Source organism: Nylanderia fulva, unplaced genomic scaffold (genome assembly GCF_048542155.1).
Source record: "Nylanderia fulva isolate GAGA-0341 unplaced genomic scaffold, ASM4854215v1 Scaffold3, whole genome shotgun sequence".
NCBI lineage: Eukaryota > Metazoa > Arthropoda > Insecta > Hymenoptera > Formicidae > Nylanderia > Nylanderia fulva.
The window spans coordinates 8,846,377-8,990,555 of NW_028190368.1; the positions used below are offsets into that span (position 1 = coordinate 8,846,377).

Below are 144,179 nucleotides of genomic sequence, written 5' to 3' on the forward strand. Positions count from 1 at the left end.
TTGTCTCTGTTACTCGGTCTCGTTTGCATATCTTTGCTCGCGTTTGGCGCGATTTTAAGCCGCGCGGCTCTCTGTCTCTCTCGCATGCACACACACACACACACACACACACACACACACACACACACACACACAATCGGCCGCGCTCGCTCTCATATACCCGCTCTCGCTCATCGCGGCAGCTCGACGCGACGCGGCACCTCTCGCTTTCACTCGCCGCGTGGTTATGCGAAGAGGAGGCTATCACGACGCTGTCCGCGACGGGCCTCAGTATCCGCCGGAGAGTTGTCGGAGTTACGTGTTGCCTCCTCGTCTTATATATATATATATATATATTTACGCGACATCGCGATACTGGTGTAACATCTGACAGAGCTTAAGAGTGAGCCGCGAACGGAACATTTTCCGCCGAATTATATCTTCGTGCCGAAACGGAGCGCAAATAGCGAGAAAAAGAGAGAGAGAGAGAGAGAGAGAGAGAGACACCGCAGCGTGCGCGGGAAAAAGGCACGCGATTTTTAAAAGCAGAGACGCGCAGAAAAACAAGTTGGAAAGTTGACAGAAATGGTGACAGCTAATTGGCTCAGGTAAGATTAAGTTATTAAGTTGTGAAATTGTTTTGCAAAATCAAAGTATTCCTCTTTGGAGTACAATTTTTTTTTATTTCCATCGATTTTTGCGCCAATTTTTCAGCATTTTGTGAGAAAAATGTGTTTAATAAAAATGATTATAGTTGCACATGTGGATAATTACAATGTTATTCTGTTTAAATGAAAGAATGTTCTTTCACCGGAAGAACGCGGACCAACATTAGAGATTAGAGTGGAGTCGAGGGTTCACGTTACATAGGAGATGATTAGTATTAGTTAACGCTTGTCAGGACGTTCCGGAGTAACACGTAAAAGTAACTTTCTCTAATAGTTAAACGGTACTTCTCCTTTTCTGTCTCTTTCTCTCTTTCTCTCGTGTCATCCACTTGTTAGATAAATTAGAGAGCTTGTTAAAGTCCAATAAGTATATTTCTTAATCAATTAATTCACATTGCTCCGATATTTGTAATAAACAATGTTTGCTGTTATCTAAATAAAATTATATAGATAATCATCCAGATGAAACTTTGGCGTCGTCTTATCTTTATATAGATAATAAAAATATGTATTATCTATATCTGCATATCTTAGATGAACAAAATATTATCTTTATAAATTATCTAGAATAATTTTCAGATAATTTTGGTTTAGAATCATAGCAAATAAAAATACTTAAATAGTACAACTTAAGCAGTAAGCGATAAAAATTTATAAATAAAAATATGAATACATATATTTTTACATTTTTTTTATAACTGTATTTATATAAGCAGTCTTAAAAAATAGTATCTAGAAAATTATTTGGATGAGTCGCCATATAATTTTATCTTTTATCTAGATATATTTAAAACAAAATCATCTTTATCTTATCTAACAATAAGATGAATTTACATATTTTTGTCTCATCTTTATCTAGCTAATTTTAAAATCATCCAAGCACAACACTGGTAATAAACTTTAAAAAAAGAAAAAAGAGTTAAGCAACATGTTATAGGGGAAATAAATTTAAATAAATTCTTTTTTTTCTTTGTTGCGCTCAAAAAAAAATCAATATAAGACAAACAAACAGAATATAACACCCGCATATGATGTTTCAATCGTTTAAATGACAAAATGATATATGTAACTTTGTTTCATAATTTCTATTGAATATTTATTGACGCTTCGCGTTTAATCTTTCATTTATTATAGATAACGATTAGAAAATCTCTTTTTTATCCGACAAGTTTTCCTCGATTACTAATTTTCTGGTTAAACATTTATATTCAACGTACGATTATATGCCACAATCATTCGTTTATTAATCTATGATAAACAATGAATTGTAATGCAATCTTTTTTATTGATAAGAATCGTTGAATATTTATCATTATTATAATTCGAGGAAAATTACTGATATATTACACCTTATCATTCCGGGGAAGAGGGCGAGGAGAAGGGAAAGAAACTATACTTATAATTAATATATAAATAAAATTAATATAAATATTAATATACAGTTAGTATGTTTCGTTTATTAATTTATTATTTTTTGATTATTAATTTTTGTGTTGGATGTATGCGCAAAAGGTTAAGAATATCACAATGTGTTATATTTATAATTATGGCAAGGTATAAAAAACGGCTCAGTTAAGGTTCAAGCTTAATTCGAGCGTATATCGAGAAGCTACAAGTAGTGCGAGTCACCAATTAATCAGACGCGCTCGTCTTGTATCGTAAAATATTACCTTGCGTTCGACCAGTCTGAGTAAAACGTGCTATGGCTGTGCACGATCTTTAGCATCTGAAGGATTTCAAGGATCCAAAATTTATGAGAATTTAAAAAGTAGACAAAACCACTAATACCCGGAGATTAAAATGTTTAATTAAGTGAAGATTTTGAAATTGACATAATTAATTGTCCTCGTGTTCTAGAGAAATAATAGTTTGACATTCTCAGAAACCAGAGATCTCAGAATTTAGAGTTCAAGGACCTAAAATTATCATTTGAAACATTTTTAGATATAAATATTGTAAATTTTTTAAATTCTCGAATATCAGAATTAAATGCCACCTGCATTTAATGAAAATTAAAATACAGGATTTTTTCTCTTTCTTAAATTGGATTAACTTCTTAATATTATTTTTTATATTAAATATGTAAATTTTAAAAACTGTGCGCTTAAAGTAAAAATTTACAATGAGTTAGTCACAAGGTAAGCTGGTTTATTAACATTAAACTAATAACAATAGTTAATTTGTGTAATCATTTGTGAACCGGATACATTTATTATAATTACAAATTTTCAGTACTGGCAATAAATTTCGGAGAATGCAGCTTTAATAGATTAAAAATGTATTTCTATACGATATTTAGGCACAAAATGATATCAAGTAAAAAATAGGCTTAACAAACGAAATTTTGCATCGAGAAAAGGAACTTTTTTTAATCATTAAACGTCGAGGAAATTAAATATTAAACATTTTATATAAATATAGAAACTAGAAATTATTTGCTGGAATGAGTGTTTACGTTTTAAGACACAAAGTTAAGATATACGAGATGTGGAAAATTATATTTTATTTATTCTAAAGAGGAAAATTATTAATTAAAGTGTATAGTCTGTTATAATCAATTTATTATGATTAACATTTTTTTATAATATTGTAGTATCGTACTTGGCGAACCGTATAGTCGAGCATAATTAAACAGGATAAGTTATAGCCTGACGGTAAATCTTTCAACCATGTAATCACAAAATCGATGCTTTTATGCATTGTTAATAAATATGTGTTTAAATATCGCAAATCGAGATATTCTCTTTATTACATGCAGAGGTATGAATATAAAAAAATATTCGTACGTTTTTTTTTTGTAATATCATTAAAAAAGCCCGGATATTTCACGAGACATTTCAGAACACTAGAGCGGTTCATTATACATTCTTGCTTTTAAAATATAATGTTATTTAGAATATTTTATATAATATATGTTATAATTTTATATACAATATTATATTTTATATATGATGTTTTATATAAAAAATGTAAGTACATATATAATTTTTTCTCTTTTGAAATAATTTATACGTATAAAAATGTAACCGATTAAATAATATAATAACAAATATTTTATATAGTAGAACGATGAAAGGTGATAAAATGATTTTTTCCAAAAAAGATAATTTCAAGATTTTACATAGCTTGTTATCTTTAAAAGCGCGATATAGTTTCTTGTAAGAAATTGTCCATATTATTATAAATAGAAAGTTACAATCTCGCGCACTCGAGATCATAATTATCGTTATTCTTATTGTGGCCGCAGCTATAAACATAACTGTTATTACCAGTGCGGAATCTCGCGTGGTGACTAGTAATGACACTTCATTGCATAAATAGCATTAAGTATACTATTTACCACAAAGTTCCATTCCTTGTGGTCAAGATAGAGGGAGGGAAGACTCTCTTTTACTGTATTGCTAGTATAAATCATACTTTGCGGACTAACGTAAAATTTAGAAAAAGAATGTTAGACATGCAAACTTACGTGTTAACGAGTACGTTAATAGTCCTTCTGGTAGCAAAATTACTATTATGTATACCAAGAGAGCAATAAGTCATATATGAATATACTTTTTGTGTGAAAATGGAATGAGAAAGCATCGTGAAGATGATTATGAAACATGATCATTTTCTATTTTTTATTCAAATGTTTTGAGTATATTAAAAAGATTTTTCATGTTAGATTATTGAAAATAATAATAATGTTATAAATTATGGATATATTTTTAAATCCAAACGTACATATATTTATAAATGAAAAATTTGATGTATAAATTTTATTGGAATAATTTATAGTGATAAACTATTATAATGATAATTTATTATAATTTAATTTATAAGTTTTGTTTATAAGCTTGATTTTAAATTTTATTATCTGCAACAAGAACACGCGATACTATCGTTAAAAAACTACGGAGGCATGTCGTTCATAAACGTCACACGAGTTATGCACTTTCGCTCTCTCTCGTGACTACCGGTGATGAGAGTTCCGAACTCCCTCTCCATGTTACATTACAATCTTGTCTACATCATTTTTACATAGGATCAATCTCGCGAAATATAAATAAAATTACGCAAGGAATATTGTTTGCTTGCACTATCGCTACTATGCGATACATCCGCCTTTTCATCTAGATTATCGGATATATTAATCATAGAGATATAATGCTCTAATGTAAGAATGAATTTACATAACACGAGTATTTTTTTACAATCATATGTCTGTGTTTAAAAAAAAAATATTTTTTATAATGAAAGAGAAGGCAATCGGATTTGTATGCGCAATAATTTCTTTTTATAAACATTGTTTATATAACTTCTTAAGAGAGGTCGGATCTATATAATTATGCCAACTTTAACGTCCTACATAAATCCTCATTTATGAATCATTTATTCGATCCTTGATAGAAACATAATCTGCAATTTTTATTACAATTTAGATATTCACTTAGTTGATAATGAAATAACATTTCTGGTATTAATTGCGCTAATCCAAAGATGGAATTTTGTCGGTACAAGTTGCGCGTATTTGCGTAATCGTAGGCACTTGCAAAGTTCTTGATCAATCGGCGAGATGTAAGTGCGCACGGCTACTTTCTAAAACACGAGGAAGAACCAACAAAAACGTGAGAGTACGAGATTCACTTTTCACCGATAAGAAAATTTGTATTTCGTATATAGAAAGCGAAGCTCCGCGTGTCGAATATATCGTCGTAAATAATCGGCGTTTTATTATCGGCTCTCATTGCGCTTATATACGGCCCCCGCTCGACGATCTCGTCGTCATTCGCGTTTATAAATCGCGTTCTCGTTGGCCGGGATGAAAGTCCGCACCGTGTATGAATTTCGAAAGTTTCTCCCTTCCCCCATTCTCGTATCGAAATTGTATACGAATATTTTTGCGACTGTAAAAAAGGCGCGGACATGTTTTATTAATTACCCAATGAGGCATTGTACGCCGATTATGAGATGAAAAATCAATCGAGCAATCGCAATGGCTCACTTTCACACCCATACACATATTTAAGCCTTCTCAGTGATCGATTATGATCGATCTTTTCAAGTGTTCTATGCACAGTTTTTTTTTGCTCAGCTTTTATTTATATATAAATGCATAAATTACAAATATATTGAAAGATGTAATAAAAGAATGAAATAATATGTATATATCTTACATATTAAAAAGAAATTACATTAGCATTGATTTGAGACAAATAAAATTGGAAAGATGTAAATTAAGCCACACACCTGATATATCGCATTATTCGTATTATTGTTCTGCACAGGAGCAAGGGTAGCCTTTCTGTTGCATTAACCTATCACGATCTGGGTTAAAAGTCATTTATCGTAAACGAATCATAGGTCATTCTTACACTGCCGGCATTAAATCGACCATTTAATCGACCTCGTGAAGCTCTTCAACCTATTGTGCTCGGAAACATTTCGTAACGTTGTTAATCATAATGATTCTTTTTAGATATTTTATTGATATATTAATATTAAAATAATGAATATTTACATATAAAGTTTCGTCTCTGTAAGAAAAAATGAAATTAAATGAACTTAAATGAAATGAAATGAAAAATGAAATTAAATGAACAACTATGTTTATAAATTAATTTTCAAGATTATAGAGATTTGCAGTTCTTATTTTTAAATTTACACAGTACAAATAATGTGTTCATGTTGCAGGAATTTATGTTAAAGATTTCTGTAAACACATTCGAAGCTTTATATAATTAACTTAACTGTCACTTGTGAAGATTGGAAAGTTTACTAGTTTCACAAAAAAATCGTGACATTAATTTAATTTAAATATATACATTAATGTAATTAAAAATTAATTTACATCAATTGATAATTACAATTAATAAAATATTACTACTTAACAATTGAATATATTTACATAAACAGTAATATATATATATATATATATATATATATATATATATATATATATATATATTTCTTAAGGAAATATTTTCGGCGAGTTAAATCTTATTAATTTTTTAAATTAAATTAATAAGTAAGTAACTAAGCGATAATATAATCAGTACGTCCTTACTAATATATAGTCTTAATTTTTTGCCGATTTATTTTTCTTGCAAAAGAAAAAAAAAGAAAATAAAGGAAAGAGAACTATTTCTATATAATTATGATAGAATTATGTTATGTAACTTACGATGTAAAACATCGTCTTCAGCGATTGTGGCAAAAATTGAAAGCCATAGAAATGACCGGTCCATCATCAATATCGCTAATTTCTTATGCAAACTAAACGTCAATATTATAATATTTAAAGAAAATTAAACAAAAGAGATGCAGAAAATTTGCAAAAATTTAAATAAAAAGATTTAAATTTAAATTGCACGGACAAGTTCCTATTGGAGATTTCATAATTCCGGATCTGTTCTTTTTGCGCAAACTACGTTTTGTGGGAGATGCTACAGACGAGCAGCGAACTGTATAAAAAGATGTTACAACATCTAATAAATTAAACTAAATGATATGAATGTCGTCAGCGCCACACGCAGAACAACGCAAATTATCATATGCGTGAATATCTATACACGATATATTGATATGTGTGAAAGCAATATTATATAATAACATACAATCTATATATATAATTATTATCTTTTCATGAATATTCTATAACTTGAATATATTTATAGATACACATGTGAGACACATTATATTTTCGTCATTCAAAAACATTGATTTTCTAGTTTTAACATGCAGGTGCGAGATCTCCGTCACTCCGTTTAATCATTCGGTTAAACATCCGTCCGATATGCAACGCGACGCAACTCGACGCGAACTTTCCAACGCATTGCGAAGTGACAGGATTTATGCGTCGATCACGCGCGATAACAAAGGAACGTAGTGAATCGCGATGAAGAAGGAGGCTGTCGCGAACTTTTGTGCGTATGGCGAATCATTAGATCATTGTTACGTGTGACCGATCGTCGCGATATACGCAGGCAAATGTAATCGCGAGTATAACGATGACACGACGATCGAGTCAAGGAGAGCGACTTTCTGTTTTACCATTTTCATTTTTTCCCATTCGTTAATTAAGCTTCCGGACGTGCCAATGTGTACGGAATTTTTATTTTTCATGTAACATCTTATCTCTCTTTTTTTTCCCGCAAATTAGTTTATCATTAATATTAAAAAGCCATTATTGATTTTATACTATCATTTATTGCGTGAGTACATCGATGAATCGAGAAATTATTTTTTAAATTATTATTTGATTTTATTTATATAAATATAGGAAAATTACACGCACATTGTGTGTTGTGATAATTGAATATTTGTATTACATTTTGCATTTTTGCATGTGCATGACATTTACATTTCTGTTAATGAGTATGTAATGGCAATGAAGCCTGTATAGAGAGCGGTGCATAAAAAGAGCGGAATACGAAATAAATCTTTTTGTTACGCGGAATAATTGTCACTTACTGGCATTTTAAATTATTTTAATGGAGAAAGTTTAGTGCAGAGAGAAATTATTTTAGTAGATAAATAATTGTGTTCTCGGCAAAATCACTATAAAACTAATAAACCAAGATTTATGTCATATTTTTCTCTTTTCATTTAATTTCATCTATTGTACATTATTCATTAGTCGCTCACTAACGGAATATAGAAATCACTACTGCTAACGATTTCGCACAAATAGTCTTTGTAAATATATTTTTCTCGTGATGATTAAATTAGATTGTAATAAAATAGAGAAGCTTGAGAGAAAAAGAGAGACGAGTGGAGGGAGGAAAGAATGATATCAATGTTGTAAGATGAAAAACATTTATTTCGGAATGTTTTCCGCCGTGAGTGCTATCTTGATTTGCATAACAATCACGTACCGATTGTTTAACAATTTTAATCGATTGAATCCTCAGTGCGCAATAAGTCTCTATTAAAACGTCATCTTCTCGTTATCCAACAAAAGCTGACAAAGTATTTTTTCTTTACATGTTTTATCTTTTTTGATTTTCTTCTAAATTTTCAAACTTTTTAAATATAATAAATATTTTTGGAATTAGCAAAATGTAGAATGTAGAATTTTAAAATTCTTTGCAAAAAATGAACGTGCAAATTTAATTTATTCTTTATAAATTATATCTTACTTTTTATATAAATAATATATTAAGCATTTCTCGTTCTATAGGCTATATAGTTTGAAACTCTAATCTTCGACTCGGATTCAAAATTGTTTAATCTTCAATTTTCGGATTTCGTTTTCGTTGAAAAAAGCGAAAACCCCTAAGTACATTTGATTGCATATTTTAATCAGATATGAGTGTCGTAATATACGAATATCATGATTTTACATAGTGTCATGCAAGAGTGCTGGCAACCTTCGATATTGTGCAAGAACCGTATCATGTATTTATACTAGATAGGCAGCAGCTTCTTTTCTCATGGAGCAAACGTGCCGCTAGAATGAATCTCTAGGCGAATGTCCTAAGCACTTTCACTCGCTTACACTTCCTTGAGAATCTCGTTATTTGTTACTTATCGCCCGAAGGAATTTCAACTTATTACATTCATTCATGACATTCTGTTTCATTGTTTTACATCTTTGATTGATGTTTGTCAGATAATTTAGCAGAATTATATTGCAATATATATATTGATTTTTTATTACATTTTATTGCAACATTAGTAGGTATTATATTTATAGAGAAAAAAATGGTATTTATAATACATATTACATGTGCTTTCTTATTTCTTTTCTTGAATTATGTCTGATATTTTGAGCGCAGAAACGGAACAAGGATATATTTCTGTAGACATAATTAAAATGGAAGAATTGTTATAATAGACTTGGCAACAATAAGTGAGATTGGATTTTGCTCGATGATGCTCGAGCTATCGACACAACAGGTGTCCCTTGGAGCGATATTTTTCGGAGACACGACCGCCACCGCCCGAGGCGCGAGATCTCGAGGACGCGTGTTCATATATCGGATCCCGAGAAAGATTTCTCCAGTTTCCGTTGACCCACTGACACTGAATTATCGCTGTGTACTCGCGCGCGCGCGAGTCTTCTTGTGCGCCACGCAGCGAGAAGCAGCTGTCTGTACCTGCTTTTATCTCGACAATCTCGCGTGTATCTTGTGTACAATCATTCATTATTAGACACAAATAAGCCAAGTGCAATGACGATTTCACAAATCGAAAATATATATATTTTAACAAATGTTTTCATATTTTTTTTTCTGTACAGATTCAGTGGGATCAGGTTAATGTAACATTAAATGCACATTCAAATTTCTTATTTCATTATTCTCAAAATTATGACGATAGTTGATATAAATAACTCGTTTATTAATATTTCACACTGCAAAAGAATATGTAATAGATTACATAAATATACCTATGCGTAAAATTACATGATAAATAATAAAAATACATATACATTTGAATTGCAATTATACACTTATTATTTATGTAATTTAACATAGTTTTTCTTTCATAGTGCACAGTTTTCATCGATATTATTACGCTTGCAAATTTTCGAGATATATTTATGTATGTAAGAAAAATGTATGTTTGAAAGAAGAAAAAGGTATTTGATGTAGGCAGTGGTAGTGGCTACTCTCTCTTCGGTTTACTCACCGGCTTACAAGCACGCGGATACCGAAAGGAGGAAGCGTGCGCGAAGTACCTTAGCCTGGCATTCGGGAAACTCCAACTTGTTCCTGGATGTCTAACTTGTGGTGTGATTTTGATTGGCCCGCAAATGCCCATCGGGCACTAAAGGCACTAACGTGTCCATTCACTTAGGTATATTATATTGTTGAAAGTGGCGAGAGAGCCAGCGATTCTCATCCGAACTCATCATCGTCTTCATACGCCTAATATTTTTCCCGAGCTATATTTCAAAATCTTATACTCATACTTGTTGCTCTAGAAGCAGACCATATACTTTTAGAAAAAATATATCAAGTATGTGTTTTCCACATAAATGAATCGATAATAATTTATCGAACTTGACCCGGTTACATACTTGACTTAAGAGATTTTCTCATATATGTAAATATCAATATCTTTTCTACGCATATACATTGTTTAGATTTTATATTTTAAATCATTAAATTTTATATTCAGAAATAATAAGAATCTTAATTGGATTAATTATTCTTACCCTACATTAAAAAAAAAAAAAAACAAATCGATCTTAATGCATACATATTTTTTGGTGTACCTAGATTTGATAAAAGTATCACAATCATTTATCATTAGGGATCATAGAGATCTTATTACATTTTGTTTCTATGAAATATATGTATATCGTTGATGGAGATCACTTGGAGATTATATTAGATCCGGTGTCATAATTTTTATTTTAGTTTCTGTATGAAATGTATGATTGATTAAAGCAATCTAGAGTCATATGAAAGTAAAAATCAACGCTTAGTGTGTAATAAGAGACCGGAATTAAAGACCGGTCACAAAGCGAGTAAGCGGATTCCCGCATTCAAGAACGTCTTTTTTCTCTTTTATCTCTCTCAGAGAAAGTACACGACTACTCGGAAGTATTTGCAATGTCATACGTTGAAATTTTCGAAAATTTATTTAACAATTTCAGTCTTTATGCTCATATTTTTTCTTTTGCTGTTTAATCGAAATAATCCGTTAGATGAGACTATACTGTCATTATAAAAAAAAAAAAATAATAAAGTTGCTTTATGAATTTTCAATTTTAGATTACCATTTACAATTACACAGTTCAATAAAAAATTCTTTTTATTTTCAAATTCAAGAAAGAGAGACTAATCATTTCTTGTAGGGCTTTTTATGTTTTAAATATAATTTTTTTCTCTTTAAAATGTATTACATCACAATTTTTTCCGTATTTTTGATGATATCATTATTTACATATTCAACTACATTTCTTAAGTAGAAATTGCAATTTTAATAAGATTCTTTCATTTTTATTTGTAATATATCCAATAAAATATCTTATTTGTAATTCTTAATCGATTACATGTAAAATGTGCTAGATTAATCATGTTCCATGATATAGATTCGTCAGAATTGCATAATACGCAATGTTATGAGTAAGCAAATAATTGTCTTAATTAATTTAAATTGCACTTTATATCACTATAAATTATTCTTTCCAGATTGATAATTATGTAGACTAATAGTACAGACATCTTTATTTACGCGCATTTTATATGTTTAATATCTCTTTAGAAAGTTGAATTAATTCATTAATTGCTAGCTTATAACATCTACTTTAAAGTTGATGATATTCTTTTTAACGTAAATTTCAACAATATATTTTGATATTACATTTAGAAGATGTTTTATAATCTCTCGCTCTCACGTTCTCTCTCTCTCCCTCTCTCTCAAGTTATTTATACATTATTTTGTTGTATTAGTTTAATTAATTAATTTATAATTAACAATCACCCTTTATAAATTAAAATAAAATAAAAAAAATGATGCGATTTTATTTTGGTTTCAGAAGCAGCCTGGTACTGCTGAGCATTGTGATACCAGCAATATTATCAACAGTCAATCAATTCGACATTTCCGGTAAGCGCATCCGATACAAAAAAAAACAACAACACTTTGCACACACAATATATACATTACTTTTCCACTTTATGCGTTTTTTTACCGAGATGTTATTAATTTTTTGCGACTCAATTTTGCTAGGGAAATACATCATCACTAATAATGTAATGTTCTTAATTCATTTCAATACCTTCATAAATTATTTTATAGAAATTATTTTATTAAAAAAGAATGCAAATCTTTCTTTTCAATGACATTTTGTTTGTTGTGCTATTGCATTTATCGAGAGAATTAAACCAGATCGTTCCGCAGGATATAGTTTATCTTGATATAAAACAGTATATAAATAATTGTGTTACAGTGAATATAGGTATGTATATGCGATAACTCGATTAAAGAAAAATACAATTTATTAGATGTGTTTCTAATCAAATAATTACAATAGTCTTTTCAATTTTGATATTTTGTACATATTCTTATATGAAAATTTAATGTATTGCGAATATTCTTTAGAAAAGATAGACATATGTTTTTTTCCGTGTGAGTAATTTTTTGAATTTAATTATAGAATATATTTGTGTGCAAAAAATTTAATATTTTAACGCCGAAATACATTAAACTATTTGACAGAAAAAGAAAATAACATAAAATAGATTAAATATAATAAATAAGATAAAATAAATATTTTACACATAAATGCTTTACTTACACACACACACACACAAAAGAATATACTTATAATATTATTTTAGTAAGAAAATGCATACATTTAACAAAAAGAAATGCTTACAATTATTAAGAGGAAAATTGATTATTAGTATTGTTTTTGATAATTACGTGAATTAATTAGTCACTTTTTAACAGAAGCGTTTTATGAGAAAACACATGCTAAATAATCTCATAATTCTTTGAAAATTTTTCTTTAATTCTTTCCTAGATGTATATCTATCAAGTCGATTTAAAATAAATTGTCAAATGTCAAAGGAATCACTCGATTAACAATTATAACGTGTGATTTTTTAAATCGATTCTTGATGTACTTTATGTAATTTCATGAAAGAAGAAAAAAATCGTCGAAATCGAAAAACAATAGATGCACAAGATTAATGCGTGTGTGTTTCTTAAATATGACCGTATCGACGTTTTGTTTTCATCATTCATCCGGGAGTATATTGTCGAAATGCTCATTATGTAACGAAGGAAACTAGTTGGATTACAAATTTAAAGGAAACGTAGAACAATAGTGAAACTGCTCTCACGTAAAATCGACATAGAAAATATTCGAATCGACGTAACGTCATAATGTTGTGTGTTACGTGAAGAATTAAAACGGAGGAAATTCTTCAAGATTTCAATAAGCATACATAATGATTATGTATTTTTACACCAAACGTGCTATTTTTCCTTAACCTTTTTATCTTGCTTTTCTCGCGTTGATTTGGCAATTAATGACAATTATGAAGCAATATGTACTTGCAAAATGTATGTCAAGGATTTTTTATTTCTAATTCTGTTATTTCAAATACATATAAGTATAGGCAAAATAAATATATGCCGTTACAAACTTTTAATTTTTTGAATTTCTTTCACAAAAGAAACAATTGCACCGTTAGTAATATTTTAATACCTTTAGTTTTAAGAATATTATTGCCGAAAGAATCAAATTTCAAAATTGTATAAGATATAATTATTAAATTTCAAAATGTAATCAATTTGACAAATTTAGTATTAACATGTAAAGGGCAATTTCTATGATTCTTGATTCTCATATACGTAAATTAAAGATTCGTAACAATTTGTATATACTTTTGCTTACAGAGTACATCTACGGAATAGATCATGATTTACAAGCGAGAGCGCGTTCGGCCATCGAAGCGGAGAGATTTACCTATCGATCGTAAGTTATTCAGAAAATAGATGTTTGCAGAGAGATCATTGTCAAATGTTATTAATATCATTGACAAATTTGATTAAAAGTGAAAAGGAAACGCGTGCGCGCGTATAGTCTCAAGTCATGTCGGTTAACAATGTATATATAATACGATTTGCTTCACTTTCACGTAGTTATGTCGATGCAAAATTTCGCAAAAGTGGTCTTTATATAATCCACCTATTTCAATATAAAATTCACGATAGAAGGAATTTCGAAGGTCGAAGCAAGCGCCGCCGAATGTATAATGAAGTTGGGTCACGATCGAACCGAGAAAGAAAAAAAAAGATGCCATTGTAAGCGTCAAGGACAGACAGATTTCTCTCTCGATCATCTATAATTGATGAGAAATTGATTTTCTGATTCGCAAAAAAGGATGTTTGTCTTTTAACCGAATGTAATTTCTCTATAATTTATGCAAGACGTCGCATTAGAGAAGAAGGATTATAAAAATATCTTCATTAATACTGCGATATCACTTTTTTTCTAAATCTCTGAGATTTGTAAATCAACAACATTTGCAATCTGAATAGAATACTTATAATGTGTGTGTATTAACGCAACAACAGTTTTATAAAAAGATATTTATACATTACATCTGACACATGATTCCTTCACATATACACCTTTATAGAAGATTGAATATTTATTATTGGAATATTAAAATATTAAATCAGTTTAAACCATAATATTACGTACAAATATGTATATATATTTGCCAAGTGATGAAATAATTTGTAAGAGTAAATATACATTGGAACTTTGCGAATGATTTCGGTAATTATACGAGGTAAATATGTAATTACAATATAAATGATAATGAGTATAAATGTGTGTGATAAATGTGTACTTTGCGTCATGTTAAATATCGAAGAGTATATTGATTTTTACAAAAACATGTCCTTCGAATTCGTTCGAAGTGTCCTTTGTAGAATGAGAGAAATCAAGAGAAAGGAAAAGAGAGAAAAAACTTTATAAAAATTTTGAAAAACGTAAAAATATATAATTTAATAATATTCAATAATATTCATATACCTCAGTGATATTTACAGAAATTAGTCAGACAGTTGGCGCGCAAACAGTTTGCATAATTAACAGCAATTAGCGCACGTACACACATACACGCACACACCTGACATTCGCATATAATATGAAATTATCAAGAATGCAGATGAAGGCACAATTCCGAGAATGACACCTGTTGGCATCGTAAACGATGCGTAAAATGTAAAATATCGAATATTTTTTCTGTAAGATAAACGAGGTAGCACATGTTGATATTATAATAATTTAATATAATGACTTTTTATTCAAGAATTTGAACAAAATCATTGTTAGCGTGATTAAACAGCATCGGAGTAGATTTTAACATTTTCAGGAAAGAAAATGATTTTTCATGCGATAATATACTTGCGATTTACTCGCTAGCGATGTAACGCTAATAACAAAAAAGCCATCAAATATATGTATATATATATATCTTTCTCTCTGTAATTTTTGTACGAATAATGCCACGTTATATGGCACGGGAGAGATGAACTGTTATTTTCGAGAGTAATACAATTCAATTTAAACACTATGTAAGACGAAAGGAGAAACTATCGCAATCGTTATTTTTCACGATTGATTGAAAAAGTAGTCTAGAATTATGTTAGTCTCTAAATAACCGCGTGTTTCAAAGTAAAAAAAAAAGGAAATAACCCGTACATCAGTAGCTTTATCCGCTTTTTTGAAGCGAGACAAAACGGGTTTCTCGCTTATTGATTCGACAATTGTCGCACGCGCTGGAATGGTTTAATGGGTCTGACAGAATGACGAACGGTAATTATGGTCGTGGTGTAGGGCATCTCGCAATGTCTATACGTACACACGACCGACAGCCTTCTCGAGGTCGAGGAAAGGGAACATGAACATACCGCCGTGCCGACAATGGTCGTACGAGAAATCTTCCTCGTGACTGAAATGCCGACGCTGATCGCGGTGCCTACCTTTCCTCGACCATGAAAGTAAAAGCGCGCGCCGAGCGCGCAAAAAAAGAGGGAAATGGAGCAGGAAGAACGTCCGACTTCTAGCAGGATTGCGTTCCTCTACATCGAACCGAAGGGCGCGGGCGGATCGCGCGGATCCCGGAAGATGGAAAAGAGAAATTTCTTGCCTGCTATTTTACGTCTTACGCTGTCAAATGACAAATTTCAATTGTTAGTGATTGTATAACGGTGAACAAAAATATATATCAACACTCGTTTTATTTCTCATGCATAAATATACAAAATTTGCCGCATTTTGCTAATTTCATTGATTTTTATTCCGTTATCAAAGTAGCGATGACTCTGCTGCAAAATATGCATTATATCTTTTTTTTCTCATTGCACAATCCAGGAAATAATTTCAATTGCAGACGTAGCATTGCGATGATGGAAATAAAGAGAAAAGGGAAAAAAGAATGTATATACATATATTATGTTGACAAAAATTATTATTCAGAAAAAAATTGATACAATTGTATATAATGTCCCAATTAGGTATAAGTAATTTAATATTTTCAGTAGTAATGGACTTTAATATGCGCGTTGTTACATGACTCGTTAATAATATTTTTGTATGATTTATTATAGAGTATACGTGTCCACGATGTTATGTCCCAAGTATTTTAATTTTTCAAAAAGAAATTTTGATACATTCGATTATATCGTTTGATTATTTATCGAGAAGTTGCTGAATGGCGCGATTTTGTTTTCTTTCTAGGCGTGCTAATAGGATACAGGCAGTCAACACGGCTTGCAGAATTCGATCGGAAAGACCGTGTCCTCCAAGCAAGTACAGAACACCCTCGGGTGCTTGCAATAACGTGAGACATCCTGCTTGGGGTGCTAGAGGTTCACCGTTCCTCAAATTACTGCCGTCAGCGTATTCGGATGGTAAGGAAAGCACGGTCATATTTTTATCAACAGTTTGCTTCAAATTCATGTTAAATGTCATCACTTGTGTGTGTGTGTGTGTGTGTGTGTGTGTGTTTGATAATTATCAATAGATGAATAGTTGACGTATTAATTTAACATTAAATTGATGAAACACTAGTTTTTGGTGTTTAAATTCTCAGAGCACGATTGTCAAGTGGATAATAAAAGTGAAGTTTCTATAAAAAGAAAAATATAAAATAAAGAAAATAAAGAACTATAGAAAATTAATTAACATTAACGGATTAATTACTTGAATGAAATGAAATCGATGAATGCATGTCTGTAATATTGTAAATACGATTTTCTTTTCGGTCCTATGACTAATTATTATACATCTCTATTATTATACTCGGTCTTTTAACGCGGCCTTCCTCTAAAGCTGCAACGTCCTTTCGCACACACATGATGTTAAGTCTCAATTTAAATACAGCCTTTTCAATAACATTTTTAAATCTTTGAAATTTCTTTTCATGCACAAATGACAGTTAATTAATATTTAGAAGGCATCTATTCACAGAATCATTATTGTATGCTTCTAGTACTTTCAATTTACAATTAGAGTTTCTCCACGATTGTTATATTGAGAGGGAAAAATAAATATTAAGACGTCGGGAGCATCGCATATTTGTGTATATATATATGCGTTGAGACAAATTAATAATCGTGCATATATAATGATACATTGTTCCAAAAGATGATTTATCATTTTGATGAAAATGAATGAAATATTTACGAGATCGGATCACAAAGCAATTGTATTGTAATACTATATATCGCTATATAGTATTCCCGCGATTGCGTGACTCCGGGTATCGAGAATGGAAAGTGAAAATTGGAACGCGCGTGCTAGCTTGAACGTTGCACGAGAGCGAGCCTAGATCCATTTCGACGAGCTCGTTGGCACGGCCGACACGGAGCCTTTGGGGGCCTTAGAAAATGCGGATTAGCATGCGGGAAGGCTCCGTTGAAATAGAGAGTTCCGCGAGTGGGTCCCTCCCACTTGGTTCGCGTTTCGTCTAAGTTAATTGCGACATCGGAGGCCCGCGAACACTTGCGGTCTCTAATATCAAATGATTGGGGATGCCATTTGCGATCCACTTACGGCTCTCTTTTCTATTTACCGGAAAATTTTTATTTTTACCTTTCATTTTCATATTTTTCTCATCTAGCTCCGCCGTGCGCTTCGATCTTCCTCGTTCTAATCCTTATTGTTTCTTCCTTCATGCATGTATTATATGTAAAATACAATAGTGCTTAATATATTAATAGAATCAAATGCTTTGTGCCACATAAAATAAATGAATGAAACGTGTATAATATCAAGTATAATATCTCTGCATATATACCGAGTCAGACTTGGAATATGCCGCAATTAGCAATGTTAATATGCGCAAGTCGATATTATCAGAAGAGAATATCGTACTTCCAACTCCAATTAATAACTGGGTCTCTCGGTATGTTTTTGCGATAATTGAGTACAAATGAAATCAATCTCTCGAATAATCCGGGAACGGACTTTCAACGATATCTAACTACATGTAGAAAGAGAGGGAAAGGCGGATAACTGTGGCGCCCATCTCCTGGAAAAGAATCCAAACGAAAATATAAAAGTGAGGAGACCGAAGAAAGTGACTGTGGTCTTCTCGGTTGCCAGACGGTTGCCTTTCAACGTCACTGACCCCAAAATACCTCAATGGTCATTGAACGTCTTTCTGGAAATTTTCATTGCGTTTTTACGCTAGAGTGATCATCCGAGAAGATGGGCCTTGTCGTGTATTGCTAGAAGAAATATCTTCGATATTCCAAAGAATCATCTTATACAACATTATAAATATTATACAAGTATGTACAAACACATCCAACTGATTCTTTGAAATATTCAAGATAATTTTCGGAAATTACGTCGCTATTTGAACACGCGGAAATAGGAATAACAATAAGAGACCGAAAAACACGCGACCTATTCAAACATTTTTCCCTTCGCATATATTCGCAAATGTTCTTTCGACGTTCGCGAAATAGACGAATTCTTCGCTAATGAGAGCGATGATTAAAGAAAAGAAAAGAAGAATGATTTATTTATATAAACGCTGTCATCGTGACCGATTCTGCGAGCAAGAACGAAACGTCTTCGAGTCGCGCGCATAACGAATGAAAGGACCGCGTGTTGTGTAGGAAGAAACTGCGGCACTGTGTAACACTTACTGCGTGATCATTAAGGAGCGACGCCTGTGCGTAACCATGACACAGAATTTTGACATACATTATTGTACTTTTCGAGACCCCACAAAGAGCCGCCTTCTCGTCAGTAGCATTCATCATGAATCATCATGCTCGCGCTTGCATACAAAACGCGAAGCGTTATCAATTTTCTGTCATTTTATCAATCAATAGACTACTGTTTGATTTACAAAAAAATTGTAATATTTTTAAGTTGTTTGTGATTATTGACTATATAGAAAGTTTTTGACTATCAACATTTTTCATTTCTTCTTGTCGTTGATTGTGTGGATGAAATAACTCTGCGTGTTGGGTGTATTTTATATGTATATGCATGTTATCTTTGAGAAAATTAATTTTAAAAATTAACAATGTCTTTTGTATCACTTTTAAACTGCATAATTTATATCAATATAAATTGTTGAAAACTACATCATTTTATAACTAAAAACAACGAAATAATTTCAAATAATTTCAAGAAAGTATATATACATTTAAAAATAAAGAGTAGATATATATGTATAGTATATTTTACTTAAAAATATATAAAATAATTTGGACTTGACAATTATCCTATTTTGCTTTAATTTTTTACTTTTTTCGCATTCTTATGTAGTATGAATAATTGATATAAATGTATTTAAATGTTATTAATATCATTTATTCTTATGAGGAGAGAGTCGCGATCTCCTCAGTAGCACTATCTATCTAAAGAAGAAATCGCTCTTGCTAGTAGAACAAAAATATAAAATAAATTTAAGTGATCGAAGGATGAAAGTTGTTTATTCGAAAAATACGTTTCCTATTACAACTGAAATTTTGTATCTAGGTATATTAGTACGAATTTTAAGTCTTAAAATGTGAACGGATGTTTATTATAATATTTCATAATTTTTCCATTATTTAACGAACGATTAATTTCTATTTTATTTTAATTTTATATCGATATAAGAGAAATTTAAGAAAGGAATGTCAAATTGCTTATGAAAGTAAGAAACATAAAATACGTGCGTATACGTATATATAAAATTGAATGACGCCAAGCATTTGTAAAAAGGCTAAATTTTCAATAAAGCTAACTCGCTTGCATTTTTTGTATCAGGTATCTCGAGACCACGTCAATCCGTCAGCAGTCACAGCCTACCTACATCGAGCGACGTCATCTCCAGTGTTTTGACGTCCATTCCAGAGGTAGGAAGTCACGAGGGTCTGACGAGTCTCTCTGCAGTTTGGTCGGAGCTGGTACTCCAAGATATCGCTGCTACGGTGCATTCCGTGGGTCCCGAAGACAAATGTTGCACGAACGAGCAGCGTCATCCGGAGTGCTACGAGATGCGCGACGAGAAATTTGGTTGCGAACGCTATTGGCGATCGGTACCAAGTTTGACGGTGTACGGTTGTCAGTTCGAGACGAGAGAGCAGATGAACGGCGTCTCGGCGTATCTCGATGGTTCCGGGATCTACGGCGTCACCGACGACAAGCTGCATTTGCTGAGAACGTACGACGACGGCAAGGTGAATCCGAACGCCTGCAAACGATGTAACGAAACCGATCGGGACGCGCTCGATCAGCTGCATCAGGTTCTCCTACGCGAGCACAATCGCGTAGCGGAGAAATTGGCGGAGGTGAACGTGCACTGGGACGATTCGAAAGTGTTTCTGGAGGCGCGTCGCATCGTCGTCGCGCAGCTGCAGCACGTCACCTTCAACGAATACGTACCGGCGATATTGAGAGAAGCCGCGCTGGTCGATCCCGAGCTTAGACCGCTCGGGAACGGCTTTTACACCGGTTACTCGTCGTCCAACAAGGCGGGCACCTATCACGCCGTGGCTCTGACAGCTCTGCGTGCTCTCGCGTGGACGCGCGCCGATGGAAAAGACAGCATGGACGAGCACGCATCCGCGTCGGCCAGTCGTGTCGGTTTCGCATCTGCGTCGAATGCGGCTGTTTGGTCCATGCACGAGGCGCGGGATCACGGAGTACCTGGATATGTTCAATTTCTGACAGACTGTTTGGGAGAGACTGTTAAGGTAAGTTTCAACTATAAAGAACCCCGTACTAATTCAATGGAAAATGGCTTTCCGTCGAATTGTGACTGAATTTTTGAGATGTGCAGTTTAAGGCATTCCGATTAAAAGATAAATAATGGACAAATCTAAGCTAAATAACGGACAGCATATATGAGAAGACCGGTTGATTTTACCAATATTCAATTTGATGTAGGTTATTAGTGCGGGGTTCTTGAACCTAATAAAATCATAGGTGTGTTAAGTAATTATTTGAAAATTTGCTTCTCAACGCAGATTGAAAACTTTACGAATCTGGAGCGAGTAATGCGATTCGAACACGCGCAGCTGCTAAGCCGAATTTACATGAATCCAGAAGACGTGGATCTTATTGTGGGTGGAATCCTAGAAACTCCGGTCACTGGTGCCGCGGTCGGACCAACGTTCGAGTGTCTTCTTAAGAAGCAGTTTGCGACGATAAGAAATTCCGATCGCTTCTGGTACGAGAACGATATTCCACCGTCAGGATTGACGACGGCGCAACTGGCCGAGATCAGGAAGGTGTCTCTCGCTGGCATTATATGTGCCAACACGGATATCCGCAGGATACAGCCGAGAGTGTTTATCCGACAGGATCCATACCTGAATAGCAAAATCAATTGCGAGCAGTACGAATCGTTGAGTGTCGCGGCGTGGATCGAGGAATCGTTGCCACTTCCTGTGATGCAGCAAAATCTAATAAGCTCGAACGCGTACGAATCAACGCGATCCGTGCCGGAAATTAGTCCAGATGTACTCGCCGCCGCGGTGAAGAGAGCGGAGGAAGAGCTAATCGAGCGTAAGCAGCTAGAATACAATGCTTGGCTGGAGCAGAAAGTCGTCGATCCGAAATCGGCTGCCGGGACTGCGGCCAGTTTTTCCAAGGCTAACAAAGACGCTCTGCTACTTGCTAATTCATCTATCATGTACGAGTTGGCCACCAACGAAATTTTGAACAGCATACACGATCTTCGACGTAGGAAGCGCCAAGTCTTTGAGAATACGGAGAATGTCTTGGGATTTCCCAACGCAAACGAATTCTCCGATTTGCTGCAAAACGTTGACATCTCCGGCTTTCTGAATCATCATCATAAGCCGACCAATCACGAGGAGGTGCAGTGTCCCGTAGACGACTCTCCGTGCGACCCTACCACGCCCTATCGGACTTTATCGGGTCATTGCAACAATCTGCGTAGTCCCAGTCTCGGTAAATCGTTGACGACCTTCGCTCGCCTGTTGCCGCCCGCTTACGAGGATGGCGTTTCTAAACCGAGAAGCACTTCCGTTACCGGCGCACCACTACCGAATCCTCGAGTAATCTCCACCGTAATCCATCCCGATATCTCGAATTTGCACAATCGCTACACGTTGATGGTGATGCAGTTTGCGCAGTTTTTGGATCACGATTTAACCATGACACCCATACACAAAGGCTTCGCGGAATCGATTCCCAGTTGTCGATCGTGTGATTCGCCACGCAACGTTCATCCCGAATGCAATCCGTTCCCAGTGCCGCCGGGTGATCACTTCTATCCTACCGTGAATGTTTCGTCGGGCGCACGTATGTGTTTCCCGTCAATGAGATCGCTGCCGGGCCAACAGCACCTGGGACCCCGCGAACAGGTGAACCAGAATACCGGTTTCCTAGACGCGTCGGTGGTTTACGGCGAGAATTCTTGTATTTGTAACATTCTGCGCGGTTTCAACGGCCGCATGAACATCACGGTGAATACGAGACGCGGTAGGGATCTGCTGCCACAATCGATGACCCATCCGGAATGCAAAGCCCGGTCGGGCTTTTGCTTTATCGGCGGTGACGGCCGCGCTTCGGAGCAGCCGGCATTGGCTGTCATGCACACTATGTGGGTGCGTGAACACAATCGAGTTATGGAAGGCTTGCGGCAGGTAAATTTCCTCTTTTTTTCTTTTTTCTCTTATATTATGCTAATATATTTCCAATTAAAGACCATGCATGTGCAAAGAATAATAAAACTAAATAAAAAAAATTATATATAGATGAATAATTATAAATTTCTCTCATTAATATTTTATATATTATTTATTTAACAGACGAATCTCCACTGGGACGGTGAGAAGCTATTCCAGGAGACGCGACGCATTCTTAGTGGTATGCTGCAGCATATCACGTATAATGAGTTTCTGCCGAGGATCCTCGGATGGAATGCCGTTAGCCTGTATGGTCTAAAATTGTTACCTCAAGGTTACTATAAAGAATACTCGCCTACTTGCAATCCTAGTGTACTCAACGAATTTGCCACCGCGGCCTTCCGGATCGGCCATTCGTTGCTACGACCACATTTGCCACGTATGGACCGCAACTACCAAAACATCGATCCGCCCATTCTATTGCGCGATGGATTTTTTAATCCGGATATGCTTTATCAGGAAAATATGATAGACGAGATGATATGCGGTTTGATGGCCACACCGATGGAAACATTAGACCAATTTATCACCGGCGAGGTAACCAATCATCTGTTTGAGCAACATGGTATACCGCATTCTGGTGTGGATTTAATAGCCCTGAACATTCATCGCGGCCGCGATCATGGATTACCATCGTACAATCATTATAGAGCGCTCTGTAATTTGAAGAAGGCAACCACGTTCGAGGATTTGTCCAGGGAAATGGCGCCGGAAGTGATAGCTCGCATGAAACGCATATACGCTTCCGTCGACGACATCGATCTGTTTCCAGGTGGTATGAGTGAACGACCACTTCAAGGCGGTCTAGTCGGACCCACTTTCGCATGCATCATCGCCATTCAATTCAGACAATCGAGGAAATGCGATCGTTTTTGGTACGAGACGGATGATCCAAATATCCGCTTTACTGAGCATCAATTGGCAGAAATTCGCAAAACCACCTTGACCAAGGTGATGTGCGAGAACATGGATCATCAAATGGATATGCAAAGGGCGGCGTTTGATCTACCCAGTAATTTTTTGAATCCGCGTGTACCCTGTAGCTCCATGCCCCATATGGACTTTTCTGCCTGGCGAGAGACCAGACACGGTTGTCAAATTGGGGGGAGAAACGTCGCTGTTGGCGAGTCTGGCTTTCCCACACCTTGCACCAGTTGCGTTTGCACCGCCGAAGGCGTAAGTATATTTTCCAGATGAAAAGAAAGAATGCGTATGCGCAATTTCGTTTTAATTTAAATTTCAATAATCGATAAGCAGGAAAGCTTATCCATTACTTAGCCGTATGCATTTATTCACAATGAAACAAAAACATGATGAATTTAAAAGAATCTTTTTTGAGAATATAAGAGATATTAAAAATTAATAGTAGCAGAATCATTTAAAGTCAAATCGCGCATGTTTGTACCAAAAGTTTTACGTTAATAATATACATATATACATACGTGATTCCTCGCTAAATCTGTTTTGTTAGGACATGCTCGATGATCTTTATATCAATTTTTTCTTTTCTTCAAAGCATCGAGCACTTTATTATCATTCGAGTCATCATCTTAATCGCTAATGAGGTGCAAGTCATACATACATTTTTTTCTTTCAGACGCAATGTGCTTCGTTAAGGGTCACGGATTGCAACCAACTTTTACGAGAAGCTTCTCGAGAAGCAATCTTGCGCGACGACGTATGTACCGCTCAATGTGGTTTTGTCCTAGCAGCCACAGAGTCTTCCACGAGACTACAACAATTTACCACGCCTAGTAGCTCTGGTTTTCCCGGCTTTCCGCCACACACGAATAACTTGAGAAGTTCACCAACCCCGGCTTCGTTCAACGGTTTTAAACTGCCCGATCTTTCGCAGTTTATTGGCTGAGTCACAAGAGATGGGAAGACTTAAAACTCGTAACTCGTTTACTGATTATTGTATTGTATGCAGGAAACACACTGCCTCTTTCTTTTGAGAGACTGTACGACAATGCGATCCTAAAATATCATAACCGGTTGGTCGTGCTCCAGCTCAATACTTTAAAGAAAAAAAATACAAGGGAAGAGGAGAAAGAGCGAGAGGGCACGTCTTGAATGTAATGCAAGATATTTATCGAAAGATAAAAGATAGAGTACCTGTCGGCGTGTAAATATAGATGATAAGGCATAAGAATTTAATTTATCGGAGTAAAATGAGATCGCATCGTCGAAAAATAAAAGAGAGCAGGAAGACATACAAACGCACGGGATATGTAACTTTTCAAACGAGGAATATTGCGTTAAATAAGCGCATAAATGAGAAATGACGATGGACGACTCGCGATAAATTATCGTGTTGTATATTGTGGTAATGTTACGTTACTGCGAAAACTAGGATCGAAAAGGTACGTACAGGACATATCGGGTGAACGCGCGCCATGTCATGTACTGTGCGACACGTGTCGGCGCCACTTCACACGTTTTGATGATAGGTGGAATCGGCACAGAGAAATAAAAAATAGAAATAAAACGTTCGTTTTGAACTTGTCTTTCTTTCTCTTATTACATCTCTATGTAATTTTGTATTATAATAATGTGAAATGTATAATGTTAATAAATGTTAATTTCTTTTTTTTTTTCGTCGTTTTTTTTGTAATATAAATAGCGATCGTGCGCACATGTACCTTTACGGATCTTGGTTTTTCACTTTTAGTCTTGCTCATTTAAAAAAAAAAAACAAGACCTCGGTGAAGGCCAACGACTACTTTCTAAGAGGATACATTATTTACAGGGAATTTTATGCGGCAAACAATAGCCCATAAAAAAATATTCAACGTCTTTCATTCACAAGAGGTTCATCCATTCGATTAAGTTTGGTCCAATGTGGTTTTTTTTTTTGGACTTTTGATAAACATCCGGAAATTTTCTTGCTTCAGAGGTTTAAATTTAATTGGCAGGAACTTCTTGTTTATTAATCACCATGGTGGCGTTTTCTTGTATCACAGGCGTCTGTTCTATACAACGCCACAGTCCGTAGGTTTTGCCGATTATCGTCTGCCATAATCTCAAAGTACCGTCCTCGGATCCGCTGGCGTATAATTCACCGTCCGGTGAAAAACGTACGCAGTGTACAGGTCCAAAATGTCCTTTGAATGATTCTAAAAACACAAATTTTATTATATACATTACACGCACACATTTTATTAAAAAGGATTTCAAAACATGACAAATCTCACCTAGTTCTGCTCCTGTGCTGTAGTCAAACTTATACATTTTAAAGTCTTCCCCACCGCAAACAAACATACTACAATCTGGATGTAAGCTGGCACTATTGACTTGAGTTGGAACCGTAAATTCTTTTATCTTGGTTAATCTAAATTTAATAAATTCAAAACTTAATAAAATTGTATTTCCATATTATGTGAAAATGTATCATTAATTTTCTTTACGTCAATAGATAACAATAAATAATTTAATATTGTTTGTACAATAAAAGAAAATGTACATACTCTTTACTATTCCAGAAAGTAACGATATTAGAGTGAGTTGTAGTAATGATGCTTCCATCTTTGGATACCTCCATGGAATTTGGAATCGCAGGAAAATCTAATCTCTTAATCTCCTGTCCACTATTTCTGTCCCACACTCTCAATGTTTTATCATCCGCACAAGTAATCAAGGCAGAGTTATTATCAAAGAACGTGACATGTCTAATGCCATTTGCGTGACCTGAGAAAATCTATAAAAAAAAAATATATATATTACTTCAGGTGTTTTAATATTAATAATTTTAATTCATTGTTATTAGTTTATACAACTTTATTTACTTGTGGAGTTGCTTCTGGTTTATTAAGATCATAAATGCGCACAATCTTTTCATTAGAGCCAGTACATAGATAATTGGAGTCTGTACTAAAGTTGACTGATTTGACTATATGTTTGTGCTGAAAAGAATGAATTTCTTCTCCCTTAATCGCATCCCAAACTTTAGCATTGAAATCAGCTGCACCGGTTGCAGCTCGAGTAGCTTGTGGATTTAACGCTACACCCCATACTGCCCCTTTGTGTCCTTCAAATGTACCAATCCAATCTCCAGTATCCCCTTGTCGCAACATAGGTTTACCATCTGTAAGAAATTATTGCTCAAAAATATTTCATTTTATGTATTTATATATCTATACACACACACACACAATAAAAATACAAATATATATGTGTGTACGAAAGTAATTTATTTATAATAAATAAATTATATTAAGTAATATTTATTACACAAAATATATATAAACATGTGAGAAAAAATATTTCCAAATCAATATATTTTCAAGTAGATTTAGAAATATAATTTGTTATGTATATACACACACAATTATGTTACTATCTATTTATGTCTTAATAATTTAATATCCGAGAAAAACAAATTTCGTAAATATCAAAAAAAGAATTTTTTTTTAACTTTTTTAACTAATCTTAATTTGTTATTTTTCTTTTTCATTTTGTAGTTACATATGATTTGTTTGTGTAATAAGTTACATAAAGGGAAACCTTTTGGTCAATCTCATTAAATTATAATCGTCATCAAATACATTCTATCGATGATGTAATATGTTTACAGTAACAGGTAATCTTGTATGCGCGCAATTTGATCTTGAAATATATGTAAAATCCCTTCGAATTGCTTGGGCAAAGAGATAAATAAATAAGGATAGGAAGAGAGCACAAACACATGATAAAAAGAGCACGCGACATCTAACCTCGAAGTTGCGGAGCCTTGGATCGGCCGGAAAGAAGTGGGCCAAGGTGATCGAGAATCGAACATGCGATCGAAAGAAAAAAATCACAAGGTACGAGAGGACAGCCTTATCCCACACGATCTTACATTACCTTTGCACGCTGAAATGAGATAATATCCGGACTCGGTGACATCGGAAAAGGCGAGATGAACCACGGGCCTCGTGTGTCCGCTACACGTTAGAGGTGTTTGTCGTAGATTTGCCATCGTGTTATCGTTTCTTCCTTACTTACTTCTCACCGTCGTCGACGCCGCGCGTTCGTCCACGACACAGGTACTTGACTTGTTGTGTGACGTTTGACGTTTGTACGAAGAGCGAAAAGTCTCGAGCGACACCGCGACTTTATTTCTCCGCACACGCTCACTCGACTATTGGACCTGCCACGAACCGCCGTAGTAAGCGTACGAAGCTCGACTGGCTCGACTGACGGTCGCGGCGTCGACTGTACCGATCGCCACGTACCGGTACCGGTAAGTTCAGAATGCTCGTGACAGGAAGAGCGCCGCACGTGCGCGACCTCGTTCCTCCTTATTGTGTTGTCCTCGTATTTCTTTGTCTTTTTCTTTTCTTTTCTTTGCGTCTGCATTTTCATTTCTATTCTTTCTTTTTCTCCAAGCACCGTCATCATTATATTTGTGCGAGAAATAAGAGGTACGTGAGTAGAGCTCTCCCGTTCTAAATCCTTTTTTGGAAATATATATACATATTTATTTATTTGTTATTACAACATATATATATATATATATTTTATCATTGATACAACGAATACATTTTGCTTTTTTCTTTTCTAATATATGTAAAAGTTTGATATATATATATATATATAAATATATATATATATATATTTCTTGCTTGTATTTCCTTTAGACGATCTCATCTCCTTGAATTGCGACCATGAATTAAATAAGTTCTCCCTCTTTTCCGTTCCTATATAAGTATAACCTTAAATTACATTTCATAGATTGTACGTTTTTGTAACGTGCATTCACTATTAATTTGTAATTAATCGAAGGATGTGGAAGATAGAAATATCAAAGAGAATTTCGAATGCAAAATGTATAATGCGGATATAAATAAAATTATTCGTTCCAGAAAATCAATAAAAATTTCATTCTATATTATCTATCTTTATCATATAATAATTTTTCTTTTTATGTATCCATATTTTTTATAAATAATAAAAAAATCGAATATGATATATATATAATATTCAAATATAATTTTATATTTTACATAAACGCAATATATGTTAATAAATAGTTTCAGCATTATATTATTCTACGAAAGATGTTATCGAAAAAAGAAACACAAAAATATACATATACATGTATAATTTATATATTTATATATAATTATTTTAATTGTCAAAACAGAACTTTAGAGTGTTAACGATTATCCCTAGCATAAGCCGAAATAGCTCAGTTGGGAGAGCGTTAGACTGAAGATCTAAATGTCCCCGGTTCAATCCCGGGTTTCGGCAGCGGCATCTTTTTTTGTACATTGATAGCATATGTTTCAACGTGATTAGCAGGAAGCAACTTACGTTTCTTATAAATAAATTATTTAAGTTTTTTTGATACAAATAATATAATATACGCTCTCTCATAAAACAATCAATTTATGCGTGTGTGTGTGTGTGTGTGTGTGTGTGTGTGCGCGTGAGGGGAAAAAGAATTATTAGATTGTTTCCATTTAAGAGTACAAATTACAATATGTATATATATTGTATACATATATGATCAAAATAATTTTAAAGGCTTGAGAAAAATTATTGTTAAATAATTAATATATATCTCTCACAATTAATATAATTCTTTCTCTTCAGAAAGAGAGAGAAATTTCTCAAATTAAAAAGAGATATAAAGTAAAATTAGCGCTTAACTATGTGAATATTCGTGAATAGTATATAATAAAGAAATCTGATTGAATTTTACGAATCTTCCGTCCATATTATTCACGAATGAAAAAGTATCATCGTGAATACATATAATCTGATACTATAGCTTCAACATTTTTGTCTTAATTTCAAAAGCTTGTTATATACAAATGTACGCGTGTTTGATGAAAAATCTGTTTCGAACAGGTGCAGTCTAGTAGAAGCGAAGACGTAATGAAGTGGAAACGGCAAGCGATAAGTTCGTCATGCGCACTCGGCATGTGACTCGCGCATGCGTGGCCGTGCGAGGCTCGCCGCGACGATTGACAGCGATTGGTCGCTTTCAGTCCGATTCTGACGTGCGCGGCGCGAGGATGTTGAACGTTGCGGTTAGTGTCAGTGGCTGCGCTGGCGGCCGCGCTTATCTATAGGGTAAAATCCGGGTGAAAGCTACTCCTTTCGCAACGGCAGTCACAAACCGTCACGCGTCTCAAAGGCTTTTATCAATGTCGACGTAAAATAAGGCATAAGACGAGGAACGCGCCGATATTCTCCTTTCGCGGTGGTCGCGGTAAGCCGCCGCGACGCGACGTTCACGTGTGTTTTGGCCCGATAGACCGGTACACCGAATCTCACAGCCTCCGAAACGATGAGACTCCCGCGGATGTTACTCGTCGTTGCCTACCTGCTGCGCTGTCACATCGCTCGTTCGATAGCCGGTGAGTAACTGTGTATAAATATATATGTATATATATATATACATATAATATGAAGCGTGCACTTGCCGTTTCAAATCTGTAGTTCTCTCATTATTGTCGAAAAGGAAAATATTATTTAACACTCTTTTCCTTTAATGTTTAAAATTATATATATATGTATAGATCTTTGAGTATTTTAAAGCTTGATGAAGAGAAGATAAATTGTTTATTTTTTAATTAAATTTTGCTTATGTCAAATATTTAAAAATTAAACATTTTTAAGGAAGAAATAATATTCTTATAAGTATATTTAAAAAATTTCCTTTCTTACAAAATACATTTAAACAAACACACAATAGGTACCTATATTATTAATATAATTTATTAAGGTAGTACATTCTTATTTATTTTGTGGTGTTATATAATATTATTTATCAACATTATTTATATTTTATGTACGATTATATAATAATATTATTATTTGTATAAGATTAATATATATTAATTTAAAGAGGCAAGAATCTTATATATACTGACGATATTAAATAAAATTTTATTGATATTTTTAATATTTAAATTTTAAAGTATTGGAAATTTAGGATAAAAATCTATCGATAATTGGGTATGATGTAAGCTGTATTATGTTATAACATTGCTTCACTCTACAGAACAGTCGGCGAAATTCGGCGCGGATTATACGACATCGCTGCTAGTCGTAGATAAGGCGCTTAGCACCGCTCCGTGGTACATTTACAAACGCATTTTCAGTAATCGCGACACACAAATCCGCTTATGAATTCGCAATAATCGGGGCGCTTTCGAGCACGTATTCTCGATCAAAGATTTCTATGATTTATCATTTGCTCAACTCTTGCTCCGCTATCATTCGCGATATTACACGGGAAACTTGTATCTAAAAATGTATTCGCAATACACGCACACACAAATGAACAGACAGACAGACACATGTATAATGACAATGATATAATAAGATAAGAAACAGAGAGAGAGAGAGAGACAGAGATAAAATTTAAGTCGTGGACACATTTTTGTCTAGTTTGCATTGAAAACATTTGATATTTATTTTCTATACATATATATGTATATTATATCTTATATTTTGATTGTAGAAAAATTATAAAGTTTAAATGCAATTTTATTAATAATTTTTTATCTAAAAAGCTTTTGTGATGAATCTATTTTTCTAGAAGCTGTATAATAACTAACAGAGTATGTTTATAGCTTACAAAACTTGAGATAATATTTGGTAAAAAAATATTATAATTTTGTACATTACAAAATTCGCATGATATTTATGTGAAAGGTAATTGATGTTTATTGATTAGCAATTGATAAATTAATTGAAATTGGAGTAAGTTATTTTTTTCTTTTTTACAAAGAAAAATAGATCTATACGAAAAATTTTCGAAATAATTTTTTAATAATATGTTAATAAATATGCACACATTCATATTTTTATAACTTTTTATTTGTTGTATATCAGTAACGCGCGATCCGCGATAATATTTCATATAACTGACACCTGCGCGCTTTACTTTTATAATAATAATACTAATAATAATAATGACGATGATGATAATAACGCACCTTGCAAATTTATATATTTAAGTATTTTTCTTTTCTTTGATGTATTTATATGCATGTATGCATGTGTGATTTACATGTGTATCAATTAATATAGTATCGAGGAAATATTGTTTAACGAACGGAAAAAGGTAAACAACAAATTCTCCTGTTTTCTCTTATACATCCTCTTTTAGCTTTTTTAACAAATCGGTCCTCTCGATAACAGGATGGCCATTGGAGGATTCTTTTGAAATCGCGAACAATAGGTTCTCGTTAGCAAGGTGTCTGCTAAAGCGTCATTAATTCATTGAATCAACTGCGTTGCTTTATCTGCATTCCCTTCCGTTGCTTTTTGTTGTCGAATAAAATTAATCGCGAGATAACATGATCCCGCAATTAAAAGGTGTTAGTTCAAAACAATTGTTTTGTATTATGTTATTAATATGGCATATTGATTAATTTGTGTTGTCAATATCAAGTTGGACTGTTCACATACTCATAAAACCAGATTCTATTTATATAGATTACCGTGTGACGATTTTAAAATCTAATTTAAAATAATAATGTAAATCTAATTTAAAGTACATATCTTAATTTGATTTATGATGTTAAAGATAAGAAAAGAGACAAGAAAAGAAATCATTTTCACGATAAATATATACTAAATATTAAATAAGTTGCTCAAATAATTCAATCCAAATAAGAATTAATCAAATGTGACACACAAATAATATTACAAAATTTAATACATTTTTTTATTTGATTCCATTTTATAAAGAATTTTACAGTGACGTATTTGCAGAATTATGAGCTAGACAGAGAGTTTATACAGTTTAAATGTTTTGTAGAAGTTTATATATATGTGTTAGTAAAAAGCTTATTTATTTCAATGAGTATAAAAATATTTTTTCACATTTATTTTTGATTTGATTATAATTCTATAATAGAACAGCTATTAACTTTTCAAACATTTTATTAGCGTGGAACTAATTCATAGATAAAAGGAAATAAAGAGATTGTTATTAATTTCAGGATCGAGCTTATACATTTATATATATTGATCACAATTTTCCAATCTAAGGATTTCAGTTTTTCCGAGAGTTTTTCTTGATAAAAATAATTCTCCTTTATCTCTTTTTTTCCCCGAATACAAATAATATTTATAAAATTTGAAATCGAAGAATAAACCTAGAAATAAATAATAATCTGTAGAAAATATAAGCTTTATACATAAAATGTTATTCTTTTAATTTAATTTCAAACAAATAAACACATAAACTAACAGATTTGTAACTAGATAATTATAAAAATAAATAATTAATGTAAAAATTGGAATTTTATGTCTTTTCATAGTTTTAACTAGAAAAAAAAATCGATCTAAATCAATCGAGTTTGTGAGAAATTCGCTAATAAACGTATATATATATAGTATGCATATACATATGCAGAGCTATTGCAAGAAACATTGTTTCTTTTTAACTGATTGTGAGACGCGTATCAAAGAAATATCTTTGGTTTTGGCTTTACACAGATACATACTTTACTGGCTTTACCTATAAAGCAACGCGATATATCTTCTGTCCTTCATAGGAGATGTAGTGTGCTGAGGATAAAAGGCACGATGTATAAGGATAATTTAATGGCCGTGAGGCGACGAACCGAGAATAAGTTATTTCGTAGTCGATTGTGCAGTGTATGCGAGACGCAGAGAAATACGGATTTGTGAAAAAAAAAACAAAAAAATAAATAAAATACATTGAAGAAATTTTTCACGAAAGAAAAAAATTGGTCATTTAAATTAAATGCTTTAGCATGGCGTATAAATTTCGTTTCTATAGGATACTTGATCTCTGTAATAATCCCTGTAAAGTATTATTGCAAAAATCTATTTTGGGATTTATCTCGTTGATATTTAATTGGAGAATATTGTTTGCGAAATTTACGCATTTATAGTCACTGGGGTGTATTACTATTAATTTATTTATGTATTGATATAACATATATCACGTACATGTAATACATCTTAAAATCGATAGATAAATATATAATGGCCATAAATCATATTAAAATTAGTCAATTTATTTTAAAAACATGATACTGCTATTTTATATATTTTACTTATAAAAAAATCAATATATTATAACATACACTTTCTATCTATTTACTCTATCTATTAATTTTGGAATATTACAATTTTTCACACTCACAATATTATAATCATTAAAAATATTTTGCTTGTTTATATATAATTGGATTTAAATTTAAAAAAAATTTATTATATTTAAAATTTATATTAAAAATTTTTTAATTCTTTTTTAATTTATCATATAAATAAAAAAAAAATCGGTCAGAGCTGAACTTCGATGGTTTAAGTTTGCCATGCTTTTAGTTCTTTAACCTCGGTCGTTGATCGATGTTGCACACCCACGCGATACGAAAATGGAGTAATCGGTGCAAAAACCCAGATTCCCAAAAGTAATCCACCCACATCTTCGATAGTACTCGTCAGATTTTCATTCGTTAAGATAGTATCGGCTTTTTCGTTCAAGTGCTCTTACCTTTACTTTTGGCGAGAAAGCTTTCTAATGATGCATTCGTTGCATAAACGCGAAACAAATAGTTTTTAAAGCAAGCACGATAATTGCGGTATTTCATATCAAAAAATTACGTCAAGTTGTCGAAGCATAAAAAAAAATTGAATGTGCGTGTGTATGATTTATATTTTTATATTGTGTAATCACACAACATGCTAACATATTGCTAGACTTCAAGAAAAGTTTATAAAGTTTGTATTCTATTTTACAATTATCAGATAAAATTGCATTAAACGAAAAATTGTGTGCTATATTTACATGCTAATTACATTGTTTGTAAAAATTTGTGTATTTTAAAACGTGATTAAAGGTATATATATACATATTATATATAAGTATAACTCGATAACTTTTGATAAAAGGAGCATACATTCTTAAATAAATTTGTATGTAATGAAAAGTAATAAAAAATAACATTTTTATATATACATATATTATATAGTCGTATATTATAATTTTATCATTACAATTTTCAATATTTATTATCTCAATATCAGATTGTTATTTACTTGTATTCTTATAACTTAATTGATAATCGCTTATTTTTGCTTTACTTTAATTTTAGCACAAGAGCTTTTACTCTGCTATTTTTATTTCTTTATGTTTATATATTTTTGATGTATGATACACACACTCACATTCACTCGATATATTAAAAGGATAAAAATAATAAACATGAAGAAGTATTTGAAAAAGTTTTTCAATTTTTTAACATCTTTTTCTGAACTTGATTTGAGAAGAATTGTGTTTTGTTGGGAGAATATATATCTATTTATAATAAGTAATAATGTCTCTCTCTCTCTCTCTCTCTCTCTGTGTGCATGTGTGTGCACATGTATGTAAGGAGAAATATACATAAACTGATCAAATATTTTTTACTTCTCACATAATTAAATTCTTGTTTAATAATCTTTAAAAAATATGTCTTTTTTATTTCGTACGTATTTTATTTTCTCTCTTTTATTCGTTTTTGCTTTATTTCAAATATTACACATTTTCTATGGATGGATTTAATAGGTCAGATTCTTAATATATTATTCTTAAAATATTGAAATAATCGATAACTAAAATGTCAGTATTGCGTGCAATTGTACATAGAGATGCACAATAATGCGCATCGTTCTCGGTGCCAACAAATCGCACTGTGATTCAATAGCGGACATTTGCTGAGTGACATTTCGTGCCACGCGAAATTTCATTAGAGCCAGTGAGCAGATTTGCTTAATCGCTTTTTCCGCACGAAAGATTTAGCGTGGCGTGACGAGATCGTCAAAGGAATTGAGAATACTTGTTGTATATTTCATTTATTTTTTATATTTCCTATATCACGCAAAATAAATGCAAATAAATGGGGGTAAAATTGGCTTTATGAGTTTACAAGCACCGGTAAATGTACGAATTTCAAGGATTGTTGTAAAATATTGTTTTCGAAATATCGCACGTAGTCGACGGTGACAATTTAACGGTTGTAATATATTTTAATGTAATTTTAAACGCACCGTTAAACACACATACATTTCTCTGCTGCCAGTTACATGTATGTCTGCACAAACACGTTATCGAAGACACGCATTGTCATTATATAATACGTAATTTCGGTTACACAATATTACATCTATTTTGCTGACCCAGATGCTATAATGCCTTTATTTTGTGATAGCTGTTTCCATATATAAATAAATAAAATCATATATAAGAACAAATATGTAGCGGATAATGTGGCAGCATTGAAAAATTGTAATTACGTGAAATACAATATATAGTCACAGTCCTTCCTCTAAAAGCATTCCGAGCACACCAAGTTTCATTCGATTGCGTTTATGTCATCATTGTAATATTTTTCACAAGTGTGTATTCGTGTGATCGTTATAGAGCGACAAAATATTGAACAAAGATAAACTATAAAAGTTTAAAAAAGAATTTGATGATCATATTCTGTCACGTGTTCAGGTTTTTCGGTTGCGACAACTGTTTACGGAGACTGCGAAATAATTGATGCACCACGTACTGGTAGAAATCTAAGCACTTGATAAAACATGATTGCTAAATGCTTTTTTTAAAACTTTTTATAGCTTTTTATAATTTTTTAATCTATGACATTCTCTTACAACTTAATACAAAACTTTATCGCATATCTTTGTCCAATTTGTTTTATCGCCCCATAATGAAAACGGTGTGACGAACTCTATTAAATATACACTTATGAAAAATTATATATTAATATAAACGCAATCAAACGAAACTTGGTGTGTTTTTAGAGAAAGGATTGTATTATACTTTCCGCATAATTAGAATTGTTCAATATGCAAATACATTATGCGCTACTTTTAATCGATTGATTAACTAATATTCTACTCGATTAATTAATATTTTTAAAAGAAAAATGTCAAAAAATATAAATAGTGTATATTTGATGTTTATACATACATATACCTAGTGGTAATGTTGAATGCGTACGAGTAATTTAGCTGTGCGTGCAAGCGGCACAAATGACTTTTACATCATGAACATTAAATTGCCGATCAATCATTTCCAGCACAGAGAAGTTTCGGCACACCCTTTAACCGAACGAAGCTCGTAATCGCAAACTATTTCAATAGCCGGAGTTTGATAACTCTCGCGCTTGTTAGCGCTTCGAGAGCCGCGCCCATTTGCGGCGTCGCGTCGCCTCGCTTCGCCTCGTCAGAGGAAAAACGGTACTTTGGGGACACGGAGTATATCACATACGCTCGCGCGCGCGCGATATTAAATGGTAAAAGGAAGCATTCGAGTGCAATAAGAAAAAAAGAATCGTGAGAATGAAAATTCCTCCTACTCGTGTTTCACAAAGCCGTTTTTCCCCCTTTTTTGCTCCACTTCGATTCCCTTATTCGCCGTCACGCTTCAAATTATGTCTACGTATCGTAGATATGTGGTACATTTATCGCAATTGCGCATATTTCGAAGATTTTTGCTTCTTTTTCTCTTTCTATTTTCGTTTTTGCCAATTTGTCAAATTATAGAAACTGAAACGAATAATATGGATTTAAAAAATTGGAAGGGTCAAAAAATTGTTGGATTTCTTTTTACTCTGAAGTAAATTGTGAATATTTTAATTTTGTTAAAATTTATCAGGTTTGAAAGAATTTAAGCGGCTTTTATTTTTTACAATCGTAATCGATGATCATCGTAATTATTTGCAATACAATTACATTAAATTCATGATTTGATACGCAGAATGCAAATAATTGCATACTTATGTAATCATATGTATACACACACACACACACACACACACACACATTCTCAGATTTGTACTCTTATATGTATATTATAAAATATGCAAAATTTTATCTTATCACACTTTCTAAAATTTTTTACAGATGCACTCGTTTTTGTTTGCGAAAAACTTTTTTCAGTCGCACAAATTATCCTGTATATTATAAATTATTAATTAAAAATAATTAAAATATAAAATCGAGACGAAAGATGAAAGATTATACAAGGCTAACTATCTGATTTGGAGAAAAATATATTTCAAACTTTTATTTTATTTTATATTTGGAGAAGGAATTATTGACTTGTTTAATAATAAGTATTTAATTATACATGTAGCTTATATATATATATATATTGTATATATATATATATATATATATATATATACACATAAGATATGCAGATAAATATAAAAAGATAAAATATGAGCTTTAAATGCATTAACTGTTCTAAAGCGAAATTTTTACTATGTTTTTCTTTTAGTTTTAATTACGTCTGCTTAACGTTTTATTGATTCAATTTATCGTTATTTTAGAATAATTTGTATTGTGTAATTGAAGAAATAAGTTTTATGCATAAAAACAAAAGCGGATGCAAAATAATTTAATGAATTTATATACCTCAAAGAAATGTTGTTTTATTCATTTGTCTATAATCGTAATCTACCTACTATGCAATTTTGTGTAGTGTAACGTGATACATTCATTAATTTCAGTGATTCTGCGCGAAATCGAAATGGCAGTTATTTTAATTGAATTCGCTTACGAAAATTTGCGCGCGCGGTGCAAACGCGTAGTTGACACGACCCAATTTTATAATTAAAGCGCGAGTTAAAACTAGATCTCATACCTTAAAGTTCATTGATGGTGAGATCCGAGATCCGATTTCGCGAGGTCTGATGCTAAAGCATAAGAGTGAAAAATATTGATTGTGTCGGCTTGAATTAGTTTTCTCACTCATATAGCTCTTACTTATATTTGCTATATGTATATACATATATGTATAGCGAGTAGCGACAAAGTAAAATCACGAGAGTGTAAAATGTTGCATTTATTATACATATATTTCAGACAAATTTACAACTAGTATTCAAGTAAATTATTCATATAAATAATTTGCTTTCAAAAAATAATTTAAGGTATATGTGTATATTGATGTATGAAGTGTTTTCAATTAATTTATTTTTCATAATTAAAAACTCTATATGACAATGAGCCCATTGTATGCGTATCGTTAACATGTATATGCAACAGTAGATTCAATATAAAAAAAGATTAACTGGATTAAGAAGACTTGCTCATCAAATTTTATGCGTCATACATATATGTATGTGTATTACTATGTATGCACTACATATTTTTCGCTCTACGGAAAAATATAATAATCGACTGCGGGATATATAACCAACTCTTGATTTTTTTTTACTTGTTTTTCTTTCACGTAAATTTTTTCAATTAAAATATGCATAAATTATTTAAAATTTAACAATGTACAGAAGTTATTTTATATAATTTTAGAAAATTTTAGAAAATTAATATTTTTACATTCTCTGAGAGAAAAAAAGAGATCGAGTTTTTACGATGGAATCTTGTTACTTGACTATAATTAATATAGCATTTGGAAACTTTTCTAAAATTTTGTTTTTATTTGTTTTAATGTCAATTTTGTTATGCAGATATACATGTAATTATATTGCATATATTTATGTGAAAGTAAAATATTTTATTTGGTGAGAATTGAATACTAGGTCATTATATTTTAGATACTCGTATAAGTTCATCGAACGGATCGAGTAAGATCGAACTCGGATGAAAATGGTGTAACCTCGTCCAATTTTAGCGTTGTAAAGAGAACTCGTGTACACTTGGAAAGAATAAGATATCTCAAGTAACGAGAGTAAATTATCTCACGAAAGTGGAAGAGAATAAAATCTTTTTATGATATCAGATTTCACAATTTTTATGTTTTATCTAGTAAAAAATCTCACCCATGCGCTCACAAATGTTTTATCTTGTAATATTTTATTGGCTTTTTTACATTAGAAAGCATTCTATCATAGCAGTTCTTTTAATGTTACTGTTGTTAACTTTAATAATTTTATATGATATAATCAAAGAGAGAGAGAGAGAGAGAGAGAGAGAGAGCGCTCGAGTGAAAAGAGGATTAAATGAATAAAATTAAAAGGATAAAAATTAATTTATTGCTAAAAAATCCACATTACATGTGTGGATTTAGTAAAAAATACTTATTATTACGTTTAACATTTAGTTTTATTTTCATTTTTTGCGCGAGTTTTGTTATTATATATTCTATATGTTTGCAAATAATGTATTTTAATATGTAATTTAATAATTTAAAAAAGCGTTTAATTTAAAAGTAATCTTAAATTTCAAATGTTCGATGCTGAAAACAATTTAATAGGGATGGAATCCGTTCTTGCGATAAAATTACTCTGTATCTTATTACCTATCTTATTAGTTTAACTGAAAGAATGGTTCTCTTTTTATTGATATTCATATACATATATATTCTCTTCAAATATAGGTAAATATACATTTATTTCTTGTCTTTTGGCTTTGAAGGGGATCTTACATAAATTTTACAAAGCATAAAATATAATAGTGATGTAAGTACATAAAGATTGATATATGATTTCATTTAATCTATTTGATTATTTTTTATTTAATAACACTAATAACTTTCATATATGGTGATTGAATTATTATTGCATTAGGATTTAAATTTATTTCCACACATATTATCTTTAAATTAATTTTATTTCCTCTCTAAATCTACTTTTCTAGATCTTCTTTGATTCGATCATTTCTTCTCCCTCACATGTTCAAATATATTAATTTATAAAAAATCCTTTACTTAAATTCCAATTAATTGCTAAACAGGTATTGCTTTCGATATTTAAAAATTAACAAATATCAATTTTAAATTAGATGGTATAATAAAAAAAAATACATTCGTTGATTTGAAACACCCAGACGATGAGATATATATCGAAGCGACGAACGTGTAAAGAGATACAAAGCGTGGTATCGAGGACGAAACGGGAGATCGATCGTACATATATGTACGCCGAGAAAATTGGATGGCACGTCGCGCCGTAAAACAAATGGATGCTGTAGCCGTAGCCGAATCATGCGATTAGCTATCGAGTTTCGAGACGATCTCGGGATATTAACCAGTCGAGCCTTTAGTTATATATACCTTGGAGAGTGAAAAGGACGAGCCGCAATACTTTCGCTCTGCTCATATATGTACACGTATGTACAGAAGATCGTCTGCGAGGTGATCTTCAACCATTTGAAATTTTGGAACAAAATTACGTGTAGATGATTTTAAATTCGGTAAATTCTTGGATGAAAATACGCGAATAAACAAGAGAGAAATCTATAAAAGATGAATTGTAATAATAATAATAATAATAATAATTTTATTATCTCTATGTATATATGTATACATCCTATGTTGTATCGCAAAAAGTATTTTCGAAAAATAATAAAGATGAAATTTCTCTATCTTAAAGTTTCAAATGTGGATCATAAACAAGATACCAGAGATTTGACCTGTATATGTGAGATTTCCAGTTTCTTTATCTTTAAATAACTAACACTATATGGTTTGTCAATATAATCAACATTTTCAATACAAATCGATGCTTTAGGCCATTCTGCATGTAAAAGTATTGAAATGTGATTCAAAAAGTATACATATCTTACGAGATACTTATTTATATCACAAAGTACATATAAGTGCAATATGGTTGTGTCATATTGTAGGAATCTAAGGAAAAGTTTATATAGACGCAAGAAAATAAATTATTATATGTAAAATTATTATATATATGTATATGCTATACTTAATCACAAATACGTAGATAAATATTTCAATTTTTTAACTTATCGTTCCATAACAATAAAAATTTTTGTAAAATTTTCTTGTAGTACTATGATTTATTTACTTGATCGTATATTATATATAAATAATTATTATTGTTTCTCTTTCTCTCTGTCTTGATATATGTTAATAAGTGTTCAATTATATATTATTATTCATTTCATCATGGAGCGTGAGCAATAATGCATGAATCTCGTGAATTACTTTGAAATACAATTACACTGAAAAAAGCTATTGATTTCAAATAAATATCTATTTCAATAGTGCTTTTAACACCATTTGTTTGAAACTAATCCTGTTTCAAAACAGATAAATATTTATTTGTTTCAAACAAATGGTGTTAATAGCACTATTGAAATACACATTTATTTGAAATCAATAGCTTTTTTTTAGTGTAGATGCAAATTCTTTCGGGGCAAATTACGGTACTATAAAGCGAACAAGCGAACACAAAGCAGTGACCTGGCCTTTTCATCTCTATATCGTTTTTGCGATTCGCGTTGCAATGCATGTTGCCCAGTACGCGAGTGTAGAGAATCTCTGAGCTATTTAAAAAAAAGCTTCTTTTGTCTTTACTGGTTCTTGACGAAAGCATTTTTAATTGGACTCCCAAGTGCCCCAGGCATGCCACAACGTATAACTACATACATGCCCGACAAACTGCTCTAAATAAGTGTTTTTTATTTTGCCTCTGTCGGTGTCACCCAAAAACATTTTGCAAAATTTTACTAATCAAATTTATTTCAGCACATAATTACTTAAAAATTCTATATACAGTGTTTGATTCAAGTGTTAGCATGTGTCAATCGTGTCCTTTCTCCCCTTGTTCCCTCTTATAATAGATTATACACACATATATCTCACAATCAGTAATAATGTAATGTAAATATACATATATATATATATAGATAGATAGATATGTATAGAAGATTGGAAAAACTTTGAGAAATTACTTTGTTTTTAAGCATTTATCTGATAATATCAATTTGAATTTGAAATTATTTTGTTCTTCAAAGTTATTTGAAGATTAATTTTAGTAATTTAAAATTATTAAAGTATAACTAAAGAAATTTTTTGTATACGAATTATCAAAATCACTTTAATTTTTTGACATAGAATTCTTATTCTCTCGGAAGAATAAAAGTTTTAATCTTTTATGTTCTACGTCATCGAATTCAGCTCGACTTTATTTGATCTGAAAACCAAAACCAGCTCCTTTTATAAACTGTCACTCTGCCTCGCTGCTTCTCATTCTTATCTCACTCTTTTTCAAGATTTAAATTCAGAGACAGTTTCTCGAAGGTAAATAGAAGATCTGTGCTCCGATTACAGTAAAATATCGACCAGTCTCCGATTTTATGTAATTTAGAAATTTGGTACGCATTTAATCGCACTCGAGATGAATTGAACAATATAACACAAAACCGTTTCAATTATTCGAAAATAAATAAAAAATACAAATAACTTTATTAATTATGTCATTTTTTAAATGCTTTTTGTTAAATACAAATCATATCAAAGTAAAATTATACGATAAAGCTTTATATATACATAGAATTAGCTCTTTTTGATAGTGTAACACTCACTGCAAGTCATTCTTTTAATATAAAAATGATATCAATATTTTATAATACTAGAAAAAAATGACAAATTATTCTCAAAATTTATGTTTCCATATCAATAAAATATTTTAATAAATTTTATTGCGGTGAAAATATTCGACAATTCGATCAAATGTACTCCACGATAAAATATTGTACAAGTTTGCTTAGGTAATAATTATTATATTAGTATTTTTTTTAACTAATTTTATTTATGAATGTACACCATAAGAAATCTATCAATTCGACTTCAAACAGCCAAATATTATATTGCATTTGAATTAATAGACGATTGAACGATAGCAATATATATTTCTGTGTGACTCAATTTTTTTTGAAATCAATTGTTTTAAAATCTTGATAAAAATGTTTTAATAAAAAATGCTTCTCGAATCTTTAATTTCTTTCAGTCGATAGAGAAAAGTATTTAAATCGATGATATATCGTTGAGTTGTGTATTGCTGTTACAAAGTCACTGAAGTAAATCAAGAACAAATCAGATATAGATTTCTCCATATCGAATTAATATCCATCATTGACGTGACAGCACGTTGACTATACTAATGAAGCATCGAACGTTATTGTAGCGTGCCAAGACAGTGATTAATCGAAATGATAATGAAGATAAATTGAAGTTTCGAAATATGTAAATTCATGCTGTCAAGATGAGAAACTTTAATTGTTAAAAAATGTTCTTTTTGTTTTATATAGAGTATTAATATTTTATAGCTCAAATTTACATACTAACAGCTATATCAAATCGGAATAATAAAAATCTTGATCATGCGCCGTTATATCTTATTTAATTTTTCTCAATTTATATAAAGCTTTATTTAATTATTTTATGAAAAAAAGATTAGGCATACATATAAAATGTCGAAAAAAGTTGTTATTAAAATTTTTTTCGAGAAAAATGTATTATTACACAATTCAATCTTTTTATTTTATTATTATATATATAACGAAATTGATCGTGTTTTAAAATTATAGCGCAATGAAATAGTAATAACACGTGTAATTATTATTTGTTGGTAATTATATATTGCGCGAATATGGAGAATTTATGACGATGTTTTGGTAAACCGATTGTGGCCAATTAAACTAGAAGCGATTCTGTGATATGCACAAATGATCCAAGTCTTTGGATATTGGATTATACCGTATATGGTTTATCGGATTGTATCATACGTATATCGGTATGTATATTGTAATTTATAATTGTACCATAATACAATCGAAAAATCATTATGCATACAAAAATAATTGAAAAATTGAAAATATAACATCTTTTTATTAATACAAAACTTATTCCTGAAGAAAAAACTTGTAAAATTAAAAAATAAGTAATAAACTTGCGCTTTTTATAAACTTGAATTGTTTCTATAGCCATTGAACTTGTCTTGACAATTATTAACGCATGAAAAAGTAACATTTTACTTTTTAATAAAATAGTTTAAATAAGATATGAAGATCTAACAACTTTAAGGAGTTATGTATAAAAGTATTAAGATTGGCTTTATTTATTTATTTATTTTTTTTTTTTTAAGAGATAACTATTTCGAGACGAATTCGACGACGTGTGATGCAAACTGATTAAAGATGATCTAAATTAAAGAAGCGTCAGAATATTATTAATCGTTCAATTTTCAAAGGTAATTTCTCTAAAATAAAGCTATGTATAAATATGTATTATTTTACATGTTTGATTTTTTATTTCTTCATGTAAAGACATTTTTAGTTGTATTCATTATATATTTAGTAGTATGATCGATAATATGAACTACTCTGTATATATCGTAACGAATAAGGTAGTCAGGCGCGCGCGCCAGAGAGATAGAGAGAGAGAAAGAGACAGAGAGAGAGAGAGAGAGAGAGAGAGAGAGAGAGAGAGAGAGAGAGAGAGAGAGAGAGAGAGAGAGAGAGAGAGAGAGAGAGAGAGAGAGAGAGAGAGAGAGAGAAAGTAGCTGCGGTCCAGCGGTCATCCATGAGATTGACAGATCCGATGATCGATACCTGTGATTGGCACACAGCCGCGTGTACCACTGTGATAATGCCATTTATTCTCAACACACAATCTTTGTAGCTCGCATAGCTTTGTATATTATAATATTTGCGATAACGGTGCTATACGCGTAATTTATAAATTTAAAAATTATTTGAGCACATACAAGGAAGAAAATGTAAATGTTATTCAAAAAATAAAGATTTCGTAAATTTATAGAAATTTTACATATTTATAGTTATTATATACGGAGCAATTAAAATTTGAAACAGATGATGTCACTTGATATAATCTTATCGTTGTTTAATATTTTATTATGTTTAACAATTTTACAATAACGAAATGATCTCGTAATCTTTGGATTAAATGTATAAAATTTTGTTAAAATAATATGACTATGATAATTATTTTACTCTGCTTATCCCAAGAAATAAAATAAATACTCGAATATTTTAGTGCATTTCCATGTTCTCTGTAAACCTATAAATCTTTTCAAGCAGGCATCTTCATTTAATAATTCTACAAATTACATCTGACTAATGTAACATATAGCTATAGGATGTCTTGCATTATTATGTTTATATAATACAATTTATTTTTCAAGTGCTGACATATAATATAATTATGCTCTTTTAACTAGCACGAATGTATACGAAAACATTTGTTTGGAAATTCAAAAATTATTTTATCGTCAAAAATGTTTCCGCATAATGCATATACGAAATCGTTGCACAACGAGTGGCAAAGAAATAATATTTTATTGAAAAATAAATTGAACATGAATAGAATTATTTCACAAACAAAGATTCGAGAAAAATTATATTATTTTTTATAAGAGATTATATAATATGTATAATAATGTATTAAACATTACACCAAATACGCTGCATATTGCTATTTAATTTAATTTAATCTTTTGATTAAAATTATAAATAATAATTTTATAATTTGTGGATTTACATGATTTTAAGTAAGTTATAACTTAATTCTTCGCTTTAATTGATTAAAGTATATAGATTAAATTATACAAGATAAAAATAGAAATACATCGTGCCATATTAATTTTACTTTATAGCACTCTCATGATGTTGGTTCAAGTATAAAGTCATTTGTTTGGTATTTGAATAAATATGAAGTAATAGAGGTGCGACGAAGCGGAAAGGCACGGTAAAAGGGTCGGTCTTTCAAGTGATGCTTCGTTCTATTTTACGCTATTGTGATACCGCAACCACCTCTCGGTTCTTCGATTCTCTTGAAAGCTTTCAAGGAGACGGAACATTTGGCCTTGCCTTGCCTTGCCTTGCTTCGCCTCGCTATGCTCTTGCAAAGACGTCTGATTAATGCCCGCACATTCGTTAAGTCGGCGAATAAGTTAGCCTTTGAAAGGTCAATATTTCGACGAGAAATAGCTACCATTCTCGTCGCATTCTTGCATTAAAGTAGCGTAATTTATCGAGCGATTAACGGAAGCGGTTAATTTGGCACTTCATTTTTGAATAGGTGTTCGATTTTACTTTAACGGAGTTTATATCACCATCGAAAGCGAGAAAGTTATACAGCAAAGAACAAATATTTACTTCGTAAAAGATTATTCTTAAAAAGAAAAGATTTCTCGAAGAATAACATGGGAATAATTCATAGCGCGAGTCATTTTTTAGCGCAAAGTACAATCGAACGAATCCGTAATTGCTCATTTACATTTCTTTACTTTTTACAAGAATCCATACTCTCTTATAGAAAGGAAATGGAAATTTGATGTCTTAGACTTTGAATCATGCGTATGTTTTTGACAATTAATTGTTTTGTGAAAAAATTTCTGCTTAAAATCAAAAATTAAAAAGGAATATAGATTTATATTAGAGATTCAAGTCGAAGAAAATTCGACATCAGAGATTAAAGATAATAATGGATGTTATAATTTTTTTCCATCGGAAGACACTCAAGAGATAAAGACTTTTATTCAATCTTTCAGTCACTGATGGTCTCTCACTTTTGATTTTGATTGCAGCACCGACGAGAACGACGGATCCGGCTTTATTGGGTGAAGTCGCTATTACGCTTCAAGACGACGATGTCACAACGCAAGAGCCTTTTCTTAAAAAATGCATCGTAGACGGAAATGCCTATTCTCACAGCCAAACGGTAATGATCGATTAAATGTGATAGAGACAATAGAGATAAATTTATTTCCGGAATTTTCGACAGATAAATATATAACAAAAAAAGAAAAGAAATAAAAACGATATTTATATGTATATAAAAATTTCTCATCGAGAATAATAAGAAATGTATTATATTTACATATAAAAAATTATTAAATCGTGTACCACAGTGGTCCACAATTATTGAAATAGTATCGACAAATCACAATTCAAGTAAAATGTTAGTTTTAGTGATATATTACGACAACATTCATTCGATATTATACATTTTTGCTAATAGATTCCGTATGATAAATTAATGGTTACATAATTTTCTCCGAAATTGTTTTAATTATATTTATAGTTAAAAAAAATACCGATATTTATGATGTGATATTTTCATTCCTTTTCTTCATCAAAAATTCCGTAAATCAATCGTTCTCATTAATTCAAATATGATTCACATATAATTCTTAGATTTTCAGTTTGTCATTTGTGGTAGATTTTTAGCCATTGTTGTCACGTAAATTTGCCAATTTATTTTCTAAATTGACTAAATGAGTTTGATTAGTATGATGTGTATGTATATATAGTATACATATATAGCTGTTTCCTATAACTATAACGTAAAGAAAGAAATGTAAAATATCGAAAAAAGATAAATTAATGTTATTTTTGTACATTTCCATATTTTTAACTTAAATAAACACGCGCATATAATGTGCAGCGCTATGTATGTATTTGTATCGCGTTTAATTATTGTATCTCTCTTTATTTTGACTCTTAAAAAAGATAGAATTTTTACAGATTCTTCGCTCAATAGATTTTTACATTTCAGATACCATCTTACGACACGAATTCGCATTGCCTATGTGTCGTCGGCGAAGTTTACTGTTGGTGGCAGAATTATAATCCGGCGACGGTGCCCCCATCGCTCGGCTTGTCTTCCTTGCGATCGACTGCGGTGGAGAGCAATTATACTTCATCTCTAGAGATGAGTACGGACGTTGCGGACGACTTACAAGCTTCCGGAGATTCTGATTCATCGATTGGTCAGCAAGGACATGTAGAAATTAATGCCACTCTGTCGATTACGTCTCCTGTACCGATTACTTGCCTCGTCATGGGTATAAAATTAATGCCTTTCTTAATACTTTAATATTAATTTATATCATTTATGTCTTTTTATATTAATTTATATCAGTCGAAACATATTCTTTTTTAAAAGTACAATTTAATATTTTAAAATTACATATAATATACAATTTTTTTTATAAATATATTTACACACAATCTCTAATGTTAACAAAATTTTAAAATTTTTATTTATCATATTTCTTTCTAATTTTACATTAAAACTATTATTATAAGAATATGTTTAGGGACTTTTTAAAATTTAATTTTGTTTCTTATAACATTTTTACTTTTATATCCTGTATACCTGTATATGTATATCCATCTCTTTTCAAATATTTTATGAGATTTGTATGTATCGTGAAACTTGAATTATAGGGAGAGAGTATCGACAAGGTGAGACTCTACCGCACTCGACCGGGAACTGCGTCGAATGCAGCTGCGGCTCCGAAGGGCGCGTCGAGTGCTCACCGAGAGACTGTGTGGCATTGCGACCTGAGATTTTGCTCGCACCTGATATACCCGAGGCGCCCGACAGCGACTTTGAAGTTTTCAACTTAGCGCGGGATCGAGGCATCGATGAAAGTTTCTAAAGCATCTGGTAACGACTCATTTGTCGAATCGCAAAAAAACTTGTTTGCCTTTGATTATAGCGGCATTATTAACGTTATTTAAAGATCAACCGCTACAAAGTCATTTAATTGAACGCAATTTTTAAGATTATTTTAAACAAGTTAATTAATTTTGATTTCTATATGACAGGCAAAGACCGAAAAAAAGGGAAAAAAGAAAGCAATTATAAATTAATTTCAATAAAAGAATATTATAGTTTATTGGTCATCTCGAATAAAATGAACGAGATCCACCTCAAAACTTATCAAAATCTTTATTATGAAGACTAGAAACAGGAGCATAAATTCGCGTGCATTAAATATTATCATCTCATGCAAAAATATCATCGTTCAATAATGCTAAGCAAACTTGGGGAATTTTGTCCGATAAGTTCGCGTGATGACGACAGTAAAACTTATCTAATTCGTACGTTTTATCAATTTCATTACATGTACAATCTTTTAACATGTGCGAAAGTATAACATTACGTTGTGTAATTCAACACAGTTGCATTTGTAAATAATCGATTAGCTACCTAAATTAGCAATATTTTTTGTTTGACTTCGTCTGCACTCTCTAGTCTTCATGATCTCTACATGTATTTTAAGTACAAGTTAATATTTAAAAAACGATGAATTATTAGAATATGAGATTGTACGAGTTTGCACTTGAGGTTTAATGTTAGATAATGATTGTAATTTTTCTTGTAGGCGCGAGAATCGCCTTTTTCGATCGAGGACGTGCCTTCAGTTTTTCGACTTATACTCAATCAAAACGTCATTGAAGGCATAGTCCTAGAACGTAGAATGTCTAGTCTAGATATTTTCTAAAAAACCCTTAATGAGTGAGAACAAAGAGCCTATTTAACCAAATTTTCTTTTTATGTGATATCTGATATTTTTTCGATTATTAATAAATAGATAACTTTTTCAATGTTAATGAGTATACCATGAGTATAGAAATTCAATATATTGAATCTCTACTTTATCAATTGTAAAAGGAAGAACTTATATTTCTATGTAAAATTTTTAATATAATTTATTTATTGTTAATTTAGATTCGATTAGTAGATATATTTTAATAGTGATCTATTCGATACAAAATATTTTTATTGGTATAGATGAAAAAATGTTTTTGTAGACATCGGCCTACAAATTCGATCTATATATAGATCATAATATACAAGTACGTACATTATCGGTCCCTCACATATAGGCCAGAAAAGAAAATGAGAGAAACCATATTACTGCATTGTGAGCTTAATCGCTATATTAATCGAGAGTATATACAATAACTCGACTTATGAGACTTAATAATGATTTTTGTCATATCTTATCATACATATCCTAATCAGTCGAAATATTCTAGTCAAATATTCTAGTCAAAATGGTATAATTTATTTCATCTTATATACATATATAGGTATATATATACTTATGATGGAATGATGTCAACGAGTAATGAAAACCCCCAGTAACAATAATTTACATGATATAATAGAGATACACGATATATATACATATATGTAAGAGATTGAATAGCGATAGAAATGTTTGCAAAACTTTAAAAACTTTAAACAATAATTGCTCTTCATATATTATTTATTCACAAAACGTGGAAATCAATATTTCTTTATGATTGATATGTCTTCGCACTTTAAGCGCTTGCTAGCAATCAAGATTAACAATATTACAGATACTGCATTATTGCATATGATCTGGTACTCCCCCAAGATAATACTATATTCTCAACCATTTAACATATACTATTGTTATTCTCGGCACTCGACCGCTAGCAGACGCATATTGTGGGAAAACTTTGCATTTATACAGGACTGGAATTTTGCATTTATACAGGACTGGAATAAATTTGAAATCGTTTGATTATTGTATGCGCTCAACTGCGTTTGCGCAAATACACAGCAGTTGGTGGAGATAATTATTCTTTTTCAGAAGTTTTTTGCTTCTCCAATTAAATAATGCAAAAGTTATCCAGGCTCTCTTGAAGTATATATTTCTTATTCTAAATATATTTAGTACTAAATTCTTGCATACAAACTATTTAGACAAATATGTTATAGTAGATATATATCATTCATATGCTGTATAGCTTTTGTATTCTCATCGCGTATTCAGCACTCATGCGTAGAGATCTTTTTTGTTTTTTATACATACACATAAGAATCTCCTTAGACTTTAGACGACTTATATAATTTATCACTTAATTCAAAATTCAAGACAGAATTTCTAATTATAAATTTTATATGTCGATTACAAAAAACATTTGAACATGTAAAATATATATATACATATACAAATCAAAATATACATCAGGATATATTAAAATATGTCATATATAGAATTATATAAGTAGATTTCTGTCTTAAGTTTTGTCGTGAGTTATGTATATATAAATCATCTAAAGAAATCTTAACATATTTTTACGTTAAGCAAATAAATATTTATTTGATAATTTAATACGATGATGAGTATGCATATAGCTATATTATAAAATTAAATATATAGTATAAGTAAATTATACAATTAGAATAATCACATCATTGGAGAGAAAATGATTATAATCTCCACATATACATATATATATATATATATATATATATATATATATACACTCGATTCAACATGTGCACAATATTATATCTATATATATTCGTACAATATTTGTACGTACATACAATAGAATATTACATGTATATTACACACACATATTATATAGATCATCCAAGGAACCAAGAATTAATAGATAATGTGGTATGCAATCCGAGTTATAATGATATGCAATTAAGACTAATAATTCGATGAAACTGCAATTTTATATAGGCAAACCACAACGTTTACTTTTATAATTACACCCTTTGCGTTCAGTTTTGTAAATTGTCTAGCTAGTTTCGAAGATTGCACATGTACTTTGTACGATTCGTGGTATAATGCAAATAAGCAACCGTGCGGTGTTCCGGTTGTTATACAATTTTTGTATAGCAATACTGGTGATTTATAATGCCTTTGTTAAAGAAATAGTATATTTCTAGAGTATTTTATCATATTGGAAGATTATTCTTCAAACATAAAGTGTAGTCGTATCGAGAAATAAGTTTAGTGTCTCTCTTCGTAGCTAAAAGAAATCGCATGAAAAAGTGATGACAGATATAGTTCTATACTTTTATGACTACAGTGATGACAAAAAATCGCGATTATTTATAGAAGATAGTTATATAGATAGGTAGTGTCTAATGTGATATATATATACATATATATATATATATATATATATATATATATATGTGTATATATATACATACACATACACACATATCTCGAAAATAACTTTGTCTAACAATTTACAAATCTAGATCGAAAAATTTGATCTTTCACGTGCCAGGACTAAACAAACGTCTATAGATATTCGTTCTAAATAGATAATAAAACACACAAAAATTAACAATATTTGAGATTGAATATTTGTTAACATTTGAAGGAACAAATAAATAAAAAAACGAAAATTAAATGTAACAATATTTTGTGTCTGTTAAATTACTTTAAAAAAATTAACTTAAAATTAACAAATAATGGTAATCTCTTAAATAAAAAAATTTAATTGTTAAAAAATCCTGTAAAAGATGAAGAATAAACGAATTGAAATAAATAAAAAAAAGAGCAGTTTTACAATATTAAAAAAATATTTAAAAGTATTAAAATATTATTCAGAAATTGATTTAAAAGTATTGAAAATTAATTGTATGTTTTAAGTATAATATATTCTCTTTCAAATTTTCGATTTCTATGTATAAATTAAAATTAATAAATATATAAATAGAACCTACAAGAACATTTGTAATTCGTCTACTTTTTGCATAAAATGTGATACATATTAGTAATTTGTTTGTTCCTTCAATTGTCACACTTATTTAAATATTTATCACTCTTGTATGATTTTAAAACATAAGATTTCTATGGCCAGAGCAATCGACAATATATATAAGTTGGATTATTATGAAAGGAAAAATCGTAGTTGTGTGGAAATAATATTTTTGAATACCCCTCTTTTTACAAGGATTAGTTGTAAAATTAATTATAGAATATAGCTTTCAGCACCAATTATATCGACAATCTACATTTGTCGAATCGACCATAGTGAAGCACTCCTCGTGTGCTTGTAAATTTTTTAAAAAAAATTCTTGTAAGACGAAAGCGGCACATTATCGCGGGACCATCTCTGTGAACATGTATCACTGAACTATTATAAATTGTTTCCGTTCACATTTGAATAACCATCTTGTATGTCTTCCAATCATCTTATACGCGATATTGTGCTTATATAATAATGTATTCCTGCGATTATATATGTCATCACAAAACAACATAGTTGTAATCCAAATAAAGAAAGATCTCATACAATATTTATATTTTGCCGTTATTTATAATATGTTATATATATATATATATATATATATATATATTTGCATTTTATTTATTTATTGTGATGATATATTTCTATATATGTAAATCTTTTTAATAATTTATTAAATACTAATAATTAAATTAATTTTTAACTAAAATGCATTTTAACTTAATTAGGTATGTACATTTTACCATTAGACAATAAAGTATTATCCAAATTAGAGAGAGTGAAGAAACAAGATGTGTTTGAATAGTCATTTATGAATAATCGAAAAACACAAACTATAATGTATATACACACATACACACACATATATATATAATATTTATATAAATTAATATAATATTCGTATTAATTATACTTAATTATATGGATAAAATAATATTATAATACGTATACACACATTATGTATATGTACATCGCTTGACGCTGTAAGTGCTGAAACCTTTTGACTGACAATATTGAATAAAAATTTCTTTATTTTCTGGTTAGTCCAATTAAAAGCATTTATTTACAGCGTCAAGATAAACAAATTATAATGCAAAAATTATTCAAATTATATTATGATTCGCGCCAGTAAATTGGGAGATTCTTGCGCCTGCGCAGTAAGGCAAGTCTTAGCAGACGCTAACTCAGTTACGTAGATATTTAAAAAATAATAGGTATTGCTAGTTCCTTATAAATTTTGCTATATATATAATATAATAATAATTGTACTAACTACACACATGCTTAGAGCATCTAATATACATTGCTAGTACTGAAAATCTCGTTACGTTACTGAATATCGTAACGTAAATTTAGATTTTCAAGTTCTGATTCTGACAGTATATATCGGAACATGTCCTTGATATAATACTTTTAATATATTTTATATATTATTACATAACACACACACACACACACCCACAATAATAATAGAAATATACATAATTTATATAAGAGTTCCAAAAGAAACGCTCTGATTGTGAATATATAGGAGTAACACAAAAGTACGTACAAGGTACAAGGCGACGTCAGTCAGGTTAGGGTTAGTTCGCTCTTGTGTGTATCTATATCTATTCCATTCAAATTTCCGTTTCTTTATCTTTATCGTTAGATATTGCACTTTTGATCACATGTTTTATCTTATAATTGTATATGTAAAAATATAATATGATACTTTTAAATCATATTTTTAAAATTATATATGTTTAACTTTTTTCTTTTTTGAATTATTTGAGATTTTATTAAAATTAAAGGTATTTTTGACATATCTCACTAAATATTTGTATCTAAAAATTTTATTAGTAAAATATATTTTAATATTAAAGTAATGAAGTATATTTTGTTTGTATAAAAAGAAATTCTTTGTACTATATACATACATCTTGTAAATATTGTTTGATTTTGTGTCAACAAGAAACTTTTTTGCAAATCTAGTTTAAGATATAACTTTTATATCAATTAAAGTTTAACGAATTTCCGTTCTTTGTCATTCATCGTACATGATAACTGTCAGCAGATAACTATATCAGAAGAGTAATAGTAATGGTCACTTTAAGTTCACCACAAAGAATATCACTATCAAGAACCAGGAATTATTTTTTCTTGAATGAATTATCATGCTTTCCGGTGATACGTATGCAGGAAAAGATCAGTGCACCAACGTACTACTGAGAAATTTACAACACAATGGAATGCAATAATGATAGTATACTAGAAGCCACAGAGATGGCAAATAGTACCGAAGTAAGAGAATTATTGCCTTTTAAAACATTAGCAGAGTTGTATAATGCTGTAGACAATGGATTACCAGAGTTACCAACAACATATATCACAGAGTCGGTTGATTATGTGTACCAAGGTTCACAAATTAGTGCACAGCAAATTTCATTGGAAAAAGTGGACAGGGATGAACAACCTAGGACACTTGTCTGCCATGACATGAAAGGTGGTTACTTGGAAGACAGGTAATATATATGTATATATATATATATATATATATATATATATATATATGAGTGTGCGAAATATATTACAAATTGTGATCATGTCTATAATACTTTCTTTGTTTTATATCTCTTTACAGATTTTTATCAGGCTCTACCTCTCATGACTCTTATATATTTTATCACTGGAGTGTTGTCGATACATTTATTTATTTCAGCCATCACTTTGTAACTATCCCACCCTGTGGGTGGATCAATGCAGCGCACCATCATGGTGTAAAAGTATTGGGTACTATTATTACAGAAGGAAATAATGATACATGGAATACGATCCTTGCATCACAAGAGGATGCAAAAAAATTTGCAAACACGCTAATATTGGTCGCAAAATGTTACCAATTTGAAGGCTGGCTTTTGAATATTGAAAATAAAATTAAGCAGGAAGATATTGATAATTTAATTTATTTTGTTAAATATTTAACAGAGAATATTCACAAAGAGATAGAAAATTCAGAAATTATCTGGTATGATAGTGTTACTAATAAGGGCGAACTGAAGTGGCAAAACGAACTAAATGAGAATAACAAGTAATTTAATATATTAATTTTATTGATTTTTATTTAAAATTGAATTTAACATTTCTATTTTAGGTTTTTTAACACACATTTTAATAATGATTATTTGATATTTTTGTTTTAGAGAATTTTTCTTACATTGCGATGGTATATTTTTAAATTACAATTGGACGGAATCGAAACTCAGCAATAGTCGTATGTTTGCAAAGGAATTAGGCCGCGATGTTAAGGATATTTATGTAGGATTGGATGTTTGGGGAAGAGGGTGCCCAGGTGGAGGTGGATTTAACTCGGCATATGTAAATACTATTATTATTACACTACTATTATTATTAGTACTATTATTATTACCGTATTATCTTAAAAAATATTAAGTCGAGATAATATCAAAAAATTTTTATCGTTAAAGGCGTTAGATCTAATACGGAAACAGGATCTTTCCGTAGCTATTTTTGCTCCTGGTTGGACTCATGAGTACTTTGGTCCAAGTACTTTCCAAGTGCTAGAGGATTTATTTTGGGCTCAATTGTTTCCATACCTATATGTACACGTATCAATTTACGAGGATGAAACATTTAAGACTTCCTTTTGCCGTGGTGCCGGTATTTGCTATTATTATAATGGCGAGGTAATATATATATATTTGAAAATACTAAAAAATATACAACTACAAAATACTTGAGATATTTAATAAAAAAATTTGTTTTTAATTTGAAATAATTTACTATTTCGTAAGAAGCATGTAGTTTCATTTTTATGTTTAGGAGTATTTCGAACCATACAAGATAAACGGCGAAAGCGCACACGGAAGAAGAACGTTTTATAATTTGCAAATGCAGCAACCGCAACTGACAGTTTCCGCGCCACATTCACAATTTACGCGATCTACCCAAATAACTCTTACCGAAGATGTCGAAAATGACGATAAAGTTAATAACAGCCAAGGTGAAAAAGATAATGATGTTAAAAAGCCACGTACACGTATAGAACGAATTTACGAAAATAGGAAGAATATTGTACGAGTATGCGACAATGTCGTTAATTTTGAAGAAAAATTACCTGTTCCTGACGTCAATACTTACGAATTTTGCGATCAATTCTCCTACAATGGTGGTGGATGTTTGAAATTAATGACTAGAGATCACAGATTATATCATAGGTGAGAACATACATCTTTATTTTGAACAATAATAATTTGTAACAAAAAATATACATATTTTAGCAGTGAAACACAATACTCTTAACGATTAATTATAAATTATGGTTACAGGTTGTTCTTAATTCATATTGATGTGAAATATAACATTCAGGCAACCATCGTTTACACATTTGGAACCTTGATGAATGAGTTTCACAAATCTGACCCTGTTCTGATTCTGGGTAACGATGGCGATCTAAAGTCGATTCTACCTTACGATTCCGTAAGAGTGAACGCCAAATGGAAGAAATGGTAAACTTTGTGTTTTCATTAACAAATTATCAATAATTAATGACAACTTTTACAAGCGAGTATTTTTTTTGTAGCATTTATTTGACAAACTTAAGGACCGTGGACGAGATCGGGGTGTCTTTTTCGAGGAAATGCGATTGCTACTTGGGTGAGATTGTCTTGGGGAAAAGAGATCATCGTTTCGGTGAGTACAACAGATTGCGCATTATATTGAAATTCTGCGCGACAACGCGGCGGAGACAGTCGCACATAGCAAATGGATTGCGTCACGATAAAAGTATATATATATATATCGTAAGACTTTCGACTACATAAAGAACCGTTCTTTAGCGATTACACTCTAGTATAAGTAGTTCTTCTTTTCCTCGTCTTTCTTCTAGTCTGTTCCTTTTCCTTCTAATTTTTCGATCGAGAGCTACTTGGGTGAAAGGAACATCTATATAAATATATTGTTCTACGATAGAATCCGATAGACTACGATAAATCGTTGGATTTTAGATAAATTCATTCGTGTCATTTCGGGTGGTCAGATACGAAATTGCACTGCGGTGAAAATTTCTGCACCGACAATGTTATCAAAAATTGGTCGCTTGATTCAAATTTGATCGTATCATATATTTATTGCTAAGGGATTTCGATAAATAAAAGTAAATATTTCCATCATTTAAGCGATTTGAATATTTTAGCTTTTGATATTTAGATTTTGAATATTTCGTTACAAGGATATCTACATTCCTTTATCTCGAAATATTATAATAGCATAGTGGATGCAAATTTTATGTCTAGCGATTAAAACGGTAGAATTGTTACATCGATTGGCGCGTTGACGCATATTCCCACATTCCCACTCTCACACTCCCACATTTCCACGTTAAAATGAACGGTATTCGTGTCTGAAGGAGGGCGGTGTAGCCACGTGTATTTGTTATCCGCGCTTCGATTGCATCGATGTAGTTATATGTGCTACCTATGCTGCCTACCTACTCAAGAAGATGCGACATACATATGCAAGATGCGGCATCGATTGCATCGAGCGCTCTCTGAGCCATTAAGTCATTGACACTTTCTAATACTTTGCGCAATTAACTATATGCAATTATGACGATGTACAAATGTCTCTGCGAATTCTTTCAAGTCGAGACCTTCTTTTTTATAAAAAAATTTAAAAAGGACAATATATCTACATTTTCATATGTAGATGAGAGTAAAAAATGTATCAAAGAGAACAGGTTGATTAAAATATATTAATAATTAATAATGTAGCAATAATTGCAAGGAGTAACGCAAGAATTGATCCTTAAGAAACATCAGAAGGAATGGTACGCGGAGAAGGAAGAGTAGAGATGGAATTGTGCATTGACATGATATAATGGCGAATTTCTTGAAATAAATTTTAACGAAATGAGGTAATATTTTAAGCGCAATAATTTTTAAACATTAAATTAAATAATTAAAACAATAAAATTAGTAAAATTATAATAATGTAATCTTAAAAACAAATAATAATAATAGATGATAAATGATTATAACTCTTACCGTTTATTTAATATCGCGATAATGATGCGTTCAGTTTTGATCGTTTGAATAATACATTTCTTAATTAACTATACATATATGCACCTAATTTTTGCATAACGGCAAAGATGGAATTGTCGCCATCAAAGTGACTATTATAACGTCCGCTTAATAAAGCACAAGAAATTAAGGAACGCGATAGGAATTTAATGATATTTTTGTTTCTTTTTAATTGATTCTCTTTACGTAGATATATCTAGTATTCTAGTATCATGTAGTTTGCATTATAATATATATTAATGTCGGATTGGTCATTTTACTTATCAGTTGCGTCAAGTGCTGTGTTATGTCTTATACTTGACCACATTTCTCTTGCAAATTCCAAAAGAATGTTGCTAATATTGAAACGTAGACTTTTCATTGCGTTCAGCATGCAAGATTCACAATATTATCATATGGTTTTGCAATTTTATTTCTCTTGCATTGTGCATGTTTTTGCGGAGGTTTGCTATTTGTATTTATATAAGGGGAAAAAGATGGAAAGATGACATTTCTCTGCATTGTTAATAGAAATGAGATGGTGGGCGTCAAATTTTTCTCTTTGAAAATTGATAAATACCTATAGATGAATTATTTATAAACGATGCTTCTCCGCCGATTATTAGGACACACATATATTATTTCCGTTTGACAAAAAAAGAACATTATTCTTATATTGTATTGCGCACGCATTAATTTTATCGATACTTGCACAATTTAATCAATGATCCTTTTTTCTTCGAGACCTCAATTTTTAATCATTCCGTCTGAAATATAATTCAAACGAGTTATGTAAACGAAATACACAGTTTGGTATTCTTTTTAATTTATCAAATTATTTAATATAATTATACAGACATAAAAATTTCACATTTTAAATGCTGAAAAAACATTAATTTAACTACATATTAGTTTAACTTCCTCTTTTTTTATTATTTACATTAAAAGTAATATTAAAAAGAGCTATTAAAATTTGTGTAAATATATTTTAGCAAATATTATATTATTATCTTTTGCTTTAACAGTTATAATATGTATTTTTCTACAAATTTTAAAAAGTATCTGATTCGTGATTTAGTTAATTTATTTTATAGTCTGTTTGATGCTATGAAAATCAGATAATTTGTGGGGCACTGAGAATAATGTAGATCGTGAATTTCTCAAATGGACATATACAGTGCCCATGGAAAAGGTCAGATCAGGTTATTTCATCATTTAGGAATGCTCGATTGCAAACTATGCCTCACTATTACGATAAGCATACGCCTAGCGATTTTTCCTTAGATTTAGAATTCTTTGTTAGATTTTCAACTCTTGATCTTTTTAACAATTTTTTTTCACTATCGAATCGCATAAGATGAATCATTCTTCCCCATTTCGCCCTATTTCTTTAAAAAAGAAAAGAAAAAGAACAGCAAAATAGATAATTGTTTTAGCTTTCTCTTTAGTATAATTATTGTTCGCAAGGTGCACACGCAAATTACGCGGAAACGTTTGAAACGCGTTAAAAACGACTTTTTTGCGTTTATTTTGTGGTAGATCAAAAATGGATTGTCTCACACAAACAGAACAGAGTTTATCATACCCTTGTGATTTTGCATGTATGTTAATACATATACAGTATATATATATATATATATATATATATATATATACTTATTAAAGAAATATTAGAGAAACTATTTTTTTAAATATAAAAAATATAAAAGGGGATGAAATAGAAATTAAGATTAATAAAAACTATAATACTAAATATTAATAGCATATCCATATATATTAATAACAAAAAGAAAAATGCGAAAATACATATATAATATTTATAGTAATTCTCGATTTAATTTTTAGAATAGATTTTTCTGGTTTGAGGTGAATAAAGCTACTACTTTCTCATTTAAAATTTCGTCAAAAATATCAGACATTTTACATAAACTTATATTTTTAGACAATATAATTACATTGGATCTCGTATTCAACAGCATAAAAAAGAACATTGCTAAAAATATTGTTTAATGACAAATTAAAGCAAAAGATAAATACATATTTAAGCAACAGCAAGTATTTCACTATTCCTTTTATATCCGATAAAATATTAAAAATCTTATAACAGATATATTTGCCTCACGTATTTTAAATGCCTAAAATTAAGTAAGGAGATTTATTAGAATGCATAAGGATCGAATGTACAACAAAATTTAAAAGATACTTTGCTAAATTGTTAAAATTGAAAAGGGTCAAATAAAACGTCAATTTAATAAGAATTAAAGGCATTTACATACCATATATATCGGAACATGTCTCAATATTATGGATCGCATCTCCTAAACCAATCATGTAATTTTGGGAAAATGTAAGGATTTTAGATCATGAGTCGAGATGTATATCTAATATATATGTATATAGATCTATCTATATACTAAATAAGAAAATGAGATTTATTTTAGAAATAATCGTGATTAATGACAACTATCGAGAGAATGCAGTTGACATTGTTAAACAAATAGACTTTATGAATATAAAACAACCACAACTCGCTGTGATAAAGTCACATACATTGATAATCGAAGTAAACCGAACTTTCTCTCCGCGACATGTGTGTATTGCAAGTATATTATATGTAAAATGCACATACACAATAAGTAGACAAAGTATACATACAGAGAAATTGATTTTACACTATTTGTCACACTTTCTGCGATAAATGTGACCTATCGAGATTTTCACTGGAGAAAATTGATTAACATTGACCGAACAATCTGTAGTTTGAAAGAAGCAAAAGATATTCTGCACACAGTGTATTTTTACAAGATTATTATTTATCACCATTAAAAGATTATCTCGTTTCTTTGGCTTATTTCTAGAACGAGTAAATTTAATGAACTTTATTTATATGATTATCCATCGATAATCTGACTTAATGTCACTGTTGTTTTTTTCTTTTCTTTTTTTTTACACTCGTATTATACACTCGTTATTCTCGAATGGCGATATGCACATAATAAAAATTGCGATATTTATCAGTATATATTACAATCTTGTTTAATCTTTTTCTCTCTTTTTAATTACAATTGCAAGAAAATATCCAAAGATGTTGAAAAGAAAAAAATTTCATTTTAAACAATCACTCGCTAATTTATACTAGACGAGTGCGAATAATGCCTTTCGGCGAACGAGAAAAATTCTCGTGGTTAATAGTTAGTTTCCCTTGCATTTAATTCTTGTATACATAATTATACACGCAATTACTTTAGGCGTAGATGCGGTTATTATTTAGGAATTAACTTTATTGTTTGATTTGCTATTACTTCCCATAATGTGTATTGTGCTCTAATAAAATAATATGCGTTATTATTTTAGCGGTAACGACAAGTATAATTTACATACGTAATAATAACAAAATGAGACGTATTAACTCTCAAAAGAGATAATTTGATCGAAACAAGTTCCATTTGATATTTGATCCACGATTAAAAAGAAATTGACAACTCTTTATTTCTTAAATGGTTTCTTTTTATTTTGGTCAGATTACTTTCTTTGATAATTTCTAGTTAAGTCATCGCGAGAGATTCTCTCAGGGATTTTTCTTGGAAACTTTCTTCGCGCGTTATGCGGCGTACGCAAATCATACGTTAAAAAGGAAAGTTTCGATGTCAGATGGCTAATAGAGGAAAAAAAAGAAAGATCGATCGATCATTACCGCTGCCATTTGATCGACACCTATTGGCGCGACGCGCGATTATCTCGGCAGAAAATGACGCGAGTAATAGTGGCAGCGGAACTTTCGCCGCATTGGTCGCAATTGCAATTTCGCGTATGCGAGAAATGTCTAGAGTCTAGAGACGTGGAGACGTCATCTTGGATAAATGGACCGTCTCGAAAACGATTTGTAGAGAGACGGCGACGGCAATGCTCAGGCAGGAGTATAGCTGCAGGCTGCAACGGCGACGATTCTTTGCTTCTCCTCTCACATTTCTCCGATGAATGCTGTTTTAGAAAGGCGGCAGAGAGAAACCTCTACAAGAGACTTTATCTGCCGCATAGTCGACGAGATCAGTGGCGTATCGTGCTTTATCGGCTTTACACGCTTATTTTAATGCTTATTGATATATACATATGTACATATATATGTGTATGTATGTGCCAACGTTTGTCGAAAGAACAGTCAAGTTTATCCTTTTGCCGCTTCTCACCCTTTTCAGTTTGTATATCGTCGCATTTTTACTTTCTAGTATCTTCAAGATATTTTAATACAGCTCCGCATCATCATTTTTTTTTTCGCGTAAGACAACGTACGCACACATCTGTTATTTAAATAATAATAATTTTTCAATTTTTTGCTATCGCTGCTATAATTAATAAATATTTGATTAACGTTGACGAGAAAACGCGCGCGTATACATTGTATATTATGATCGTTTGTTTGTTGCGTTGTTATATTATCAAATTAAAATCAATGGCGTCGACGATGCAACGCGACAGCGATAAATTATTATTCATCTCGCGATTATCGTTAGGCCGATAAACCGACATTAGAAAGTCGGAAGTAACTGCGGCATTAAAAAAGCGGATGGCGATTTCATTACTCGTGATGCGAGCACCGTCGTTGAAATTCCAAGCTGACATAATTTCAATTGCGTCTTGCTCTGATGCAAGCGCATTCTTTGCATAAAATCAGTTCATAAGTATGCGGGGCACGGTGGAATTTTGTTTCTAACGTATGCAAAGAAAAATAATTACACAGTCGGAAACATAATTGCAAAAAAAAAAAGAGAAAAATTAGTTTAGATTCATATTCGTGTTTCGAAAAATAACACAATGTTTCATTCAATATTCAGGGAGCCATATTACTTATCTGTTATTACCTGAGCGCATTTTTCCAATTTCAAGACTTTCTATGATGAAACTGCAATGCAGATTCAGGAAACAACCCTTTAGAACTTTATCTTTAGGAGAAAAATAGGATTTGTTAGAGTGAAAAAAGATTGAGAACCCGAATAATGTCGTCAATAACAACGAAAAATAAAAATAAAGTTGAGCGCATTTTTACAATCTTGAAATACGAAATTGACATATAATACATACTGATTTAACAAGAAAATAATATAAAGTTTCAAACTTTGTGTAAAATAAAGTCATAGAAGAAACATATAGTATATGTCATATTTCACGAAAAATAAATTAAATAAGGAATAAAATAAGTGCAAAAGTAAGATAAATAGTAATTTTTCTGCTAAAAATGTCTAGCTTCGGAGTTACGTGTCTCGATATAAAATTTACGTCTTGTACTCTTTTTTTTCTCTTTTTTTTCTCATTACAAGAGTAGCGCAAAACGAGATTGCAGTATGTCGCACACATTGGAAATCCCGCGCGCATTAACGGTCTATACGTACGGCACTGAATACAGCAAACTCTTACAAGTAGTACGTGCTATGTAGTACTAGTACATACCTATGTAGAAGTAACGGCCGAGTACAACGTGGTACACACACAGGCAGGGCAGAGGCAGATATATTTCAACGAAGAGAGGATAACCGTAAAGAAGCGTGCGCGATTAACTTTTCAGTCTCACAATCAGTGTGTCCGCAACTATGCTCACGTACCATGTATTTCTCCATCTGCGCGAATTGTGAAACTTGTGCGAAAAATGTATGAAGAATATGCATTTAACTCGAACGCAATTACCCTGCATTTTTCAAAAATTGTCAAATGGATATCTTGCGTTTACGCGTGAGACTCTATTGATGATTCCGCGTTTCTTAAAAACTGCATTTCACGTTTTCTCTATATTTTTCTTTTAGTTGATTAAATGATATTTTAATTTTGAATCATATAAAATATTGTCCAACTTCTTACGTATAATCGATCATAAAATGGAACAAGTTGAGGAAAGTTTGAAGCACATTCCTGTGGGGAATTTACTTGCTCTTACAGTCTAAATCTCTCTGCTCGCTACAATCGTGAAACGGCGCGGCGATCTATAAGATATACCTGTATAAGAACGCTGCACACGAGAACGAGAACTAGCATATGTGCGCTAATATTTTTCAAAGCGAAAAGATACGCTCTATCTCGGAAGGTTGCAGGAGGTGTTGCTGTAGTACACGCTCGATGCGCAGAGAAAACTTAACTTGATATACTTGTACGATATATGGAAAAAACAATGTATAATATGATAATACGATTGCGGGATTTATTAGATATTTAAATTATCTTTCAATCTTTCAAGTTGAAGTTTTCATTTTTTCATTACCAATGAAACGTGCATGTCCCTACATTGAATAAAAAAATTCATAGTTAAATAAATGTAAGAGGTCATAAAAAGATATGTGGAAAGTAGAAATACTTTGCTGTAAACAGAAGAATACGAAAAAGATTGCAAATTAAAAAATTATAAATTTACACACACGAGATTTAGATTGAATAATATTAGTAAAAATACTTGGTTCGCACTTGTTTGGAATTTTTATTTATGCAAAATGTCAAACATTTGTTTCGTGCTTTCACTCTAACAATAAAACAAACATCTTTGTCTTTGCTCTCCCCCCTTTGAGAGCACTTTTCTTTATATGATTTTATTTATATGATTCATTGTTCGTTATACTCATTCTTTAATTGCACTGCGTTAATTTTGCATCGATAAAATTCATAATAAAAGAGCAGTTTTCAATGTTTAAATTACATTGCGCGCGAGGGCAAGAATAATTGTATATTAAAACGCACTTCGGGGAGTTGAAAAATCACAAAAAAGAGAAAAAGAGTAAGAGGAGAACGAAACATTATAATTGATTAATTAATGTTTACGATACGTATGTGAAACTTTGCAACGAAATGCATGTGATTTTACACATTTACTTTATTACCGCGTAAAGATTCATTGAATTGTGCATGTCAATTTACATTAATTGTCTGATACTTGAATTAAATTATTTTTTATTTCTAATGACTCATTTAGATAAAATTAATATTTTGTACAAAAGATCAAGTTTATATAGGTACGCGAATCGCTTTTTTAAAAATATATCATGTCCCATACATGTATAACTGGTATACAATCAGAAAGAACAAAATGATGCTGCATATATACGTAAAAACAATTTAAGAGAATGATGAATCATTTTTTTAAATACAAGATTCTTATTTTCGAGGAAACAAATCTCAATAAATTGGAAAATTAATCATGTTTTTGTGCCTTTTTAAGCTTGAATAATTTTCAACGATTGGTCGGACATGTTACATCGTCGAATTCGTCTCGACAGCGATTATCAAAATATGCAATATCTATATTAAAACCATCTGTTAAAAAGATAATACAGTCATGATTTTTTTTTATACACATAAAATTTGTCTTTATATATACATATATATAAAAGAAAGCGCGCATACAGATTAATATACTATATTTAATCTTACAAATTGAAAAGCCGCTTGTTTCTGTGTTTTACAATTGTTTACTATATCTCAATAATAGACCATTTGATGTACAAGAAACTCGTGAACTACAAACTGTGACATAAATGCCACGAATTCCTACACGATTGTGTTTGTATCGATACTTTTCCCCTAACGAAGGCATGCAAGGTGATTGATCTCTCTCGCGTGAATTTCGCAAATTTCCGGCGCAATGCGGCTTAGAGAGGGAAGGAAAAGCGGGTGAGCGAGAGAAAGAAACGATATGCGAGAGAAAAAGAGAGAGACGCAGGAGCAGCAGGTAGGGATAGTGTACCTGCAACCTGCCCGTGTACATTTCTCGACGCGCAACTTCAGTCACCGATCGAATGCTCGACAGATCGGTTACGCGATACATTTTCGTTTCCCGACGAGGTAGGCGTGTAAGTCGAAAGAATCCCGACTGTAATCATTTTGTTTGTTGGTACGTTAATCTACTAAAGTTCTTATGCGTATGTGTGTATCGATTGCATACTCTCTCGTGAGCGTGTATTGAATACTCACATGTGTGTGTGTGTGTGTGTTTTTAATTTTTTTAATATTATAATTGTATGTATAATTTACAATTTGTGATTTACGACAGATGGCAAAGATTTTAAAACAAAAATCGACCAGTAAAATTTCGGTGAGTTTCAATTTGGATGTTATGCGACAAAATTTTCTTTCTCCATCTTTATTACAGTTTATATCTGTTTTTATTGCGTGAGAAACAATCGCGCAAAGTTTGGAAGATTTGATAAAACTGTTCCGCATCTATATTGCAAATTTTGAAATCGAGACCAATATGTACTATAAATCTTTTTTTCATATTGCAAAAAGGAATAAACGCGTAGCTTTTCTAATGAAAAGTGGTTTATTTGTGGCTGTTGTAAAAAGTGGGAAACAAAGTTGAAAAACATTATAAAATGCAAAAATTGTGTGCGCGCCGACCAAAGCGCTCCGGTGAATGTAATAATAATAATCTCTATCAAGCTCTCTCGAAACGCTCCGAAAGATGCCTCGCAGCTGTAAGAACGGTCCGTTATGTATGTTTATTCACGAGTAAGAGAAATGGAAGACTAGATTGGGACGTGTTCGACTCATGTTTTAATCACTATTTCGATTAGTTTTCAACTACACTACATTAACACTTATGTTGATATATTCTGGAATCGTCAGTAAGACATTTTTCCCTCTTTCTTTTATATCGAACAAAATATTTGTCCTACTTATTTTTATTTATATGTATAAAAAAAGAAGAAGAATGTTAGTTATCGTGTTTAGAAAAATTATTTGTACACACACAGATTATACCACATAATACAAAATATCTCTCTTGTTTTTAACAATATACAGGAACATTTTAATCAACTAAAACTGACATTGATTTTTATAATAATATATTTTTTATCGACTTTATAACTCTTGTAGTAGTTTATGTATCTTAATTAACAAACAAATGAACGAAAGTAAATACTAATAAACGTAAATAAAATTTAAAAGCCAAACGTACTAATAAACGTAAAAGAATTTCATTAAATTACAATTTTTTTCAATTTTAAATGACTCTTAATTAGTACATTACTAAACTTGTCTCACATGAATCGCATAAAAAACATAACATTATTATTAAAAAAAAGAAATTAAGTTGACTTTTAAATCTTTTGTATATACATTTTCCATTTATTATTTACAAACATTAATTTATTAATCGCACATAATGTCATATTCCAAACAAAATAACTTTTATGAAAATAATTTTTTCCATATCTTTAGTTGTTTATGAAATCGATTATAATTTTGAAATATGCACTTAAATTAGACATATTATGTGTGTACATAGTTTTGATATAATATAAAATGAAATATTATATAAAATTAGAATTGAATAAAATTATATATAATATACAATTTCGAGAATATAAAGTATAATTGTCTCTCACAAATATATCATGTATTTTATTGTTCAAATTTGAAGTAAATTATGTCAATCAAAATACGATACGTTAGTGTTGAGATTGATTAGCAAAAAATTGTACTTTTAATTTCAAATTAGAAACTCTTTATGTGAGATTTTATCTGTTATTGATATCTAATAAATTCTACTGATAAAATTAATATATAAATTATGATAATATAATTAGACATATATGTATATACACTTACACACGCATACCCGCGATATTATAATAAATAATAAATAAAACTGCCTATGAAGGTTTAAAAATCGACATCTCTCGATTTAGTGCAGCAATTTGGATGATACTTGAAGCAATTTGTGATATCGCAAGTTATCCCGTTCATTTCATACCGATATCTTGTTCCGCGTGCGAGTAATTCAAATCTCATAAATTTCGAATAACGTTTCCTGACGTGTCGAATAGATGGTTGTTCGAAATAGTTTCACGGTGTTTGACGATCATAGCACGTTTAAAGATTAACGGATCTTTCTTTGCGCATCTTTGTAAAAAAAAATTACGCGACATTATATAAGCGCTATTTAAGTGTATATAATGTACGAATTTAATTAATTTACAATTTTTTATTAAATCAAAAATTGCATGCAATTTAAAACAAATTTTTATTTTAGTTTTACACATTTATGGTGTGTGTGCGTGTGTATCGTACACAGTTTTTTTTATCTTGGATAAATAATTCTTATTACGCGTTTGCGTCGTATCTTAAAACAATGTGGTGTGTGTGTGTGTGTGTGTCCAATATATTATAATAATATGTACAATTATAATATACTATCTTCTTTAGCTTGATCATCTTAAATATCTCCGATTGCTATTGATAATAAAGAGAATGACATAAAAAAAAATTATTTTTACAGGACATTAAAATAAAGTGTAAAAAAGATCAATGTGAAATAATATCAAATAATATCAAACTCATTTTATTGAAAATTTTATTTTACAATTAGTTATAATATAATATTAATGTTATTTATATATATATATATATGGAATAAATCTTCGCAAATTACAAAAAAATATGATAAAAAGTTTTGATGATTGCTGTGATAATTGCATTATTAATATTCTTAGCTGCAGTTTTCTCCTAACATAACGTTTTTCCCGTATCGTTATATATTAACAATCAAGATACATTTCAGATGATTGGATAAAAAATTTAGTATTATTAAGTTGTATTATGATGCAATGTTTTTTAATTATAAGATTGATTAGTTACAGGCTCGCTAGTTGAAATTCCCTTTCCTCTTTGATTCGATTGACGAGCAATCGAGTTTCGAGTTACATATATGTGATGCCACAACTTGATGAAATGTCATTGCTCGCTCAATCTTGTCTCACTTTCATTCGCCAAGTTTCTAAAAGATAAATAAATTAATTCTTATCTCTCCGAGTAAAAGATTATAGCCGATCTTGTCGCGAGCAACAATCTTATAAACGACGAAACATTGTACCCCAATGATACACTATAATTATTTATGATATCAAGATTGTTTTGTAATTTATATCGTTTTATTCACAAGTGTTGTAGAGAATTTCTGTTTTCTTTCCAGATAATTGCGATTCTACGTCCATTGCCAGTCGAATCAGTGATTATCACGTTGTATAATCTGTTTCGAATTGGACGTAATATTCTATCGTCACAATATTACTCGCCATGTATTAATTTGTAATAACAGTCTATGGATATTCAAGTAATATAAAATATTTTGTGATGCAATTTTATACGTCAATTTTCAAGAAACAGTTCGAGAAGAAACAGACCAATTTATCACAAACAATATTCATAATTGAATCTTTATTAATCTTTAACCATATGTCAACAATATATATGTCATACATATAAAGCCCAAAATGAGATAGATTTGAAAGTATATATACATAATGTAATTATGTAATTGGAACGAAAGGAATGCACAAATCGGGGTGAGATTTTATCTCAAATTAATTTACACGACATAAAAATGCATTGGCGCAAGACTATGCTCGATATAACAGCCAGTGAGAAATTGAGTTTTATAAATCGGCTGGAAAACGCGATCGTTGCCGCGATTGAGATATTACCATCTTTTATTTTGAACCTCGAATAAAGTTGCAAATACCAAGGAGACGTTATCGGTGAAAAATTGTTCAAAACAAATACGTACGTAATAAAGTAATAATTATTATCGTGAAAGTGAACGATGCACAATTGACTCCAAGTTCGAATCATGGAGGACGCAACGACAATCGAGCTCGATTCCACAGTGAGGAGTCAAAATTCAAGTCATTCCAAGGAATCGAAAGATTCGGTAAATTCGGAATCGAAGCCGGAGAGTTGTCTAGAGTCGAAACATTCGAAAGATGTTCTTATCCCGGAGAAGCAACAGCGACAGCATCAGCATCCGAAGCGTGCCGAAGATCGTCAAGATCTTCAAGCAACTTCCGAGGCAAAGGATGATTCCAATATACTCATGTTCACCTCCTGCGGACAATTGCTGCTAGGTAAGTTGTGACGCGAGAAAGCTTTCCGATTCCTTCATCAGCGTTACTATCCGTATGATACTACAATTATTAATATATCATTAGTATTCGTCTGGAAGTCGAGTAATACAATATGTTTGTGAGATCTTTAACAAATAAGATAATGCAATTGCGAGTCGACTTGCAAGTAAATTAGGCAACACACTTCCGAAGTGGATAGTTTATTTATGTTTCTTGGTTTCTATCAAATGAAGAAATTAAATATTGTCATATTTCATCTTTATTAATTAAATATGTATGCATATATCTATATATACATTATAATGTACTACTAATAATTTTGCTTATTGTTGAAATTAATAAAAATTTATTACAATTGTTAAAACTTACGATTATATTAATAGCGTTCTGTTTAAATTATCATTGCATTATTATCAATGAAAAATTGTTCCATTTTATTTCTGCGTTTTCTATTATCTCACTGGCGAGGTATATTTGTTGATATCGGTAATATAAAAGATTAGGATATAATTTCTTTAATGCGACATTTAAAATAGAAATGTAAAATGTAATAATAATATAATCAAGGAATCTCTAAGTATAAACATACAATTTATGTAGCAAATGGAATATTTCTGCAATTAATTCTGAGAATTAGTTCCGCATCAGGAAAAATATGTATCGTCATTTAATTATAGACAATTAAATAGTGATACAGATTTTAGATAGGGAAAAATTCGTGCGTGCATTTCGAGAAATCACGAAACTAACTGTCGAATGCACATAAATCAGAAAGCAACGTAAGAGTGAAAACATTTCACTTAGAAAGTCCGTACACATGCAACTCATTTTGCACATCTACAAAGTACGATGCTCTTTATATCTTTGTGATTTATTTCTTCCAAATAATTGGAGACGATTGAAAGAAGCGAGAAGCGAGAAGAGTTAATTTTGGTCTCCTTTTGTGAATTACTGTAACTTTTGTAAGCACAGTTACGCGAAACATCTTTTATACATACACATACATAATGTAAGAAATATATGATACAAATATATTATACAACAATGCATTAGACATTATATGATATACATATACATATAACGATATATGAGATGTGAGATATAAAAGTGAAAATGGTAATTGGTTGATTGATATTCTTTCGCACCATTTGTAGGCATCGTTCTGGTCGTTTTTGGTGTCCTGGTGCTCGTCCACGGCGCTTCCTTGGGTGGTTCCGGTGCAGGACTCTGGGCAGGTGCAGGTGCCCTGGTTGCCGGTGCGCTAGGAGTGGTTGCAACGTTAGCGACGTCTTCCACTAAAACAAATTCCGCTTTCGCATCCGCTCATCTCGCGTCCAGCTTGATTGCTCTTGCTCTGTCCAATATGGCCGCTATAACGGCCTTGACAGCGGTCGTCAGGGACTCGCAGAGGGCATCGGAAGTATCGTTTCTCAGCCTCTCGGTATGTTCTTCTCTTCTATGCTCATTTTTTCATTTTATTTTCAATATGTAGCCCGATATGTAACATTTCAAAAGAGAAACAACTCTAATTTATTCGTTTATAAATTAATGCAAAATTAATTTATTATGTTAAAGTAATAAACAAATATTGATGGTGTGTTATTATAATATATATAAAATATAATTATGATAAATTACAACTACGTTTATAAAAAAAAGGAACTTTTGCAAGAATTTAGTACAATTTAAAAAATATAAAACCTTTATTATACAATAGAAATAGAAGAGAATTTAATTTAATTTTTATTGTTTTAAACTTATAATTTTTAAAAATTCGAATAATCAATTTCCGTTAATAGCAAATCTTTATACCTTTAAGTAAATAAATATCTTATTTGGGAAATAAGATTTTTGACATTGTTTCTTCTATTTTTTTGTAAAATACGCGTTATAATTATCAATCCTGTGATTTTGAGATAAGACAAAATTTATCTATTTTCAACATTAAATCAGAATCACGCTTTAAGAATCTAATCTCGAAATCATAACCAGAAAATCAGGAAAAAATTACGCATAATCGTGTGTAACATGTACCTATCTAGCCTGTTTGAAAAAAAGTAATATTATTTCGAAAGTTTACTATCACTTTAATGACGCAACGACTAGCTTCATTATTATCCGATTGTTTTTTTTCGTATTCGCGCTGGCAGCGAATGCACGCTCTATGAACATAGAAGCGCAGACTCGATAAAGATCAAGAATGCATTCACGGTGACGTTAATTAGCAGGCCGTGGAGCCTTATCTTTAATTAACGCGGACACACGAGCTGATCTGGATTTATCATTTGTGTCAGTATTTTGGCATTGTATAGTTGGATAGTTTGGACGGAAAAATATGATTGGGAATAAATATTTTTGTTAAAAAAATAAAAAAATAAACATACAGTATTTTTACAGATTTACACAAAATATTTTTACACATCTTTAAATATGTAGAACAAAAAATTTATATTAGAACTAAACGCATAAGATTTGCCTAGAAACGTCCAAAAATCTACACATATATATATATTTTTAAAAATTGACAATCTAACAAGTAACTGCTAATTTTTTTAAGCATTGGATATCAATATAAAGAAAAATAAAATGATGAGAAGACTCTTTTTCGTCGTAAAAGTAAAACTAAAATAATAATGAAATTGAGCTTAACTTTAACTTGATATATCGAGCTTATATTATTAAGTTGATAAGATTTTGCTCGAATCTGGTGAATGCAGCTGTTGAAATCGTTTGACCACCGTCGGAGAAAGTTCCCAATGCCAAGGCTAAAACGCGGTCAGGCCGTAGCAGTACCATGAAATTCCATGGATCGCGATCGCGGAACGTATAGGAAGTTATGCTCGCGCGCGAGCGCGAACTCACGCAATGCTCGCATTAACACGCGCGTGATAACAAGGCGTGTTTCCTCTTAGTTTTACGAAACTTTGAAAGAATATTGTTTCATGTTTGTTTATTTTGTGCTGCAGAAGATATTATAGGTATAAATCGAGAAAACATATATGTTGAAACATATAACAAACATATAACTTTGTCAAATGTGACAGATTTGCGCAAGATTCTTTTTGCTTTTTATATGAAATAATTTGTCGCATCGATACATGTATTTGTAACAAAACACTAGACACTATAGTCATTTTCTTCGCGCCTTTGTTGGATTTCCGCGTTTACGGGACGTAGAATGGAGAATCTTATAAAAATACATGTTTCAGGATGATGACAGCAACGTGGTGGAAGTAGACGGTGGTTTGGCAGGTTTGCTAGCGAGTATAGGCTTGCTAGTAGCCAGTGTGGCAGAACTATTGGTATCCGGCTATAGCTGTCTGACCTTGACACCAAAGTTGTGCGGCTGTCTACGAAGTAGTATCACGGATGAAACGGCGAGCGATGGTCATCTGAAGACTCGCAATATGGTTCACCAGTGGGTCATCACGCAGAATCACGTGCCCGCCAAGAGCCAGCAGACACCGATTTATGTGGTGCAACCGATGCCGATGCCGATGCATCCAATGATTCAGGTAAATGCTCGGCCTCTTCTCCCACGACCTCCAACAACTATGACCACTCGTAGATAGGATAGGTCAGTGACATGCGTGCTAGAAAGTTTAAACCGAAGAGAAACTCTTTTCAGCAAATTGATGCACGCTTTATTATAATCGTCGGTATGTTAACATCTTGGTGCTTGGAATGCGATGTGAATAGAGAGTCAGCAAATATGCTCGAAACAATTTTTAGTCAAAATATCAACGTATGACTCCGAGATATTAATGAATGGAATATAAAATAATGAAACATACAAGAATGAACTTTAAATATATGACAAATTTTGTAATATTGTATAATATGATAATTTGCGATAAAAAAAGATTATACGAAAATAATATAAGAGATATGCGCAATTACAGCCACCATATGGTATGCCACCACCACCAGCACCAGGAAAATTTCCGCTTGGAGCATTCGTGCCTGCTGGATCTCTTTCGATCTCTGCACCGACGACATACGGCGCCCTACCTGTATTGTCTCATATGCCTCCGTATGTTGGACGACCGCCATCTCAATTGGTAAGCTATTGAATATAAAATCAAAACGAATATAATATCTCTCTTACTCTAATTAGTAAATTATGATCAAATTTGTAATAACATACGCATAAGCACACAAATATATAATATTGTCTTTCTCTAATTATATTTTGATAATGAAATAACTTGGTCAATCTAAACATAACATAATTATACAATTATATATAAAGTAATGAGAGAACATCTCAAGAAAAGTATTAATAATTACATGTGTAGATCTCAAAATAATCTGGATTGATTATAAGATGTCCCGAGCACAAAATTAGTTTAACAATAAGTGTAATATAATATGATACAATATGATTAATAAAAACATTGTAAACTATCAAATTTTTAAACACATGTTTTGCATTTTGTAATTAGTTAACTTAATAATTTATTTAATCATGATAAATAATTACTTATTTATAATCGACAAACAATTTGAATTTAGTTCCGGTCAAAACACAAACGTCAGCCGCTGGCGGATCAGGAGGAATTGGAAACAAAAAGACAAATTGAGATTAAGAATGAATCTTTGAAGAGGATGTCATCGATCGGGGAGGATCAAGTGGATCTAGCGCAGACGTATACGGGATTGGACAAGAGAATTTCCGAGGAGTTTATTTCAATCGCGATGGATCCGGATAGAAAATCTAAGGCTTCCAGTCATTATGGCAGCGAAATCGGAACTGCAAAAACTTTTTAATGACTTTTACTTGCAATAATAATTAAAGGGCTTGGTGCAAAAATAGGAATATATTTATTCATAATTTATACAATCTACTACTATATACAATTGTATACATACAATTTCTTCCTTCTCTCTCTCTCTCTCTCTCTCTCTCTCTCTCTCTCTCTCTCTCTCTCTTTCTCTGTACTTAAAATATAATATATTATAGACTTACATCATTCTCTCTCATGCATCGAATCATTCAATTTTATATAACATTAAACGTTTATTTATCGAGAGCGTGATGTCTTGTTACATTTATCGTACTTGTTTCTTGAGATATTTACAAAATAAAATGGAATTTTAAAATACGAGGTGATATCAAACTATTCTGTTAATAAATTAATTAATTTAATCTTTATATCTTTACTAATGTCTAAAGATTGTTAATATTTGTAATAATATATGCATCAAGTTTTATCTTAGCATTAAATGTAATTAAGTACACGAAGAAAATGTAATAAATGACTTTTGTACTAACAGAATGCTAAGAGGCCTATTATATGTTAGCAGTAACTCTGCTGATATAGTAACTCTCCTATTTCATAATTAATTGTTGATTGCATCGTGTAAAAATTTACAATCTTATTACACAATTTCGTATATACTATATATACATATAAAATTGATATACTAAGAATAAATAACTTAATATAAATAAAACTGATGGCGAACGTGCGCGTATGCACACACATAACACACACACGAAGAGATTTGTAATAATATATAGTTTTATAAACACCTAGCTGTACTCGTTTTTCAGGATATTGTCCTATCTTTCTAAAAGAAGGACAAGTTCTAAAGTTACCTGACGATTACCTGATGCACGTGCTCAATCTGTTATACTGTCTATATTTTTTATGCAAATTGAGAGAAACGTGCTATTATATATAACCTGTTATTAATGAAATTTTTATTTATTTTTACACTAAAATGCATTTCTATGCTATGTAAAAGTCTTTGTCTCGTTTGGAAAAGAAAGATTAAGTTGTATTAATTCACTAATTGTAATTATAAATTGAGATTATATACATCACTCTATATATATGTAATTACAATTATTTACAATGTATATAAATTATACAATATACACTTCCAATTGTCTCCTAAAAAATTGTATTTCAATTTTGATAAGATACTTTATAATATTTTGATTTTTAATATAATACTTTGTTATGTAGTCAGACTTCTTTACTTGGCTACACTTTTATGATAATTTAACCGTAACTTGTATATATACATATGTATACATAAGTGTGTGTGTGTGTGTGTGTGTGTGTGTGTGTGTGTGTAATATTTTAATATTTTGTTATATATATTAATACAAAATAAAGTAAAATCTAAAACTATCTTTCTTCATTCAAATTTAATTTTTTAACTTTAGGTGTATGTACAACATGTTTTAAAATTTTAATTTAGTAAAGAAATAAAATTTAACAAATATTATAAAAAACAATTACGTCTTATTTCACAACAGCAGCAGCAACAATAAATAAACACAATGTCAAAAAGTTTATTTGTGTATGCGAAAAATGTTTTTTTTTTATTACTAGACAACACAAGCGCGCGCAAAATGCTTTGCTATTATTTCTATTATTTATTTTACAACTGTCAAATTGTTAATTTTGCTTGATGCTATGAATATATGACCATAATTTTAATTCGCCGATTTTCTATTACGTCACTGAATTTTATTCACCGAATTTCTATTATGTACATTTTTAATTTTCCGAATTTCTATTTTATTGTTTGATAATTTTTGTATATATATGCTTTATATATATTTTTCTCATTTCGTTAAGTTTAATCGAATATAATTACGTACACGAAGCGAAGTTATATTATTTTTTGATAATAAAATCTTAAAAATTGCAATGTATGTATAAAATTATTATATATTGCAATGCATGCATAGAAATATATATATTAATTGCGTGATTTATAAAAATTCAATATATACATTTTTAACAGAAAACAAAAAGATAGAATTTTCTACAAGAATCTTTCGATCACAATATATCTGCGCTTCTATTAAATTCGCGCGTTTCTATGTGTTCGCTTGCTGCACGGCTCGCGCGTCGCGCGAGACTGATCACGTGATCATCAGTGTCGCAAGTCATAGTCGCAATCGCAATGTCTCGAACGAGAATTAGTTTCGCGCGAGACGCGCAGCGTAACAGATGTGTAGGGTGTACTCTAATCTTTCGTCGGGCCCAGTTTATTCTTGGCTGTGAAGTTAGGTTTCGCCATGGCATAACGGACGTATGGGGACGTGCGAGTCTAATGAAATCGTAGGTATTTTGATCGAAAGATTCTTGTAAAAAATTCTATTTTTTGTTCGCATTTTCTATTTAAATATTGAATTTTTATGCATTGCATAATTATAATTAATGTATTTTTTATGCATACATTGCAATAATGATTTAGAAAGGAAAACACAAAAATAATATATGTATAACTTTCAAACTTTTATTTCAAATTTATATATATAATATATGCTATAATGTATATATCTTATTTATGGTAACAATATAAATATACAGCAAATGAGTGTTAAAATAGAAAATATTATAACAGTAATTAATTAAAATAATTTATTTTATATGAAAAGATTTATTTATATATAAAGAAGTTTCAATCTCATTTAAGCAGTTATATTTTTATCAGTGGAAATTGCATATTATATTAATTTGATGAATATTTAATAAAAATAATCGTCAATGATATTTAATAAAAATAATCAATTGTTAATGGGGTATTTAATAAAAATATAAACAATTGTCAATGGTATAATAAATATTTGTATCTTAAAATCATTAATATCATATACTAATTAATTTGTTACAGGATGTTTCCGATACATACACATCATTATGTCGGGTTGCCTATCAGCTTACCGACAGGAGCATGCTTTTTGACAAAAAAATCGACTTCATCATTCTATATATACAATAAACACTTATGAAATTGGATAATATAGATAAAATATATATTTAATAATATAGATAGAATGACATAAGTAAAATTTAATAATAAAATTTTACTAAATTTTTACTAAAAAATATTTTTTAACTTATCGTTAACATAATTTTTATCTATAAATATAATAAGTCATATAATAAATTTTATCTATAATTATAATATTTATAAGTATATATATATATATATATATATATATATATATATATTATCTATATATATATATATTATCTATAAATATAATACCTATAAATATAATAAGTCATATAATAAATTTTATTGATAAATATAATATTTATAAGTCATATAATAATTTTTTAGTAAATATAATAAGTCATGTAATTATATGTTATTATATGTTATTTTATCTATATTATTAAATTATATTTTATCTATATTACCCAATTTCACAAGTGTTCACTGTATATATAAAACAATAAAGTCGACTTCCTTTCTCATAAAGCATGCCCCTGTCGGTAAGCAGATAGGCAACCCGACATAATGATGTGTATGTATCGGAAACACCTCGTATATGTATATATGCACAGAGTGTATGTATGTGTAGTATAAAACATTCAAAAATATCATAAAAAAAGAAAAAAAAAGACAAGATATATAATCTTATCTTATATATATATATATATATATCCCTTGTAGAAATTTATCACTAGTAACGTCAATTAATCACTTATTATTTCGAGTACTTAAAATACTGATATACAGTAATTTAAGTACTCGAAATAAGTGATTAAGCACTCGAAATAGGAGATAAATTGGTGTTACTAGCGATAAATTTTTATAAGGGATATACATATTATTTATTATTTATATAGAGATACATATATACATATACAATAGAGATATTACATTTTATATTTTTTTTGTGTCGCTTTTTCAAAAACTCACGTAAATAATGTTATGCTTTTATCCTCGGGTGCGTTTAAAATTGTCGTATAATCAGTCATATATATATACTTGTCATCTCTTCAGGTCAGATATTTGTAAATCGATGTAGTCGTTTATTAGGCAGCAAATTCGTAAATATACGTAATAGGTGCAGCAATGTCTGTATGGATGTTAATAACAAAAAATATAAATATATGAAGAGATATTGCATAAAATGACAACGAAATTTAGAAAAAAAATACAAACAGTGAATGGATATGATGTGAAAAAGATGGAAACAATCTACAAATCGATGAGTTTGAATTGCAAAGGCAAATCAAGCGTGCTTATAATTTTATTTTTATATTTGAGTGGTCCGTGATGCCATTCAATCCGGAAATTTCGTATGATCTATATAAAAACACAAACGCGCATTTTATATTTTTTTCTCAGATTACATAGACATATTTTGTTAAAATAAAATATAGATTATAGTTTCAGATTCAAATAAAAATATATGCTATAGCTGAAGCGCTGACTTTTTCAAGAATGATTCAAGTTAAGTATATATGTATAATATAGACGTGTATTTTTCTAAATATATTTATAACTTTTTATTTTTTATTAAAAATATTACTATCTAATCTTTTGTTGAATTTTTATATTTGATCGCTTTTACATAGAATTAAATTTATTTTAAATTATTTACATAAAATTAAACAAATAAAAAGGCAGATTTAAAGAAATTTTAAGAAATTTAAAAGAAAATTAAAAGAAAATAAAAAAAATAAAACTGAACGTGGAATTTGATGAAATCTAACTTTTATTGATAGTTATTGTGTTATATAAAGTGAGATTTTCCTCACACAAAAATTTTAATAAAGAATGCAATATTCCCTTCTTCCTCCTCACTCTTGTTAAAACTTGAATCATAAAAAAATAGTGGTAAAAATTTCAAGTATTTTTGACTGGGCGTTACTTCTTTTTAATAAAACATACATAATTTTAAAATCGAGATTATAATATGACTAATTGAATCCCGAGGATAAATAAAGTAGCATAAAAAAGTGTACAAACTGTCAAGAGCAATGTCTCGAGTTCCATCTGAGCGAGTCTTCGGCCAACACACGTGCGTGGACCGCATCCAAAAGGCATGTATGCGTAGGGATGTGCCTCTTTGCTTAATGGAAATTTAGTATTATCCCGTAACCATCTTTCTGGAATATATTCGCGAGGTAGCGGAAATTGTGTAGGTTCCATTGAGATCAATGCGTGACAGGCCATAACGTTAAACTGCGATGAGACCATTAAATGAGATAATTAAATACAATTAATGTTTGAAAGTATATTCCAATAAGAAAAGTATATTTGGACGTAAAAACACACATTTTATTAATTTATATGTTTGTAAATTTGTATAATTAGTATATGAAATAAATCTTTATAATTTTGAAAATAATATTGGTAAAGCGTACCCCTGCTGGTATTTTGTATCCTCCTATAGTAACATCCTTCTGCATAGTTCTTTGAATGCCGACAGTAATGGGAAATAATCGCATGGATTCTTTAACGCAGGCCTTAGCATACGTTATTCGATTCAAAATGTCATGCGTAATGGGCGATGTTTTACTCGGTAAGACAGACATTACTTCTTCTCTTAATTTGTCTTGCTTTTCTGGATTATTCGCGATGTAATAGAGCAAACCACCAGCTGCATTGCCGGTCTATAACACACAGATCTTGTTAACTCGTAATTCTGCGATTATATAAATATTATAATATATTCTTTCTATTTTTATTTAAAAAAATCTATTTTACTTCAAAAACAAGTATGACAAGATTTTATTTTTATTGCTGTTTTTATATTATTAATTATTATCCGCGCTTATTATTATCACTTTGTCAAAAGAAGAAAAGTAATTTATCTGTTTGTATAAATTATAGAAGGTCGAGCTATATTGTATCAAAGATCGATGTTTCGATCCATAAATGTCGAAAATCTTAGAATCTCGCACACTTACCGTGTCAATACCACCCATTATCATATCTAACGCCATTACATGAGCCGTTTGTTGTTCATCAATGCGTAAGAGTTTCTCCAATATACTACGGTTTTGTAAATCTGTACTGACTGCCGTTTCGTCCAGTTTCTCTTTAGCGTGTTTGATGTATTTATCAAAAATTCTAAAATAGATCGTATAAATGTAAATTCTAAGAAAATGTAACGATCGCGATTATAATATGGTAACGAGATGAGTTGTGCTTTGAAATTTATCATTGTTTATACAGAACAAATTATATATGTCATATAAAGAGAGCACAAAAAAGTCAAAGCAGATATATGTATATAAATTTTAATTATAAAGTGTAATTTTTAATATTTACTCATTAATTGTGTCCAGCACATTAAACAACTTCTTGAGATCTCGCGTATTATAGATTTTCCACAGTGATGGTAAATTTTCCAAACGGTATATGAGATCGAACATGTCAAGCACGCAATTAATCATTATTTGTGGTTCCGAACTCGCGGCAAGATTAGGCTTTAAACATCCTAATCGAAAACCCAAACCAATCGAACATATTGCTATTCATTACATATAAAGATAGATTATCAGTCATAATAATAATCGATAATTATAAAAAATTAAATAGTGCCTATATTTAAATATCAATTTAAATATATCAACGGTATAAATAATATTTTGCGAACATTCGCATATAAATATGTTATTCGCACATATATATATATACTTACATTCTAAACTCCACTTATACAATTCATTTATAAAGTTATTCGGCAACTCCAGAGTTTGAGGATCCCGTAATGTTCGCATTTTTTCTATAAATTCGATAGTCACTTCACTGATTTGCGTGACGTGCGTTCTGACTGTTCGCGGTTGCATCATGTACGGATTGACTTTTGAGCGAAAATCGCGCCACAATTTTCCCTGGCTGAAAACAGGAAAGAGAGAGGTCACTTTCAAGACTAAAATTAATTTCTAATTTTTATCAAATTTTATCAATATACATATTTTATCAAATTTTAAATGTTTATTTGTACAATATAATGTTTGTTAGTTTGTTTGTACAATATTATCATATATACCGCTCTGGCTGTTAAAATTATAAGATTACATATATATATATATATATATATATATATACATATATACATATATATGTATAAGAATGTGTGTTTATATAAACTTTTTTGGAAAAAATTGTGTATTAATAAGGTACAATTTCACGTGCCGCTAAAATAAGTGATTGAAGCGACAGATTTGTCGCTCGTAATCCAGCATCAACAATTTTGTAGTTTGAAACAGTTCAACTACAAAGCATTTACTGTTTAAACGTTTATCTTTCAATTCTGTCGCGCTGCCTATCCTTTTCATGTACAAAAATGATCGCTGTTTAATTCAGCGACAAAAGTTGTTACGTGATCATTTTGTCGCTCAAACAATCGGTTTCAGCGGTTCGTGAAAAGGCACCTTTACGGATAGATAACACACTTGCAAAATAAATAAAGTCTTGATACTTATAATTTGATTTTATTAGTGTAATGGCACAGTATAAATAATAATATAAACCTTTATATCTTTTTTCGCAAATAATTATATATATTCTTATTCATCATTATATATATATACTGACCTTACTGCGAGACCATATTCGCTGAAGATATGTTTCCTATTCGTACGATAGTAATACAGGCTCTCTAAAGCAATTCGAGTCGGTGAGGTACCTACCAACCGATGCATTTCCTCGCAAAGTTGCGGACAGAATAGAAAAATGCATGATCGACGATTCATTAAACCGTCCAATTTGACGATACTGCCGTACTGATTATGTAACATATGCAATTGAGTCATCATATCTGTATTACCGTATTCACCTATACATATCATTTTTGTCAATAAATGTAGTAAATTTTTACAAGCACGCGAATTAAGGGAACGAGAATATATTGTATTGACATAATAATCGACTTATTTTCTTTTTATACGAATGTATATATGATTAAAAAATAAAATAGAAGCAATTATTATAATGAGTTTTTATATAAAACTAATTATAAGACTACATAAAGTAAAGAAAAGAATGAAAAAAGGAAAGTGAATATATTTTATTCGTATTTTTATTTTTATATATACCGATGTCATTCGAATATCTCAATCAGTGCTCTATTATTAATTATATATAATAAGAAATAAAATTCGGCTCGTGTAAAATTAAAATAAGTTATAAATTAAAAGGCCAACTTATCGAGCTGATTAATTAGGTGTTAACAATTTATTCTAAGTCATGAAAATAATACAAATGATAATTAGTAAACGTTTCGACTGTACGACAGTCTTTATCAATACAAATATCGCTTTGCTAACATATCCATAAATCAAAATTGTTAACACCTATATAATTAATCAGCTCGTTAAGTTGGCCTTTTAATTTATAACTTATTCTATTATTAATGTTTTATTATTAACAATATTTCTCTTAGTCAAATTTTTAACAAAAAAATTTACATATGTTAAATAATAATAATATAATAATAATAAGAGACCTAGATATACAATAAATTATCGCAGGAGCAACACAAATTTGTTAAAAGTTATATGTATATTTAATTAGACTTTTTATGTATTTTGTAATTCAAAGAACATTGCTAACTTCAAAATAAAAATATTAACATACATCTTAATATAATATTAACACGTCAACATATATGACATATATTCTATGAGCATTTACGCGCGCGTGGGTTCGTATATATATATATTAATATTATACTTATATATTAATTATCAATTTTTCTAAAGTTTCTTATTATTAAAGTTTCTTATTAATTACATTAATTAATAGAATTATACATGTAATTTACTATTTGTTTAAATTTTGTATGAAAAGTTAAAATAAAAATATCATTTCAAGCATATAAAAATCGATATTTGACTGCGTGTCAAATTCAAATAAAAATGCATATATCGAATAAAGGAGTTTTTACCTATATATGGTATAAATCTAAACCAATTGCCAAGCAAAGGCAATGCTTTTGGACCAGGAATATTTTTTCGCGGCCACAAGTGTTGCGGTTTCTTCTTCGTATTTTTCATTTCGCTATCCATCGAACAATCTTTGATCGACTTTGTCGTGCGACATTGTATATTTAATGGTAACCATAAACCATTAATTTCACGAATGAGAGACCTGACACGCATCATACTTTTTATCAGATGCTCTTGACTTTGTTCTACAACGTATATGTATATACTTAATAAAAAACGATACTGACAATGTATATGATTTCATATAGAATTATCGATTTAACGCAACTGTATAAATACATCATACATTATATTAGCATTATTTATTTATAATTTATAACATTTAAATTACATATTTTATTTAATAAATGTATGATATGCGAAATACTTATTTAACTAGTAAAAAAATATCTAAAATTACAAATTTAAGCATGTAGAAAATAATAATGTTAAGATATATCTTCTCGTTTATTTCCATACTCGTGAATACACAATTTCAGAATTGAAAGCAATGTATGCGTGATATAATTATATATATAATTTATTAATTATTCGCGTAATTGATTGTGTCAAATTGGAATAAAAATTGGAAGAAATAAAAAATATAAAATTTATATCGATCGAATACCTTATTAGTCTTGCGTTTTTTTTCCTTTTGTAGATTGCGGCAATTTTTTAAGGTATTGTTCTTCCGTTCAATCTTTCTCGCTCTTTGGACACGAACTTTCTGTCTGCTTGTTTTTGTGATTTTAATCATTTTAACATTTGCTATACTAACAAGTTTTGTATATTCAAAATTTATCGAATATCATAATAAACAGATAAATATATTTGACAAAAGAGCCAGAGGTAAACTTTTTATTTGCTTGTTTTGAAAGTATATATAGATATGTATATTTATAAAATGAGCGAAAAATATTTATAATTTTTAATTTTAATTTTTATCATCTGTTTGCATCTTTTTATAATAATATATGTAAGATGTAAAATAATTATATTGTTAGCGAAAATATAAAACTCTCGAAATATTTAAGATAAATTGAAATTAAAAAGAAATATTCAAACACACACACACACACACACACACACACATTTATAATTATATATATATATATATATATATATATATATATATATATATATGCGTATATGCATGTATATAAAAATAAAAGATTTGTAGATTGCATATATATATATATATATAGATGTATATATAAATATATTGTTATATATATAAAACTGCATGTCAGATATCATATAATTTTAAAGTTTGAAAAAATTTATAGATAATAAAAAAGTGTCTATAATTTATATGCATATATATATTATATTATAGCGAAATATATTTCTCGCATGTTATATACATATATTTTATTATATTTTATTTTATATATATATATATATATATATATATAATTATACATATATATTATAAAACATTTTTTTAACTTATATATGTTTTACAAGTTTTGTAATCCTATTTTTTTTTAAAGAGAATAAAGCGAGAAAGACGGGAAAAATGAAAGAAAAAGAAAAAAGAATTCCTTTCGTGGCTCTTTATTTATTAATACTATAATAATATTAACATAGACAATAATGCAAATAAATAAAGCATACAATTTTTTTATTAGAATAAAGATAAAAATAGATGAGAGCAGATTTCTACGTCTTCATTGTTAATAATAAAAGTTACTTATTGTTAGATTTTTCGAACGCATCCTATAGAGACCTAATATTCAGAATGCGCGCGTCACATACAGATTAATGCGCCTGCCAATTAATCTTTCGTTCTTATGGACAAGCTAAAATCGATTGGTTATTGCTTTTTTGCCGCGCAAGATGCATAATTAACGTGTGTTTGTATGTATAAATACATTAAATACATCATAGATGTGTATATATACATATACATATATCTACTAGAGGTGGCCTAAATTAATCAAAGAGCAAGAAATATTTCTCTTCTCATTGTAAAACGGGCACGGGCGTTACAAGGCATACGAGCGCATGCAAATGAATGCGCGCGTATACATGCATATCAAGCAGTGTTGCTAACTATAAATTTAGAATTCTGGAGATCGATTGTGTATCTTGGGTGAGTTTGCTCACGAGATGAAAATTACAAAAGTGAAAAGATTTACTAGATATCGACAAATGAAACCGTGGGTACTCTAGTAAATTTCCTCACTTTTTTGTAATTTTCACCTCGTGAGCAACTCACTCAAGATACACAATCTAGGTACTTATTACGGTTCTTTGGATGAGTTTGCTCACGAGGTAAAAATCACAAAAGTGAGAGATTCACTAGGTTGTCTACGCTTCTATTGGTCAAAATCTAGTGAATCTCTCATTTTTGTGATTTTTATCTCGTGAGCAAACTCACCCAAATAACTGTAATAGGTACCCTACCCTCTGCTATGCGACTCACTAAAAAACCCCAGAAATAAGCTAAATTTAAAATAAATATGCTAAATAATAAGCTAAATATAAAATAAATTTTATTAAAATTTTTGAAAATAAAATGTTTGAAAATGAAATACATATGTATATATATATATATATATATATATATATATATATATATATTTAGTTTTTTAAAGAAAAATCTTGATTTCTATATTTAGTTAGAAAACATAGATATTTTTAATACAAAATCAAATTTTTTTGACATTCAATTTTTAATAAAACAAAATTTAATAAAATAAAAACTCTTATTTTATAAGAACAATCTACCTATGACTAAGTATAGATAATGATACATATAACTTTAAATTATAAAATGTATTATTGCAGACTTCTAAATATTAAAAATATAAATCAAAATATAACCGCAATATGTGTAAACATTATAATTGCACAAATTTAAAAAAATAAAAATTACAAACTTATATTATTAAAATCTATTTGAACACAGAACAGAATATGTTAATATTATGAAAATTACAAACTTATTATATTATTAAAATCTACTTGAATACAAAATATGTTTAAATAAAAAGATTGGCATAAGGTCAAATTATTCAAAATGATTGAAAAGATTAGAATTTAAATTAAAATTTTTATATTTATGCATTTATAAGCCTTATTTGTACCTATAATATTTAATATTTTCTCATCAAGACAATATATCTAGTGTAACAACACTTGTTATTTCTTTTTAAACTATAACGTATAAGTAAAGTTTATTATAGAAAAAATACGCCGTTTTAATTCTCTAATAATCCAAAAAATAAGCTAATTATCGAATACGCTAAAATATAATTTTTACACCCCAATTGAGACGAAATTAAGCTAGATCTGCCGAAAATACGCTAAGTTGGCGACACTGATATCAAGTGCTTGTGTGTTTGACTTTACACGAACGAGATACATTTCGCGCATGCGTATACGTTAAATCTTCCAAGTGGTCACAACGTCACAAGTGACGTGGAACTATATGTGAGAGAGAATGTGTCTTTGATGCAATTTTCTTATTAACAGTATATCTTAAAATGCCATGTTGATGATAAAATTATATTGCTGAATAGTGCTAGTTAATTTCTGCTATTTTTTTGCGTGAATATAATTGTAAGTATTTACTAATTTTTTGAGACTAATCTGTTACAATGATTTTATGCTTTTTAGATTTACTATTTTGTAAATCTACTCGTTATTCAGCATTTCTAATAAAAATGAGATAATTATATTAAAAAACAAAAAGAAAAATTATGTCAGAAATATATAGTTGTAAAGATCAAATTATTTATATTGTAAAATATATTATTTCCTGTGCGTTTTTTATTATAGCATTATGACGACATATGAAGATTTTATTCAACAAAATGAAGATCGCGACGGTGTGCGTTTTACGTGGAATGTTTGGCCTTCATCGCGTATTGATGCTACTAGATTAGTTGTACCATTGGGTACTTTGTATCAACCGATTAAAGAACGAGCAGATCTTCCACCGATACAATATGATCCAGTTTTATGTACAAGATCTACTTGCAGAGCGATTTTAAATCCATTATGTCAAGTAGACTATCGTGCAAAACTATGGGTCTGCAATTTCTGCTTTCAAAGAAATCCTGTAAGAAAAAACGTCCTACATTTTCTTGTAATATCTAGCTAAAGCAGTTTAGTTAGATTGAACTTAATCTAATATTTAGATTTAAGCTAGCAATTGTTCAATTTTTATTAAGTAAATTCAGCAGAATTAAGATGTAGACTTGATGCAACTTCTTTTGTCAAAAAGTGATTAAAATATTGTAGTTGAAATCAAATCTGGTGTCACATTATTATACGTGTACATGCATGCAATGATAATATATGTATTAATCTACATATTTATGTATGTTTTTATATTATATTTTTTCGTTTCAGTTTCCACCTCAATATGCTGCAATTTCAGAGCAGCATCAACCAGCGGAGCTCATTCCAATGTTTTCAACAATTGAGTATACAATAATGGTAAGTAATCATGTACTACAAATAAAGTGAAGCAAAAGTTATTTTTTATTTATCAAAAAAAACATTTTAAAAAATATTGAAGTATTTATTTTTGTTGAAAGTATATATTGATGCTTTTCTTTTATATTATTTTACATAATTTATTTTTATTTAATACATAATATTTTCATAATTTTCCATCCATATTATGTAGAATAAAGAGTAAATTATTAAAAAGTAGTCAAATTATATTTATAGAAGTAGTATTCATAAAAATCTTTAATGTCTTTGTATTCTAATATACTCTACATGTTTTATAAAATATTTGTAGGTACAAAATGTATTTACTTGAATTGTTATATCGAAATAAATGCATTGACTTTTTTTTCAAGATTTATTCTCAAGAATTTTTTACATATTTATTTTTACTACGACTTTATTTGATATTACTAGTTTATTGTTTTTGTATGTTTACATTGAAATTACAAAATGTATTTACTTGAATTGTTATATCGAAATAAATGCATTGACTTTTTTTTCAAGATTTATTCTCAAGAATTTTTTACATATTTATTTTTACTACGACTTTATTTGATATTACTAGTTTATTGTTTTTGTATGTTTACATTGAAATTACACATTATTTTACATATAATCAAATCTGTATGCGTAATATTGTATATATTGTTTAGCGTGCTCAATGTTTACCACCAATATTTCTACTTGTTGTGGATACATGCCTGGATGATGAAGAATTAGGGGCACTTAAAGATTCATTACAAATGTCATTGTCTCTGCTTCCCCCCAATGCTCTCATTGGTCTTATTACATTTGGCAGAATGGTTCAAGTTCATGAATTAGGATGCGATGGTTGTAGTAAAAGTTATGTATTTCGTGGCACAAAGGATCTTCAATCAAAACAAGTTCAAGAAATGTTAGGTAAGAATACAAGAAGACTTCCAAGTTATATATTTACTCTATCATTTTTAGTCTTATATATTTTTCTTTGTTACTCTTTGTGATTATTTTTTATTGCATTTTATTATATTTCGGCATTTTTTATTAGGCATGGGTAGGCCAATTCCGGGACAAAATCCAAATCAACCTAGAGGACCTGGTGCACAATCATTGCCACCTGCTAATCGCTTTTTGCAGCCAGTACACAAGTGCGATATGAGTTTGACGGATCTTTTAGGAGAGTTGCAACGTGACCCATGGCCTGTTGGGCCAGGAAAACGCCCATTGCGATCTACAGGTGTGGCATTGTCAGTTGCCACAGGTCTCTTGGAAGCTAGTTATGCAAATACTGGTGCCAGGTATGTTATAATAAATATAATGTACAAATATATGTTTTGCACTTGTTATCACAATTCTATTCTATGTCATCAATGTGTTTAAGGATTATGTTATTTGTTGGCGGACCGTGTTCTCAAGGACCTGGCCAAGTTGTAACTGATGATTTACGACAACCGATTAGATCGCATCACGATATTCAAAAGGATAATGCTAAGCATATGAAAAAGGCAACTAAGCATTACGATGCACTTGCATCACGCGCAGCAACTAATGGTCATATAATAGATATTTATTCCTGTGCTCTTGATCAAACTGGATTATTAGAAATGCGACAATGTTGCAATTCTACTGGTGGTCATATGGTGATGGGGGATTCATTTAATTCTTCTTTATTTAAACAAACTTTTCAACGAGTATTTGCTAAGGATGCTAAGGGTGACTTGAAAATGGCATTTAATGCCACCTTAGAAGTAAAAACGTCTCGGGAAATTAAGGTTTCTGGAGCAATTGGACCTTGTGTATCATTGGGAGTGAAAGGGTCTAGTGTTGGAGAGCAAGAAGTAGGTTTAGGTGGTACTTGCCAATGGAAATTTTGTTCATTGACACCATCTACAACAACAGCATTATTTTTTGAAGTCGTAAATCAACATACAGCCCCAATTCCACAAGGTGGAAGAGGCTGCATTCAATTTATTACTCAATATCAACATAGCAATGGACAAAGGAGAATTAGAGTTACTACTATTGCAAGGAAGTAAATATATTTTTTATTACATGTTACTACATGCAATGATGTTAATATCAGATATAATATAGGTATATAAGATATACTATTGTAGAATATCTTTAATTACAGTTGGGCAGATGCATCATCATCTTTACATCATGTAAGCGCTGGATTTGATCAAGAAGCAGCAGCTGTTCTCATGTCACGTTTAGCTGTGTTTAAAGCAGAAAGTGACGACGGTCCAGATGTTTTAAGATGGGTCGATCGTATGCTGATTAGACTTGTTAGTAGTTTCTGTCAATAAAATTGTGCCATTATATTAATTATATATATATATATATATTAATTTATATTATAGTAAAGTACAAAGCTTAAATCTTACACACACGTGCGCGCGCGCGTTTTGCACTTTATTTTATATATATAAAATTGTAGGTATATATTTTTTTTTACGTATTCTATATTAATATTATGAAATATAAAATATTGTTGCAGTGTCAAAAATTCGGAGAATATGCAAAAGATGATCCAAATAGCTTTAGATTGGCAGAAAACTTTTCTTTGTATCCACAATTTATGTATCATTTGCGCAGATCGCAATTCTTACAGGTATTCAATAATTCGCCAGATGAAACTAGTTTTTATAGGTAAGTTGTCTTGTATTTTATTTTCATGAAACACATATGATAAGTACTTGACTTAACTTATCGACACGTTTAAATCTTGCATTTCGTATCAATACATATTTTTTTGACATTCCAGACATATGCTTATGCGTGAAGATTTAACAAATTCTTTGATTATGGTCCAACCAATTTTATATAGTTATGGATTTAATGGTCCTCCAGAACCAGTATTATTAGATACTTCATCCATTCAACCTGAGAGAATTTTATTAATGGATACATTTTTCCAAATACTAATATTTCATGGAGAGGTAACTAAACGATATTTAATTAATATATATTAAATTTGTTTTAAGTTACAATATATAGAAGAAATATATTTTGTGATACACAAGTAAAATTATAACAGAATATTATATATAAGAATGATATTATTGACATACATTATTTTAATATCTATTTATGAAACATGTCTGTCATAATTATAAGGCAAACGAACTATATTTATAGTTCTTTTCCTAACATGCAATTTTAACCATTGATTTTTCGCGCTTTAAGTACTAATATGGTTGTCTTTAAGAGGTTTAGTATATTATTTCAAGTTCTTCTAATTCAATTGGTATAGTGATAAAATAAGATATTGCTTTATTCAATTACGTAGATAAATGTAAATAATTGTTGACAAATGAATTATTTCTCAACTGTTTGTATGCCGTTCATACATTATTAATTCGCGTTTTTGCTTATTTATTATTATTGTGTTATTTGTCATGTATGATATTCTGTTTTGCATATGATATTTAACTTTTCTTTTTGAAGAATTGTTATCTATCATTAATGTTAATTTTGACAAATATTTTTTACAGCCAAGATATATAATTGTGTTTAATATTTTATCAAATTTTGGCGATATTATCGATTAATATTATTGCGCATGCTTTATTGTGACATTTTAAATTAAATGCTACAGGAATTTTACTCCAGTTTGGGACAGACAAGTAGATAGAAACATATTGATGTATCTAGAAATATGATTTTAGTTCTGTATTTAGATTGTATATAAAATTCATGAAAGAAATTTATTCATCATATTATTATTTTAAAATTTATTTTTTCAGACTATTGCACAGTGGCGACAATTAAAATATCAAGATTTGCCAGAATATGAAAACTTTCGACAATTATTAGCAGCACCTGTTGATGATGCATCTGAAATCTTAGCTGGTAGATTTCCTGCACCTCGGTATATTGATACAGAGCAAGGTGGTTCTCAAGCTAGGTTTTTATTAAGCAAAGTCAATCCAAGTCAGACTCACAATAATATGTATGCTTATGGCGCGGTAAGTAATCAAATATATTTAATATTTTGATATTTTCTTTTTTATTAAAATATTTTGTGTGTTAAATGGAAAAATATATTTAACAAAAGAATGTGGCCAAGTTTCTAATCAGTTAAAATTACCAACTTTTTTTGCATATGATTAAAATCTTACAAGTAGATTATGAATAGATTTAGAATATGTAATTCACAAACTCTCTTACGATTTTGGAGCAAAATGGTTTCAAAATATTTATTACTTTGATTTATTTAGTGTTATCTTTATAACATATCTGTCGAAATTGAATTTTTGGAATTATTTCAAAATCATAAAAAAGACTCAAGCTTGTGAGTTACATATTCTGAATCTACTCGTAATCAGCTTTAATTATATATGCGAAAAAGTAAGGTTTAGCTACAAAAAAATATTAAAAATTATAAATTATAAAAAAAACTCGGTCTATATTATAATAATAATCTAATTATAATAAATATAATAACTGATATATATATATATATATATATATATATAATTTTTTGTATGAAAGATTTTTTCCAAATAGATCAATGAATCTATAATTGAAATAAATAATTTTTATGAATGTTTATATTTAATGTATAAACTACATACTATCTGTAATTAAATTTTTTTTTATATTTATATTTTATGTTACCGTGATCCTGTGTGAACTAGGGGATGCCGATACCTAATGGGGTGTGTTATTTTATTTAGTTTTTTTTCTTTTTTTCTTTATTTGCTTAGCTGCTTTGGTGATTGGATTATTTAAAATTAACAGATTGTGATATTTATATGAAAATGCATCTTATTGATTTTTTTATAATTTATTATTTTTATCCATATACTTTAATACTTTTGTAATTATTTCTCATTTTGTTAAAAATCTATAGAAAATATTTAGTAATTTTGTAATTGCATATAGATTGAGTAAAAAAAGTATAAGTAAATAATATAAGTAATTTCTCTCGTGCAAAAAATAAGTAAACAATATAAAATAAAATTGTTTCGTACAAGATTTTATTCGAAAAATTTTTTATTCCATGTTTTGTTCAATTTATTTTTGTGTTGATCAGATCTTTCAATATAAAATAAACTGAATATATATATACAAACATACATTTGTGCTAATTATGTGATAATTAACCTCAGAAAATTTGTAATAATATATAGATGCATTTTAATGTTTCAATTATGTTCAAATTTGTACTGTATTAATTATTTTTGCAGGTTTATAATAGTTTTCAATATTTTTTATAAAAATGATTGCAATTTCAAGCATATATGTTTACACACACATATGCATGGTGATGGGAAATTAAAAATTTATCTTTACAAGTTATCTTTGTATTATTTAACATGCAGCATATCTTAAACACACTTACTAAAAATATTATACAAACTGATCTTTTAACATTATAATCAGTTTGATATATTTTAAATCTTTTCAAAATTACTAACCTTACATTTTTTGTTAAGCAAATTTTGACTTTATTCTTAAAAATCTTTTATCTTTAGCATTATATATAATATAAATTCTCTTAATAATATTAGACATATGACATAATTTTTTTTTATATAAATATTGAAAATGTATTTGAGATTATAATTATCATATAAATCTGATGTGTGTGTCAATTTAACTTTAACACAAAAACAAATACCTAATTCTTATTTTGTTTTATTTAGGAAAGCGGGGCACCTGTTTTGACAGATGATGTTAGCTTACAAGTGTTTATGGAACATTTGAAGAAATTAGCTGTTTCATCTACAGCATAAATCAATATATGTGTTATTATTATTATTATTATTATTATTAATTATTATTATTATTATTATAAGATATATATTTGTAGCAAATATCAATTTATATTATGTCGACATTTGTATATTTAGAAGAAGGAATAAATTAATAAAAATTATGTGGAAAAGCAAAATAATTAAAAAATAAATGTAAATTAAATTAACTTTTGCATTATTATAATAAATATATATAAAAGAAATAATTTCAAAACTATAGTTTTTATATAAATTGTATTGGTTAAAATAGATTGAAGAAAATAAATTTCGATATAAATCATAAAAATGCACGATATTTTGCTTTTAATTATTATAATTTGGTTTGAATAAAAGACCAGACATTTTAAAAGATAAAATATACTGTCTTCCTCTTTATCTTGAACAAAATGTTTATATTATTACTTATTTTCTTTTTGAAAAAGGGTTTTGTATTTTTTACTATAATTGAAATTTTTGTTTCATAAAGAAATGTATCCAAAACATTAATATTTATATTTTTATTAAAGACGAATCTTTTTGTATCAACATATTGTATATGATTGCTATTGAGTTTGTGAATTATAATTTAGAGAGAGAGAGAGAGAGAGAAAATTGCTGCAACAATATGTCTAATGTAGATATTATACATAATTATATTGTAATATGTGTAACATTTATATGACAATGTGTAATATCAGTACATTAACACTCGGTCAGCAGCAAAAAATCTTCAAGAAATCTTTTTACATTTTCTTTTTCTATTTTGATACGCATATTACAATGACATTGGATGACATTATCATAGAATTGCACTTTATGCTGAGAAGGATGATAGGAAATCAGTAACTACTTTCTTCAGTTTTGCATCTGATGCTTCACTAATTATGTTTTCTTTTGCAATAGTAGCAAGAAGATCTTGTTGAGTAGATCTAGAAAAGAGTATTGTATACATAAAAAATATGCGTATTATTTAAAGACATTGTGTACAAATACAATACTAAATACCTGATGTGTGCAAGAAATTCTTTTTCAAAGGCAGTAATCTTTGTAGGATCCATCTTATCAAGATAACCACGTACACCACAGTATATGACAGCTACCTGCTCCTCAATAGCCATAGGTACTAAAAAGATATATGTATATATATAAATTGATTTATATTGAGAAAATCGTTAAAATAATTGAAATTAATTGATAAGACTTTACCATATTGTCCTTGTTTGAGAAGCTCTGTTAATCTTACACCACGATTTAGCAATTGTTGAGTTGCAGCATCCAAGTCTGAACCGAATTGAGCGAAAGCCGCTACTTCGCGATATTGAGCCAATTCCAATTTCATCGAGCCAGCGACCTATATGCAATTAAATATAAATTATCGGTTTCGTAAATTTATTATAATTTTTAAATATATATTTTTATTCAATGATAATTGTATATAAATAAAAAAACTTTGTATAATTTTGTATATAAATAAAAAAACTTCGTATATAATTTTGATGATAAAGTTCTTTCGCGCGCGCGTTACTTATATACATAATCGATGTATTCAAAAATTTATATACGATACCTGCTTCATGGCTTTAGTTTGAGCAGCGGATCCGACACGCGATACAGATAAACCTACGTTGATAGCGGGTCGGATACCTTTGTAAAACAATTCCGTTTCCAAGAATATCTGACCATCGGTTATAGAAATGACATTCGTAGGAATATAAGCGGACACATCACCGGCTTGGGTTTCAATGACGGGCAAAGCTGTCAATGATCCACCACCTAAATTTTCATTCATTTTGGCCGCTCTCTCGAGCAAACGAGAATGAAGATAGAATACATCGCCAGGATAGGCTTCACGACCTGGTGGTCTTCTAAGCAGCAAGGACATTTGTCGATAGGCAACAGCTTGCTTGGATAAATCATCATAAATGATTAAAGCATGCTTTCCATTGTCTCTGCAGAATAATAATCATAAAATTTTTTTCTTAGAACAATGAACTTGATTATTGAACATAAGATGTACATACATACTATTTTTTAAATAAAAAATTAAATAAAAAGATTGTATAATGACAAATATGAATTTAAATACTCACCTGAAGAATTCTCCCATAGCACATCCAGAGTATGGGGCCAAGTATTGAAGTGGTGCTGCATCAGAGGCAGTGGCGGACACAATGATAGTGTAATTAATAGCACCACTATCTGTCAAACGTTTTACGATTTGCGCAACAGTGGATCTCTTCTGACCAATAGCAACATAAATGCAATATAATTTCTTCTTTTCCTCTCCAGCGTCATTAAAACGTTTTTGGTTAATAATTGTATCAATGGCAAGAGCAGTTTTTCCAGTTTGTCTGTCTCCAATGATCAATTCACGTTGACCACGACCAATAGGTACTAAGGAATCCACAGCTTTAATTCCAGTTTGCATAGGTTCTCTGACTGATACTCTGTTAAAAAAGTGAATATATCATATGTATGTTTTTTGAATATACATTTAAATTTCAAATTAATTTTTAAAATTTTTTACAAGACAGATGGATAATATCAATTGCAATTTTTGCTTGAAAATAAAAGATCACGTAAAATTCTACACAAAAAAAACATAAGATTACAACTTTATTATAAATTACCTGGGAATAATGCCTGGAGCTTTTGTTCCAATACGGAATCTCAATTTGCTGTTCAGAGGTCCCTTACCATCTATAGGATTGCCCAAGGCATCGACAACACGACCCAACAATTCTTCGCCGACAGGGACATCAACAATGGCACCAGTACGTTTCACGATATCTCCTTCCTTAATGTGCCTGTCATTACCGAATACGACAACGCCTACATTGTCAGGTTCCAAGTTTAACGCCATACCTTTCAAACCTGAGCTGAATTCCACCATCTCGTCAGCTTGAATATTCTTTAGTCCATATACACGCGCGATACCATCTCCAATGCTGAGCACCCTACCGGTCTCTTCGAGATTAGTCTAAAATGAGATTAGCATAGACTTTATCTAATTTGTATAAAAGAAAAATAGTTGAAAATAATCTTGTCTTTAAAAAGTTAAAATAAAATTTCTAAGAAAAAATTTTTATAAAAACATACAAGTTGTTACATATAATACCTGAATAATGCTAGTAATGTAATAATTTAAGTCTTTTATAAAGAATATACCTTTGGTGCCGATCCAAGAATACGTTCTTCCAGAATGGAAGAAATTTCTGCCGAACGACGGCTGCACGAGACATGATATTTGCAAGAAGCTACAGCAGTTGTGGGCCAAATAATCTATATTAAACAAAAAATATATATAAGTATACATATATGTATATATAAACGATTATATAACTGGCTACTCCAACACATTTTATATAATAGATACATACTATTGACATTGATTTAGCATCGTATGTATAAATTTTACCATCAATTTAGCAATTTATAAATCAAAAAACTTGCTTTATTTTCTACATATAATCTGACTTGCGACCAAAAGTAATAAAGAAAAAGGATAAAATCGGAGAACAGTGCTGTTCTGATAAATAAAAAATGTCGGCACGTTTCGCTAGGCGTAACGTGTCACGGGTACAAGAATGGATGAGATTTCGCTTTTGGAATTACCTGAGTCGTGGTATTCGGCAGCTGTCTAACTAAAGACGAGGCCAGACGTAAAGATAATAGTGCCATTTTTTTTCAAGCGGGAAAGCCCGTTAGCCGGACTACGAAAATCTCAATTGCTTCAAAGTAGAGTAGGGACTGGTACTGATAGGAGCCAGCGAGAGGATCACACGAACGCCAGTCGTCAGTGATGTCCGTCGACCGTCGATTCCTCCTTCGTTCCCTCAACCCTACTCCTACTCTGACTCTGACTACTCTCAACTTCGTGCTTCGTGCGCAGGAAATCGCAGACTATATTGATTCGCTTTCGTAACTAGCTACGTATAGGGTTCCGCTTATTCTCGCGGAATCATTTCATCCTCGTTGTTCGCCTCAAATTGAACGAAGATAGAGAATGTTCGAGAAGCGTCGCGAGCGTTAAATGGAACGCGCCATATAATATATATGTATAGTTTGCTGCGAGCTTCTGCCCAATCACGTTACTTCATAATAAAAAGCGGTCAATTTGAATACATATATGCATATCAAATATTTAAAAAAGTCGAAAAATTGAAAATAACATTTTGACGAGTAAAAATTATAATATATAATAATAATTATAATAATAAATTTGTTATAATGTATATTTTTATGTAGATAAGATAAATTAATCTGAATATATACGATTACGTTTGTTACAATAGGTTGATAGTGTGAGTGAAAAATACCTATACTTTTTCAAAATATAACAGAGATATTGACATTTAATATATTTAACAAATTTTCTTCTAAATGATAAGCAATGATGAGTCGCGGTTGCACTGTACCAATTTATATATCGACCCAAGTTGGGCGGCTGTCACAGCATCCATACTTGTGTGTGGTGTGTGTGCGCGCGCGTGCAATGTGTGCATCGGCGCCAAGCGCTTGGTTATTTCGTTTCGCGTCAATTCGTCGTATCGATTATCCTTTCTTACCGCATGTGAAAGATCTCTTTCGTTTAAAAACAAACGCACAATAAAACAGTAAGAAAGAAGATATGAATGAAGAAAACTGATGACGCGTGTGAAACGTCGATGTTGATATTTGTTAGCGTTTTACGATTTTCCGCTCCGCTTCGAAAATAATATGTTTTGGAGATTTAAGAAATTATTTAGAATTCTAATCAAGTAACAATTAACTGCCTTTATCGCTGTGATTGATAAATGAATTTCATTCATAACGAGGAAAAATTGTCGTGAAAATGTATACATACATACATATTGTCTCATTAAAATTGATACACATATATATGTATATATAATATACATGTACACAATTATGACATATATAATGTAATTCCAATGTATAAAGGACTCTCTGTTTGTGAAATATCTTTATAGAATATTAAAAAATTGTTCAGTGTCGAACAAGTAAAACAATATGGATTCAGCTGCTACGGAATTGGAACATATAGAGAAACTGGCCAAAGAGGCAGAATGTTTAAAGATACGTTTGGAAGATGAACGACAGAAATTGAATGATATCACACGTAATTATCAACATTTTTTGCCAATATATGTCATTTGTATATAAATATTTGCAAATTTTTTTAAACTTTAATATTTTATATATTTTTATTAATTTAAAAAAATATGAGATACTATATGTACTTTATACACACAGATATATATATATATATATAATTAAGAAAAAAGTAATTACAAGATTGGATTATTAATTTTTCATTATTTTAAATCTTTAATAAAATGTCTGTAAAAAATCTTTATAAAATGTACTTATGTTCTTATATTTCAGTCGCCAGTGTAGCTGATAGACTCGAAGCAATTAATTGTATAAATGTAAAACCTAGACGTATCCTAAAAGGACATCAAGCCAAAGTTTTATGTTCTGATTGGTCTCCCGATAAGCGCCATATTGTTTCTTCTTCACAGGTATGTATATAAAGCTTTATTTATAAAGATATTTATTTTACATTCTACAGTAATAGCATATATTATACATTGTTCAACTTTTAGGATGGAAGAATGATTATATGGGATGCCTTTACTACAAATAAAGAACATGCTGTTAGTATGCCAACTAGATGGGTGATGGCATGTGCTTATGGTCCTAGTGGCACTTTAGTTGCATGCGGGTATTTATCATAATAGATTACGATAAATTTATCATATATCAAGAAAAAATGTTCAAATCAGAGATTCTCAATGTGCTAAAGTGTTACTGATGCTAACACACTGTGCTTTGTTGCAGAGGTCTGGATAATAAAGTTACAGTGTATACGTTAAGTTTAGAGGAAGATGTTTCGGCTCATAAGAAAACTGTCGGCACGCATACATCATACATGTCATGCTGCGCGTTTCCTAACAGCGATCAACAGATTTTAACGGGTAGTGGGGACAGTACATGTGGTTTATGGGATGTGGAAAGTGGACAATTGTTACAGAGTTTTCAAGGACATTCCAGTGATGTCATGTCCATTGATTTAGCACCGAGTGAAACTGGCAACACATTTGTGTCAGGTGGTTGTGACAAATTGGTCTTAATTTGGGATATGCGCAGTGGTCAGTGCGTGCAAAGCTTTGAAGGGCATCAATCCGACGTTAACTCGGTATATAGTAATTCCTATAATTACACCTCCTATTACTTGTCATAGTATTGCAAGAAATGAAAGATTATCAATATATTATAATAATTGAGATATATTTTTCGCTTTTTTTTGCAAAATATAAATGTTTGTAATATTATATTATTGTATTTTCTCAATGCAAACAGGTGAGATTTCATCCAGGCGGCGATGCGGTAGCAACAGGTTCGGACGATGCTACTTGTCGCTTATTCGATTTACGCGCTGATAAAGAAGTTGCGGTATATGCAAAAGAGAGTATAATATTTGGAGCAAACGCAGTTGATCTTAGTGTAAGTGGACGGTTGCTCTTTGCCGGATACAATGATTATACAGTGAACGTGTGGGATACCTTAAAGTGCCAACGAGTGGCATTATTGTATGGGCATGAAAATCGAGTTTCGTGTCTAAGAGTTTCCCCAGACGGTACTGCCCTATCTACTGGAAGTTGGGACTCGACCTTACGAGTTTGGGCTTAAGATTATTACTATTATCTTAAAAAAATGTGTTGAGGTAACTCTTGCTGTACAGCACATAGTTAATATATTATTTCATTCTATTTATTATTTAGATTTTTGCCTTTTCAGCTATTTTTTTATATGTTATTCATAAAATATTAAACACACACTATATATATCTATATATATAAAATTTATAATATATATCACACATTGCGTAACAAATCTGCTATACGAGATGTAATCGTTAATATTTAACACAAGTATGGCAATGTGATACTCTTAATGAAGTTGCATTAGGCTGGTCCTAATTTACAGAAGTTTAGTGAACATGTATATGTGTAAACACACACACACACACACACACACACACACACATATATATATATATATATATATATACACTAGCGGATCTGAATGTCGATAATGGAGGGGAAAGATTTTGGTAAAATTATTTGATTTGATATTTTATTTTATTTTTTCTTTGTACCATTAATATGCTTAGTTTTTACTCCAAGATCAATGATGAGGACATGATAAAATTTTTAATTCTATTTTTATTTTAAAAAATTTTTTTTATATTTTTTAACTCGTTTCTTAAAAATTAGTTTATTTTTTTTAATTTGGAAAAGGGGGATCAATCTCTCCTAGGATCCATCTGTATATATATATATATATATATATATATATATATATATATATATATATATAATTTATAGCACAAAAAATCAGTGTATATATATATATAACAAAAAAATAAAATAAAATAAAGATTTCATAAATCCAAATTTTTTTGTAAACGTTATTTCTCACATATCTTTATGATTTCTCCGTGTGAAGAATTACTAAATATTAGATAAAAAATATTTTATCAGATGTTTTCTTATTCTTCAAACGGAGATTAACTTTTCTGTAGTAAATATGTCGAACCGCGTTAATATAATTTTTCAGTTATTGGAAAAGAGTTATAAATAAATAAATAAGAAAATATATACAATTAACAATAATATAAAAAATTTCTCAGATAGAGCTTGTTTAAATAAAATTTTGAGTTAAGGATTAGGTACTAAAGTTATATGTGACAGAAAAATTGAAAAGTAACATAATAAATGATAAATTTAACGCATGCATACTTGCACAATGTTCGTATACATATATATAAAATAAGATTATATATGCGTATACAGGGTGTCCGGTAATTAACGGACCAATGATTAAGAGCGGATTCTCTGGCCAATTTGGAGACGATTTTTCCTTAGCAAAAATGTTGAGAAGTCAATAATTTTCGAGTTATAAGCGATTGAAAAAAATGGGTTTTTTGAAAACTAAACGTTTTGGAGTTAAAAGTCTAACATAATTACATATTCTTCGCAGTTAATTTCAGGTAGAGTTTACTATAATAAAATTTTCATTTGAGGCTTAGTTATAAAGATACATATATGACAAATATTGGAAAGTTGTAAAAAATGATGACCTTTTTCGACATTTTCGCTGAGGAAAAATCGTTCCCAAATTGACCAAAGAATCCATTTGTAATCGTTAGTCCGTTAGTTACCGGACACCCTATATAAAGACTTAAAGAAATTTCATATCTATGGTTGATAAAATAGTTAATTTTTGACAATATATGTGTTATTTAGTAATTTAAACATTTTTAATTATTGTAACACGTAAAACAATTAATGTATAGATATAGATATATGTATATATATGAAGGAATCTCCCTTTTCGATCGTACAATCTGGTACAACTTTTGCCCCACCCTGTATATCTCGATCAGCTGGCCATCTATCTGTTAACCGATAAATTCTTCATATAAGCGAAAAAGCGACACATGCTGAATATCCATAACAATAAGTGCCGCGAGTCTGACTTGGCACTTTGTGGTTACTTGTAATCATTATTAAAAAATCTTAAATATTATTTTAATATTTTATAGATTTAACATATTTATATAGTGCAGCGTGCTATATATACGAGGAATAAACATGCCTCAATACACAGGTATCAATACTCGATTATCGTAATAACTAACCTCAAATCTATCTAATAAAGAAAAAAACAAAATTATTGTAATTTTTTTTAGTCGTACAACTTTTTAACATATATTTACTTGCATTGAATGAAACAATTTCATTTTATTCTGAAATTTATTGATAGAAATAAATCAAAAGTATATGCCAAGATAATTTAGGGTCTAATCTAAATATAATTTAAACTTAAGCTAATCTGTTTATTTTATATATTTTTTAAAATTATTTTTATACGTTTTATTTATTTTTATACAACATATATTTATTATTTATATAATGTATATTATTTATTATACAATATAGTTTATTAATCACTGATCAAAGTTTTTGTTTGATCTCAGATAGACAAGTATGCTGAACATAGTATGCAAACATATTATGTATACTTTGTAATGCAATCAAAAAAGTATAAAATTACAAATTATTTTAATAAATTTTAATTGTGCATTATGATGTCATATTATTAACATATATTTGTATATTTTATAAAATAGCAATATGTTTCACTACACTATAAACACACAACTGTAATTATTATATTTCTGACAAAATAAGCAGCATATTTTTGCAATTTTTACAGTATTAGAAGATCCTTTTATTCGCTGATAGTACTCATATGAGGACGTACCTGTTAATGCATTTATGCGCAAGCATTTTCAATTTTAAAATTCTGTCATGCAAACAATCTGCTGAAATATGTCTATCTAGGATAATATTATATCTTATGATTGGACTTTTTTTTAAATAAGAAATTATGTTTTGGGACCATATATTTGTCCTACACACAAAATATGGATACATATGATACAAATATAATACAATACAAATATATGTTCGCAGTTCAATATTTCATATCTTTCTTATGTATCGTCGATATGTTTCAGTTAAAGTTAAATGGGGCAAAGAACTCTTTTCTAATGTAGAAGTTAATACCGAGGAAGAACCAATATTGTTTAAAGCACAGCTTTATGCTTTGACTGGAGTTCAACCAGGGAGGCAAAAAGTTATGCTCCAGGGAATGACACTCAAGGACGACGATTGGGGCAATTTAACACTTAAAAATGTAATAAAAAGAATATATATGTATATATATGAATTACTGTTCTTCCGTTTTGCCCTAAATCTTTTTATATATCTAAATAGATTTGTAATCTATTGTTTATTGTATTAGGGTGTCACAGTACTTATGATGGGTTCTAAGGAGGAAGATGTGCCTATAGAACCAATGGAAAAACCAGTATTTTTGGAAGATATGAATGAAGCTGAATTAGCTACAGCTTTAGATTTACCAGCTGGTTTACATAATCTTGGGAACACATGCTATCTGAATGCAACAGTGCAGTGTTTAAAAACTGTGCCAGAATTACGAGAAGCCTTGAAGATTTTTCCAGGTGGCTGGGCAACAGCCGCGAGTTTATCATTACCCGCGCAAAGTATAACCGCGGCATTAAGAGATCTATATGATAATATGGATAAGGGAACGTCTAGAGCGCCACTTGTTCTAGTTCAAATGCTGCATTTAGCTTTCCCAAGATTTGCGGAAAAGACCGAACAGGGTGTATTTCAACAACAAGATGCAAACGAATGTTGGACGGAATTGATTAGAATGTTACAGCAAAAGTTACCTGCAAAGGTTATTGACAATGTACAATATGTGTTAGCAACTTTTTCAGCTTATCTTTTGTATACATATACATATTATTTATACATATAAACAATTTATCTATAAAATAATCAAGAACTGTGTATTTCTAACAGAACAACGCAGATGTATCGGAAGATGATACCGAAGCTTCTAAACCACGATCATTTATCGAACAATATTTTGGAGGTATATTTGATTCCGAGTTAAAGTGCGTTGAATCAGAGGACGAACCAGCCACTACTGGAAAAGAAGAATTTTTACAATTGAGCTGTTTTATTTCAACCGATGTCAAGCACATGTATTTCGGGCTTAGAAACAAAATGCAGGAGCAAATTACGAAAATGTCTCCGACGCTTGGAAGGAATGCTGTGTATACAAAAACGGTACGTTTTTAATTTATATATATGCCACATAGTAATCTCAAATTTATGCGCATGATATTTATACGAGAAGAAGTTATAAACTAAGTTAAGGAGAAAAAGAGAAGTTTAAAGTAAAACATCTATTTTCGAAGAAAGTTTGAAATATACAAACTTAATAAATAAATCAATAAATTGTCGACATAGTTTAGTCAATTATAACAATAAATCCTTGCATTTATTTAAGTGTATATGAATAAGATAATTATAACATTGAATAATATATTAGATATGTAAAAATAATGCCGCATATACAAATATAAAAATATATTATTATATCTCTGTATTTAACTATATGTGAGTACACAAGAATATCTTAATATGCGAATTTAAGTTTATATTAAAGATAAAAATATTTATTCAAAGATTGAAATCGATAGTTTAAATATGACAATAAATTTATAAGCTATTTCTAGAGATAAATTAAGATGTATAGAAGTGTATAATGTATATGTGTGCATTTTTTCAGTCGAAGATTAGCAGGTTACCAGCGTATTTAACTATTCAATTTGTACGGTTTTATTATAAAGAAAAAGAAGCGATTAATGCAAAGATATTGAAAGATGTTAAATTTCCTTTGGAATTTGATGCTTTTGAATTATGTAGTCCCGAACTTCAAAACAAACTTGTACCAATGCGTGAGAAATTCAAAGAATACGAAGATTCATTAGTAGAAGAATCTTGTAATGCAAAAGCTACAGATAAAGGAGATGGCATAAAGAAAAAAATTAAACAAGAACCATTCTGGTTTAAGAACGGTAAGAGTATGAAAAAAAGCAAATTATACATTCTACAAATTTCGTGTACGATATCGATATACTCATATTCATATTGCAGATTTGGGATCAAATAATAGCGGTTACTATAAATTACAAGCGGTTCTGACGCACAGAGGACGTTCTAGCAGTAGCGGTCATTATGTCGGTTGGATTCGTCAAAAGGGTGATACGTGGATGAAATGCGACGATGATGTTGTTACGGCTGTTACCACCGAAGAAGTTTTAAAACTCAGTGGAGGTGGTGATTGGCATTGCGCGTATGTTCTTCTGTACGGCCCGAGAATCTTGGAAGTCAAGGAGGACGATACGGCTGACAATGCAGACAACCCTGAAACAGCTTAACTGCCAAATAATTTTATGATTTAAAGAATTTGAAGAATTACGCTAGACAAGAAATTGCTTGTGTCGCTAGCTCTGTACGAATATTCATTTGTTTTTATACTAATTAATACACAAGTGTCATTAAAATATCATTGCTATTACCAATGTGCTACTATGCTATTGCGCATATAATATTTGTAATTTGAATAATAATTTCGGCACGATATATGAAAATAACTTTTAATCTATAATAATTTTGTAGATAAATATGAGTGAGAAACAAGACACATTGATGACTTTCTAATTTTAATTATAAAATTGTATAAGCATGTAGTAGTAAGTCATCCAATTGACAAAAATTAGGCAGGGATTTTGTGCGCGCGCGTGTAATCAAGTATAATTTTTTTATTGAGCATGTATTCCTAATCAAGTATACATATATTCCTAATCTTTACTATATTCCTAATACTTGATATATTAATCTTTACATATATTCTTAATACTTGATTAGGAATATACATATATTCCTAATCAAGTATAAATGTGCAAACAATAAGCAAGTACTATTATTTATCATTTGTTCACTGAAATTAATAGCGCTGTTGAAATTTGATAATAGCTCTTTTTTTTTCTTTTCGATAATTCCAATAAAAGTACAGTCTGATGACGAAATAGATATACTTAAATCTATCTACCTATATCGGTTTTTCTCATGTCGCATTTTGTTTACACTTTCTGGAAATAAGTGTAGATAGCGCAAACAAAACGAACAGGAAGTACAGAATCCGAAGATGTGAGCAAAACGAACCTTGTCAATCATGTTTTGTTAATTAGATTGAATCCTAAGAATTTGTACAATTATAACGACAAAAATTTCGGTTATCAACATCGTATTTAATAGAATTTTATATATTTTGTAAATATAGAATTTATTATTTTTTTGTTTATACGTACAGCAACGATGGAGAAAGAAAGGTATATAAAATTTTCATGAGCTCTTAGCAAGATAAAACAGCTTCTACTTTCAATTTTGTTAAAATTAATCAAATTGGTCCTTTTTTGTATGGCTGAAATAATAATGTATATTTAACAAAAAAGAAAACCATTGAATTTTATCGTGGTAAGAGTTATTGCTGTTTAAAATGTTATCTTTTAAGGCTAGAAGTTTTACGAATGATATATTACGAACTTAATAGGATTTTTTGATTTTAATTCCGCATAATGTAAATGTTTTTTTTTTAAATATGAATTATATTTTCTCTATGTCTAATTTCAATTATTTCTCTTTACAATGTCTAAGGATAATATAAAAATTCATTTAAGGATCAAAAGATCTCGAATATGTGTACACTTTCATTGATATTTGAGTCAAGTATATGTATTCTTTAAATATTTATGTCTCTCTTCATATTCCAATACACACATACACACACATGATTGTGTAAAAAAAATATTTTTTTTATTTTGTGGCCAAATTTTTCAAATAAGTTCGAATTTCTTAAAATGGCGCACTACAAATATAAACGGAAGTATTTAATATTATAGAGAAACTTTACTAATTATTAAATTTTTAAAATTTGCATTGTTTATATATTATACAAGTATACAAACTGAATTGTTTAAATAAAATTGTTACTCTTATTTCGTGTGTGTGTGTGTTTCAAGTTTCAATATTTGAAATCTTGCGTTTAAACAGTCAGTTTTTTTTAAAGTATACGCATCTGTTTTCCGATAGTTTTATCAATATAGTGCATGTTGTAAAATATATTATTGCAGCAAGTTACATCGATTTACAATGTCTACAGATTTACAATGCTTCTTTTGGAACCAGGAGAAATATTTTTTGAAGATTATAGTGTTCAGATGAGAAGGCTAGATGCTAGAAATGCTGAAAGTAAAAACTGGATGGATGGGAGATTAAAGCTGTGCTCCAAATCTTTGGTATTTGTAAATAAAGATATTAACCAGCCATTGATAAAGATTCAACTCAAAGAGACTACATTTGTGGAGCAACATACATCGAGCAATGATATAGCAGGGTAGAGCAAGTACATATTGAATACAGCCAGAAACACAGAAGGCAAAGAAAAAATGCATAGAGTAGGAAATATATGAGTTCTAAAAAGTAGCTTTTTTAGCTTTTATCTGTCTCTTTGCATTATTATATTCTTTGGCATTATTATTACCAGTAATTTATTCGTGTATATTTGATTTTATCGTAGTAATATGCTGTCAGTGGAATGTAAACAATATGTGGAAATGCTCGAAAAAAATATATTAGCACCATACAGATTTATACATCAAAATACCATGTTTCAATTTTGTTTCAATTATGCAAAAATAGAAGATTGTCTTCCACAAATCTTGCAGTTGCATAGAGCAGCAAGTTTAGCAACTGCGGAACAAAACGCTATGGTAATGTTTTCTTATTCATCTAATTCTTTTTAAAGAATTATAGTTATTTATAATAAAGACTTCTCACACAATAATGCTTTTAATTTTCAAGATTATGGCTATTGTACACTCAAGACAATCGCGTGTATCCTTTGACACATCGTGGCTTGAAGATTTATATGAACAAGTAGTTTTAGAAACACAAGCGAACAAAGTATCGCCACTTGTTGTAAATCCAGGCAGAGTATTACTGACTACCTCGAGAATTTATTTTCAACCCTATAATAATATGGATCAGGTAATTATCATCTTCTTAATTATAAATGTCTCTTTATTTGTGTACTTGGTTTTTCTTTTTCACAATGTGAAAAGAAGAAATATTATGTTGTTTCAAATATAATGTTGCTTGTATATTTCAGCATCCTGTCCTTAAAATTCAATTGAAAGACGTACGAAATATTATAAAAAGAAGATTTCTATTGCGGCAAGTGGTAAATATATTTCATAATCTAAGGTTCTACTATAATATACATATATTATTATTATATTATATTTATGTGTGTGTGTGTGTGTGTATATGTATATATATATATATATATATATAAAATTAAAAATTCTGTTTGCAGGGTCTTGAAATTAAATGGACACGACAAGCTGATAATAAAATTGAACATCTATTTTTATCATTTCAAAATCAGGATGAAAGAGATAAGCTATATGAAAATTTACTTAAACAATCAATGGTTTCTCTAGAGACTGTGCCTCAAAATCAAATGACAATGAGATGGCAAAATGGATATATATCGAATTATGATTACATTTTATATATAAATAGGTAATTATATAAAAGCTCTCAAGCTCTGATTATTAATAGTCTGACAAAGAGAAAAGAATAACTATATTTATTTAAAGAATCTATTTTATCCATAATACATTGTTTCAGTTTGGCTGACAGAACATTTCACGATTTGACGCAATACCCAGTATTTCCATGGATTATACAGGACTATACTTCTAGCACGTTAGATTTAAATGACACTAATGTTTATAGAGAGCTTTCAAAACCTATTGGTGCATTAGAACCTTCTCGTTTAGAGAGACTAAAAGTACATGTATTACATTTTTTTTTACTTGACAACTGAGCATAGAAAAATGCATATAAAATATCATTTTCTAGCGATTATTTGTTTAGCTGAAAAATATGAAAAAATGTTCTGTACAGATATATCAGCGCCTCTACTATGAATAGACGATTGTTACGAATGTGTCGATTTATATCACTCTTTACTACACACATACAATTTTGTTTATTACTTGAATTTTCCATCTTCATATTACATATATGCAACAGAATATTTCAATATTTTTTCTATGCTCAATTAAGCGTTTCTTAAACGAGCTAAATAAACTTTATGTATAGATATAAATCATATATTTTTAAGTGTCTATATAATTTTTTTATGTTATTATTTCGCGTTTCATAGCTTCAACAAAGTATACTTTATTGAAGTACAAAGTCAATATTTTTTTTACATTTTTGAATTGTTGCAGGAACGATATTTGGAAATGTCCGATCCGAAATTCTTATACGGTTCTCATTACAGTGCACCAGGTTTTGTACTATTTTACTTAGTACGGAAATACCCACAGTATATGCTCTGTCTACAAAATGGAAGATTCGATCATCCAGATAGAATGTTTAACAGGTATAATGTCAAACTTTTTTATAACTTTGATATTAAAGTTTGTTTTATAACAATGGGATACGTGAAGCGAAAGAAATTTATGACTAGAAAGTTACAATTTATATTACAAAAAAATGTACGTTTTTATTTCTTAAGAAAAGGCAAGAAAATTGTAAGACCCATTTTTTAAGAAATATAAAAATCACATAATTACTCTGTCAAATACGCAGAAACGCGATTTTATGTTTCACTTTTACCAACAAAAACACCTAACAGTATAGCCGACGTGTGGAAAAATGTTTTGGTGAACATGTCTGACTTTAAAGAACTGATACCAGAATTTTATGACACGAGCAATGCCGGTGACTTTTTAGAGAATAGTTATGGTATCGACTTTGGCTATCGGCACGACGGTACAAAGATAGGTGATGTACAACTTCCTCTTTGGGCGAAAGGTAATGAAAGATTTTATTTTTAATTTTATATCGTTTGCTTAAATAATAAATAATCATTAGTGTTTATATCTTTTTTAGTAGGGTAAATATTTTTAGTTACTAGAAAAATATTTTATTATAGTCACCATCGTATTTGTATTTTGAGAGGCGTTTCTCGAGATAATAAAATAACGAGAATAATACACAGTAATCTAAAGTTTGTTCTTGTATATTGTTTATACATGATAATTATACAGGGTGTCTGACATAAAGTGTCACACTGATAATATACAAGTAGATTTTGTCATTTGGAGACAATTTTTCCTCAACAAAAATGTTGAAGGAGGTCATCATTTTTTGCATGTTCCTAATTTTTTTCCATCATGTATCTATAACTCAACCTTATATTAAAATATAAAATGTGTTAATAAACCGACCACAACAATTACTCGTCATAAATACTCGTAACTTATATTAAAATTTTATTAAAGTAAAGTCTACTTGAAATTAATTAGAGAATGTGATTTTGTTAATACTTTATTTCTACAAGCCTGAGTTTGCGAAAAACCCTTATTTTCAATCGCTTAAAACTCGAAAATGATTGACGTCTCAAGGTTTTTACCGAGGAATAATTGTCTCCAAATAAGAATATCTACCTGTATATTTTCGGTGTGACACCTTATGTCAGACACCCTGCATAATGATATATATATATATATATATAATATATATATATATATATATATATATATATATTTGTATGTAAAAATATAATTTAATATCAATTTATATCAAATAGAAATTAATAGTTGTTTAATATACTTAGGACCAACCGATTTTGTGCAACAATTAAGAAATGCCTTAGAAAGTGATTATGTTTCTCAAAATCTTCATCATTGGATCGATTTAATTTTTGGCTATAAGCAAAGAGGTGTTGAAGCTGAAAAGGCTGACAATGGTAAAAAAATTGATACTTTATATACAATAAGAGAGGAGGGAGGGGGGAGAGAGAGAGAGAGAGAGAGAGAGAGAGTGTGTGTGTGTGTGTGTGTGTGTAATATAAAATAATATAAAATATCTTATATTAATCGGAATAAATTAAATTAAGATATAACTAAAACATATATAAAACGTATATAACAACACTAAAAGTTATAAGCAAAAGATGTTTTCAAGATATTTATAATACATATTTTTTTATTTTAATCATAGTATTCTTCCACTTGTGCTATGAAGGAGCAGTAGATTTAGACACTATACGAGATATAAATGATAGACATGGGCTTGAAGTGCAAATTATGGAGTTTGGTCAGATACCAAAGCAAGTTTTTACCTTACCTCATCCCAAACGTTTAGCACCAATTCCAAATTTATTATACAGCGAAACATTATTCACTTTGCCAGAAATGACGACTTCAGGTATTGTTTTTTATAGATATTTTTTCTTTTACACATACGCGCATGCATATACATGTATACATATGTATATACACATATGCACATGATTTATATTAAATAATATTTTTAACTTTCCAGGCAATCTAAGTATAAAAGAAAAATCAATTAATTTCATGGAATTGGTAGTGTTTCAAGCGCACAAAGATTGTGTTACCAGTATCATACGAAAAAATACGAGTAACGAAATTATATCAGTAGGACAGGATGGAATGCTTAAATTGTATAATACTAACGAAAGGAAATTGACACATAGCGTTTCCTTGTCTTTATTGTCATTATCATCCTGTATTTCATATTATACAATGTCACAACGTAACATTCTCGTAGCAGGATCGTGGGATAATACCTTGTAAATATGACAATGATCAAATTCTGTGTACAATTATAATAGAGATATTAATATTTTTTTATATAAATTATGTTTTTGATTGAATTTTTATTCGAATTATATATAATATTGTAAATTTTGTAACATAAATTTACAGATACGCATTTTTTTTATATATAAAAACGATTCTACATACTCTCGCAAATTTTATTGATAGGAATTTTCTTTTCAGGATATTTTACGATATCGAGTTTGGTAAAATAATTGATGTACTTCAAGGACACGAGGATGCAGTCTCATGTTTAGTTTGGAGCCCTACGCATCAAGTGATTATATCTGGGTCGTGGGATTGTACTGCAAAAGTTTGGCACGAATATACTTCCGGATCGAAAATTAAACCCGCAGAGTGTTTTATCGCACAATTAGATCACGATTCCAAAGTAACTTGTATTAATATATCGAGGTAAATTATAGCTTGTAGTAGTGTAATAAAAAGAAAAACAAGATATTTTTATTTTTCTGTTCTTTTAAATAATTTTAATTAACTTCTATACTAATAAAAAAACGCTACATATATAGTAGAAATTTTATATATATATATACACACACATGTTTATAATTTATTATTTTTCTATTGTATTTATTGATGTGTATTTTGTTATGTTTATATAAATTGAATATAATTGTTTTACACTAATTGCAGTGACGATACTATGTTGGTATCTGGTACAGAAGATGGCGAATTGTGTTTGTGGAGCATGGCTAGTTATAATTTACAAGCCATTATTAAAGGTAAATATATTTCTTCAGTTTGTTTAATACACATAATCACAGAAATCTAAAGATCAAGAATAGCTATCATTTGAAATTGTTAAATATAATTATATTAACACGTTCTGTATCGCATTGGTTATCGCTGAAATTTTCGTTTAAGCTGAAATTGATATTTTGATTTGAATTGTAATATTTTACATAATATTTATTAGTTCAAATATAATTATCAAATGTAAAATTTTTAATCTTATAATTATATATTATTAGACTTATTTTATAATATATACATATACTTACAATAAAATGCAATAATATATAGATCATCAGTAATCCACGTTACCTGATTTACAAAAAATTGGTGCAGTACGTAATTTATTAAATAATTATAATATAAAGATTAATTACACAAACAAGCAAATACTTTGTTCAAACATTTATTATTAGATGTAGTTTATTTTGTCTATTTACAATTTTTATAAAAGTTTGCAATTTCAAAAACGCCATTGATGATACGAAGACAAATATTTAATTGCATTTAATTACACATTTTAATTTTTATTGTTAGAGATTACTTTATGACAATAAAAAATACTGATGTGTGCTATTATATTAATTTATAATTTACATATTGTTTAAAGGTCACGTATGCAGAATAAATGCAGTAACGTTCGATAAACAGTGTACTAGTGTGATATCATGTGCGGAAGACAAAGTACTAAATATAATCGACGTTCGAACAAATACACAAATATATTCCGTCAGTTTAGAAAGTGAACCATTGACTTTAACTTGGATGGGAACGTTTCTGTTGATAGGTGATAACGATGGAAATCTTAATATATGGAATCATCAAGGGGCTGTATTTGTTTCGCAAATACAATGTCACGATGGTAAATATTTTAGATAAAATATATTTTATTAAATTTTTATATATATAGCGGAAAAATTTTAATGTTATTGATCTTTTGTTAACTACATTTTGTGTTTTTTATAATAATAAAATTTATATATAAAATAAAAATTGTTTTAATATATGTGTATTATGATATTTTTTTCAGGTCCGCTTTGCGCTCTAGATGTGATTGCTGAAAATAACTTGATAATAACGGGCGGGAAAGACAGAAAAGTTATCGTATGGAAATACCATGAGCAATGACACAGTATTACTAATATATAGATAATTATTACTAGTGTATAAAGAAAATTTAATGTAAAGAGGGAATATAATATATGTATATGTTTTATATGTTATTATTTTCTTATTTGTTATACATGGTATATACAATATTTTTTCATAAACAAAGATGTCGGACCGGTTAATTTCTATTAGTAAAATAGGACTTGTTATCTTTGTTTATAGTTGTATAAATCTTTCTGAAAATTAATCGAAAACAAGATGAGCGAGCAAAGAAAAATAAAAACAAATATGATTTTCAGCTTCAAAGTTTGAGCACTGCTGGGTGTCTTGTCAGGATAATCGGATATTCAAAGTTAAAAAATTTATTTGCTCATAAAATGGACGAGATAATTCTTTTTTCGTTATAACAAAGTATTTTTAAAGAAGAAAATTATATATGTATATATATATATATATATATATTTTTTTTTTTTCAGTATTCTCCTTTTTGAGAAAACAAGATTTAATACGCATGTACATGATTAATATATATATATATATATATATATATATATATATATTTCTTCTGTCGAGTATAAGGAAAAATTACATAGTTGAATATATCAGATTTTTAATGTAGAACTTTTTCAAATAAACTCTTTTACATTGACATTAAAATTTTAATGTAATTTATGTGATACGTACGTGTATTCATATTCATACATATATATAAATGTGTGTGCGCGCGCGCGCGCATGCTGCGTGTGGTATGACATTACATTTAAATTTTTCTTTATTTTTAAGTGTACCAGAGTCCTACCTTAACAAAGAAATAAATAATTTAATATAAACTATACTATAATATCGCATATTTAAATATACAGGGTGTTTTATTTTAATAGTTCCAGGCAAATATTTTGAAAAATATTAGAGATACGAAAATATACTTCCAACAAAAGTTGAAGGAGGCCATCAGATGGTGGCAATGATTTGATCTTGAAGTCATTTGAAGGTCACCGTCAATTTCTTAAGTGAAACCGCCAATTTTTTATTACATATTCTTGTAGCTTATTTCGAGAACTTTCCAAAACACTATAATAAAATATTTTTTTCGTTAAGTACTTTTTGAGTAATAAAGGTTTTAAATTAACAATTTTTTGACATAAAATGTTAAATATCTTGCAAAATATTCAGTTTTTGGTAATCTTACCTTAATACTTTTATGCACGGAATAATATGAGATCAATTAATTGGTATAAACAAAACAAATAGTTGTTTTTGAAAAAAGTACACAGTTGCATTGTTGCATATTACATACTTTTTTAAAAATAATTATTTTGTCTCATTATTCCGCACATAAAAGTGTTAAGGTAAGATTACCAAAAACTAAATGTTTTACAAGATATTTTACATTTTATGTCAAAAATTGTCAACTTCAACCCTTTATAATTCAAAAAATACTTAATAAAAAAATGTCTTGTTGCAGTGGAAAGCTCTCCAGATAAGCCACAAGAATATATGTAATGAAAAATAGGTAATTCAATTTAAGAAATTTAAGGTGACCTTTATGTGACCTACAAACGATTATCCAAGGTCAAACTAATGACACCATCTTATTCCTCTTCGATGTTAAAAAACTTTTGTTCGAAACATTTTTCGTATCTCTAATATTTTTCGAAATATTTGCCGGGAGCGATTAAAATAAAATCTCCTGCATAATGATGAATTTATGCATGAGTGTTGCAAAATAAGAAATTTGCATTACAAATTAAAAATAATATTAAATACATAACATACATATTTTATAGTATTCTATTTTAAATATATATATATATATATATATATATATATATATATATATAGGTATAATTTATTTTAGAAAAAACTAAAAGCAACAAAGTCATACTTATAACATGTGTCATATGTTTGTATATTTGTCGCATGAAAAAATTGATTTATATATATGCTCACAATATAATAATATATAACATACGCAGATTAAAATTTAAATGAAATTAAATCAATCACTTAAAATATTTAATTTCAATGTCGATAAGATTTACAAAATAATTAATAATAAATTTTTATAAGATCGCACGTTTGATATTATAATTTTATGCGAGAATATCATAAAAAAATGACTAGCATTTGTATCAAAAATATGACAATAAATGCTAAAAATACTGAAAGTAAAATTATTAAATATATTTACAACAAATAATTATATTAAATATATTAATAACAGATGAAAAATGACTAGCATTGTAGAAAATATTGTGATATTTTAAACTATCTGAAATTTTAAACTTTTGTTTTTATATGGAGCAATTTAATGTGGATTACCAATATTCATTAATATACTTTTTTTTAAAGAGTTCTTATTGAGTATAGACTCGAATTTATGATATATGAAAATTTTGAAATATAGAAGAATACTATTTGTAAATAACACTAAGAGAATAAATTTTATAATAAATTCTATAAAGATGTTTTTTCCATATAATAATTTACCAAGATTTTTGGAAGCTTGTACTTTCGGAAGCTCTTGGACTTTTCCAATTACTTTTTTCTCATATGTATATATCTATTTCACTACAAAATATATTAATTATAATATATCAATAGAGAAGGTTGAAAAGTATTCTAATTTGTTTGTATACTTTAAGTAAGTATTTGTATTACTTATTTTATATTTGCATTAAAATAATTAATTAACACATTACTTTCACGCTTAAATTATACTGACAATAAATGACTGATTGTGAGATTACAAGTGAGATTGTAAACATATGCACAACAATGTTTACATTAAAACCTGTTTTCAAATTTTTTACGAAAAATCCGAATATTTCGATATATTTGATGATACATCAAAAACGTTTTAATTGCTCGTAAGTAATAAAAAATATAATATTCCATGGTCCCATTCTAAACCACGTCGGGACGAAACCTTTGTACAGTGCTAAAACTCCTTCATATTTAATCGTCTATATGAAACAAAAATAATTATTATAAATACGTGTTAGAAACAAATATATGATATACATTTTGAAACAAATATATATGTATGCATTATAAATATAGAAAATATATAGTATAAAGCTTTAAATATAATGTAAAATTGTTTACAAAAAAGATTACTTTATAAAGAAAAGTTATAATAAAATTACCATTTTATAAAAGACTACAAATTATTAGGTAGAATCTCAAAATTGACTCTTTAGTCTCTATAGCTTCTGTTACTGATGCAAAATATACACGTATATGTATATGTAATTATAAGAAACGTAAATATGTATAAAAAATGTATGTCTTGAATAAAGCTCTATACCTGAAGTAAGCAATCTATACTGCCACTGTAAATGTGTGACGAGAGCTTATTGCCCGGGATGTGCACTCTCCTTTGATTCATCAATCGTGTCTAAAGAAAAGAAAAGATACATATATGGTATGTGTGTGTATGCGTATTTTTATATATATATATATATATATATATATATATGTGTGTGTGTGTGTGTGTGTGTGTGCGCGCATACACACACACACACATTGCACAAGTATAAAACTTACGCGAATAACATCTATAGGTGTTGAAGCTACAGCACTTCCCATACTAGCTGCAAAACTCGATCTAAAAGATTAAATGGCATTCGTACAATTATATTACATATAGATTATATGTACAGTATGTAATATCTAAAAGTACATGTTAAATAACATTTTATAAAAAATATTTTTTAAATGTTTTATAATACGCGCGTGGCGCTTCGATTCGTGGAATTTCAATTTGATCCGTTTTGAGATTTTTATATAACATAATAGAGAGATTTTACATTATCGGGCAAAATTAACCCTTATCCAGGCATTATAGAAATATAAATTTAATATCATGTCTCTCTCTCTCTCTCTCTCTCTCTCTCTCTCTTCTAAGCGCGATGATAGCCAATATTTCGATCAAGTACGTTTCTAAATACGAGTAGAAATAAAAGTGTTGGCAAAAGAGATTTTGTCTATGATAGAAAAATTAAAAAGTGTGGTGTATAGTTCGTTAATAGTATAACTTGGGCATTTCTCCAAAGCTTTAAAATGCATAAATGCTAACCAATGAGTCTTTACAAAGTAGATTAACATGTATAATCATCTGTATGTGGACGATTGTCTTAATAATTCTTGTATTAAACACAGAGTGCTGAACACAGCTTCCGCGCGCGTGTCAAGCTTCTCTGGTCATCTCAAAATCCATCTATCGCATGTGCCCATACGCAACGACAATGTCAAAGGACCTGGAAATAAAATTTGAATTTTAGGAGAGTTTTACTCCTTCTGCGATAACGCGCAATAAGTGGAATATATTTCTTTAATCACCGTTTTCCGAATCACAGATATGAAAAATTAAATTTAACAAATTAGCAATATCTTTTTCAAAATAAAGATATATTAATTTTTGAATCAGAAAGAAATTTGACGAATATTTGTTAGTAAATATAATTAATTAATTTAATATGAAAAAGAGTTTGAGAAAAATATATTGGAAATAAGTATAAACTCTTATTGTTATTTAGGAAAATTCAAGAGTATTTTAATCATCTCATTTGATATTTGATGAATATTGATACACATAAGTAGATTGAGAAATCACATAAAAAGATTAACATTTTATTTTTTCGAAAAATAATGCATACGATAATAAATTAAAATACGTATGTGCTATATAAATAAAGATATCACAGTAAAATATATGTATCATTAATGTCTAAACAATCAAAAAAAGAAGTCAAAAAAGGAAGAAAGAAGAAAAAGAGAGAAAAGAGGGATAGGAGAGAATTCGTATGTGAAAAGTTTAGAAGTTATACAAATAAAATAATGAGAATTATATTTATGTTTAAGAATTGTTTCTAAGCATATATACAAAATTCATACTTGATAGGAAATATATATGATTCTGATGATTCAATATGTACTTCTTGAAGGCATGCTTAAAAAAATTAAGAATTATTTAAAAAATTTTAAATACAAACATTATCCTTGAGACTTTTTCTCTGAATTCTTTTCAATTTTTATATAATAAATCTTTTACAACAGCCTTAAAAAATCTTTTTGATATCAATTTAATAACAGATTGCATCACAAATAAGCAAAAAATAAAAAAAAAAAAAAATTAATATGGATAATTATTTTTCTACTGTAACTTTTCTTATTGAATAATCATTTATGTGATTAATGAAGTTTTTTATAAATACACATGTAGTAACATAATTTATAATAAATACTTTTTCACACAAACACACATGCACACGTACTATACGTTATAAAAAGTAACCAAACCAGCTGTAATTTTTAAGTTGTGTGGATAAAATTTTTGCTATAAATCGAGACAGCTTTGTTAGAAGAGAAATAGAGACATTAGCTGTCCAGATAAGGGTTAATCAACACTGATAATTAACAAGGTAATAAATACCATTCATGTCATTAAAAATGTCATTTAAAAACAATATTTGTGGAAAGAGATAAAAAATTTTGCTTCTGTAATAGTTTCTCTGTTAAAACGGGTATAATTTAATATATAATAAATAGTTTATAAGCTTATATATAAGCAATAGTCGATAAAAATTTTTTAAATATTTTGCATAGAAGTAATATCTATCTAATACATTTAATGACAAGAAAAACTTACATAAAATGATTACTAACGCTGTTTCCCAATACGCTCATACATTTATTCTTGGTATAGTCATATATAGGTAATTCTACAGCAGCGATAACAGCTGCTCGTTGAGCAGTTGGCCCAACACCCTATAAAAAATCCAACTTTATTCATTCTTTATGTAAATTTAATTTATAAAACTTTATTTATCTATATGTATATATTTGATAATAAATATACACACACATATACACACAATGGCTATGCAGTAAAATGCAGTTATCAATAAGATTGGTGTAAAAAAAGAGATATATGCAAATAATGTTTTGAAGCAATAATAGTAGCTATTTGATCATATTTTAATTGCAAACTTTGCATGATAAATATGTTTCTAATTATAATTTTCAATTCAATATAAAAATAATCAAAATTTGTGTTTGTAAACATACTTATTTTTTCTTAAAATTCGTGCATACTAAGGAAAATAAGTAAAAATTGTGATTTATTGTAATAAATCACAATTAATGTAGTTAAATTTTTTTTTAACATGCGACAAAAAATTATTTATATTATGCAGCACAATAAAATAATGATATACCTTGGGTCGACTTTAAATATCCATATGTACTTCACGATTCTTATTTTAAAACTCGATATTTAAAATAAGTGTGTGTTAGGCAATGAAATATATTAAAAAAATATAAATTACCCTCCAAAGTCCACGGATACCTTCATGTTTGTATACATCTTGGAAACAAGTAAATAGCGATATATTTGTATCACTGCCAGTGACTTGCATACGAACTTTTACCACGTCAGTAGGATTGGCAATTGCACTTGAAATAGCTCCAGCTAATGCTGCGCAAACAATATTTATCGTGACTAAGTCACCCATTGCCCAGGTATCAATTGCAGCTTTCTTAAGAGAATAATAAGTGCCAAATTTTATCGTTCCATATGTCGCTTGTCGTAAAATTGCAGAACTAATCCTAAATCATAAAAAAAATTGTTATTATATTAATAATTCTATAAAAAGAGATTAAACTTTTTGTACTATTCTTTTACATTTAAATAAAATCTCAAACAATTTCCTTTCAACTAAAAAAATTGAAAACGAAGTACTAACGTCTAAAATAAAGAATTGGAGAATCTTAATTTTTAAATAACAATTATATTTATAAAATAACATTAGTTTCTATGCAAAAATATTTACCCAGAATATAAACCTTTCATTCCTTCTTGCTTGGATATTTGTAATAAAGCATCTGTCATACCGGAATATCTTAAACGTGCAAGTTTTTGATCATACTTTTGGCCTTGTACTTGCAAACGTGTCTTAGTTGTATCTAAAGGAAAAGTACCTGTAATAAAAAAAAAGAAATGCAAAATTTATTATACATTTATTTAAAGTTCAAACTAATGGTACAAGAAAAAATATATTATATCAGATATACTTATTCGCTTACAAAGTTCTGCAACAATGGAAGCTAAACCCCCATATATGAAAGGTCTCCAGTCTTTCCAATTTTTCTCTCCCATCACTAGTTTCAATCTGTTACGAGGCAAATATAATGAAATATAAGTAATTGATATATATAACAATGATGTAAATAAATTAAAAATAAAAGAATAAACCTCTAGAAAGAATAATAAGTTATTTATTAATAAGTTATGTTTGTTTTACTCTTTTTCTTCCATTATATATATATATAAATGTTATAAAATACGTACTCAATAAAATGTAACTAAATTAGTATAATTTTAGGTTAGTTTGGAATCATATTACTATATAAAATGTAAAATAATATCTGTATGTGTATATATAAATATTTGCAATAAAAACAAGACATTCAAATTAATATAGCATTAAATGTTAAATAAATCATTAATAATGAATCAAAAAATAAGTTGTGCATTATAAGTATGTAAGATTAAGGTTAAAAAATTTACCTGTAATAATTAGAAAATAATTAGAAATTACTTGTAAAAAATTCTATAAATGGTACATGTAAAATAAATAATAACATTGTGCATATATGTAATACTAATCAGACAAATTTAAGTCGAGCACTCTCGCAACTAGTATCACTCAATTTATACCTCACGTACGAGCGGAAACGAATCGTCACGTGGTATAAAAGTTACGTCAGAAGTCATAGACCATGAAGAAAAATAAATACAGAGGGTGCGTTCCGTTATGCACTGCAAGTACTGGCACTATGACGTCATGCAAGTGTACTGTTGACAGCGTTCCTTTTTAATTTTGTGCACTTTGAAGCTACTGCAAAATAGTAAAACGGAACGCACTACAGTACGCTTTTAGCAGACTTTTAACTAACCTTTTTCGCTAATAATCATCGAGTGAAAAATTGGTGAAATGGATAATACCATTATTGCATTAATTACATATAATTTAATCGAGAATATATATGATTCGAGTGAGTCATCAAGTGAAAGCGATTTGGAAATGGAATTAATAAATGAAATGAGACGACAAATTAAAATACCTAGAATAAAATGTAAAAATTACGTTAAAAATATTGTATCATTGTATTCAGATATGGAATTTAAAAGTTAGTTCCATCGTACACATGGAGGTAGCCATCTTAATTACTGCGAGTGCTTTACCTCGCCGGTTGCAGTAATCGCAACAGGAAATAACGTCAAAATTAATGACGTCATATACTCATGATAATACTTTCGCAGTGCACTGCTATCTATGGGTGCGTTCCGTTATGCACTGCAAGTACTGGCACTATGACGTCATGCAAGTGTACTGTTGACAGCGTTCCTTTTTAATTTTGTGCACTTTGAAGCTACTGCAAAATAGTAAAACGGAACGCACTACAGTACGCTTTCAGCAGACTTTTAACTAACCTTTTTCGCTAATAATCATCGAGTGAAAAATTGGTGAAATGGATAATACCATTATTGCATTAATTACATATAATTTAATCGAGAATATATATGATTCGAGTGAGTCATCAAGTGAAAGCGATTTGGAAATGGAATTAATAAATGAAATGAGACGACAAATTAAAATACCTAGAATAAAATGTAAAAATTACGTTAAAAATATTGTATCATTATATTCAGATATGGAATTTAAAAGTTAGTTCCATCGTACACATGGAGGTAGCCATCTTGATTACTGCGAGTGCTTTACCTCGCCGGTTGCAGTAAACGCAACAGGAAATAACGTCAAAATTAATGACGTCATATACTCATGATAGTACTTTCGCAGTGCACTGCTATCTATATCGGAACGCTATTGGTAGTACTGTCAGTACTTGCAGTGCATAACGGAACGCACCCAGAATGTACATACACCAATGACGTATATATACATATACCAGAGAGAAAGATGAGAGATGTTCAGTAATTTAGGGCCGGTTGTTCCACTCTTGATAAGTTTTACCCGACAAGTAGCATATCTTTGTCTCTTTTTTTAGAACTTATCTGAAAAGAGACGAAAATATGTTACCTATCAGGTAAAACTTATCGAGAAGTTGAAAAAATCGGCCCTTATATAAAGCGATAATTAATTTTTTCAAATTTTAAAATATTGACACTCATTTTTTAATATTTTTTATTATTAAACTGACCATTTGAAAAGACATTTTCCCATTTTTATTATATTTTTATCCATGCTCTTTTTATTGTTTAAAAAGTTTAAATCGCTAATTGCGATAACTAATTATGTCCTTACTTTAAAGTTTTGATTTAGATAACTTAATTAGACGTTTGGTCACGTGTTTTGTAATATTTTTTATTATGGAAGAGACGGTTATTGTGATATTTCTATGTTTAACCAAGCTTTTTTATTTCTTAAAAAGTTTAAACCGTTAAATACGATAAAACATTTTTTGTTATTTTAGAGTCTCTATTTGATATTGTAACGTTTAATCATGTGTTTTGTGAATATATTTATTATCGAGGGGAAAACTAGTCTATTAATATTTTGTAATATTTTTAACGTCCTATTCACTTTTTAAAAATTTGGATCGCTAATTGCGATAATTAATTCTGTCATTACTTTAAAGTTAGCATGTAGATACTTTAAATGAACATAAGATCATGATTTTTATTTCAGTATATATTTAAGTATCAAAAAGAGGGCTATTCTGCTAATATCTTTTATAATTTTTACCAGGCTCTTTTACTTTTTGAAGAGTTTATATCGTTAATTGTGATAATTAATTTTATGATTACTTTAGGGTCATTATTTACATATTGTAAATTATGTTCATTCAAATCGTTTTTTCTAATATTTTTTATAGAAAGGATGAGTATTCTGTAAATTTTTTTTAAAATTTTGAACCAAACTCTTAATTTTTAAATAATTTAAATCGCAATTGCGATAACTAATATTTTGATTATTGTAATGTTTAAATTAAGATATTGTAATGTTAAGTCTTGTGTTTTTTAAAATATTTTTTATTATCGAAAAGAGGGCTACTTTGTTAATTATATAGATATTCTTAACTCGGGGCTTCTTTTTATGGATTTTAAATAGCTAATTTTACGTTCATTAATGAGATATTGTAATTTGAGATTAGATAATGATTCTTTAATGTTTTATTATGAAAAAGAAATCTATATATATATATATTTTTTAAAATTATTTTTTAATTTTTTTATATATACATATATATAATTTTATTCTGTTAATACTTTTTTTTTTAAATAAATTTTTTTTTCTTTTTCATTTAAAACGTTAAATGTAATTATTAATTTATTTATTATTTTAAGGCCTTCTATTTAGTTACCTTTTTTTTTTTTTTTTTTAAGTCAGGAAATTTGCCTAAACCAAACTTCGCCGTCCTGACCCCTGAGGGAGGGTCAGGAGGCTTCGTGGTGGATTCCCGCCCGTAGTATCCCGAGGGACTATCGGGCGGGGGACCGACCTAAAACCTGACTGAAGCCCCTGGTCATATGGGTATTGTCCACCGCGGAACCGCGTAAGCATTACTTCACGGTGGACACCCGACCGGCGTCCTTTAGGAAGGACACATCCCCCGAGAGGATACTACAGGTATCCCCCCGGAGAGGACATCCCTTGCCCCGAAAGGGCATCGAGGGGAGCCGGGCTACTAGCTCCCCCCGGACTTCCCAGGGTCGACGTGCAATGAGAGCGGGGCCCCCACCCCTCTCTCTGTCAACCCGGTAAGTGAGGTGACCGCAGTCACCCACCCACACACAAAACGTCACAGGACGATTACAGTACATAACGTGCACGAAACATGTACACAAACCACATTAATACATAGTAAGGGCCACAGGCCCAGCCCCCAAGGGGCCCACAACAAGGCACTATGGCCAACCACAATAAAGGTGGGAGGGTTGTTACTCCCACCTATGACAAAAGACAATGAAACTATAAACAACATAAACTTGGCGTAGGGTGAAGAGGCCGCGGAGTCACCTCTCGGCAACCTCCCCGGCACTCCATCACCCATCGCCGCAACCTACAACATAAACTTGGCGGGGCAGGGAGACCACGGAGTCACCTTTCGGCAACCTCCCCAGAACTCCCCGCACCCACCGCTACACACTACGACAAGCAAAGACAGACACTAAACATCGGGGGCAGTACTGCAGCCCGGGACGGGGGAGCCGCCTCTCCGCGACCTCCCCCGCCCCCGACTACAGTCTACCACCGTCCATTCCGGGCTCTCGGGAGATCCCCCATCAGGACGCCCCGGAGCCTGCGCGCGCTCGGAAGAAGGCGTACCCTCCCGACGCCTCTTGGGAGGGACGCGCACGCGAGCGCATGCAGCCGACCCGCAACGATGTCCAGAGGGTTTCCCTCTGGACGCACACGAAAGACATCGGGGCGGCGCCACGCAACTGGCCGCCCTGTGCCCCGAGCCACCACATCGATAACACAAGCCGCTGCGATCAGTATCGGCACCACAAACATTGGCCGAGTGGCCAAACTCGTGGCACCGATAACATTGCAAGGGGCGGCGGGCCAGATGAACAACATCTAGCCTTTCCCACCCCTCCGACATCACAATTCTTCCAGCAACAGCGAGCCTACGCGCCACTCCAGCAGGACAGCGGACCCACAAGGTACCGAAACCCGACCCAGGGAAGAGTCGGATCTCCCCGGCCCTGAGCTCTTCAGTGCTGCAGCCTCCGTCCAAAGCAACCCTGTTGAGGACCTCCTGACGACTGACAAAAGCCATCATCCCCTTTATACGGATGTCCTCCATCCGTGAGGGGCGGGCAACCCTAATTGTTCCAGATGTCGGGAATACTTCTTCTATTTTACTCGCCAGCACGTCCGCCTTCGCTGATGAGTTTTTACCTCGAACTGACAGCAAAATGCTGCCAGTTATCCCTCTGCGCATGCGCATAGATTCGATCCCTAACTCCTTAACATTAATTTTGGCTTTAGCCTCGGACAAAACCGAGGCATAGGTCCGCTCTAGTTCCCCCCCTCCGACCGTCAGCGAGATCACCGACGCAGAAGGAGGGCGGGGAATTTGACTCCTCTTCTGAGCAGGAGCGCCCAAAGAAAGGATCCTCTTAGTAGAGGACTTCCCACGCCTACGATGACGCCTCTTCTTCTTGCTGGAGTCCCCAGGTCCAGAGGCATCCGCTGAAACCTCCAGATTAACGGAGGCAGCGGAGCCCCCAGGCAAGGGGTCACCCGTCTGCACAATTGCGCTTCCACCTCGACTCGCTGCAGGCGCACGCATAGCAACCACTCCCCCCAAAAGAGGAGCAGTCCCAGCCCGCCCCGCAAGTTCCGACCTAATTGAGGTCATCACTGAAATCGATATGTCGTCCCTCAAGTCACTTAAGCGACGGTCCAGAAGGGACGACAAATCGGAAAGCATAATTGGTCGGTCCTCGACCAAAGGACTCGCCAACACCGCAGCCGAGACAGGCGGTGATCCCTCCAAAGAGGGTGGGCGAGGTCTCTTTTTAGCACCCTTATCTTCAAGATAAAACCCTTCAATCTGAGGGATTGCCGAATGAAGAAAACCTATTTTCTCCGTTAACCTATCGACCTCCCGCTCTAGGGCTGTAACACGAACTCTCAGACCCTGGTTTTCACTTCTTAGTGAATCCATCCTTGGATCAGTCCTCCGCAGTTGTTCGAGAAACAGCCTCACTAATGACTCCTCCAAGTTTCCTTGAGGAGATCCGGAGCTCCTCAGCCATGACCTCGCCAAGGCCAGGGAGTCCGGCCACCCTCTCGACTTGGGTCACAAACCTCTCTCTCAGCCTACGGAGCTCCACGGTGGTAATTCCCTTCAGTTCCTCCATAAATGCTGTGTCCGAAGGAATATTCATCGGGCCAACAGCAGTCAGAGTTGGACCAAAAGAAGGGTCTAGAACTCTTTTCGCATACTCTAATTTGATCGACTCTTTTATGGCAGCATTTAGACACTCCTTTTCAGCCGCTAAACCGGCATAATCCCCAGTTGTAATGGGGCGACCTCTTTTACCTGTAAAGGACTTACCTGTAGTTTTCTTGCGCGGGTATTGTTTCCTCCCTGTCAGAACCCTCTTGTCCTCGGGAGCCCAAGAAACATCCCTGTCTCGTCCTGCCCCACTGGTCTCTGGGGAGCTTGACGAGGGTAGCGTGACGAAAGACGGATCAGCAGCTTCCATCCCCTCATCATCACTATCACCCCGCACTATTTCCGGTGAGGGAAGAGGCTGAGAACAGTCACTCTCCCCTTCAACCGTTCCACCAGTCAGCGAGTCCGATGTGCTGACCGCTATCACCGGCTCAAAATGTTGCACGCACACATGTTTAGAGCAAAACATTGTTTCACCTCGCGAACACTTTTCAAAGAAGCCATCCACAATCCGTGTAAGGTCCGTATACAGATGGAAGCACAAGTACTCCCGCACTTCCCTTTCCAAAAGGACTCGGCGGATATGCGCAACAAGTTCCTTTGGATCAACACCCGGATCGCGAGTCTCCCAGCTGCGAAGTAGATCTCGCAACCGTTCGCACACAATGTCTTTGATCGTCCTCGGCACTGTCGCTGTCTTATCTGCAGCCCCAGCCGGCAAAGCTGCAGACGACCTGTCGTCTGTTGACGACATGGAGGGAGCCAGGCCTACACCCCCCCCCACGCCGGTTCCCGGTACCCGAACCCGGGACGTTCGCTTCTTTTCCTGAACTCATCATATCTGAAAAAGAAAGAAATTGGTTTTTTCTGTCGGGGGTTTTCCTTCCCCTTAGGAGGTTGCCTTACTCAGCTAACGGGGCCTCCCCCCCGGGTGTTATCTTCGGTGTTTTCCTTCACCTAGTGCAGTGGACAAGTCCTTTTTAGGGCCTGCACGCCCATCACACCCCGTTCATCCATCACCACACACTCCAGCTCGGGTACCTCGGGATTGCGACACCCGTACACTACAGGGATGAGTCTGTAGTGCCCCTGAGGGATTATTTTATTATTATAATTATTATTATTTATTTACTTATTTATTTCTTTATTTAATTATTTATTTTTTTGTAATAACTTAAGATTGTGTGTAACCTGATCCCAAAAATTATCAATAACAATGCAGTTGATTGAGTGAAAATAAATAGATTGAATGTCGTGACAATTGCTGTTGAATACTTCTTTACTTATGCAATAGTCAGAAATAAGATTAAACTCGGATCTAAATATTATTAATATTAAACAAATTAATTTTAAATATGACAAAAAAAAAAACCCTTATTGGAATGAAAATTATAACAAAAAATAAGTAAAACCTGGTCCTAACCATTACAATACATCTGGTCCTAACTTTAATACATCAAAATACTATTCAATCCAGTACTAATAAAAACTCTCTTCTCTTTTTGTTTTTCTTTTTTTTTCTCGGTACGTAAAAAAAAAAAATCCGGTACTAACCATTTTTTATGTCCGGTACTAACCATTTTTTATGTCCGGTACTAACCATTTTTTTATGTCCGGTACTAACCATTTTTTATGTCCGGTACTAACCATTTTTATGTCCGGTACTAACCATTTTTTATGTCCGGTACTAACCATTTTTTATGTCCGGTACTAACCATTTTTTATGTCCGGTACTAACCATTTTTTATGTCCGGTACTAACCATTTTTATGTCCGGTACTAACCATTTTTTATGTCCGGTACGAGACCATTTTTTATGTCCGGTAACTACCATTTTTTATGTCCGGTAGGTTAGGTTAGGTTAGGTTAGGTTAGGTTAGGTTAGGTTAGGTTAGGTTAGGTTAGGTTAGGTTAGGTTGTTCGTTGTGTACCACTGTGGTAAGAGGATCGGCTCTCTATAGTGTGTCTTGACATATATGTCTTATATACTGTCTAAAAATTAATTGTGAATAATAAATATTATCTGAGGATAAAGTTTATAAGATAATGTTTGCTGGCAAGTGAGGGTTTTACTGTAAAAGATCTACTTTGTTAATAATAAGTGATTAAATGTGGCCTTATGACAACGTAACCTTCTAACAGTTTTTGATTCAATAATAAAAGTGCTTTAAATGTTTTAAAACATAGCTGAAATGTTGCTGGATTAAAGCTTATATTGTTATATTGCTCTCAACAAGTTTTGAACAGTGAGTGTGATTTCATATTAATAATATAAGTGTTTAAAGTTATTACATAGTGCTGTCTCTCTCTAACCAATGAAGAAGGCTAAAACGTTGAGATATACGATAAATACATTTTTATGAAATATTTAAGTATTTTTATAGTGAATAATATATTATTTAAACGATAATATGGGATTGGAAAATATTCCAAGACCTCTAATTATATTATTAATTAGACTTGACTTTAAAGTTTTGTCATAGTGCTATCCTTGTTGCTCTTATGGCATAAATTTGACGCTATTTTTCTCATTATTCAGATTTTTCCTAGGGCTGTGCGCAGTTTCAGTTCTTTATTAACATTTTTATAAGTGATCTAAGTGGAAATTTATTAGTTTCACTAAATAATTAGTTTATAACAAGGATTATTAAATTTGGAGTGTCGTCTGCTTAAAATGCGCTCGCGTGCTCAATAATGGGTTGGCATTATTGAGTGATGTCTTGCTGATACCTTGGTGGCGCTCTCTTATTGGCCGCAATATTTCTGGCGCGGAAATATGAAATCGTTAAAAATTATACTTCAATTTAATCACCTTTTGGATTATAAATAGGGCTGTGCGCAGTTTCAGTCTTATTAGAATGACTTTCTTAAGATACATATGGGTGATTTAGACAAGTTTATGTACGATTAGCTTGCTAAATAGATTTCAAGAAAAGGAGTGTGTCGTCTGCTAAAAGTGCCGCTCGCGTGCTCAGTTGTGGGTTGGCATTACTTACTACTGCCTCGCTGGCATTTTGATGGCGTCTTCTTATTGGCTGCAATCTTCTCAGCGCGGAATTTTGATTTAGCAATAGATGACATGAGACAATAACTACCAGATGGAGAAATTTGGGTGATGTAATATAATATAATGATAGTGATGTTATTAGTGTTATCAAATTAACAATTTAATTGCTCATTATTTTGGAAGAATATTGAAGAGTTATTGGTACTTGACTGTTCTGTCTTCTGTAATTGTTACTGGAAAGTTCATTTAACATCTATAGTAAACAATAATAATAAGACTTATATACTCCTAAATTAATTATTAATAGCTAAATAGGACTATAAGTTTCTTAATCAAATAATAAATATATAGAGAATTATTTTATTCTCATATATAATACAACTTACTGACTGTGGTCATAAGACCAATTACAATTGGATAATTAATATATTCATATTATATAATATGTGATTAATGAAGAAATACTGACTATATTTTTGTGTATTATAATTATGCAATTTAACTGAAGTATTATTATAATTATAATTATAATTATAATGTAATCACAGTGGACACTTAGTATTTGAAGTGTATGCATATGTATATATGTACTCGGTATCATTATATGAGTGCGTGTATAATATAGATTCAAGATTAATATGAAATTAATATTAATTTGTCTTAAATAACTCAGTTATAATAACTTTAGGCATTATCTTTTAACGTTTGTTAATTGATTTATATTGGTCTATAGTTTATTTGGTTTGGAACATGAGACACTGGTAATACACTGTTTCAGTGACATTTTTCATTGTGAGCTATTTAAGGTTACTCGGCTGTATAACGGGTATAATAAGGTGTCTTATTCGAGTACTACTTGACTTACATAAAAATATATAAGACTTGATAAATTTTAATGTCAATGATATAAATATATATGTATACATTATTATTAACATTGTGAATAATGTATAAGTGGTTTGCAATTGACAATTAGGTGATTTATTATTTAATCTGTGTTAATTAAACACCTGATATATGATTGGGAGCGGCTTGACAGCTGAAACTATGTCTCTCGTGTCGCGGTTACTGCAGTCGAGCCACACGTAAAATTCACCCTAGGGAAACTCTCTAGTTTGGCGTTCTTCTTCAAGTGAGAAATACATACAGTTTATTGTATAATTGTGAATTAATTAAGTGATTAAGTGCTCTGGAATTGTAATGAACGTTGTATCAGAATCATTACTATGTAACGGTGCTCTGATTATTGAAGAAACTACGTGATAATTGGAATATTTGGTCAGGTAATGAGGATGCATAGTACTTACTTGACACACATTGGATATTAATTAATTAAAACTGATTAAAGGTATTTGGATGTACTTTAATTATCATCTGAGAAGATAATACATAAATTAGATTATATAATCTAAATAGGTTATATAGGTTATATAATAAATATTGTTATATATATAACCTATAAGACTTGCTACCTTGCTACCTGTAGCTGTTGTTATTATACACAGTTATTAAATTTTAGTGCAATGGGTCTCTGTGAATGCTCTTAAACATTTTCGTTTACTTATATTTGCAATAATTGTACTAGCTAAATGATATACTATAATTTTGTGCTTCGAGAGGCATTTATGTTGTTTACACTTATGTAACACTAATAATAAATGTCTCTATGTGAATGATTAACTGAAGCGAATGGTTATTCAATTGAACTGATAGTGATAGTTATAAAGTTTTCTTAATTTAATCATACATACATTAAGAAAGGAAGAACTATTAAATCAGTGTTATTGCAACGCTGATTGTCATTGACTTTATCCAAGAGGATGAATACATGATGTGATCAATTACTGACTTTTTTATCAATATATTTCAGATTACAAGTGACACAGGATATCACAGATAGATGCATATGCATACATGCATATGATAATAAGAAGAACTCTACGCAACTGGAATTAATGCGTTCTTATTCTTATAACATGGTCATCGTTAAAGGATAAATATAAGGAAGTGCATTAAATTGGCTGCTAAGTGATTATGAGTGACACAGGATATTGTAGATAAATGCATACGATAATAATAAGAAGAACTCTATGAATGGGATTGGTGCGTACTTATCCTTGTCATAAAGGATAAATAAGAAAGTGCATCATAACTGGCTGATACGACTGGACTCGATATTTACTTTTGTTGTATTAATGTCATCAAGTGACAAGTATAAGGAAATACATTAAGATTGACTGATTCAATTGATCTGATAGTGACAGTTATTAAAGTTTTTTCTTAATTTAATTATACATACATTAATAAAAGTAATATTAAATCAGTATTATTACAACGTTGAATATTATTGACTTTATTCAGGAGAATGATGCATATTGTGATCATTTACTGACTTTTTATCAATATATTTCAGATTATAAATGACACAGGATCACAGATAAATGCATATGCATAAATGCGCATGATAATAAGAAGATCTCTACACAACTGGGATTAAGGAGTATTTATCCTTGTGCCAAAGGATAAATATAAAGAAGTGCATCAAAATTGGCTGCTAAATGGATAATTTTAAGTGACACAGGATATCACAGATAAATATATATGATAATAAGAAGAACTCTACGACTGCGTACTTACCCTTGTCATTAAGGATAGATAATAAAGTGTGTTAAAACTTTAGTTGTGAATAATAGTATGATGGACTTTAAATACTAGACTGTATTATAACCGCTGCATCATTATTGTTACTGTTAATAATACTACTGCTTGTTTATTTTGGTGCAATAACATATGATGTGTTTTTCGTCATACATTTATATAAACACAATTGTTTGAACTAATGGATAGTATTAAATGAATTGATAGGGATAATTTTTGAACAATTCTTACTTGTATTAATTAAACAGATATTATAAAAGAGGAAAAATTAATTGTAAATGACGCAAACCATCAAATGTGCATAGAATTATTACATATTTAATTCATAAGAGAAATTTATAGATATATTTGAGATCTGATACTTACTTTTGTTGTATTAACGTCATCTGGGACAATTATGAGAAAATTTGCCCAATAATAGCAGCAAAGTTAGACAAAGCAAAATGATAGAAACTATCTATATATAAGTATAAGATAGTGAATAATGTATCATGGTTGTATTGTAGTTGCATAGTATATTGGAGTAGTGATTGTGTGATAATTATATTAAATCACAAACAAGACTGAAATCATTGTAAAATAGGTGTTAGATAACATTTAAGATTCTAATTAATAGATCTTATATGTTATGAAATAATGAATATGGTGTTGACTGATACTTACCTGTCATTGTTTAATAATGGCAATGTGCGGCTGGATGATGCTCTTTGAATGATGGAATAATAACTGACTTAAATCAACGTCGATAAATAGTTATTAAGACTAGAATAAATTAAAATAGATTAAATAATTATAATATTAGTAATAACTTGATTCTGGTTAACAGGATAAATGAAATATTGTTTGTAAACCATTACTTACTTTCTATATTCAGTAATTGGAACGGAACTGAATTGTTAAAGTTGCGTTACTGCTGACTTACTATTATTGACTTAATATTATTATATTACTAAATCATAACTAGAACTGAGGTTATTGTGTTGGTTCAACCAAAACTCTATATAATAGACAGAGATGACTGATGCTTATTGTCATCTTTTGTCTCAATGAGAATAGTGTTACTGAGTAAAGATTTTTGACTGGAAAAAATATTAGCTGACTTAAACTAAGTTAGATAAATAGAAGATTATAAACAAATGTGTGTATACGTATATATATCAGTATACTGGATATAGTTTTGCATTTCATGGAATACTATGAAGTGAATATTTGACTGAATTAAATATTAAAGAAGTAAACCATACATAATAATAATTGGGATTGACAGAGGATAAGCTGAATAAATATATATACGTATATATATTATGCGATTAAGGAAGTTTACATTTCATGGTATATGTTGAAGCGTATAATTAAGTAAAGCAAATTTAATATTGTAGGAAGTATACTGAAGGAAGATGAAGTAAGACAGGTTTAATATTCTATTCTTGTAAATGTTGTATACATGAAATATTACTTACTTATTTGTTTTTCTATTTTCAGTAACAACAATAGCTAACTAAGTGAAGTTTATTGTTACTGAATTTCTGGTGCTTTATATTTGAATTATTGATATTGATTAATTAATAAGATTTAAATATATATGTGTGGATAATTACACAGTTATATATGTTATTGTATTTCTGCACCATATAATACATAGTGCTAGCGGTTATTATAAGAACTGAATGAATTCTGTCTTGTTTTATTCTTATATATCTAACGACATTTGTTTCTGAAGTGGCTAAGAAATCTTAGTTCACCCCGTATAACTATATATACGGATGATGTTAAATGATAGTTTGACATGAATGGATATTATTCTTGATTAGCAAGATTATGCGATTGTATTACACAAAACATTACAATTGTATATGCATATATAGAATAGGAGCAATTAGTTGATTAAGTAGATGATAGATAATAAATGTTAAGTAAATAATAGATATAATTGAGTGAATAGTTAAGTTCTAATCTAGATGTTAAGTAATAATTAAAATCGATACGGTAACAAGCGAATAATATTTACTGAAGGAAGTGAAACTATTATATATAATAATAATAATTGGAATTGAGGAAATAAAATAAGACAAGTTAAAATATTCTTGTAAATGTTGAATATGTAAATTATCGCTTACTTATTTGTTTTCTATTCTCACTAATAACAATAACTAACTAAGTGAAGTTTATTGTTACTGAATTACTGGTGCTTTATATTTGAATTATTAATATTGATTAACTAATAGGATTTAAAATATATATGTGTGGATGTTTACACAGTTATATATGTTAATATATTTCTGCACCATATAATACATAGTGCTAGCGGTTGTTATAAGAACTGAATGAATTCTTGTCTTGTTTTATTCTTATATATCTAACGACATTGTTTTTGAAGTGACTAAGAAATATTAGTTTCACCCTGTATAACTACATATACGGATGATGTTAAATGATAGTTTGACATGAATGGATATTATTCTTGATTAGCAAGATTATGCTTTGTATTGCATAAAATATTAAAGTTGTATATGTATATATTGAATAGGAGCAATTAGTTGACTAAGTAGATGATAGACAATAAATATTAAGTAAATAATAGATATAATTGAGTGAATAGTTAAGTTCTAATATAGATGTTAAGTAATGATTAAAATAGATACGGTAACAAGCGTATAATATTTACTGAAGGAAGTGAAATTATTATATATAATAATAATAACTGGAATTGAGGAAATGAAATAAGACAAGTTAAAATATTCTTGTAAGTGTTGAATACGTAAACTATGCTTACTTATTTGTTTTCTATTCTTAGTAACAACAATAGCTAACTATAAAGTTTATTGTTTCTGAGTTACTGGTGATTTATATTTGAATTATTAATATTAATTAACTAATAAGATATATGTGTAGATGTTTACACAGTCATATATGTTAATGTATTTCTGCACCATATAATACATAGTGCTAGTGGTTGTTACAAGAACTGAATGAATTCTTGTCTTGTTTTATTCTTATATATGTTGCGACATTTGTTTTTGAAGTGACTAAGGGGGAGGAAAAAAAAAAAAAAAAAAAAAAAAAAAAAAAAAAAAAAAAAAAAAAAAAAAAAAAAAAACAAAGAAAAAAAAAAAAACAACAAAAAAAACAACAAAAAAAAAAAAGAAAAGAGAGAGAGAGAGAGGAAAAAAAGAAAAAGAAAAAAAAAAAAAAAAAAAAAAAAAAAAAAGTTTACCCCGTATAACTACATATACGGATGTTGTTAAATGATAGTTTGACATAAATGGATATTATTCTTGATTAGCAAGATTATGCGATTGTATTGAATAAATCATTAAAGTTGTATATATAAAATAGGAGCAATTAGTTGACTAAGTAGATGATAGACAATAAATATTAAGTAATAGATATAATTGAGTGAATAGTAAGTTCTAATCTAGATGTTAAGTTATAATTAAAATAGATACTGTAACAAGCGAATAATATTTACTGAAGGAAGTGAAACTATTATATATAATAATAATAATTGGAATGGAGGAAATGAAATAAGACAAGTTAAAATATTCTTGTAAGTGTTGAATAGGTAAATTATCGCTTACTTATTTGTTTTCTATTCTCACTAATAACAATAACTAACTAAGTGAAGTTTATTGTTACTGAATTACTGGTGCTTTATATTTGAATTATTAATATTGATTAACTAATAAGATTTAAAATATATATGTGTGGATGTTTACACAGTCATATGTGTTAATGTATTTCTGCACCATATAATGTATAGTGCTAGCGGTTGTTATAAGTATTGAATGAATTCTTGTCTTGTTTTATTCTTATATATCTAACGGCATTGTTTCTGAAGCGACTAAGTAATCTTAGTTTCATCCCGTATAACTACATATGCGGATGATATTATGATGGTTTGATATGAATGGATATTATTCTTGATTAATAAGATTATACGATTGTATTACACAAAAACATTACAGTTGTATATGTATATATAGAATAGGAGTAATTAGTTGATTAAGTAGATGATAGACAATTAAGTAAGTAAATTATAGATATAATTGAGTGAATAGTTAAGTTCTAATTTAGATGCTAGGTAATAATTAAAATAACAAGCGAATAATATTTACTGAAGGAAGTGAAATTATTATATATAATAATAATAACTGGAATTGATGAAATGAAGTAAGACAAGTTAAAATACTCTTGTAAATGTTGAATGTAAATTATTGTTTACTTATTGTTTTCTATTCTCAGTAACAATAATAGCTAATTAGTGAAGTTTATTGTTACTTATTTGCTGGTTGTTTCATATTTGAATTACTAAATACTAAATAATTAATATTATTTGATAGTATTACACAAAATCTTTACAGTTGTTTGCGCATATATAGAATAGGAGCAATTAGTTGATTAAGTAGATAGTAAACAATAAATATTAAGTTAAGTAATAGGTATAATTAAGTGAATAGATCTAAGTACTAATTTAGTAAATAGATCTAAGTACTAATTTAGATGTTTGGTAATAACTAAAATCAGTATGGTAACAAGCAAATAATATCTATGATTATGAATGAACCTTAAGGTTTTATTTAAACTTGTTAATGATTGTTTTGGATAATTGATGCCATATATGTGAGGTGCAGTAATGCTTAATTATACTTAATTATATTAAGCACACTTTCTGATTATAGCTATAATTTATAACGTGTAACTGCTATATTTGTAGCAACTCCTCCTCAGGTTTTCTGAGGATTGGAGGCTTGTTGCTCGCGTTACACATAATTATAGATATTTACTAACGGACTGTAAGTGTAGGTCAATTTAAAAACGTATCGGTCCTTGGGGTTGCTCTTTAAGCAACCTGCATGGGAGCCCTTACGTGTTGATCGATATATGTATATATATATATATTTTTAATATATCTATTTTGCTAATGCCGATGTCAAATAAGACCTGAATGCTGCTGGAATGCAGTCTCAACTGATTAATTGAGAAATTAATTTGACTGGTCATATATATATATTTTGATAAACATTGAATTAAGTATGGTAACAAGCGAATAATATATATGTTATGAATGAACCCCAAGGTTTTACTTAAACTTGTTATTGATGATTGTCTAGATAATTGCTGTCATATATGTGTAGTACAGTAATGCCTAGTTATACTTAATTATATATACATTCTTTGATCATAGCTATAATTTATAACGTGTAACTGCTATATTTGTAACAACTCCTCCTCAGGTTTTCTGAGGATTGGAGGTTTGTCGCCCGCGTTATACACGATTATAGATATTTATTAATGAACTGTAAGTGTCGGTCGGTTTAGTGACGTGCTGCTCCTTGGTGTTGTTTAAACAACTCACATGGGAGCCGTTACGTGTTGATCGATATACATTTGATACTTTTGATAGTTCCAATATTGGCTAATATCAGTGTCAAATAAGACCTAAATGCTGACGCGGAATGCAGTCCTTACTGATTAATTGAGAATTAATTGACTTGGCATATATATTTTTTGATATCCATTAAAATAATGTTAACATTTGTTTTTTCTCTATAGTTTATATGTTTTTGAACCAAGCAGCTCAATGTCTTGTAGTATTACGAATGTATTCTAATCTTTTGGTGATAGTTGAATAGTAATTATTGCTTCTTGTATAATTTAGGTAGTATTCTTTATGAACGGAAATAAAATGCATATGTGGTAGTATTATAATCATATATTGTATTATCTTTATATTACAGTTTATTCCTAGTTCTTGTATTACGTCTATTTATGTGTGTTATATTTTGTTTCTATACTTTTGTGTCTATTGATAGATGTTACTGAACAGTTTTGAAATTATTTTAATATAAATGGCAACTTAAATTAGTTGCAATATTAAACATTAATTGTCTCTCGTTATACTAATTAAGCTGTAGCATAGAAATAAAAGTATTGTCATTTCATTAAGCCTAACTTATTTAAACTGCTAATGATTTTATTAAATCCTAGTATTGTTATTAAGCTTTAGCATTGATAGGAATACACTGCTGATTGACTTTGTTAAGTAAGTACATGTATTTTATTTTTATATATAAACAGTGTATAGAACTGAGTTTACTTGGTTCTTAATTCTAATATATAACTGAAACACTTATAGTGTAAGGATAATATAGGTATAAATGAAACGGGTGTATCTAAAGGCTTGATACAAGAGTTCCTATCAAGATCTTATTAGGAATGCATACTGTTGTACATACACCATTCAAATTGACCTCAAGTAGATATATGGTCTGATTTAAAAGTGAATTAGGTTTATATTGCTGCATAGGGCGGTAGGCAGGATTTAGACTATTGTCTTGTATATAATCAGTGGGTTTTTTCTGTTTTTGTTTCCTATCTCAATAGTATATGAAAAGTTTGAATAGCGTTGAATTTTGCAACTCATAAAGTTAAATTAGGATAAACTTGATAAAATGAACTACATAACTAGTATTATATTATAATATAAATATTAAATAATCTAAATTAGCTAAGTTAATTGCATATTATTAATAATTAAAGGATCAATATGGCAAATCTCATCAATATTGAAGATTATATTAATGAATTAATGGATAGTGGTGTTACTCCTGAAGAATTGATTCTTAGAACCACCAGTAATTTGTATGCAATAGAAGCTGAAGTAGGTAACTTGGGCCTTAGAAATAGAATTAGAACCTCAATTGCGTATGCCAAGTTACTATATGATTTTGGGCAAAAAATGTTTTTTGCTAGAGCTTATTTGATACAAAGAATCAAATTGTTAGAAGTACGTGAGGATGACACGAGGGCGGAGATATGTGTTCTTCGAGCGTTGTCTTCTTCTTCTGGTGAGGAGTGCTCAGTGAAAAAGATGGAGATAAGCAATCTTGAGGAAGCAATTTCTTTGGATGTTAAAATTATACATGAAATAGATAAATCGCAAACGGTTCTCCTAAATGTTAGCAAGGAGTTGGAGATGGAGAAAAGAGTTCTTACTCAACTGGACGAAGAAATAGTCGGCATGTCCAGTAGTATTGAATATGAAGATCTTTTGCCGCCACCTATAATTGAGCCGCATTTCAACCCTGGTTCTCTGTGGGCTGAGCAAACCTGCAGTCAAATTGCTATTTGCTCTATGGGAAGGAAACCCAGAAATAAAAATCCAAAAATTTATAACAATATGGCTAGTACAATGGAAAATGAGATAAACTTACTGTCGCAGGAGGTATTCGGAGCCTCCAGCGATCGGCGCAGTGACGAGCCTGACGTTGCTGAGTCGTCATCAATCAAGGGCACTGTTGATGTGGCGTCAGATAGCGCATCAATGGTTGAAGCTACTTCTGACAATAAAAAATCTAAAAGGAAGTCTCCTCCATCACCTTACAAGGATGATGAGAAATTAGGAGACAGACCGGTTAAAACTAGAGTTGTAGTTGCAGAAGAAATAGTAGAAGAAGAAGGAAGAAGAGAAGAAGAGGATATTTACAGAGAGACAGATGATAGCAAATCTAATAGATCAACTAGCGATCAATTAAACAGGTTACACTCTTCATCACCCGTTGAGGATAAACGCATAACTAGGAGTTCAATTAAAAATAAGGAAGATATTTCTAGTAAATTTTATAAATATAAAGAAATAAGAAAGGATAAATTGAATAAAAGCTTAAATGAGAGTTATACTAGTAAAATGTCTGGCATAATAGATAGCGAATCCAGTGAGGAAGAAAATAATTTTAATAAAACTAAGATATTTGAAAGAAGTGTGGCCCAAGTTGTTAAAGACGCGCGTAAAGAGATGGACGAATCGATCAAATCTAGCTCCTATGAAGGGAGTTTTAAATCGGTGGGAAAAACCCCAAAATCTAGTAAACTCTCGGGACAGAGGAAAAAGACTGAGGACTCTGATTCGTTTATTGAATTGGACTCTGATGAAGAGACAGAGTATACCCCGGGTAGTAGGCATGCAAATAAAAGTCATTCGGGGAAATATAACAAAAAGAAGAAACAGACTAAACTTTCTACTGCGACGGTTAAGAAGACAAAAGTCAAAGAGGTAATTTCTAAAGAAGAATCGGAACGAGAGATCCAATATGAAGTCGATAAATGGCTCGAAATGGATGCGGTAACGTTAGGAAACCGTAATTTAGAATATTTAGAAGAGCTTGAAAGACAGCGCAGGCTCTGCTCTAATTTAGCAGGGCATGTCAGTGGCAAAATTAAGGATTGTATTACGGTTTCTGCAAGCATCACCAGGGCTATGATCGAAAAATTAACGGCCATTGGTGATGTTTGTTTTCTTAAAAAGGAAAATTACAGGCTGTCCTTGGATGTCAAAGATCTGAAGAGAAAGGACGAAAGACAAACTCGAGAAATAGATGAATTAAGGGGTAACATTGTTAGGCTAGAAAGAGAACTGAATGCGATTAAAGAGGGTTGTGGACCCTTCCCTTTGATTGATAAAACTGTTCCACCTAGGGAGCAAGCTAAAAACCTAATATATAAAAATAAAACAACCTTAAGAACTAAAAATAATAATAATACTTACCTGGATCAAACAAACAGTACTCCTGGATGTTCACTTGATGAAGAATACATGTCTAGACATGATGAATGGCCTCAAGGTTCAGAAGCAATGGACTGGTCGGTTCCTGGATCAGCGCAGCTGGCGGGAAAGAAGCTGGAAACAAAAAGCAGAGATTATTACAAAAGAGAATCTGAGATATTTAAGAAACCTTATGCGAATAAAGGAATAAGATTATTGGAAAATAAACAACTGGTTCCTCCTCATAGTGAATGGACAATTAAAACCAACAAACGAGATACGCGGAAAGAACGGTTGGTAACATATGACTCAGACAAATTTTGTACACAAGAATCGAATACTTCAGATAGAGGGTCTAAAACGTTTATTCATAAAAATGAAAACATGCAAAAAAACATGCAAAATAACATGCAAAATAACATGCGAAACAAGACCAATGTTGGCCCTAAATCTAGGAGAAGATTTGTTAAACCAGCTGTGGTTACAATAACAAGCAAACCGGAGAGTACTTTGTCGTATGCTCAAATCCTAAGCAAAGCCAAGGAAGTTGTTGCTCCAAAGGATTTGGGTATTGAGGGTATGCGCATGAGGATGGCGGTCAACGGAGCTATTATACTTGAGATACATGGACCACAGGGAAAAGAGCTAGCTGGAAATCTTTGCAGTAAGTTACAGGAATCACTCAAGGATGAAGCAAAGGTGAATAATCCCGTTGCAACTGGAGAGCTGCGTATCAGAGGTATTGATCTAGATACTACCCGGGAGGAAATTCAAGCAGAATTAGGTCAAGTTAGTGGTTGTCCAAGTAGTAACTTTAAGATTAATAATATTAGTATAATGCGTGATGGCTTGAAAGCTGCGTGGGTACAGTGTCCTCTGGATGTGGCTGCTAAAATTGCAGAGTTAGGTAGAATAACCTTAGGTTGGACGATCGTCCGTATAGAGTTATTAAGGAAGCGTCCTGTTCAGTGCTTTAGGTGTTGGAACTTTGGGCACGTAAGAACAAATTGTAAGTCTGATATCGAGAGGACAGGCAGATGTTTTCGCTGTGGAGAAGAGGGCCATGCGGCCCGGTACTGTTCAGCGCTTCCCAGGTGTGTAATATGTCAGGATCTCAAAAAGGACTACAGGCACAGGATGGGATCACCTGTCTGTCTTAATAATCAGGGTTTTCCTAGTGGGGCTTTAAACTTACGTAAAGTTTCACGTAGTTTAAATAGTTAGTTATGTGCTCAAATATAATTCAGATAAATCTGAATAGAAGTTGGGAGTCATACGATCTCCTTAAGCAGTATATGATAGAATTAAATATTTGTATTGGGCTGGTTGCCGAGCCTCCTAGTAGGGTAACGGATAGTTATTTTTGGTTCACGAGTGAGGATAAACTTGCTGCTATTCTATGGAGTGGCGAGAACTCTAACGGAATGAACTGTAGACTCTTCTCTAGAAAGAAGAATTTAGTTGCTGTAAGGTTTGGCAAAATAGGTTTTGTGTCATGTTATATCTCACCTAATACAGATATAGAAACATTTGAGGTTTTTCTTGATGAACTTGCAGTATGCGTTAGAGAATTAGGCTGTCCCACTATAGTAGGAGGAGATTTCAATGCGAAATCATTCTTGTGGGGCTCTAGTTCTTGCGATAGAAGGGGAGAACTCGTTGAAGATTGGGCAGCAATGCTAGGTCTTTGCATAATGAATCAAGGGAATACTCCTACTTGTGTGAGGCCGCAGGGTAGTTCGATAATTGACTTAACGTGGTCAACACACGATTTGGTCAATAGGTTGTTTTCTATGTTT

The 144,179-nt window shown here is 30.4% G+C and overlaps 12 protein-coding genes and 1 non-coding gene across 28 annotated transcripts; 9 read left to right on the top strand and 4 right to left on the bottom strand.

The window, feature by feature from the left end:
- Positions 1 to 213: 213 nt before the first annotated feature.
- LOC114941788 (uncharacterized) lies at positions 214 to 26,960 on the top strand. The gene is made up of 8 exons (XM_029316917.2): positions 214 to 587; positions 12,124 to 12,194; positions 13,995 to 14,073; positions 16,852 to 17,024; positions 20,389 to 21,317; positions 21,591 to 23,237; positions 23,403 to 24,455; positions 24,877 to 26,960. The coding sequence occupies exons 1-8, from the start codon at positions 565 to 567 to the stop codon at positions 25,144 to 25,146; spliced, it is 4,245 nt and encodes a 1,414-aa protein (XP_029172750.1). The 5' UTR covers positions 214 to 564; the 3' UTR covers positions 25,147 to 26,960.
- wmd (serine-threonine kinase receptor-associated protein wmd) lies at positions 25,770 to 28,476 on the bottom strand. Its single transcript, XM_029316921.2, has 5 exons — positions 28,122 to 28,476; positions 27,065 to 27,363; positions 26,747 to 26,976; positions 26,474 to 26,610; positions 25,770 to 26,395 (listed from the first exon to the last, which is right to left on the bottom strand). Exons 1-5 carry the CDS (start codon positions 28,234 to 28,236, stop codon positions 26,184 to 26,186), a joined length of 993 nt encoding a protein of 330 aa, XP_029172754.1. The 5' UTR covers positions 28,237 to 28,476; the 3' UTR covers positions 25,770 to 26,183.
- On the top strand, positions 27,957 to 53,859 carry LOC114941792 (uncharacterized). 2 transcript variants are annotated; one of them, XM_029316922.2, is made up of 5 exons: positions 27,957 to 28,500; positions 30,114 to 30,625; positions 47,564 to 47,697; positions 48,535 to 48,823; positions 49,209 to 53,859. In XM_029316922.2, the coding sequence occupies exons 2-5, from the start codon at positions 30,556 to 30,558 to the stop codon at positions 49,421 to 49,423; spliced, it is 708 nt and encodes a 235-aa protein (XP_029172755.1). In that variant the 5' UTR covers positions 27,957 to 28,500; positions 30,114 to 30,555; the 3' UTR covers positions 49,424 to 53,859. The 2 variants fall into 2 exon arrangements, with proteins under 2 accessions (XP_029172755.1, XP_029172757.1); XM_029316924.2 differs by lacking the exon at positions 27,957 to 28,500 and adding an exon at positions 28,525 to 28,681.
- TRNAF-GAA (transfer RNA phenylalanine (anticodon GAA)) lies at positions 29,438 to 29,510 on the top strand. Its single transcript has one exon. It is a non-coding gene; the product is annotated as a tRNA-Phe (tRNA).
- A 611-nt stretch (positions 53,860 to 54,470) lies between the features above and the next one.
- ENGase (cytosolic endo-beta-N-acetylglucosaminidase) lies at positions 54,471 to 70,387 on the top strand. Of its 9 annotated transcripts, none has more exons than XM_029316898.2 (8): positions 54,471 to 54,523; positions 55,491 to 55,813; positions 55,933 to 56,379; positions 56,492 to 56,666; positions 56,777 to 56,995; positions 57,132 to 57,526; positions 57,638 to 57,817; positions 57,892 to 58,153. In XM_029316898.2, the coding sequence occupies exons 2-8, from the start codon at positions 55,536 to 55,538 to the stop codon at positions 58,130 to 58,132; spliced, it is 1,935 nt and encodes a 644-aa protein (XP_029172731.2). In that variant the 5' UTR covers positions 54,471 to 54,523; positions 55,491 to 55,535; the 3' UTR covers positions 58,133 to 58,153. The 9 variants fall into 9 exon arrangements, with proteins under 9 accessions (XP_029172731.2, XP_029172727.2, XP_029172725.2 ...); XM_029316894.2 differs by having other exon boundaries at positions 54,500 to 54,523; positions 55,363 to 55,813; XM_029316892.2 differs by lacking the exon at positions 54,471 to 54,523 and adding an exon at positions 54,535 to 54,891 and having other exon boundaries at positions 55,366 to 55,813.
- A 590-nt stretch (positions 70,388 to 70,977) lies between these two features.
- LOC114941776 (uncharacterized) lies at positions 70,978 to 77,396 on the top strand. Its single transcript, XM_029316901.2, has 5 exons — positions 70,978 to 71,253; positions 72,408 to 72,694; positions 74,463 to 74,768; positions 75,156 to 75,314; positions 75,769 to 77,396. The coding sequence occupies exons 1-5, from the start codon at positions 70,980 to 70,982 to the stop codon at positions 76,021 to 76,023; spliced, it is 1,281 nt and encodes a 426-aa protein (XP_029172734.1). The 5' UTR covers positions 70,978 to 70,979; the 3' UTR covers positions 76,024 to 77,396.
- A 2,414-nt stretch (positions 77,397 to 79,810) lies between these two features.
- LOC114941805 (putative cytochrome P450 12a5, mitochondrial) lies at positions 79,811 to 85,683 on the bottom strand. Its single transcript, XM_029316942.2, has 10 exons — positions 85,588 to 85,683; positions 84,920 to 85,165; positions 83,569 to 83,809; positions 82,670 to 82,866; positions 82,297 to 82,498; positions 81,933 to 82,095; positions 81,387 to 81,635; positions 80,989 to 81,204; positions 80,179 to 80,322; positions 79,811 to 80,092 (listed from the first exon to the last, which is right to left on the bottom strand). The coding sequence occupies exons 2-9, from the start codon at positions 85,134 to 85,136 to the stop codon at positions 80,215 to 80,217; spliced, it is 1,593 nt and encodes a 530-aa protein (XP_029172775.2). The 5' UTR covers positions 85,137 to 85,165; positions 85,588 to 85,683; the 3' UTR covers positions 79,811 to 80,092; positions 80,179 to 80,214.
- Positions 85,684 to 88,354: 2,671 nt separating this feature from the next.
- Sec23 (transport protein Sec23) lies at positions 88,355 to 95,292 on the top strand. 2 transcript variants are annotated; one of them, XM_029316925.2, is made up of 12 exons: positions 88,355 to 88,526; positions 88,746 to 89,028; positions 89,322 to 89,408; positions 90,080 to 90,326; positions 90,454 to 90,703; positions 90,787 to 91,437; positions 91,540 to 91,693; positions 91,906 to 92,057; positions 92,173 to 92,347; positions 93,155 to 93,376; positions 94,049 to 94,069; positions 95,060 to 95,292. In XM_029316925.2, exons 2-12 carry the CDS (start codon positions 88,750 to 88,752, stop codon positions 95,147 to 95,149), a joined length of 2,328 nt encoding a protein of 775 aa, XP_029172758.2. In that variant the 5' UTR covers positions 88,355 to 88,526; positions 88,746 to 88,749; the 3' UTR covers positions 95,150 to 95,292. The 2 variants fall into 2 exon arrangements, with proteins under 2 accessions (XP_029172758.2, XP_085340300.1); XM_085484174.1 differs by lacking the exon at positions 94,049 to 94,069.
- Positions 95,293 to 95,652: 360 nt separating this feature from the next.
- Positions 95,653 to 99,018, bottom strand: blw (ATP synthase subunit alpha blw, mitochondrial). Its single transcript, XM_029316943.2, has 8 exons — positions 98,765 to 99,018; positions 98,318 to 98,431; positions 97,780 to 98,129; positions 97,240 to 97,596; positions 96,717 to 97,098; positions 96,356 to 96,500; positions 96,155 to 96,272; positions 95,653 to 96,078 (listed from the first exon to the last, which is right to left on the bottom strand). The coding sequence occupies exons 1-8, from the start codon at positions 98,828 to 98,830 to the stop codon at positions 95,964 to 95,966; spliced, it is 1,647 nt and encodes a 548-aa protein (XP_029172776.2). The 5' UTR covers positions 98,831 to 99,018; the 3' UTR covers positions 95,653 to 95,963.
- A 592-nt stretch (positions 99,019 to 99,610) lies between these two features.
- Positions 99,611 to 102,612, top strand: Gbeta5 (guanine nucleotide-binding protein subunit beta-5). Of its 2 annotated transcripts, XM_085484202.1 has the most exons (6): positions 99,611 to 99,765; positions 100,123 to 100,271; positions 100,538 to 100,674; positions 100,759 to 100,877; positions 100,994 to 101,351; positions 101,516 to 102,612. In XM_085484202.1, the coding sequence occupies exons 2-6, from the start codon at positions 100,163 to 100,165 to the stop codon at positions 101,843 to 101,845; spliced, it is 1,053 nt and encodes a 350-aa protein (XP_085340328.1). In that variant the 5' UTR covers positions 99,611 to 99,765; positions 100,123 to 100,162; the 3' UTR covers positions 101,846 to 102,612. The 2 variants fall into 2 exon arrangements, with proteins under 2 accessions (XP_085340328.1, XP_029172722.1); XM_029316889.2 differs by having other exon boundaries at positions 99,611 to 100,271.
- Positions 102,613 to 103,628: 1,016 nt separating this feature from the next.
- On the top strand, positions 103,629 to 107,308 carry Usp14 (ubiquitin specific protease 14). 2 transcript variants are annotated; one of them, XM_029316853.2, is made up of 6 exons: positions 103,629 to 103,828; positions 104,742 to 104,920; positions 105,029 to 105,502; positions 105,616 to 105,885; positions 106,391 to 106,679; positions 106,759 to 107,308. In XM_029316853.2, exons 1-6 carry the CDS (start codon positions 103,813 to 103,815, stop codon positions 107,040 to 107,042), a joined length of 1,512 nt encoding a protein of 503 aa, XP_029172686.1. In that variant the 5' UTR covers positions 103,629 to 103,812; the 3' UTR covers positions 107,043 to 107,308. The 2 variants fall into 2 exon arrangements, with proteins under 2 accessions (XP_029172686.1, XP_029172687.1); XM_029316854.2 differs by having other exon boundaries at positions 105,029 to 105,490.
- Positions 107,309 to 107,370: 62 nt separating this feature from the next.
- On the top strand, positions 107,371 to 115,338 carry LOC114941750 (protein FAN). 3 transcript variants are annotated; one of them, XM_029316852.2, is made up of 16 exons: positions 107,371 to 107,996; positions 108,827 to 109,060; positions 109,244 to 109,436; positions 109,528 to 109,713; positions 109,835 to 109,906; positions 110,042 to 110,250; positions 110,359 to 110,521; positions 110,967 to 111,121; positions 111,377 to 111,555; positions 112,361 to 112,492; positions 112,747 to 112,953; positions 113,071 to 113,341; positions 113,553 to 113,783; positions 114,024 to 114,112; positions 114,733 to 114,984; positions 115,153 to 115,338. In XM_029316852.2, the coding sequence occupies exons 1-16, from the start codon at positions 107,983 to 107,985 to the stop codon at positions 115,248 to 115,250; spliced, it is 2,685 nt and encodes an 894-aa protein (XP_029172685.2). In that variant the 5' UTR covers positions 107,371 to 107,982; the 3' UTR covers positions 115,251 to 115,338. The 3 variants fall into 3 exon arrangements, with proteins under 3 accessions (XP_029172685.2, XP_085340669.1, XP_085340670.1); XM_085484543.1 differs by lacking the exon at positions 107,371 to 107,996 and having other exon boundaries at positions 108,993 to 109,121; XM_085484544.1 differs by lacking the exon at positions 107,371 to 107,996 and having other exon boundaries at positions 108,993 to 109,069.
- Positions 115,339 to 118,049: 2,711 nt separating this feature from the next.
- On the bottom strand, positions 118,050 to 123,004 carry Bmcp (uncoupling protein Bmcp mitochondrial). 2 transcript variants are annotated; one of them, XM_029316856.2, is made up of 8 exons: positions 122,956 to 123,004; positions 122,322 to 122,407; positions 122,069 to 122,216; positions 121,565 to 121,844; positions 120,886 to 121,004; positions 118,782 to 118,842; positions 118,543 to 118,632; positions 118,050 to 118,198 (listed from the first exon to the last, which is right to left on the bottom strand). In XM_029316856.2, the coding sequence occupies exons 2-8, from the start codon at positions 122,392 to 122,394 to the stop codon at positions 118,082 to 118,084; spliced, it is 888 nt and encodes a 295-aa protein (XP_029172689.1). In that variant the 5' UTR covers positions 122,395 to 122,407; positions 122,956 to 123,004; the 3' UTR covers positions 118,050 to 118,081. The 2 variants fall into 2 exon arrangements, with proteins under 2 accessions (XP_029172689.1, XP_029172688.1); XM_029316855.2 differs by having other exon boundaries at positions 122,806 to 122,990.
- Positions 123,005 to 144,179: the final 21,175 nt, after the last annotated feature.

What these genes read in the sequence shown, in the direction of transcription:
- LOC114941788 (XM_029316917.2), top strand. Translation starts at nt 565, where the DNA reads ATGGTGACAGCTAATTGGCTCAG. An exon ending in GTGACAGCTAATTGGCTCAG is followed by an intron (nt 588 to 12,123) that starts GTAAGATTAAGT and finishes TTTTGGTTTCAG; the next exon opens with AAGCAGCCTGGTACTGCTGA. An exon ending in GCGTTTGCACCGCCGAAGGC is followed by an intron (nt 24,456 to 24,876) that starts GTAAGTATATTT and finishes TTTTTCTTTCAG; the next exon opens with ACGCAATGTGCTTCGTTAAG.
- wmd (XM_029316921.2), bottom strand. Translation starts at nt 28,236, where the DNA reads ATGGCAAATCTACGACAAACACCTCTAACGTGTAGCGGACACACGAGG. An exon ending in TCTCATTTCAGCGTGCAAAG is followed by an intron (nt 27,364 to 28,121) that starts GTAATGTAAGAT and finishes AATTTCTTACAG; the next exon opens with ATGGTAAACCTATGTTGCGA. An exon ending in AACCAGAAGCAACTCCACAA is followed by an intron (nt 26,977 to 27,064) that starts GTAAATAAAGTT and finishes TTTTTTTTATAG; the next exon opens with ATTTTCTCAGGTCACGCAAA.
- LOC114941792 (XM_029316922.2), top strand. Translation starts at nt 30,556, where the DNA reads ATGAGACTCCCGCGGATGTTACTCGTCGTTGCCTACCTGCTGCGCTGT. An exon ending in CCTATTCTCACAGCCAAACG is followed by an intron (nt 47,698 to 48,534) that starts GTAATGATCGAT and finishes TTTACATTTCAG; the next exon opens with ATACCATCTTACGACACGAA. An exon ending in GATTACTTGCCTCGTCATGG is followed by an intron (nt 48,824 to 49,208) that starts GTATAAAATTAA and finishes CTTGAATTATAG; the next exon opens with GGAGAGAGTATCGACAAGGT.
- ENGase (XM_029316898.2), top strand. Translation starts at nt 55,536, where the DNA reads ATGGAATGCAATAATGATAGTATACTAGAAGCCACAGAGATGGCAAAT. An exon ending in GGTGGTTACTTGGAAGACAG is followed by an intron (nt 55,814 to 55,932) that starts GTAATATATATG and finishes ATCTCTTTACAG; the next exon opens with ATTTTTATCAGGCTCTACCT. An exon ending in GTGGATTTAACTCGGCATAT is followed by an intron (nt 56,667 to 56,776) that starts GTAAATACTATT and finishes TTATCGTTAAAG; the next exon opens with GCGTTAGATCTAATACGGAA.
- LOC114941776 (XM_029316901.2), top strand. Translation starts at nt 70,980, where the DNA reads ATGGAGGACGCAACGACAATCGAGCTCGATTCCACAGTGAGGAGTCAA. An exon ending in CTGCGGACAATTGCTGCTAG is followed by an intron (nt 71,254 to 72,407) that starts GTAAGTTGTGAC and finishes CACCATTTGTAG; the next exon opens with GCATCGTTCTGGTCGTTTTT. An exon ending in CGATGCATCCAATGATTCAG is followed by an intron (nt 74,769 to 75,155) that starts GTAAATGCTCGG and finishes GCGCAATTACAG; the next exon opens with CCACCATATGGTATGCCACC.
- LOC114941805 (XM_029316942.2), bottom strand. Translation starts at nt 85,136, where the DNA reads ATGATGCGTGTCAGGTCTCTCATTCGTGAAATTAATGGTTTATGGTTA. An exon ending in GTATAAGTGGAGTTTAGAAT is followed by an intron (nt 82,499 to 82,669) that starts GTAAGTATATAT and finishes TGTAATGAATAG; the next exon opens with CAATATGTTCGATTGGTTTG. An exon ending in TAATGGGTGGTATTGACACG is followed by an intron (nt 81,636 to 81,932) that starts GTAAGTGTGCGA and finishes TGTGTGTTATAG; the next exon opens with ACCGGCAATGCAGCTGGTGG.
- Sec23 (XM_029316925.2), top strand. Translation starts at nt 88,750, where the DNA reads ATGACGACATATGAAGATTTTATTCAACAAAATGAAGATCGCGACGGT. An exon ending in GATGAAACTAGTTTTTATAG is followed by an intron (nt 92,058 to 92,172) that starts GTAAGTTGTCTT and finishes TTGACATTCCAG; the next exon opens with ACATATGCTTATGCGTGAAG. An exon ending in ATATGTATGCTTATGGCGCG is followed by an intron (nt 93,377 to 94,048) that starts GTAAGTAATCAA and finishes TGTGTGAACTAG; the next exon opens with GGGATGCCGATACCTAATGG.
- blw (XM_029316943.2), bottom strand. Translation starts at nt 98,830, where the DNA reads ATGGCACTATTATCTTTACGTCTGGCCTCGTCTTTAGTTAGACAGCTG. An exon ending in GCTATGGGAGAATTCTTCAG is followed by an intron (nt 97,099 to 97,239) that starts GTGAGTATTTAA and finishes ATTATTCTGCAG; the next exon opens with AGACAATGGAAAGCATGCTT. An exon ending in TCTCAAACAAGGACAATATG is followed by an intron (nt 96,273 to 96,355) that starts GTAAAGTCTTAT and finishes ATATCTTTTTAG; the next exon opens with TACCTATGGCTATTGAGGAG.
- Gbeta5 (XM_029316889.2), top strand. Translation starts at nt 100,163, where the DNA reads ATGGATTCAGCTGCTACGGAATTGGAACATATAGAGAAACTGGCCAAA. An exon ending in GAAATTGAATGATATCACAC is followed by an intron (nt 100,272 to 100,537) that starts GTAATTATCAAC and finishes CTTATATTTCAG; the next exon opens with TCGCCAGTGTAGCTGATAGA. An exon ending in ATCAATCCGACGTTAACTCG is followed by an intron (nt 101,352 to 101,515) that starts GTATATAGTAAT and finishes CAATGCAAACAG; the next exon opens with GTGAGATTTCATCCAGGCGG.
- Usp14 (XM_029316853.2), top strand. An exon ending in GCAATTTAACACTTAAAAAT is followed by an intron (nt 104,921 to 105,028) that starts GTAATAAAAAGA and finishes TTATTGTATTAG; the next exon opens with GGTGTCACAGTACTTATGAT. An exon ending in ACCATTCTGGTTTAAGAACG is followed by an intron (nt 106,680 to 106,758) that starts GTAAGAGTATGA and finishes TTCATATTGCAG; the next exon opens with ATTTGGGATCAAATAATAGC.
- LOC114941750 (XM_029316852.2), top strand. An exon ending in TACATTTTATATATAAATAG is followed by an intron (nt 110,251 to 110,358) that starts GTAATTATATAA and finishes ACATTGTTTCAG; the next exon opens with TTTGGCTGACAGAACATTTC. An exon ending in CCAGATAGAATGTTTAACAG is followed by an intron (nt 111,122 to 111,376) that starts GTATAATGTCAA and finishes AACACCTAACAG; the next exon opens with TATAGCCGACGTGTGGAAAA.
- Bmcp (XM_029316856.2), bottom strand. Translation starts at nt 122,394, where the DNA reads ATGGGAGAGAAAAATTGGAAAGACTGGAGACCTTTCATATATGGGGGT. An exon ending in ATGAAAGGTTTATATTCTGG is followed by an intron (nt 121,845 to 122,068) that starts GTAAATATTTTT and finishes TTTATGATTTAG; the next exon opens with GATTAGTTCTGCAATTTTAC. An exon ending in AGCGTTAGTAATCATTTTAT is followed by an intron (nt 118,843 to 120,885) that starts GTAAGTTTTTCT and finishes TTAATCTTTTAG; the next exon opens with ATCGAGTTTTGCAGCTAGTA.